Source organism: Mobula birostris, chromosome 22 (genome assembly GCF_030028105.1).
Source record: "Mobula birostris isolate sMobBir1 chromosome 22, sMobBir1.hap1, whole genome shotgun sequence".
In the NCBI taxonomy this organism is placed as follows: Eukaryota; Metazoa; Chordata; class Chondrichthyes; order Myliobatiformes; family Myliobatidae; genus Mobula; species Mobula birostris.
Window position 1 is genome coordinate 19,606,475 of NC_092391.1, and position 144,179 is coordinate 19,750,653.

The 144,179-nt window shown below is 43.5% G+C and overlaps 1 protein-coding gene and 1 long non-coding RNA gene across 3 annotated transcripts; one reads left to right on the forward strand and one right to left on the reverse strand.

Moving 5' to 3' along the window:
• Window positions 1-7,173: 7,173 nt before the first annotated feature.
• cercam (cerebral endothelial cell adhesion molecule) lies at window positions 7,174-109,731 on the reverse strand. Of its 2 annotated transcripts, none has more exons than XM_072240230.1 (13): window positions 109,343-109,731; window positions 102,946-103,056; window positions 83,492-83,609; window positions 73,454-73,588; window positions 70,958-71,162; window positions 67,525-67,644; window positions 57,832-57,908; window positions 55,072-55,178; window positions 51,942-52,074; window positions 40,488-40,615; window positions 35,735-35,938; window positions 12,164-12,423; window positions 7,174-9,099 (listed from the first exon to the last, which is right to left on the reverse strand). In XM_072240230.1, exons 1-12 carry the CDS (start codon window positions 109,552-109,554, stop codon window positions 12,183-12,185), a joined length of 1,791 nt encoding a protein of 596 aa, XP_072096331.1. In that variant the 5' UTR covers window positions 109,555-109,731; the 3' UTR covers window positions 7,174-9,099; window positions 12,164-12,182. The 2 variants fall into 2 exon arrangements, with proteins under 2 accessions (XP_072096331.1, XP_072096330.1); XM_072240229.1 differs by lacking the exon at window positions 109,343-109,731 and adding an exon at window positions 92,622-92,855 and having other exon boundaries at window positions 102,946-103,036.
• On the forward strand, window positions 59,184-89,374 carry LOC140186230 (uncharacterized). The gene is made up of 3 exons (XR_011882814.1): window positions 59,184-59,337; window positions 65,973-66,134; window positions 89,342-89,374. It is a non-coding gene; the product is annotated as an uncharacterized lncRNA (long non-coding RNA).
• Window positions 109,732-144,179: the final 34,448 nt, after the last annotated feature.

Here is a 144,179-nt window from a genome sequence, read left to right on the forward strand (position 1 = left end):
GGTTTAGCAATATGGTTTGAGTAAATATTGGCAAGGCATTTCAAGATCAGCTGTAAATGTCACACGTACATTGAAACATACAGTGAAGTGCATCATTTGTGTCAAATCAAATCAGTGAGGATTGTGTTAGGCAGCCTGCATGTATTGCCACACTTCCGGCCTTGGCATAGCATGCCCACAGCTCACTAACCCTAACCCGTGCATCTTTGGAGTGTGGGAGGAAACCGGAGTACTCAGAGGAAGCCTACACAATCACAGGGATAACATAAAAACTCCTTATAGACAGCGGTGGGAAATGAACCCCGATCAATTTTACAGCTGGTGCTGTGTAGGGTAATGTAATGGGTGACAGATGGCATATTTTTTCATAATACAAACTGTTCCACATAATTCACAAACACCGTCATTGTGTTCACTCAAAGAGACAGTGTCTGAGGTAATGATGTCAGTGTAAGGTGACTGCTTTTGGTTTGTTCGTAATGGAATTAAAGGACTCTGGCTTTTGTTACATAACTCTAGCATGTTTTATTCGCAAAATCCTACATTGGTGACCCCAAAGCTCTTGGATGAATCCAGAGGTGCTCAATAACGTGTCGCTTTGAAGCTGCCAGTTTTGAAAGCAGCACAATACTGTGTGGCTTGCACATGCAGAAGCTCAGTTTGCGCTGTGAGAAATCACCACAGTCAATACCAAATTTTACTACATCGTGGAACGCAAAGTAGTTCCACTGCAGCCAGAGTGGTGAATCTACCAGCAGACCTGCCTGCACGTGATAAATATGTCTCTCTGAAAATCTATCTATTATAGACTTTGGACTGTCTGAGTTTGAGTGCACCAAACAGTTGCTGTCCTTACCTGGCCTGGGTGATGCTAGGCCTTTAGAATTAATGGACTACATGCTATCTCTCCTGGGCAATCACCATCCTTCTTGTACTTTTAAAGAATGCCTTATGCAACAAACTCATGATCAAGTTCACCTAGCCCTCAGTAATACGTCCATAGAGGACTAAAGAGAACTTGCTAAAATGGCCGATAGTTTACACTCAACCAGGCAGGGGTGCATTATTCCTCCTCCGTTCCCTGTCTCAATAAACCCAATCAGCAGACCTTCCAGCAGACACACGCCCGCGACTCCAGATCAGACAATGCCAGATTTGTGCTTTTACCGTGCATGCTTTGGCACAAATGCCAAGGAGTGCTGACCACCATACAGCTTTGACAGTGCCAGCGCATCGGGACATCGGAGGTCTGTGAACATCATGGGTTCCAGCTACCAGGCTTGTCTATGGTTCATTACCGATATCTTTTCAAGGTGGCGCTTCTTGTCTGACATGGGCACTCAGGTGAGTGTGCTACAAGCATCATCCATTGATTGTAAGGCAGAGAATGATGGCCCCTCGCCCCAGCAGGATTCAGACTTACAGGACATGAGTCATGATGCTCTGCTTCAGTGGGTGACGCTCCACATGGGACTTTGTCTTGGCTAAAGTTGCTAGAGTTCTGCTTAGTGCAGATTTCCTGAGCACCAAAGGGCTGTTAGTAGATTCTAAGAACTGCTGGATTGCGGGGGCAAAGTAATTTGGGTCATTACCCTGTACCCCCAGTAAGTTCCCCACGATGAATGCGTGCATCATCACGTGTGAATTCACCTCACTGCTGGGCAAGTTCCCAAACCTCACCAAGCCCACATTTCCCACTACAGTCACAAAGCACGGGATCTAGCACCACCTTTCCACAACTGGCTCGCTGGTCCAGGCCTGCGCGCGTAGACTGGACTCCAAAAAAGTTGGCCAGCACAAAAGCTGAGTTCGCTGACGTGGAAATGGCATTGTATGCAGGTCGGATAGTCCTGGAGCTTCACCCCTCCACGTGCTCCCTTAGCCCAATAGTGGTTGCTGTCCATGTGGTGATTACCACCTCCTTAATGAGGCCATCTCTCCTGATCATTACCCAGTCCCATATGTTCAAGACTTTTTGTCACGTTTAGCGGGAAAGATCATTTCTAAAGTCAGCGGCTACCATCAGGTGTTTGTGTGCACTGAGGACGTTCCCAAAACTGCTGTTATTACCCGTTTGGCCCATTTGTGTTTCTGTGCATGCCACTTGGGCTGAAAAATGAACTGTATTTTATGCAGCGCTAAATGAACACTGTATTAAAAGACTTAGATTTTCTTTTTGTTTGGCTGGATGACATAGTTGTCGCCAGTGCGTCGAAAACTGAATATTTCTCACATCTCAACACATTCTTCAATCGCTTAAGCCAACATGGGCTGATTATTAACCCTATTAAATGCCAGTTCAGGTTGTCTGCTATTGACCTCCTCAGCCACTACTTTTCCGTAGACGTGACACCCTGCCATCAAAAGTTGCCCCTGTTATGGACTTTCCACCGCCCCACAACACCAAGGCACTGCAAGAGTTTTTAGACATGGTGAATTTCTATCATCTTTTCATTTCATGAGTTGCTGAACTTATGCTCCCCTTGTGTAACACCCTTAATCGCATGCTTGAGCGAGTACAGTATTTCACATTTCGAAACCGAGCCTACTGGTGACCCTGCTCCCCCAGTGCACACATAGCCATCAGTACTGACGTCTTAGACTATGCTGCAGTTGCTGTGCATGAACAGTTGGTTGGAGGCGTGTGGCAGCTGCTCCCTTTCTTGAGCAGGGAGCTCTGCCCCCTCACCCCTCATGAGGAAGTACAGCATGTTTGGCTATGAGCTTCTCACCTCAATCTGGCCATCTGCCAGTTTTGTTTTCTACTGGACAGATGGCATTCCACAGCATTTGCTGACCACAAACCCCTCGTGCACGCGATGGACAAAGTGTCAGGCCCCTGGTCTGCAGAGCAGCAATGCCACCTGGGCTACACTTCAGAATTCACAACTGACAAAGAGGAAAATAATGCTGTGGCTGATTGCCTCCCCAGAGCCTGCCTTTGATGCCATGCACATTGAAGTTGACTATGCCGGCGTGGCAGCTGGTCCAGGGGTCCAGGCTTTCAGGACAGCAGTCACAGGCCTGTGGTTGGCAGACGTCAAGTTGGGGGTGGAGGAGTATGCCTCCTGTGTGATGTCTCAAACAGTCACCCTCACTCCACAGTGCCTACAAAATGAGGTGTACTGTTTTTAGCCTCTTGCATCTGGGTGGGAAAGTGGTTGTTTTAAAGTTTGCGTGGCGTGGCCTTAGCAAGGACGTGCGGAACTGGAGTGCAGCCTGTGTTATGTGTCAGCTGGTGAACATTAACTGTCAAACTCGGGCACCTTTCGAGGTCCCTGAACGACATTTTGGCCATGTTAATGTGGACCTGGTTGGTCCTCTTCCCCTCCCCCCAAACCGCGGTTTCACGCGGCTCCTTACCATGGTGGACCGTACCACCGGTTGGCCAGAGGCTGTCCCTCTAATGCTGATGACAGCTGTGGGCGTGGTTCGGCCATTCATCAATACCTAGGTTGCTCAGTCTGGCACCCCATCTGATATTTCTTCTGACCACGGTCCCCAATTCACCTCAGACCTCTGGGCTGCAATGGCCCAGAACCTTGGTTTTAAGTTGCATCACATCACGGCATATCACCCACATTCCAACCACTCCTGTATGAGTGGTTTCACCGCTCCTTAAAGGCTGCTCTGAGGGCCTCCCTGACAGATGAGTGTTGGCATGATCATCTCCCCGGCTGCAACTGGGGCTCAAAATGGCTCCAAGAGGCACCAACGGTTTTTGTTAATCAAGGTGACTTCTTCCAGTTCGTCCACAAAATGGCTTATACTTCTCACGCCTCTTCTTTTCTACATGGTTCGGGTGCTGTCAGAGCCTATGATCTGCAGTTCAAACTACGGTTCTTTGCAAACGACAGGTTTTTGTACTGGCCATGTGACCTGCAGTTTCAATATCTCCAGGAGTGGTGTAGAAGACATGTGTCTCCAGGAAGCGGACCCCTGGGCTGACTCAGTTCTTGCCAATTTCACCGACTGAAATGTCATGGGAAATTGAAACATTGGGCCAGTTGGCCAGCCCCTGTACTCAATTGATCCTTCTCTCTCTCTTTTGATGGAGAATGAGAGTCTGTCAGTCTCCAAGTCGGGGGGGGGGGGGGCGGGTGGTGTTCTTGGAGAAATGACACAGAAGATTGTAATGGCGGAACAGTGAGTTGCTGGCCTCCCTCACATTATTGCAGGAGTGACCTCTTTCATCCTCGATGGAACGAGAGAGAACCTGTCTGAGTGCTAGGTTATGGACCGTAGCTTTTGATGGACTCTAGATCGAGATCTCTGGGGGCTTTTGCTATTGCTTGCTTGGTGGGGGCGGGGGGGAGGTGGTCAGAGCTTCTGCAGCTGCAAGTGCGGGAGCAATGATGCTTCTGTGGCTGCTTATGTGAGGGGGAGGGGGCTTTGGGATTCTGAAGTTACTAACATTCATTCTTTGGGGTTCTTGTTCATTGGATGTCTCTGAAGAGTAAGAATTTCAGGTTGTATACGGTATACAGTCTCTGATATTAAATCGAGCCATTTGAAAGAGGGCCTGCAGTCCTCCACAGCTGGGTGTACTGGCAACCTCTACAGATGCCAGGAGATTTTATTCCAATCACCAAGACCACCTGATCGGCATCTCAGTGGCTTTCCGCCCTTCTCAGTAAACTTAATTCTGTTACATTTGTTCCAACCTCCTGTCATGGCACACGGCACTCCTGGGTTCCAGTTGACCTGCATTCTACCTTGTTCGGTTTTTCTGCCGTGAAGCACATCAACACCCCCTTAAGGTGGACTGGTTTGGAATGGGGGGGGGGAGAGACTTTTATTGTAGATAGGAAGGGTAACCTGAATGTATTTCTGTAGATTGCCTTAAACCAGTCCACCAAGACCCGGATGGTTCCACGACCATACCCCCTGCATCACGACATGGCCATATGCGTGTCGGCACACCCCCGGACGAGCCGGAGGCAGCTGCTGTTGCTCTGACCAGGGCACATCGGCTCCAAGCTGTGCAGCTCACATGAGCTCCAGACAGACTCACAATGCCAGTTTTGGTGAATTCTGGGGGGTTGTAAAGGGTAATGTAAATAAGTGACCGATAACACATATTGTTCACAATAGAAACTGTTCTACATCAGGACGCCATGATTGAGTTGTTGCCTCCACTTTAAGAGACGCTGTCTGAGGTAATGATGTCACTGTAAGGCTTTTGACTTGTTCGTAATTGAAGGAAAAGGCTGCATCTTTTTTTAAGCACATAAAATGATTGGCCTATTATTCGCAAAATCTTCCATTGTAAAGCCTGGCACTTTATATCATTTATATTATTATCTTATTATATCATATATATTATTACTCTATCATCCAGGACATGCCCTCTTGCCCCATAGCATTACCTATTTCTGCCCCGGGATAAAATCTCTGGGTATCACTCCATCTATGACTCTTACCATTTTGTACGTCTCTCATCCTCCTTCTCTCCAAAGGGAAATGTTGTAGCTCACTCACTCAACCTATCCTCCTATGGCAATTTTTGATTTCTTCAGCCAGTCATCAGTGGCAAACCAGTTCTCTGGCATTTGGAAGGATGGCGATCGATCGTATTAAAACAGAGAAGATATTGAAGGGGCAGAAAGAAGCTGCTTTCTCCGCTCTGCCTGAACTTGTATTGTCGCTCTTACAATCTCATAAAATCTCAGCCAGGGCAGCAGTTCTCTCTATGCCTAAACGGCCTTTGCTTCTTCATACTGGGAGCGCACTTGACCAGCAGACATTCCAGCAGTCTGCTTCAAGCACCGGCGTTCCCTTCAACACAGGGAGTGAGTTGCGTTTAGAGCAAGTATGGCTCTTGCAGTTCGAAAGTCTTCAGGGATCCATCTACTCATACAATATTTTGTTTGACTTGACCAGCTGTATCATTCTATTTTGCATATAATTCAAAGTTTTGCCTTTTATGGAATGGGTACCACCTTCATACTACCCAGCAGGGAAGTGTTGAGATGGGACTAAATAAATAATTTTGCTCCTCATCCTAGGCTGTAAGATCAGATAGTTTTAGAGCAGAGATCTTCATTATTACAGTTGGGATAATGTCTTTGCTGTATCAAGTGCGCGGAGCTGTTCTGTGATATCACATGAGATGAACTGAACTGGCTGAAGAATGGAATCTGATGGTGGAGATCTCGGAGGGGGTTAAGATGGATCATCTATTTAGCACTTCTGACTGAGGATGTCATGGGCAGCTGCTGCCTCTCAGTGCCAGACAGTGAGATCCATCCTGACCTCAGATACTAGCTGCATGGAGTTCTCCCACTCTCCATTTGATCTCCAGGTCAAGTTTCCTCCTACATCTCAGACGCACACAGGTAAGTAAGTTCATTAGCCACAATTGTCCCTGCTATGTAGAATCAATGGGAAGTTGAAGAGAACGTGGGGAAAATTAAAAAATTGGTAGGATTAAGGTAAATAAGTGGTTGATAATTGCTGCAGAGCTAGTGACCCGAAGGACCCGTTTCTCTACAACCTGATGTCTAAAAATGATTCTGCCTCTTCTTTATCTCTCTCATTCTGACACAACAATCATTGAAGATGGGGTGTGCCTGGAACCTAAGCCTCCCATTAAATATTTAATTATCTATTACCATTTATAAATAGCTCTGGCAGAATCAGAGTCTGATCTAATCTGGACCGCTCGGCTCTGCCTACTGGCGTGTTGCTTTGTGCGTGTTAAACCCTGTGATCCAGCTTGTCTAGGTTCACATTCCAGTTTTAAGTAAGACTGGCATTGCACCCAGCATGCCTATCTGGGCTCCTCGGTGAACCAGGGTTCATTAATGAAATCTTTTTCTAGAACCTGTTTGAGAAACATTGCTCAGGCATATAGACCATAAGACATATGAGCAGAATTAGGCCATTCACCCACTGAATCTGCTCCACCATCCAATCATGGCTGATTTATTATCTCTCTCAACCCCATTCTCCTGCCTTCTCCCTATAACCTTTGATGCACTTACTAATCAAGAACCTATCAACCTCTGCCTTAAATATGCCCAATAATGGCCTCCACAGCCATCTGTGGTAATTAATTCCACAGATTCACCACCCCCTGGCTAATTAAGTTCCTCCTCATTAGTCTGCATTTGGTCCCCATGCCTCTAAACCTTTCCAGTCCACACACAGGAAAAGGACTGGTGAAGAGGATGAAGAAAACAAATATTTAATTTATAATGTCTTTTTTTTTAAAACTCAGACCAGCTGAACAGTGTAAAGTGTGGTGAAGAAAATATTAATCTGAAGCACAACAGTGATACATCCCAAGGAAATGCTCCCATTTCTAAGGTTTACAATGAAATGCAGTATACAAAGAGAGGTACTAGACAACATTACTGATTGACCTTAAGGGCAGCTTTACTGCTTCCCTGCTCCAGTTTAGAACCTTTGTCTTCTGCAGCATTGGTTGAACTTCTGCCCACTTCTTGATAGACAAAGAGTGACCAAGGTTGCAGCAGGGAGCATGAGAGCACAGAAGCCTTTTGCCCAGTTAAGATTAAATCTCTAAAAGGCACATTTGAATCCAAAACTTGAGTTACAAGGTGGGCACAGATTTGGAAGGCCACATTCTGTCCATCAAAGCTTACTCTGGAGCTCATGCTTTTGCCAAGGCCCATTTTAGTAGCTGGCTGTTCATGCTCTTCACTGTCCAGTCTGTGAGCTTCACTTCTCTCATCTTGCTGACATTTGTGTGTATATCTTTCTCACTTTGAACCCTATAAGGGTTTAACCTGAACGGTATTTCAGGCACACCCTCTCTCTACTCAGTACGAATGATATCCACTTTTAACTGAAATAGTTGGAGTTTCTTCAATCTTTGAACCTCCAACTATGGCAGGGAAAGCAAAAAATGGGAGGAGAAACAACATTTAATTGTAACCAGTTAAACAAAATGACATAGCTGGGAATCAACTTTGTTGGAAAAATCACACTTCTATTTTTATGTTGGTTAGAAGCATTTTAAGAAAGAAAACAAGACATTTTGAACTACTCATCTTCTCACTAAAGATAGTGATAGTGAAGGACTGTTTTTTCTAAAGTGGCGTTGAACTTAAGCTTAATGTTTATTGTTTAGAATTCAATATCAAGAGCATTGGCCAATGGAAGTATTAAAGTCTAGAATAGTCTTAAGTTGTTTGGTTGTTTCTAATGAACTTCTTTTACAGTCTTCCCAGTAATACCCGCTAGGTGTGGTTTGTCCGATGACAGAGGAACTGATCTTTCCCAGTATCTGCACATAGATCTTTATCTCATGAACTCCATGCTGCACCAAGGATGCCTCTGCTGCCATCGCTATGTTAGCTAAGATCAGATAATTCTGGAACTCTGACTGCATGGATTACACCACAGCAGTAGATGGCCATTTACAGAAGGCCATGGAGTGAGAGCAGATTTATTTTGGAATGCGGTTTTCAATATCTTACAGCTTTGCTATTTCACTACCTGGGAGTTTCAAAGAGTTGCTCACCCAAATTCACTGAACAGTTGAATGAAATAATGCACAAAGGATGCTTGCTCCACTCTGCCTGCACTTGATATTGAACTCATATTATCCCTCTTACAATCTCAGGTCAGGGCAGGGCAAATCCTCTCTATACCTAAACGGCCTTTGCTTCTTAACACTGGGAGCACACAGGACCAGCAGAAGGTTCCAATAGTCCGCTTAAGCACAGGCATTCCCTTTAACATTGTTCGATTACATAATAAGAGTGAGTTGGGTTTAGGTCAAATATGCCTTTTGCAGTTCAAAGGTCTAATTATCTACTCATACAATATTTTGCTTGTCTTGTTGATGAGTTGGATCATTCTAGTTTGCATATTATTCAATGCTTTGTTTGTGAGCTGTGCCTTTTATGTAATGGGTGCCACCTTCATACTACCCGCAGTTAAAGTGCTGAGATGGGACTGAATAATTTTTCGGTTCGTCCTAAGTGCCTCTGTCTAGATGTGTGGCCTGCATCTGGCAGATGAGTTTTGATAGAAGTTCACAACTTTGCAGCCGGACGATCTTCATTCATTATTTGGTAGTTCTGTCAGTCCGAAATCAAATTCCTGAGAATGTTCACTTTCTGAAAACTGAGAAAGTAAAACAAGAGATTACTTTCATTAAAAGGGAGAAATTCATTCCTTTTATGAAAAGATTTTTTTTTCTCTTTGAATTTGTGTTGGGATACGATGCCAGAGCCGTGGAGAGAAGTCAGAAAACTGACCCTACTGTGGCTCCATGGTACCATTCTCATACCTGGTTGGAAGGCTGAGATTTCAAGTGAGTGACTATTCTAGGCTGAAGCTGTCTTCTTTCAGATGAACTTTTAAGCCAAGACCCTACCTACCCACTCTTCACACAGAAGATCATAGAATACTGTTTTGAAGAACAGGGAGTTATGATAGAGCTACAGGAGACTGCAGAAGCTTGAATTGCAGCAACAAATGTACAACTGGACTGTCTGTGTGTGTGAGTGGGTGAATGGGAGGGAGGAAAGGGGCTTTGTTTGCTGTTGTTCTGCTGAACATTGTGGGCATGCCATGTTGGCACCAAATGTGTGGTGACACTTGCCCCCAGAACATCTTTAGGTTGCATTGGTTGTTAACGCACATAATGAATTTCATTATGTTTTGTTATACATGTGCGAAATAAATGAAACTGAATCTGAATCTACAATTTATTTTGTCCTTTTCTGTTCCAATTGCAGTTCTCACTGGGCCATCAGAGGGCGCAATTGCAATTTACCAAGTGAACTTAGCCAAATAAACATTTACAATGCTGCATGAAATTCATACTCAGCGGTCACTTTATTAAATATACTTGTACACCTGCTCAGTAATGGAAGTATCTAATCAGCCAACATGTTGGCGCATGGCCAAGTGGTTAAGGCATTGGTCTAGTGATCTGAAGGTCGCTAGTTCGAACCTCAGCTGGGGCGTGTGTTGTGTCCTTGAGCAATGCACTTAACCACACATTGCTCTGCGACGACACCGGTGCCAAGCTGTATCGGCTCTAGTGCCCTTCCCTTGGACAACATCGGTGGCGTGGAGAGGAGAGACTTGCAGCATGGGCAACTGCCGGTCTTCTATACAACCTTGCCCAGGCCTGCGCCCTGGAAACCTTCCAAGGTGCAAATCCATTGTCTCATGAGACTAATGGATGCCCATAATCAGCCAATCTTGTGGTAGCAAGTCAATGCATTAAAGCATGCAGACATGGTTAAGAGGTTCAGTTGGTCACAGCAAACATCAGAATGGGGAAATAAGTTGTATTACGTGACTCTGACTGTGGATAGAGTTTACAGAGAGTGGTACAAGAAACAAGAACATCTACTGAGCAGCAGTTCTGTGGGCAAAAACATCTTCTTAATGAGAGAGTTCAGAGGAGAATGGTTCAAGCTGACAGGAGGGTGACAATAATTCAAATACCCATGCATTACAACAGTGGCAGGCAGAAGAGCATCTCTGAGTGCATTATCATGTCAAAACTTGAACCAGAAGACCACACTGGGTTCCACTTCTGTACCTAATAAAGTGGCCACTGAGTATATGCCCAAGAAGGATATCTTTAAGATTAGAAAGGGAAAAACTGTTAGAATTAGGAATGCAGTTTGCAACAGCAGGATGTCAGAATGCTCTACAGGCTACTGAGGGGTAATTATTGTTGTAATGTGGGAGGCATGATGGTCAATTTATGGACAGCAAAATCCCACCAGTACCAGTGCAAAAAGGAGGGAAGGGAACGTCGGGAACGTCGACTCAGACCATGAGAGCCCTGTGTCGGGCATTTTCATGCCTTACAAGGCACAGATTGGAAGTCTGTGTGGGGCGCCACTCCTCGCACAGACACTAGAGCAATGTGTGGTTAAGTGCCTTGCTCAAGGGCACAAACATGCTGCCACAGCTGAGGCTCGAACTAGCGACCTTCAGATCACTAGACAAACGCCTTAACCACTTGGCCACGTGCCCACAGATCCCTCCACAGATACTGTGGACATCTGCAATGGGAGACAAAGTTATAATAGTTGTGGAGTAAATATTGGCATTGAGGAGAACAACACAGCGCTTCCTCACAAACACAAGAAAATCTGCAGGCGCTGGAAATCCAAGGCGAAACACACAAAATGCTGGAGGAACTCAGCAGGTCAGGCAGCATCTTTGAAAATGAATACACAGACGATGTGTCGGGCCGGGACCCTTCATAGGTCCTGACCTGCTGAGTTCCTCCAGCATTTTGTGCATTTTGCTACAGGGCCTCCTCACCTGGAAATATGGGGTCTTCGGTACCCACCTGAGAGAGCAGGTGAAACATTGGTTTACAACATTACCCAAATGGCAGGTTGTTTTGGTCACACTCCCTCCACTCTGCACCCCAGTGTTGCAGTCTTTGGAGCAGCGACCTCTAGCTTGGGTGAGTGCGCCGGCGCAGTGACCCCATGCATTATTAGGAAGGGCGGCTCTGCTCGGCCGACATTTATTCTTGTGCTTTGCAATTTCTCAGCTGTGTACCCATAGTCCAACAGACATCTGCAACATATGTTCATGGTGTAATTGAAAGATCTGGGCTGTGTGCCAGGAGATCCCTGGGAACACTGGAGATCAAATTGCCTGACACATACGGTAGTTTACAGATTATAGCTAGTGCATCCTCATTATCCACTAAAAATAATACAGCTCAGTAACTCACTTTCTGAGAATAGATGTTATTTCTTTATATTTACAGGAAGACTGAATTTAATTTGGCTTTTTAAAATATGGGTGAATGGTCGATTCAGTTCATTTAAGCATCCGAGCTCATATACAACAAAGTGACAAGACACAGAGATTGCTAGGTTGAAGCTTTGAGCAGGGTGGCTTGCTGGTTAGCAGTTTTGCCAAGCCAGGAAGCTGTGGGTTCAAACCCCATATTGCACACTCAAACACAAGGGTTGAAACCCCTGTAGCACTGAGGGAATACAGAACTTCGGTAGTGTGAAGTTGGTGTAGAGTTCAGGCCGTGTTAAAGCCCTTCAGGATGAGTGCAGCAGATGCTGGGAACTGAACACAATATTATTCTCAATCTGCATTTACCACATGAGCTATTGAGGCAAAGAGATGTTACCCCCAACTATGACAGAGGAAGAGTTTGTTTGGCAAGTTTTTTTGGCTGCCTTACCTTACACCAATGCTGAAAATTACAGTTCATCTCTTGACAAAGATCCAATGGACTGGCGTGAGGCTCCTGCCTGTGAGGCCTTCACTGTTTTCTGAGAGCCACTCCAATCCGTCTTCACCAAGTCATCATCCCAAATGGTAGAGGTCTCAGTGTCGCTGAACCATTCGGGATCTCCAGTATAGTAGGTGGGGTATACAAGGAGGGGGTGGATAGAAAAGGCCAGCAAGTCTCGTTTGGGGTAAGCCTTCTTGTATTCTTCACTGCAAGAGAAAAACAAAAGGATATTTGACAAATGTCAGGATTTGGTGTCATGGACAGTGCTGTAGCTGAAAGAGGGGTGGAAATGGATCTGGCAGTCATTTTGCACAGGTTTAAGAGATACTGGAAAAGGTTGAGTGATCCCATCTTCCCGCAAGCCTCCCCTGAAATGGCTGCCTCCCTCTGCAGCAGAGTTCCACACACCTTGCTCAAGTGGCCACTCTGCGTGCACGTGTCTCAGTGCCAATACGGGGTATGACAGAGCAGGCGCTGAACGCGTTAGAGATTCCGATCACTAACAGGGGTGGAAGTTTGCGGCATGGGAAGTTTCTGTACAGAAGACCCAAGTCCAAAAGTCTCAGAATATCATTCAGGCAGCAGAAGAGGTAAGGGGCCTGTGAAAACCTTGCCGAACAACCAACCCATGCAGTGTGTAGAAAGACGGGGCATTTTACCCGTTACAAAATATTAACATAGAAACCATAGAAACTACAGCACAGAAACAGGCCTTTTGGCCCTTCTTGGCTGTGCCGAACCATTTTCTGCCTAGTCCCACTGACCTGCACACGGACCATATCCCTCCATACACCTCCCATCCATGTATCTGTCCAATTTATTCTTAAATGTTACAAAAGAACCCGCATTTACCACCTCACATCAAAGTTGCTGGTGAACGCAGCAGGCCAGGCAGCATCTGTAGGAAGAGGTGCAGTCGACGTTTCAGGCCGAGACCCTTCGTCAGGACTAACTGAAGGAAGAGTGAGTGAGGGATTTGAAAGTTGGAGGGGGAGGGGGAGATCCAAAATGATAGGAGAAGACAGGAGGGGGAGGGATAGAGCCAAGAGCTGGACAGGTGATAGACAAAAGGGGATACGAGAAGATCATGGGACAGGAGGTCCGGGAAGAAAGACAAGGAGGTGGGGGACCCAGAGGATGGGCAAGAGGTATATTCAGAGGGACAGAGGGAGAAAAAGGAAAGTGAGAGAAAGAATGTGTGCATAAAAATAAGCAACAGATGGGGTACGAGGGGGAGGTGGGGCCTTAGCGGAAGTTAGCGAAGTTGATGTTCATGCCATCAGGTTGGAGGCTACCCAGATGAAATATAAGGTGTTGTTCCTCCAACCTGAGTGTGGCTTCATCTTTACAGTAGAGGAGGCCATGAATAGACATGTCAGAATGGGAATGGGATGTGGAATTAAAATGTGTGGCCACTGGGAGATCCTGCTTTTTCTCTGGCGGACAGAGCGTAGATAGAGCAAAGCGGTCTCCCAGTCTGCGTTGGGTCTCGCCAATATATAAAAGACCACATTGGGAGCACCGGACGCAGTATATCACCCCAGTCGACTCACAGGTGAAGTGTTGCCTCACCTGGAAGGACTGTTTGGGGCCCTGAATGGTGGTAAGGGAGGAATTGTAAGGGCATGTGTAGCACTTGTTCCGCTTACACGGATAAGTGCCAGGAGGGAGATCAGTGGGGAGGGATGGGGGGAACGAATGGACAAGGGAGTTGCGTAGGGAGCGATCCCTGAAGAATGCAGGGGGGGGGGGAGGGAAAGATGTGCTTAGTGGTGGGATCCCGTTGGAGGTGGCGGAAGTTACGGAGAATAATATGTTGGACCCGGAGGCTGGTGGGGTGGTAGGTGAGGGCCAGGGGAACCCTATTCCTAGTGGGGTGGCGGGAGGATGGAGTGAGAGCAGATGTACGTGAAATGGGGGAGATGCGTTTAAGAGCAGAGTTGATAGTGGAGGAAGGGAAGCCCCCTTCTTTAAAAAAGGAAGACATCTCCCTCGTCCTAGAATGAAAAGCCTCATCCTGAGAGCAGATGCGGCGGAGACGGAGGAATTGCGAGAAGGGGATGGCGTTTTTGCAAGAGACAGGGTGAGAAGAGGAATAGTCCAGATAGCTGCGAGAGTCAGTAGGCTCGTTTTTGCAAGAGACAGGGTGAGAAGAGGAATAGTCCAGATAGCTGTGAGAGTCAGTAGGCTCGTTTTTGCAAGAGACAGGGTGAGAAGAGGAATAGTCCAGATAGCTGTGAGAGTCAGTAGGCTCGTTTTTGCAAGAGACAGGGTGAGAAGAGGAATAGTCCAGATAGCTGTGAGAGTCAGTAGGCTCATTTTTGCAAGAGACAGGGTGAGAAGAGGAATTCCCCTTCTCGCAATTCCTCCGTCTCCGCCGCATCTGCTCTCAGGATGAGGCTTTTCATTCTAGGACGAGGGAGATGTCTTCCTTTTTTAAAGAAAGGGGCTTCCCTTCCTCCACTATCAACTCTGCTCTTAAACGCATCTCCCCCATTTCACGTACATCTGCTCTCACTCCATCCTCCCGCCACCCCACTAGGAATAGGGTTCCCCTGGTCCTCACCTACCACCCCACCAGCCTCCGGGTCCAACATATTATTCTCCGTAACTTCCGCCACCTCCAATGGGATCCCACCACTAAGCAATCTTTCCCTCCCCCCCTCTCTCTGCATTCTGCAGGGATCGCTCCCTACACAACTCCCTTGTCCATTCGTCCCCCCCATCCCTCCCCACTGATCTCCCTCCTGGCACTTATCCTTGTAAGCGGAACAAGTGCTACACATGCCCTTACACTTCCTCCTTTACCACCATTCAGGGCCCCAAACAATCCTTCCAGGTGAGGCAACACTTCACCTGTGAGTCGACTGGGGTGATATACTGCGTCCGGTGCTCCCAATGTGGCCTTTTATATATTGGTGAGACCCGACGCAGACTGGGAGACCGCTTTGCTGAACATCCACGCTCTGTCCGCCAGAGAAAGCAGGATCTCCCAGTGGCCACACATTTTAATTCCACATCCCATTCCCATTCTGACATGTCTATCCACGGCCTCCTCTACTGTAAAGATGAAGCCACACTCAGGTTGGAGGAACAACACCTTATATTCCGTCTGGGTAGCCTCCAACCTGATGGCATGAACATCGACTTCTCTAACTTCCGCTAAGGCCCCACCTCCCCCTCGTATCCCATCTGTCACTTATTTTTATGCACACATTCTTTCTCTCACTCTCCTTTTTCTCCCTCTGTCCGTCCCTCTGAATATACCTCTTGCCCATCCTCTGGGTCCCCCCCCCCTTGTCTTTCTTCCCAGACCTCCTGTCCCATGATCCTCTCGTATCCCCTTTTGCCAATCACCTGTCCAGCTCTTGGCTCCATCCCTCCCCCTCCTGTCTTCTCCTAACATTTTGGATCTCCCCCTCCCCCTCCAACTTTCAAATCCCTCGCTCACTCTTCCTTCAGTTAGTCCTGACGAAGGGTCTCGGCCTGCAACATCGACTGCATCTCTTCCTACAGATGCTGCCTGGCCTGCTGCATTCACCAGCAACTTTGATGTGTGTTGCTTGAATTTCCAGCATCTGCAGAATTCCTGTTGTTTCCGCATTTACCACCTTGTCTGGCAGCACATTCCATACTCCCACCACTCTCTGTGAGAAGAAGCCCCCACTAATGTTCCCTTTAAACTTTTCCCCCCTCACCCTTAGCCCATGTCCTCTGGTTTTTTTTCTCCCCTTGCCTCAGTGGAAAAAGCCTGCTTGCATTCACTCTATCTATACCCATCATAATTTTATATACCTCTATCAAATCTCCCCTCATTCTTCTACGCTCCAGGGAATAAAGTCCTAACCTATTCAACCTTTCTCTGTAACTGAGTTTCTCAAGTCCCGGCAACATCCTTGTAAACCTTCTCTGCACTCTTTCAACCTTATTTATATCCTTCCTGTAATTTGGTGACCAAAACTGAACACAATACTCCAGATTCGGCCTCACCAATGCCTTATACAACCTCATCATAACATTCCAGCTCTTATACTCAATACTTCGATTAATAAAGGCCAATGTACCAAAAGCTCTCTTTACGACCCTATCTACCTGTGACGACACTTTTAGGGAATTTTGTATCTGTATTTCTAGATCCCTCTGTTCCACTGCACTCCTCAGTGCCTTACCATTAACCCTGTATGTTCTACGTTGGTTTGTCCTTCCAACGTGCAATACCTCACACTTGTCAGTATTAAACTCCATCTGCCATTTTTCAGCCCATTTTTCCAGCTGGTCCAAGTCCCTCTGCAGGCTCTGAAAACCTTCCTCACTGTCTACTACACCTCCAATCTTTGTATCATCAGCAAACTTGCTGATCCAATTTACCACATTATCATCCAGATCATTGATATAAATGACAAATAACAATGGACCCAGCACTGATCCCTGTGGCACACCCCTAGTCACAGGCCTCCACTCAGAGAAGCAATTCTCTACCACCACGCTCTGGCTTCTTCCATCGAGCCAATGTCTAATCCAATTTACCACCTCTCCATGTATACCTAGCGACTGAATTTTCCTAACTAACCTCCCATGCGGGACCTTGTCAAAGGCCTTACTGAAGTCCATGTAGACAATATCCACTGCCTTCCCTTCATCCACTTTCCTGGTAACCTCCTCAAAAAACTCCAACAGATTGGTCAAACATGACCTACCACGCACAAAGCCATGTTGACTCTCCCTAATAAGCCCCTGTCTATCCAAATGCTTGTAGATTCTGTCTCTTAGTACTCCCTCCAATAACTTACCTACTACTGACGTTAAACTCACTGGCCTATAATTTCCTGGATTACTTTTCGATCACTTTTTTAAACAACGGAACAACATGAGCCACTCTCCAATCCTCCGGCACTTCACCCGAAGACACCCACATTTTAAATATTTCTGCCAGGGCCCCCGCAATTTCAACACTAGTCTCCTTCAAGGTCCGAGGGAACACTCTGTCAGGTCCCGGGGATTTATCCACTTTAATTTTCCTCAAGACAGCAAGCACCTCCTCCTTTTTAATCTGTACAGTTTCCATGGTCTCACTACTTGATTCCCTCAATTCCATAGATTTCATGCCAGCTTCCTTAGTAAATACAGATGCAAAAAACCTATTTAAGATCTCCCCCATTTCCTTTGGTTCCGCACAAAGCTGACCACTCTGATCTTCAAGAGGACCAATTTTATCCCTTACAATCCTTTTGCTCTTAATATACTTGTAAAAGCTCTTTGGATTATCCTTCACTTTGACTGCCAAGGCACTCCAAAGTTACCGCAGAAACACATATTACACTACTGTGACTGTACTCTGATGGTATTTTCTGCTACAACAGCATTCTGCACCATGATAAGAATCGCAAAAGGATTTTGTTGTCTTGGAAATAATTCAGGTGCCCTGATGCTGTCTCAGCATTGTACGAACCTACACCCTTCCGATGACCACATCAGGTTCGACCTCATTCCACGATATTGAGTGCAGATGTGTTCTGTCTGGTTTATCTCATCACTCTGCAATGAATCTGCTCATCGTTGCGTTAAACTCAAGAACGTTAAATACTCAGACATGTTTCTGTGCTTTGACAATTAACTCAGGACTGCATTCCACTCTGCGGCCAACAATAACATGAAACGAGAATGTTCCAGTCACTCCTTAAGTGAGTCTGCACACTGGCTGAGGAGTACAAGGCATTACATCATTTTGTAAGTTAGTGTAAGTTCTTTGTTGTGTGAAGGCCAGACACATAACATACATCCCTCAGTGGGAGATATATAATTTACTATGGAGAACAAGTGAATGGGATGTGCACGCGAGATACTTTTACTTGCAGGGCTGACGTCATGCTGATTTCAAATATACATGGCTGCATAATTACTTTGTTAACTATCACTCAGCAAAGCTGCAGTTTCCAACATGACAGAAGCTTGAGTGGAAAATAACATGACTGTTTTCATCCATGAGCCAAGTTAGTTACATATGAGGGCCAAATCCAGTCCTTTGAGAGAAGTTACTCACTCCAATTTTCTGTCTAATTTTCCTTAAAGGTGTAAGAAGTACCTGTGTTGGTGCACGTGTTTGTCACAGAGTCATAGAACATGGCAGCTCAGAAACAGGCCCTTTGGCCTATCTCGGCAGTGCCAAACTATTAATCTGCCTAGACTCGTGGACCTTCAAACCCCTCCTATCCATATGCCTATTCAAATTTCTCTTAAATGCTGAAATTAAACACGCATCTAACACTGCCACTCAGCTCGTTCCATACTTACACCGCCCTCTGAGTCAAGACACCCCCCCCAATATTCTCCTTAAATATTTCACCTTTCACCCTTAACCCATGACTCTCATTCTAGTCTCACCCAACCTCAGTGGGAAAACCCTACAGTACTTGGATGTACCCTATCTATGAAGATCTGTGTTTCTACAAGCCCTTCGAACCAAATATATGTCACCTTCATACTCTATTAGTCAAACTCTTAATACAGTGAGAATCTCAACCCAACAAGTATGGTTCTTAAAGCCAGAATCTGAAGGATCAGCTGCAACATAAGGATTTTTCACTACATTGAACAAGGTCTTCTTTGCAAAATTTGCTTGAAATTGGCACAAAACCTCAGAGAATTTTAACCTGACAAATTGGGTTAGGTGGAACTCAAAGCTTCGGTGATCCTTTGGGTTCCCTTTTGATTAAAAAAAAATCGTCAATTTGCCCACTACAAAATTGGCAGTCTTTTAAAGCTTTGCACATATTTTAAAAATTTATATTGGAACTGGTTTCCACACTTAAAATGACTACACATTATGTTGCTATGCAAGTATAAAGCATTTTTAGTAATTTAAGAGTATGTTAATTGAGGTAGGACAGACAATAGTTAAAAACACTTACTCTTTTGTGGTAAATCCATTTTTAGATGCACTAAGTCAGCATTCTTAAATATGTCAATAAATGTTTAAATAAATAAATGGCTCCTACTTGCATTGATTTATGACAGAGTTTGCATTCACTAATATCAAAGGTGGCGGGGTGGAGATACATCCCTACCAAAGGAGGTGTCAGCCACTCCTTCCCTCCACTAGCCTGCAGGTCACCCTTGGGCAAGGTGTAGAACTTGATTAATAGCCCCGATCAGGGTCACCTGAAGCCATGGGAGCAGGAGATGGACGGTCATATGAGCAGCTGGAGCACATCACGAGTCCTGGTTATACAACCACTGACGCCAGGCAGACAATCTCCGAAGAGTGCTGATAAAGGATGGGGGTCATCTGTCTTGTAAAGACACTGCCCAGAAGAAGGCAATGGTAAGTCACTTCTGTAGAAAAATTTGCCAAGAACAATCTTGTTTTTGATCATCCAAGTCATAATACACAGCACATAACGAATGAATTAATTATATCAAAATCAGCAAAGGCAGAAATTAAAGAGGAAGAAAAAAGCTTCTTAAAATAGGCACTTGAATCAAAGGCTGGACTGAAAATGGAAAGTCTGCTCCAAGATTTCGGATCAGGTTGCTGTGCACTGCGTTCAATAGGGCGAAGTGAAATGAAGGGGGGTGGGGGTGGGGGTAGGGTTTTGCGGCATTTTCCACTGTCGGTATATAAGGGTGTAGAAACAGGATGCAGTGGGGAACTTGCAGTTGCAGTAAGCATAATAGCAGGCATTATGGATCAAATGCCTTCCTTCCAAAGAATCAGAATCAGCTTTTTTAGCACACTCATACTATGTGAAATTCTTTTTTTGTACCAGCAGTGCAGTGATTCCAAAATTGTGTTGAAACCATGATGGATCCTTGGTGATGTTGACACCCAGGAACTTAAACTTGCCCATCTAAAAGTCATAAAATGACCATTAATTACAAAATAAATAAATTGTGCAAACATAAAGGAATAACTAAGTGGTATCCATGGGTTTATCGACTGTTCAGAAATCTGATAGGAGAAAAAGCAGCTTTTGAGTGTTGAGTGAGAGTCTTCAGGCTCTTGTATCTGCTCCCAGATGGTAGTGACAAGAGGGCGAGAGGACCCTTAGTGATACATGCCACCTTCTTGAGGCACTACCTCTTGAAGATGCCCTCGATGACAGGAGGATTGTGTCTACAATGAGAGAATTAACTGTGTCTTCAATGTTCTGTGGGCATGTGGCCAAGTGGTTAAGGCATTGGACTAGCGAACTGAAGGTCGTGAGTTCGAGCCCGAGCCGAGGGAACGTGTTGTGTCCTTGAGCAAGGTACTTAATCACACATTGCTCTGCGACAACACTGGTGCCAAGCTGTATGGGTCCTAATGCCCTTCTCTTAGACAACATTGGTCTCGTGGAGAGGGGAGACTTGCAGCATGGGCAACTGCTGGTCTTCCATACAACCTTGCCCAGGTCTGCACCTTGGAGAGTGAAGACTTTCCAGGCACAGATCCATGGTCTCGCAAGACTAATGGATGCCTTTACAATGTTCTGCAGCCTCTTGCGATCCTGTTCGTTGGAGAGTCTATACCAGGCTGTGATGTAACCAGTCAGAATGCTCTCTATCATACATGTACAGAAATTTTCAAGAGATTTTGGTGGCATCCAAATCTGCTCTGCTTCCTGATGGAGTAGAACTATTGGCGTGTCTTCTTCATGATTCATCTTCTTCATGATGTGAAGTTATCCACTTTGGTGGCAAAAATAGGAAAACAGATTATTATCTGAATGGTGGCTGATTAGGAAAAGGGGAGGTGCAACGAGACCTGGGTGTCATTATACACCAGTCATTGAAAGTGGGCATGCAGGTACAGCAGGCGGTGAAAAAGGCGAATGGTATGCTGGCATTTATAGCGAAAGGATTCGAGTACAGGAGCAGGGAGGTACTACTGCAGTTGTACAAGGCCTTGGTGAGACCACACCTGGAGTATTGTGTGCAGTTTTGGTCCCCTAATCTGAGGAAAGACATCCTTGCCATAGAGGGAGTACAAAGAAGGTTCACCAGATTGATTCCTGGGATGGCAGGACTTCCATATGAAGAAAGACTGGATGAACTGGGCTTGTACTCATTGGAATTTAGAAGATTGAGGGGGGATGTGATTGAAACGTATAAAATCCTAAAGGGATTGGACAGGCTAGATGCAGGAAGATTGTTCCCGATGTTGGGGAAGTCCAGAACAAGGGGTCACAGTTTGAGGATAAAGGGGAAGCCTTTTAGGACCGAGATATAGGGAGCTAGGAAGGAAGTTGAGAAAAAGGACCGCAAAGGTAGTAATCTCGGGATTACTGCCTGTGCCACGCGACAGTGAGAGTAGGAATGCGGTGAGGTGGAGGATAAATGCGTGGCTGAGGGATTGGAGCAGGGGGCAGGGATTCAAGTTTTTGGATCATTGGGACCTCTTTTGGCGCAGGCGTGACCTGTACAAAAAGGACGGGTTGCACTTGAATCCTAGGGGGACCAATATCCTGGCAGGGAGATTAGCGGGGGCTACTGAGAGGACTTTAAACTAGAATGGTTGGGGGGTGGGAATCAAATTAAAGAGGCTAGGTGTGAGGAGGTTAGTTCACTACAGGGGGATGGGAACCAGTGCAGAGAGGCAGAGGGGTGTAAAGTGAGGGTAGAAACAAAAAGTACTATGGAGAAAAGTAAAAGTGGCAGGCCGACAAATCCAGGGCAAGCATTAAAAAGGGCCACTTTTCAGCATAATTGTATAAGGGCTAAGAGAGTTGTAAAAGAGCGCCTGAAGGCTTTGTGTGTCAATGCAAGGAGCATTCGTAATAAGGTGGATGAATTGAAAGTGCAGATTGTTATTAATGATTATGATACAGTTGGGATCACAGAGACATGGCTCCAGGGTGACCAGGGATGGGAGCTCAACGTTCAGGGATATTCAATATTCAGGAGGGATAGACATGAAGGAAGGGGAGGTGGGGTGGCGTTGCTGGTTAAAGAAGAGATTAACGCAATAGAAAGGAAGGACATAAGCCGGGAAGATGTGGAATCGATATGGGTAGAGCTGCGTAACACTAAGGGGCAGAAGACGCTGGTGGGAGTTGTGTACAGGCCACCTAACAGTAGTAGTGAGGTCGGAGATGGTATTAAACAGGAAATTAGAAATGTGTGCAATAAAGGAACAGCAGTTATAATGGGTGACTTCAATCTACATGTAGATTGGGTGAACCAAATTGGTAAAGGTGCTGAGGAAGAGGATTTCTTGGAATGTATGCGGGATGGTTTTTTGAACTAACATGTCGAGGAACCGACTAGAGAGCAGGCTATTCTGGACTGGGTTTTGAGCAATGAGGAAGGATTAATTAGCAATCTTGTCGTGAGAGGCCCCTTGGGTAAGAGTGACCATAATATGGTGGAATTCTTCATTAAGATGGAGAGTGACATAGTTAATTCAGAAACAAAGGTTCTGAACTTAAAGAGGGGTAACTTTGAAGGTATGAGACGTGAATTAGCTAAGATAGACTGGCAAATGACACTTAAAGGATTGATGGTGGATATGCAATGGCAAGCATTTAAAGGTTGCATGGATGGACTGCAACAAATGTTCATCCCAGTTTGGCAAAAGAATAAATCAAGGAAGGTAGTGCACCCGTGGCTGACAAGAGAAATGAGGGATAGTATCAATTCCAAAGAAGCAGCATACAAATTAGCCAGAGAAAGTGGTTCACCTGAGGACTGGGAGAAATTCAGAGTTCAGCAGAGGAGGACAAAGGGCTTAATTAGGAAGGGGAAAAAAGATTATGAGAGAAAACTGGCAGGCAACATAAAAACGGACTGTAAAAGCTTTTATAGATATGTAAAAAGGAAAAGACTGGTAAAGACAAATGTAGGTCCCCTGCAGGCAGAAACAGGTGAGTTGATTATGGGGAGCAAGGACATGGCAGACCAATTGAATAATTACTTTGGTTCTGTCTTCACTAAGGAGGACATAAATAATCTTCCAGAAATAGTAGGGGACAGAGGGTCCAGTGAGATGGAGGAACTGAGCGAAATACATGTTAGTAGGGAAGTGGTGTTAGGTAAATTGAAGGGATTGAAGGCAGATAAATCCCCAGGGCCAGATGGTCTGCATCCCAGGGTGCTTAAGGAAGTAGCCCAAGAAATAGTGGATGCATTAGTGATAATTTTTCAAAACTCATTAGATTCTGGACTAGTTCCTGAGGATCGGAGGGTGGCTAATGTAACTCCACTTTTTAAAAAAGGAGGGAGAGAGAAACCGGGGAATTATAGACCGGTTAGCCTAACGTCGGTGGTGGGGAAACTGCTGGAGTCAGTTATCAAGGATGTGATAACAGCACATTTGGAAAGTGGTGAAATGATCGGACAAAGTCAGCATGGATTTGTGAAAGGAAAATCATGTCTGACGAATCTCATAGAATTTTTTGAGGATGTAACTAGTAGAGTGGATAGGGGAGAACCAGTGGATGTGGTATATTTGGATTTTCAGAAGGCTTTTGACAAGGTCCCACACAGGAGATTAGTGTGCAAACTTAAAGCACATGGTATTGGGGGTAAGGTATTGGTGTGGGTGGAGAGTTGGTTAGCAGACAGGAAGCAAAGAGTGGGAATAAACGGGACCTTTTCAGAATGGCAGGCGGTGACTAGTGGGGTACCGCAAGGCTCAGTGCTGGGACCCCAGTTGTTTACAATATATATTAATGACTTAGATGAGGGAATTAAATGCAGCATCTCCAAGTTTGCGGATGACACGAAGCTGGGTGGCAGTGTTAGCTGTGAGGAGGATGCTAAGAGGATGCAGGGTGACTTGGATAGGTTGGGTGAGTGGGCAAATTCATGGCAGATGCAATTTAATGTGGATAAATGTGAAGTTATCCATTTTGGTGGCAAAAATAGGAAAACAGATTATTATCTGAATGGTGGCCGATTAGGAAAAGGGGAGGTGCAACGTGACCTGGGTGTCATTATACACCAGTCATTGAAAGTGGGCATGCAGGTACAGCAGGCGGTGAAAAAGGCGAATGGTATGCTGGCATTTATAGTGAGAGGATTCGAGTACAGGAGCAGGGAGGTACTACTGCAGTTGTACAAGGCCTTGGTGAGACCACACCTGGAGTATTGTGTGCAGTTTTGGTCCCCTAATCTGAGGAAAGACATCCTTGCCATAGAGGGAGTACAGAGAAGGTTCACCAGATTGATTCCTGGGATGGCAGGACTTTCATATGAAGAAAGAATGGATGAACTGGGCTTGTACTCGTTGGAATTTAGAAGATTGAGGGGGGATCTGATTGAAACGTATAAGATCCTAAAGGGATTGGACAGGCTAGATGCAGGAAGATTGTTCCCGATGTTGGGGTTGTCCAGAACGAGGGGTCACAGTTTGAGGATAGAGGGGAAGCCTTTTAGGACCGAGATTAGGAAAAACTTCTTCACACAGAGTGGTGAATCTGTGGAATTCTCTGCCACAGGAAACAGTTGAGGCCAGTTCATTGGCTATATTTAAGAGGGAGTTAGATATGGCCCTTGTGGCTACAGGGATCAGGGGGTATGGAGGGAAGGCTGGGGCGGGGTTCTGAGTTGGATGATCAGCCATGATCATAATAAATGGTGGTGCAGGCTTGAAGGGCCAAATGGCCTACTCCTGCACCTACTTTCTATGTTTCTATGATTCTAGTAACTTGTTGAAAAACCATGGTAGATCCTTGGAGATGCTGACACCCAGGAACTTAAAGCTGCCCATCCTTTGTACTGCTGACCCCTCACAGACTGGTGTGTGACTCCTGACTTCGCCTTCATGAAGTCCACAGTCAATTCCTTGATCTGGCTGATATTCAGGTGTGTTGTGACACCACTCAACCTGCCCACCTACTTCACTCCCATGCGCCATTGCTGCCATTTGAGATTTTACCAATGGGAGAAAAGGAATGGCAACAAAAATGTGGCAAAAAGGTAACAATAAGAAAGCAAACGTAATAGTTAGAAAATGCACAGGCACTATAAGATTTTCTAGTTATTACAGATATAATGTGATGGAGGGCTATGGTCCAGGTGCAGGTCAATGAGACTAGGCAAAATAAGTTTGGCATGGATTAGATGGGCCAAAGGGCCTGTTTCTGAGCTGTAGTGCTCTACGACTCTATAATGGGACTGGTTTAACATTCACTAAAGATAAACGTGAATAATTAAATTTGATCGCTGTCGGCTTCACTCTAACATGACCTTTCAGTACCAAGTGTGGAAGAGTACGACCCCTCAGGAAGCTGGAAAATATCAGCCCAAACAGCAGACAGGCCTGGATCAGGTGAAGTGCCACAGATTTCCATTCATTCTTTTAATTGACCAGCGCCTCTTCAGGATACCCCCTCTGACAAGCTTTACAGAATATTATAGCCTTGTTGCTATTCCAGCAGCTGCAGGAATATCACACTATTAGTAATTTATTTTCTGAACAACTGTGTTTTAGAAAAATACTTAAGGAACTCTGTAATTTGAGCTCCCTGCCAAGAAAACTTTATTATAAAGGTATGGTTCATAACCAGCCTGGAATTGATCATTCGTCTGGAGATCCTGCCAATTTGTGTAGTGAAGATGACTTGAGTCCAGCTTTCTGGCACAGCCAGGTGAGACAGCAGACCTCCTCAGCACAAGGTAATGGGCACGAACATGAGCGTTTGTTACACTGCTCGCTTTCACGTGGGTGACGTTTGACATCTAAAAGCAGAGCCGAGAGACTGAGCTCCCTCCAGCTGGTTAACAGGCAAATACCCACCCTAGTGCTAAATTCTATTATTCAGTAGCCTCCAATGTCAGGGTCCAGACCTTCCCACCAGCACATGCTGTCAGGTTTATCTTGAGGTCACTTCTCACTTCAGATGCTTCCAGTAGGTTCCTGATTCCTCCAGGGCATCTACTCACGCTGATGGGATGCCTTGGAGCCGGTGCCTCATGGGCTATTTAACTCCGCGAGACCCCTGGAGACTCGATCTGATCATTTAAAGCAAATTTATTGCTGTGCTTCAATACTGAATCCAACCATGACAGGATGGGCTTATTCCTTCAATCCGTTTGAGCCTTCTTCCTTCAGATATGAAGACAACGATATCCTGTTTTAGAACAGTTGCACCGTCCCTTCCCCAAGCTTTACAACGGGGCATGAAATTAATGGACTTGACTTCCTTGGGAAATATAATAACCAACCAAACACTTACACCACTCAAGCTACTTGTTCACAAAATTGCAGAAAAAAATCTCTAAAATGTGATACACCATAAAAATAGAGAACAAATATTACAGTCACATTCACAGTTGGAGTGTTTTATAAGAACTGTCTATTTATTTCTCAGCTTTCTCAGCACTTCTTCAGTGCTCTCCCTGATCGTCAATTTGTATAGTGGCCGGCTTCAGTTAAGTGGCTGAATGGGGTGCAGCAGCCATCCATTCCTCTTGTATTGCAGTACACTTATTCACTGGAAATGTCAGGTCACATGGAGTATTTTTACTGAAGTTAATTGAGAATGAGTGTACTAAGAGCACTTGTCGGGTGCTAATGGCAACTGCCATTGGGATCTCACACCATTAGTTTCTGGAACAGTTATTATCCTTCAACCATCAGGCTCTTGACACAGAGCCGCTAACTTCACTCACCTCAATACTGAACTGATTCTGCAACCCAGGGACTCTGTAATTCATGCTCTTAGTATGTATGTATGTATGTATTTATTTATTTATTACTTTGTCAGTCTGTGTGTGCAGTTTTTCACTGATTCTATCGTACAGTGCCTATAAAAAGTATTCCCCCCCCCCCCAGAAGTTTTCATGTTTTATTGTTTTACGATGTTTAATCACAGTGGATTTAATTTGGCTTTTTTTGATACTGATCATTAGAAAAAGATTCTTTCAAGTCAAAGTGAAAACAGATCTATACAAAGTGACTTAAATTAATTACAAATATAAAACACAAAATAATTGATTGCAAAAGTATTCACCTCTTCAAGTCAGTACTTAGCAGATGCACCTTTGGCAGCAATTACAGCTATGAGTCTGTGTGGATAGGTCTCTATCAGCTTTGCATATCCGGACACTGCAATTTTTCCCCATTCTTCTTTACAAAACCGCTCAAGCTCTGCCTGCATGGGGATGGGGATCGTGAATGAACAGCCCTTTGCAAGTCCAGATTGAGATCTGGACTCTGACTTAGCCACTCCAGGGCATTACTTTGTTGTTTCTAGCCATTCCTGTGCAGTTTTAGCTCTATGCTTGGGGTCATTGTCTTGCTGGAAAACAAATCTCCCAAGTCACAGTTCTCTTGCAGACTGTATCAGGTTTTCTCCCAGGATCTCCCTGTATTTTGCTGCATTCACTTTACCCTCTACCTCCACATGCCTTCGGGGGCCTGCTGCAGTGAAGCATCCCCACAGCGTGATGAAGCCATTTCCATGTTTCATTGTGGGTTTCAGTAGTGGGGTGTGTTTTTGATGATGTGCGGTGTTTGGCTTACACCAAACATGGCGTTTAGTCTGATGCCCAAAAAGCTCAATTTTGGTTTTATTAGACCAGAGAACTTCCTTCCAGCTGACTTCAGAGTTTCCCACATGCCTGCTGACAAACTGCAACCGAGATTTCATGTGAGCTTTTTTTTCAATAGTGGCTTTCTCTTTGCTACTCTCCCACAAAGCTGCTACTGGTGAAGCACCTAGACAACAGTTGTTGTATGCGTAGTCTCTCCCATCTCAGTCCCCTTCTTACACAGTCACTCCATTTTTGAGATGGCCTGCTCTAGGCAGATTTACAACTGTTCCATATTCTTTCCATTTCTTGATGATTGACTTAACTGTACTCCAAGGGATATTCAGTGACTTGGGAATTTTCTTGTATCCAACTCCTGACTTGTGCTTTTCAATAACCGTTTCACAGAATTGCTTAGAGTGTTCTTTTGTCTTCATGGTGTAGTTTTTGCCAGAATACTGACTCACCAGCAGTTGGACCTTCCAGATACAGGGGTATTTTTACTACAATCAATTGAAACACCTAGAATGCACATAGGTCTCCAAAAACTGATCTCCATTTAACTAATTATGTAAGTTTTGAAACCAGTGGCTGCAGCAGTGATAATTTGGTGTGTTATATTAAAGGGGGGGGGTGAATACTTATGCAATCAATTATTGTGTTTTATATTTATAATTAATTGAGATCACCTTATAGAGAAGCAAACAACAGGAATTCTGCAGATGCTGGAAATTCAAGCAACACACATCAAAGTTGCTGGTGAACGCAGCAGGCCAGGCAGCATCTGTAGGAAGAGGTGCAGTCGACGTTTCAGGCCGAGACCCTTCGTCAGGACTAACTGAAGGAAGAGTGAGTGAGGGATTTGAAAGTTGGAGGGGGAGGGGAGATCCAAAATGTTAGGAGAAGACAGGAGGGGGAGGGATGGAGCCAAGAGCTGGACAGGTGATTGGCAAAAGGGGATACGAGAGGATCATGGGACAGGAGGTCTGGGAAGAAAGACGGGGGGGGGGGCACCCAGAGGATGGGCAAGGGGTATATTCAGAGGGACAGGGGGAGAAAAAGGAGAGTGAGAGAAAGAATGTGTGCATAAAAATGAGTAACAGATGGGGTACGAGGGGAAGGTGGGGCCTTAGCGGAAGTTAGAGAAGTCGATGTTCATGCCATCAGGTTGGAGGCTACCCAGACGGAATATAAGGTGTTGTTCCTCCAACCTGAGTGTGGCTTCATCTTTACAGTAGAGGAGGCCGTGGATAGACATGTCAGAATGGGAATGGGATGTGGAATTAAAATGTGTGGCCACTGGGAGATCCTGCTTTCTCTGGCGGACAGAGCGTGGATGTTCAGCAAAGCGGTCTCCCAGTCTGCGTCGGGTCTCACCAATATATAAAAGACCACATTGGGAGCACCGGACGCAGTATATCACCCCAGTCGACTCACAGGTGAAGTGTTGCCTCACCTGGAAGGACTGTTTGGGGCCCTGAATGGTGGTAAAGGAGGAAGTGTAAGGGCATGTGTAGCACTTGTTCCGCTTACAAGGATAAGTGCCAGGAGGGAGATCAGTGGGGAGGGATGGGGGGGACGAATGGACAAGGGAGTTGTGTAGGGAGCGATCCCTGCAGAATGCAGAGAGAGGGGGGGGAGGGAAAGATTGCTTAGTGGTGGGATCCCATTGGAGGTGGCGGAAGTTACGGAGAATAATATGTTGGACCCGGAGGCTGGTGGGGTGGTAGGTGAGGACCAGGGGAACCCTATTCCTAGTGGGGTGGCGGGAGGATGGAGTGAGAGCAGATGTACGTGAAATGGGGGAGATGCGTTTAAGAGCAGAGTTGATAGTGGAGGAAGGGAAGCCCCTTTCTTTAAAAAAGGAAGACATCTCCCTCGTCCTAGAATGAAAAGCCTCATCCTGACTGCATTGGCGCTGCTTCCTGCACGCATGCAGAACTCGTTGACTTTATTAACTTTGCCTCCAACTTTCACCCTGCCCTCAAGTTTACCTGGTCCATTTCCGACACCTCCCTCCCCTTTCTAGATCTTTCTGTCTCTGTCTCTGGAGACAGCTTATCCACTGATGTCTACTATAAGCTTACTGACTCTCACAGCTATCTGGACTATTCCTCTGCTCACCCTGTCTCTTGCAAAAACGCCATCCCCTTCTCGCAATTCCTCCATCTCCGCCGCATCTGCTCTCAGGATGAGGCTTTTCATTCTAGGACGAGGGAGATGTCTTCCTTTTTTAAAGAAAGGGGCTTCCCTTCCTCCACTATCAACTCTGCTCTTAAACGCATCTCCCCCATTTCACGTACATCTGCTCTCACTCCATCCTCCCGCCACCCCACTAGGAATAGGGTTCCCCTGGTCCTCGCCTACCAACCCACCAGCCTCCGGGTCCAACATATTATTCTCCGTAACTTCTGCCACCTCCAACAGGATCCCACCACTAAGCACATCTTTCCCTCCCCACCCCCCGCATTCCGCAGGGATCGCTCCCTACGCAACTCCCTTGTATATTCGTCCCCCCCATCCCTCCCCACTGATCTCCCTTCTGGCACTTATCCGTGTAAGCAGAACAAGTGCTACACATGCCCTTACACTTCCTCCCTTACCACCATTCAGGGCCCCAGACAGTCCTTCCAGGTGAGGCAACACTTCACCTGTGAGTCGGCTGGGGTGATATACTGCGTCCGGTGCTCCCGATGTGGCCTTTTATATATTGGCGAGACCCGACGCAGACTGGGAGACCGCTTTGCTGAACATCTACGCTCTGTCTGCCAGAGAAAGCAGGATCTCCCAGTGGCCACACATTTTAATTCCACATCCCATTCCCATTCTGACATGTCTATCCACGGCCTCCTCTACTGTAAAGATGAAGCCACACTCAGGTTGGAGGAACAACACCTTATATTCCGTCTGGGTAGCCTCCAACCTGATGGCATGAACATCGACTTCTCTAACTTCCACTAAGGCCCCACCTCCCCCCCGTACCCCATCTGTTACTCATTTTTATGCACACATTCTTTCTCTCACTCTCCTTTTTCTCCCTCTGTCCCGCTGAATATACCTCTTGCCCATCCTCTGGGACCCCCCCCCCCGCCTTGTCTTTCTTCCCGGACCTCCTGTCCCATCATCCTCTCGTATCCCCTCTTGCCTATCACCTGTCCAGCTCTTGGCTCTATCCCTCCCCCTCCTGTCTTCTCCTAACATTTTGGATCTCCCCCTCCCCCTCCAACTTTCAAATCCCTTACTCACTCTTCCTTCAGTTAGTCCTGACGAAGGGTCTCGGCCTGAAACGTCGACTGCACCCCTTCCTACAGATGCTGCTTGGTCTGCTGCGTTCACCAGCAACTTTGATGTATGTCACTTTATAGAGATCTGTTTTCACTTTGACACGAAAGAGACTTCTTCTGTTGATCAGTGCCAAAAAGCCAAATTAAATCCATTGTGATTCAATGTTGTAAAACAATAAAACAAGAAGACTTCCAAGGTGAGTGAATACTTTTTATAGGCACCGTATTTCTTTGTTCTACTGTGAATCCTACAAGAAAGTGAATCTCAGAATGACATTTACGTACTTTGATTTTAAATTTACTTTGAACTTTGAGGTTTGTTTCCTCAGGCTGGGAGGTATGGAACTCCTCAGATCAAGGAGCCGATAACTTCATAATGAGCCAAAGTGGAGGTCCTTCACATTAAAGGGAATTCTGTACTCAAATGCTTATGGAGGCATCATCTTTATGTCCAAGACTGAGATAGATATAATTTTAGATTAGGATATGTGGATAAATTGAGAGAGTGGGCTAGAGTCATTAGCCATGCCTTGATTGTTTTATCGAGTGGGCTGAATGGAAAAATGGTCTACAGTCTTAATTTTTTGAGTACTTGTTATAAGCTCAATTATAAACTTCCTTCATCTTTACAATTGCCACCGTTAAAATGAACACCGAAGTACGATGCAGCGTTATGCAGACACAATAGCTCTTAGTTGGATTAAAGTTCCATAATAACGTGGACCATAATACTTTTGCCTCGGAAGGATTCAAATTATGTAAGCCCATAGCTTCAACTTGTCTTTAATTTACTTCATCTTAGCAATCAGACTCACATGCTGGCAGACCTCTACCAGGCCACGTTCCATACCAGTAGGGTAATGTTTCCTGTTGTGTGTCTTGGTTTGGAGCATCACTGTTGGTGCTCAGTAGATGGATTGCTGACTCTGGAGCTGTCTGAGTGAGCTATCCCTAACATGTCAGCACTTAACACTACCATGGAGACACAACATTAGTGCAGTTCATTCAGTCAACTGCAAAAATACAGAAATATACCAAAGGAGGGAGGGCAGGGGTTATAGAAGCAAAGGGGTGGAACGGTAGCATAGTGGTGAGAGTGAAAATACTGCAGCATCTGTAACCTGGGCATAACTTGCAAATTAGTCAGCTCCATCAGGGGCACTAGCCTCCTTAGTATCCAAGACATCTTCAAGAAGTGGTCATCATTAAAGACCCCCACCACCCAGGAGATGCCCTCTTCTCATTGTTACCATCAGGTAGGAGGTACAGAAGCCTGAAAGCACATACTCAGTGATTCAGGAACAGCTTCTTCCCCTCTGCCATCGATTCCTAAATGGACATTGAACCCTTGAAAACTAACTCACTACTTTTTTCATTTCTGTTTTTCTTCAGTACTGCTTATTTTAATTTAACTATTTAATAGCTCTCTCTCTATATATTTATTTATTGTAATTCAGTTCTTCCTCTATATTTATTCCTCATGTATTTCATTGTACTGCTGCCATAAAATTAACAAATTTCACGAGATATGCTAGTAATATTAAACCTGATTCTGATAACAAATAAGAGAAAATGTGCCAGTACTGGAAATCCCAGCAACACCCACAAAATGCTGGAGGAACTCAGCAGGCCAGGCAGCTGAAAGAAGTACATTCGACGTTAAGGGCAGGATTCTGATCATTCGGCCGCTGCCTGTAAGGAGTTTGTACGTTCTCCCCGTGACCACGTGGGTTTCCTCCAGGTGCTCCAGTTTCCTCCCACAGTCCAAAGACGTATGGACTAGTAGATCAATTGGTCACAGGGGTGTAACTGGGTGGTGCAGGCTCATTGGGCCGGAAGGGCCAGTTACTGTGCTGTATCTCTAAATAAAATGAATAAATAAATAAATAGGATGAAGGGAGCCCCCAAGTCCATCATGATGTGCCTGGACGTCAGATCTCATCCTTTAGAAATATATAATACTGACCCCAAACGGCAGATAAAACTGACAACTAGAATCCAATCTGCAATATAGCCCAGAGATCATTAATGATGAACAATGATTAGGCTTTACTGCTTTAAACATCTACAGCATTAACTCATCAATGTGAAACACTGAAAGGTGTTGATGCTGGGTAATCGTCTGCCACACCGAGAGCAGGCCCATGGCCATTTCACCAAGCAGGTTTAGTTTTTTACTGAAGAAAACCAGAGACGGAAATGGAACGTTTTGCAGCATCATCAGGTCCTCTTAGGTTTGGGGCTGTAAGGACTGGGGGCAAAACAAACTTCCCACTTCACTTCCTCAGCACGTGACTGCATTAGGTGAACAGTTAGACTTTAATTGGTTAGATGCAGAGTCAACTGCACATTGCCATATCATACACTGGGGATTGTTTGTAAGTTACCCTTGATACTGATCCATCACAAACAGCATATTTACAACAGGGCATTAGCTGACTTTTTACAAACAAATGATAGATTAATTTGGTTTCATTCAAATAGAATTGCCAGCTTTAATGCAATTGAATCAGCCTATCTCACAAATGGCTTGCCCATGTAACAGAGTACAGCTCTTCCCCTGCCAATTGTATGACCAGCATTTGACATAAAACAAACTGAAACAAATGCTGGATGAAATGCTACTTCCTCTACAGCCAGCAGATAAAGTAATTTTCAGTACAAGGCCTCAGCAGTCAGCCTCTCATATTACAGCACACTGCTGACCCTCCAAGAGCAACAGAGAGGGATTATTTACAAACGCACCGCCAGTGCCAGAGAGCTAAGTTTAGCAGCAATGTTCAAGACAAAAGCGTGTTTTGCTCTCGCTTCCTCAGAAACAGCTCTAGTACTACTGGCCTGAGTGTGATGACAGGTGAGGTGTTTTGAGGATGATCCATGAATAACCCTGTGACCAGGTCTTGGCAAGTTGACATAAACAGGAACACAGTCAGAGAATGCAGTGTGGTACAATCATTTCACAAGGGGAAGACTTTAAAAGTGGAAATCTCCATATTGGGCAAACTTTGCAGGAGAAGATACACATGCTGTTTTTCCTCAGAACAGCATAAGACAATCACTGCCTGTATTCATTTAGTGAATATGGCCTGGTGTGATTTAAAGCAAACAAGACATCTGAGGTATGTTGAACTTTCACTAGAATGTTACAGATTTAGTGATCGATTATGTGTGAAAGTGTATTCTTCAACTCTGATTTCTATTAGGTCACAAATCACTGAGGCTGTAATAAGATGATAAGATATATTGTATAGCAAAATTAGGTCATTCAATCATAGCTGATTTATTATCCCTCCTAACCCCATTCTCATGTCTTCCATTTGACACCCTTACTAATCAAGAACCTATTAACCTCCGCTTTAAATATACCAAATGACTTGGCTTCCACAGATGTTTGTGGCAATGAATTCCACAGATTTACCACTTTCTGGCTGAAGAAAATCCCCCTCATCTTTGTTCTAAAAGATGTTCTTCTATTCTGAGGCTGTGCCTTCTGGTCCTAGACTCTCCCATTCTATCTACGCCTTTCAATATCCAGTAGGTTTCAATGAGATTTCCCTTCATTCTTCTAAATTCCAGTCAGTATTGGCTCAGAACCCTCATAGACTCCTCACATGTTAACCCTTTCATCCCCCTGGATAATTTTAATAAACCTCTTCTGGACCCTCTCCAGTGCCTGGACATCCTTCCTTAGATACAGGGCCCAAAGCTCCCTTAAAGTGTGTCTGTATACCTTCTTCAATAGATTCATAAATGCTTGGGAGGTAACATTTCTCCTTTCTTCTCCACACTCCCCCAGGCATATTGTTGAAACTGAGATTCCTCAAAGCACATCCTAAAATACATTTGCTTGAGGCCTCAAAACACTCACTCATTCCTTTTTCCGATATAAAGTCTTTTAAACCAATCTTGTAGTGCTTCCCGTTAATGATTATTTAAAGCAATTGGTGTTCATTCAATTCAGCCAGAGAACATCAAAGACAGACCTTTGAATACACAAGAACGTGCAGAACACTGCATTTCTGTGAATAAAGCCTTGAAAGACTTAGCTCCAGTACATTACCCAATCACTGTTCCTTAACCTAATGTTTTTTACCCTTTGTATTTCAGTCTCAAAGCCCTGCACATTGTTTCATCAACAAACTACTAATAGTCAGGCACCTCTCTCCCCTTGGGCAGAAAATAAAAATGCCTGAAAGCACGTACCAATCAGACTCAAGGAGAGCTTCCATGCAACTGAATTCAGACTCTTGAATGCACTTCTTGTATGATACAATGGACTCTTGGCCACGCAAGCTACCTTATTATGATCTTGCACCTTATCACAGCAACACACACAGACACATATACAGACGCTGGAGATATTCAGCAATTCAGGCAGTATTGATGGAGAGGATAAACAGTCGATATTTCAGGCCAAGACTCAATGAAAAGTCTTGGCCCATAATGTCAGCTGTTTATCCCTTTCCATAGGTTCTGCCTGGCCTGCTAAGTTCCTCCAGCATTTTATGTGTGTTACTCTGGATTTCCAGCATCAGCAGAATCTCTTGTGTTGGTGATTTACTGAACTTCTTCAGTAGCTTCTACACTTTATTCTGCATTGTTATTGTTTTACTCTGTTCTAGCTCAATACTAGTGTGATGATTTGATCTGTAATGACAGTATCCTTTTTGCATGTCTTAGTACATGTGACAATAATCAACTAGTAGCAATACCAAGCACTCTTACAACAGCACAGATACAGTCATAAATAATTCCTTCTAATTAATTAAGAAGGACTCACTTCACGTGCTTGTCGTACATGATAGGAAGGAATTCGTCCACAGGCAGCATCTTGTTAAATGGCTGGGAGTTAACCAGTTTCTCAGCACCCTGTTGTGAAATGACATACGCCAGCGTCCAGTACGAATATTCAACCACCACCAAGTTACGGACATTCGGCACAGCCTGCTCCTGACTGGGATTGACCAATTTACGACCAAGGTAGCTGAAAAATGAAATACATTGCATTTGATTTCATCTCGAACTTAATATTTGGCTGTTTCCAAACACCCACTTTTAAAGAAACATCTCAACTTACGGTTTCAGATGGTGGATGTGTATATATTTTATTTAGAGATACAGCACAGTAGCAGAAGCTTTTTGGCCCAAAAAGCTCATGCTGCCCAATTACACCAACGTGACCGGTGAACCTACTCAACCTGAACGTCTTTGGACCGTGGGAGGAAACCGGAGAACGCGGAGGAAACCCACGCGGTCACGGAGAGAACTTGCGAACTCCTTACGGACAGCAGTAGCACTGAACGCAAGTCACTGGCTCTGTAATAGTGTTTCACTAATCACTGGGTATTTACACCACCACAGTCCTGGGCAGCACAGAAAAAATGCCCATAGTCGGTGCTGGGATAGAAGAGATGAGCTTGTTAATTACTGAGTGCACTACATTTTCTGGATGTAGTCGGGATGGAAAAAATTGCCAGTGTCACTCCATTTCATGTCTCATACACATCTCTGATCTTTCACCATACATTCACCTGCCTAAAGCCATTTTGGCCCAACCTCTAAATGTTCCAGTTTCAGACCACTCTCGTCAAGGCACACCATAAAAGAGACATTTAGAAATATACACAAAGACAGGGCACTGAAGGATATACTCCTAATGCAGCAAATGGGATTAAAGTAGATGGGGAAAGGGTTGGCATGTACATGGTGAGCTGAAGGACCCATTTCTGAGCTGTGATCTGACCTAATGTTTTCTTCAATTGCTTAATGTTAGTTTTACTTAAAGGAATTCTTGTAAAGTCTCTTGGAAAATGTTATTGCATTAAAGGCGCTATATAAATGAAAACTGATCACATTGCTTCTAATCTCAGTGAAAACTACTGAAAGCATCTGTTCACTGGAGCAGCTGAAGGACGACTGGATTGGGATTGGCTGAGATGCCTCGCTACATCGAGTCCTTGCTGCCTTTTGCTTTCTCATCTCACACATGGTACACTGAGCAGATATATAGGATCTTACCCTGCTTAACACACACAAAATGCTGGAGGAACTCAGCTGGCCAGGCAACATTTACGGAGAAGAGTAAACAGTTGATGTTTGCTCTTCATCAAGACTGGAAAGGAAGGAGAGAAGGCAGAATAAGGTGGGGGGAGGGGAGGAAGATGCACAAAGTGACTGATAGGTGAAACTGGGAGGGGGGAAGAGGTGGAGTAACGAGCTGGGAAATTGATTGGTGAAAGAGATAAAGGGCTGGAGAAGGCCGAATCTGATAGGAGAGGACAGAAGCCCGAATCTGATAGGAGAGGACAGAAGCCCATGGAATAAAGGGAAGGGGGAGGAGCTTAGAGAGAGGTGATGGACAAGGAGATGAGGTGAGAGTGGGAAACAGGAATGGGAAATGGTGAAGGAGAGGTGGGGAGGGGGAGCAATTACCGTAAGTTCGAGAAATCGATGTTCAAACTGAGTGTGGACTCATCGTGGCAGTAGAGGAGGCCATGGTCTGACACGTCAGAATGGGAATGGGAAGTAGAATTGAAATAGATGGCCACCGGGAAATCCCGCTTTCTGTGGCAGTTGGAGCAGAGGTCCTCGACAAAGCAGTCTCCCAATCTACCTTGGGTCTCATCGACATATAGGAGGCTACACTGGGTGTATTGTTACAGTAGATGATCCCAACAGACTCAGAGGTGAAGTGGTGCCTCACCTGGAAGGACCTGAATGGTAGTGAGGAGGGAGGTATAGGGGAAGGTGTGGCACCTGTTCCACTCACAAGGATAAGTACCAGGAGGGAGACCAGTGGGGAGGGATGAACGGACAAGAGAGTCACATAGGGAGCGATCCCTGCAGGAAGTGGAAAGTGGGGGAGGGATGTGCTTGGAGGTGGGATCTCATGGGAAATGGTGGAAGTTACAGAGAATTATGTGCTGGACATGGAGGTTTGTGAGGTGGCGGTAAAAACAAGCGGAACCCTATCTCTGGTGAAGCAGCTGGATGGGATGAGGGCAGACATATGCGAAATGGAAGAGATATGGGTAAAGGCAATGTTGATGGTGAAAGAAGGGATGCCCTCTTCTTTGAAGGAGGAGATCTCAGTTGTTATGGAATGAAAAGCATCATCCTAAAAGGAGATGCGGCGGAGGTGGAGGAACTGAACGAAGAGTATGGCATTTTTACAAGTGGCAGGGTAGGAAGAGTTGTAGTCCAGTTAGCTGTGAGGGTCAGTGGGCTTATAAAAGATATCAGTAGGTAGACGGTCTCCAGAGATGGAGACAGAGAGATCGAGAAAGGGGAGAGAGATGTCGGCAACGGACCAAGTAAATTTAAGGGCAGGGTGGAAGTTGGAGGCAAAGTTGATGAAATAGAGAGCTCAACATGGCTGCAGGAAGCAGCAGCAATGCAATCATTGATATAGCTTAGGAGGAGTTGGGGAGCGATGCGGGTGTACAGTGCCTAAATTCACCCGCCCCAGAGGTTTTCATGTTTTATTGTTTTACAACATTTAATCACACTGGATTTAGTTTGGCTTTTTGACTCTGATCAACAGAAAAAAGATTTTCATGTCAAAGTGAAAACAGATCTCTACAAAGTGATCTAAATTAATTACAAATACAAAACACAAAATAATTGATTACATAAGTATTCACCCCCCCCCCCCTTAATATGACACACCAAATCGTCACTGGTGCAGTCAATTGGTTTTAGAAGTCAGATAATTAGTTAAGTGGAGATTACTGTGTGCAGTTGAGGCGTTTCAACTAACTGTAGTGAAATTACACCTGTATCTGGATTGTCCAACTGCTGGTGAGTCAGTATCCTGGCAAAAACTACACCATGAAGACAACAGAACACTCCAAGCAACTCCGCGAAAAGGCTACTGAAAAGCCTTTTCAAGTCATCGAATATCCCTTGGAGTACAGTTAAATCAATCGACAAAAAATGGAAGGAATAGGAAACAGCTGTAAATCTGCATACAGCCGGCATCCTCAAAAACTGAGTGACCGTGCAAGAAGGGGACTAGTGAGGGAAGCCACCAAGAGACCTATGACAACTCTGGAGGAGTTACAAGCCTCAGTGACTAAGATGGAAGAGACTGCACATACAATTGTTGCCCGGGTGCTTCAGCAGTCACAGCTTTACGGAAGAGTGGCAAAGAGAAAGCTGCTGTTGAAAAAAACTCACATGAAATCTTGTCTAGTTTGCCAGAAGACACATGGGAGACTCTGAAGTCAGCTGGAATAGGGTTCTATGGGCTGATGAAACCAAAACTGAGCTTTTTGGCCATCAGACTAAACGTTATGTTTTTACGCCAAACACCGCACATCATCAAAAACACACCACCCCTACTGTGAAGCATGGTGGTGACTGTATCATGCTGTGGGGATGCTTCACTGCAGCAGGTTCTGGAAGGCTTGTGAAGGTAGAGGATAAAGTGAATGCAGCAAAATACAGGGAAATGCTGGAGGAAAACCTGATGCAGTCTGCAAGGGAACTGCGACTTGGAAGAAGATCTGTTTTCCAGCAAAACAATGACCATAAGCATAAAGCCAAAACTACAAAGGAATGGCTTAAAAACAACAAAGTTAATGTCCTGGAGTGGCCAAGTCAGAGTCCAGAACTCAATCCAATTAAGAATTTGTGGCTGGACTTGAAAAGGGCTGTTCACTCATGATCCCCACGCAATCTGACAAAGCTTGAGCAGTTTTGTAAAGAATGGGGAAAAACTGCAGTGCCCAGTTGTGCAAAGCTGATAGAGACCTATCCACACAGACTCAAAGCTGTAATTGCTGCCAAAGGTGCATCTACTAAACACTGACCTGAAGGGGATGAATACTTATGCAATTATTGTATGTCTAATATTTGTAATTAATTTAGATCACTTTGTAGAGATCTGTTTTCACTTTGACATGAAAGAATTGTTTTCTGTTGATCAGTGTCAAAAAAGCCAAATGAAATCCACTGTGATTAAATGTCGTAAAACAATAAAATGTAAAAACTTATTGGGGGGGGGGAAATACTTTTTATAGGCACTGTAGGCTTGGGACGTGGACTGTTCCACATAGCTGATGAAAGGGCAGGCATAGCTGGGACCCATGTGAGTGCCCATGGCTACACTTTTATTTTGAAGGAAGTGGGAGGAGCCAAAGGAGAAATTAATGAGGTTAAGGATCAGTTCTGCCAGACAGAGGAGAGTTGTGGTGGGGAACTGGTTGGGTCTGTTGACCAGAAAGAAATGGAGAGCTTTAGGGCCCTCCTGATGGGGATGAAAGTGTATAGGGACTGGATAGTGAAAATTAGACAATTGGGGCCAGGGAACTTCAAGTCATTGAAAAGATCAAAAGAGTGTGAAGTGTCACAGACGTAGGTAGGGAGGGACTTAACTGGTGGGGGGGGGGGAATAAAACAGAGTCGAACTATGCACACACAACGTCAGTGGGGCAGGAGCAGGCAGAAAACCAGCAATGTTCCAGTGCATATAGATCAAAACAGGATCACCAGCCTCAAACATTTAAAATACAAGTTTCATGCGCACTTACATAAGGTCCCATTCCATATCGATATCCTCAATTTCATCCAGCAATCTCAACAGCTTCCTCTTAAAGTGGCCCTCAAACCTCACGTCATCTTCAAACACCACTGCTTTCTTCAGCTTTCGATCCACCACCTGAAAACACATTGAAATGTAATTGTTTCACCCCAGTCTGGAGAACAGCTGGCCTAAACCCCTCTGCTACTCTAATGTTATAACATTTCTACCCATGCTTCACTTTGCATCTATTGATTACTTGTCCTCAACAGGAAAGGGGAGATTTTTCTGAAGTTGATCTTTATTCTCATGTTCTCTCTGAGGTGTTACATCACGGCCTGGTATGGAAACACCGATGCCTAACTATGGAAAAGCCTACAAAAAGTCATGGATACAGCCCAGTCCATCACAGGAAAAGGCCTTGCTACCATTGAGCACATCTACAAGGAGCACTGCCACAAGAAAGCAGCATCCTTCATCAAGGACCCCCACCATCCAAGCTGACATCGGGAAGGAGATTCGAAAGCCTCAGTTCCCACACCACCAGGTTCAGTAACAGCTCATACCCTTCAACCATCAGGCTTCTGAATCAGCATGGATAAGTTCATTCACCATAACACCGAACTGATTTCACAGCCTATTAGTCTACAACTAATATTTGCACTATTACTTATTTTTATTATTGTTTATTTTTCAGCTCAAGCTGCTAAAACATGGGGTATGGGCATAGCCAAACACACTCATTTCTCAATTGCTAGGAACTTTCAGACTATTCCAGTGGTGTTCAGTATTGTGGCTTTCTACTTACATAAATAGTGCTGTGTGAGCCTAGTTGTTTAATACTACTGTGTAGTGACTTTGGGATAATACCTGTTGTCGATATTGCTATTGGGACAATGTATACCCTGTTTACCCTGTTTATGTTTCATAGTCTTTCACTTTCCTCTTTTAATTCAGTATACTTCTGGTGTTTTTCACTTACTGATTTCTATGTGTTTTGTGTGTTTGAAATAGCTATATCTATTAAGTAAGCTGTTCTTGCTTGTTTATCTTGTAATATTATTTCCAGGCCGTCATTATGGATTGCCCTATCTGTAATAATGGATCATAGAACATAGAAATTTACAGCACATTACAGGCCCTTTAATGTAACCCACTCCAAAGACAGCCTAGAATTTCCCTAGCAAATAGCCCTCTATTTATCTAAGCTCTGTGTATCTATCTAAGAGGTTCTTAAAAGACCCTGTTGTATCCTCTTTCACCACCGCCGCCAGCAGTGTATTCCACACACCCACCACTCTGTGTGAGAAACTTAACTTGACATCCCCTCAGTACCTATTTCCATGCAGTATAGTATAATTTGTAGGACTCTGACTCTAAAGCTGAATTGGACTTATATTTATAGTAAATCTGTACCTTGTAAGGCATGAAAATGCCTGACACAGGCCTCTCATGGTCTGAGTTGACGTTCCCCCTTCCCCTATAGTAAGGTATGGTGTCTTTTATGAGTTTCTATGTTAAAGTAAGATGTTGGTGAATTATGTTTGCCACTTGATCATGCCTGTGTAAGTAATCAGATTGAGTTAAACTGCTGCAGGATCCTGTAATGTGTTGGATTGTTTCTGGTTTCTCTTGGCAATTTCTGTACTTATCATCTTGAATTTGTTGGTCTTTTATTATGTATTTTTCCTAATGTTTTGTGTTAAATATTTGGTTCTCTATTGCCACAATAAACCCATTACTGGGAAGAGAACTACAACTCTGAGCCGGGCATTCGACACTTCCTTGTCGATATCTAGTCTGCTCAGCTCATAGGGATGTTTTCCATGTAAGGTCATGCTGTTCCATTGGTTAACTTTTTCTTCTGCAGTGATAATTTCTTCACTTTACAGGGTTGTGTTTTCATTTTAAGTTTAGTACTTCTTATTAGAATTGCATATGTTTGCATGGAGTGCTGAATCCTATTTATCCCTGATACATCCTTAGAAGTTTAATCTGACTGTCTGTTATTCCTTTTCTTCCCTCTGTGCTAGATAGTGTTAATCTAAGTATGTTTGAGTGTATATAGTGTTTTCTAAAATTTATCATTTCAGTTCTTAATTTTCTTGGTAAAATTTCCAAATCAGTTTCGGACCAACATATTATGCCAAAAGAATATGTTACTATGAGTATAGCGAAATAGCTTATTGTGTTTGTCAATTTTTACTATTGAACGTTGTTTGGTAAATTTTCTTAAACTTTGAACTAAATTGTCAAAAGTTTTCCCTATATTGTACTATGATCTAATTTCTTTGCTTGTTGATATCCCAGATGCTTGTATGTTTTATATTCATCCATCAGTTGTACTGTATCCAGCTGCTCTGTTTTGTATTCTACTAGCTCTATTGCACCAGTAACACACATCAAGGTTGCTGGTGAACGCAGCAGGCCTGGCAGCATCTGTAGGAAGAGGTGCAGTTGACGTTTCAGGCCGAGACCCTTCGTCAGGACAAGGGGAGGTGCAACGAGACCTGGGTGTCATTATACACCAGTCATTGAAAGTGGGCATGCAGGTACAGCAGGCGGTGAAAAAGGCGAATGGTAAGCTGGCATTTATAGCGAGAGGATTCGAGTACAGGAGCAGGGAGGTACTACTGCAGTTGTACAAGGCCTTGGTGAGACCACACTTGGAGTATTGTGTGCAGTTTTGGTCCCCTAATCTGAGGAAAGACATCCTTGCCATAGAGGGAGTACAAAGAAGGTTCACCAGATTGATTCCTGGGATGGCAGGACTTTCATATGAAGAAAGAATGGATGAACTGGGCTTGTACTCGTTGGAATTTAGAAGATTGAGGGGGGATCTGATTGAAACATATAAAATCCTAAAGGGATTGGACAGGCTAGATGCAGGAAGATTGTTCCAGATGTTGGGGAAGTCCAGAACGAGGGGTCACAGTTTGAGGATAAAGGGGAAGCCTTTTAGGACCGAGATTAGGAAAAACTTCTTCACACAGAGAGTGGTGAATCTGTGGAATTCTCTGCCACAGGAAACAGTTGAGGCCAGTTCATTGGCTATATTTAAGAGGGAGTTAGATATGGCCCTCGTGGCTACAGGGATCAGGGGGTATGGAGGTAAGGCTGGGGCGGGGTTCTGAGTTGGATGATCAGCCATGATCATAATAAATGGCGGTGCAGGCTCGAAGGGCCGAATGGCCTACTCTTGCACCTATTTTCTATGTTTCTATGTTTTCCTACAGATGCTGCCTGGCCTGCTGCGTTCACCAGCAACTTTGATGTGTGTTGCTTGAATTTCCAGCATCTGCAGAATTCCTGTTGTTTGAGCTCTATTGCACCTCTCTTTATGTTTAAAGTTCTGCACTTATCTAGTTCAAAGTTTATGCTTATATCTTTTGAAAATAGTTCTACTATTTGACTTAATCACTTTAGCTTCACTGATGAAGGAATGCATAATTTCAATTTGTCGTCCATGTATAGAAGATGGGTCAAGGTATAATTCGTTTGGCTGTTGCTGATTTGACACCCTATTTTCAAGCAATTCAGTAAATTAGAGGGCAGGTTTAAAGCTAGACAAAAGCCGGCTCAGTGTGGACGGGAGGGCAAAACGAAGAGAAAAAGCTTCGTTTTCAAAATTATCCGGCGTAGTGTGGACGTACCCTTAGTAGACCTAGAGAATCATCCTGGCAAATGCCTCAGTTTATTTTGATGATGGTGGCTGTTCTTTTTTGTTTGTTAATTGATAGGGTGATTACAGCATGCTGAAGCATCATCAGATGTTGTAGGAATTTCACAGGCATTGGGTGCAGTTTATATATATTCCGAACTTTTTATTAACCATGAGTGTGGGATAGAATCAAATGCTTTTTGGTGGTCAATGTAACAATATGAATGATTTTTTTCTTTTTCACTGGGCTTCATCTAGAACTACAGACTCTATTATCAGTTGTTCTTTACATCCTTTTGCAGCCTTTAAGGCATCCTTTCTGCTCTTCTGCAAGCATATTGTGGTTATCTAAGTGAGTGGTGATTAGTCGCAAGATGCACAATGTTACAATTTTATATATAATTCATAAACAAGTAATAGGAGGATATTTGTGATTTCTCCTTTAGAGAAGAGATATGCTTTGCCTTCTGTCAAAAATTTGGGCACTTTTATCATGATTTTAAGAAAATTGTTGATATGTATTCATAGGTCTGGATGAAGGCAAGTAAATTTTTTATACCAATAATAAAGAATATTGATATTGTTGATATCCCAGATGGTATAAATATTATTTATACCAATAATTAATGCTGGTGCTTTTCCAGTTGAATTTTTATAACTGTCTTTATCTAGCATATTGATTGTAACTAGGTATTTGCATGTCTTCAATTGTGTGAGTGTCTTATTTGTCCTCTGTAATCCAGTTTGCTTCTTGATTGTTCATTGTCCTGTTTGACCAGATATTAGACCAAAAGTTCATCATCTCTGTGTTTGTTGGTAATTTTGTGCTAGGGTTGGCGGCATCTTGGTGTGTCAAATTTAGTTTCGATGTCCTGTCTAAACCTTTTCATTGTTCTTGAACTGATAATTCTGTTTTCTTCATTTAGTCTGGCTTTCTATGCTCCAAACTTTTGTTTTAGTATTTTAGCCCATAAGACATTCAGCCCATCGAGTCTGCTACACCATTTCATCATGGCTGATCCCAGATCCCACTCAACCCCATACAACTGCCTTCTCGCCATGTCCTTTGATGCCCTGACCGATCAGGAAACGATCAACTTCCACCTTAAATATACGCATGGATTGGACTCCATTGCAGTCCGTGGCCGAGCATTCCACAGAATTTACAACACTCTGGCTAAAAAAGCTCCTCCTCTCTTACTATCTCTTCTTTCAGTTAGTCCTGACGAAGGGTCTCAGCCCAAAATGTCGACTGTACCTCTTCCTATAGATGCTGCCTGGCCTGCTGCGTTCACCAGCAATTTTTATGTGTGAAGCTCCTCCTTACCTCTGTTCTAAAGGGTCACTCCTCAGTTGAGGCTGTGCCCTCTAGTTCTGGATACGCCCACCATAGGAAACATCCTCTCCACATCCACCCTATCTAGTCCTTTCAACATTTGGTAGGTTTCAACAAGATCCCCATGCATTCTTCTAAATTCCAGTGAGTACAATTAATCCCTTCATTCCCAGAATCATCCTCGTAAACCTTTGTTAGGTTGATCATACCTTGTGTGGATTTTTTATTTCCTTAGCTTTTCTCTTAACTTTCTTGCTTGGGTTATCCATTTTATAGACCATTAGGCAGGCTATTTCTACTCTTAAGGTTTCAATTTTGCTTCTTAATCGCTTTTGCCATTTTGGTGTTCTCATTTCATTACTCGGTTTTGGGTTTCTGTTAATGAGTGCTTCTATTTTGGAGCCATTGCATTGTACTGCTATTAATGCTGTGCAGTTCTCCAAATGATTCAAACTTTCCTAAATATTGTGGTAATTTAATATTACTGAGAGTATTAACAATTTTTGTGAACTTTGATAATGCTTTTTGTTTTGGCATGCAGGGTCTTTTTGTTGGGTCAGTGCCCATGTATTCTGTTAGTGTGGGGTTAAATGTTAGGGCAATTTGGTCTGTAAGCTGAGCTTCGACATCAGTATTTTGTGGAGGCTCACATCTGTGTTGTTGCTAGTACTGTCTGTTTGTGGAGCAGTTGTTGAAGTAATTCTATTTCCATCAGCGGTTTGGGGTGGTGGCATCTTCATTATTTTCTTGAATACCATTGTTGTGGTCTTTAGGTTGCTTTCTTTCCTGCTCTTGATCTACTTTATGTCTATAGGCATTGTTATTTTTTATTTTTACTCTACGTTGACCTGCTATTCATTGTGCATTTACATGCATAAAGGGATATTGGGCTATAAACTGTTGATGAAGTTTATCCAGGTATGCTGTCAGTCTCAAGTTCCGTTACTCGATAATAGTTACGCATGAGGAATGTGTTTACTTCTAATGGCCATTTAATGTGTGTCTTTATTTATTTTATTATTAATAGTAGTAGTATTGGTTTTATTTTTTATATATTTGCACAGTTTGCCTTCTTTTGCACATTGGTTGTTTGTCAGTCTTTGTTTTATGTATAGTTTTTCATTGATTCTATTGTATTTATTTGTTCTACTGTGAATGCCTGCAAGAAAATGAATCTCAGGGTGGTGTATGGTAACACACACACACACACACACACACTCTCTCCAACTCTTTGATAATAAATTTACACTTTGTACTTAGAACTCTTCTGTGAGGGATAGATGATTTCACTTCTTTTTGCTACTACAGTCCATCAAACAAAACTTAGTCAAAGTTGGAGAGCCAAAGTTTAGATAAATATTGGGTCAACCTTTGACTTCTTAGCATAACAAACTTGAATTCCTTTCCCAATAGACTTCAACAAGAAAGCAGAGATCTCACTTCAGATAATATTGGAAAAATTCTTTTGTCTTAGACTAAATGATATAGAACAAATGAGCTTGGAAGCCCAGGCATGCTGAGAACATACGATGTAACACACACCCAGATTAGCAGTTTTCTTTTACCAAAATTACTCCAGTGCCACACACAGGTCCGTATCTCACAAGTACTTTTACCCATTAAATTGACACAGATTCTATGGCCTCAGCCAAGGGAAGAAAATTCAGGACAAACTGCACCAATTCTTTTGGTTTATTAAATTATTAAAATAACTTACATTCAGTTGCTGCCTTAAGACAGTGAAGAATCCCACTGTGCTTCATAAGTGTTACACTGATCCACATAAAGAGATAAGGAAGCAAAATGATCAGCAGTCAGACGGCATCCACAGAGAGAAAGCCACAACTAATGTTTCAAGCTGATGATATTTCATAGACCTCTAGCATTTATTTTGTTGCTCTCTCCAGATATGATGCCTGAACTGCTGAGCATTTTTTTCAGCATAACATTTACAAGATCTCTAATTTATGAACAATTCAAAATGGGAGGGTGGCCAAGGATGAATACTCAGGTTTAATGGTGATGGAGGCGTGGCTGAGGACTGCAGCTCATCCATGAGCTGGGAGATGTTTTGGAAATAGATTGAACCAGTCCATTCGGATTTGCCATTTTGTGTCTGTGTTTATGATCTACGTAAACCTTCTATTGTATCTGACCCAATAACATATCTTTCTATACATGAACATTGAAATCAGGAGTAGGGCACTTCGTCCCTTGAGCCTGCTACACCATTTAATAAGATCATGACTGCAATCTCGACTCTGCACTCTCATCCATCCCAGTTATGTTTCACCATTTGGTTATCTCTGTCTTTAAAAAAATTAAAAGACTCTGCTTTAACTGCCTCTGGTGGAAGAGTATTCCAAGCGGTCATACCCTCTGAGAGAAAAATGATTGCCTCATCTTTGTCTCCCAATAGTTATCATTCTCTTCGCATCCATCCTATATCTTTCCTGCTCAAGTACTTGCTTGGCTTCTCCTCAAGAGGCATTTGTGCTATTTGCCCCAAATACTCCACGAGGCAATGCCCCACACATCTACCAGGATTCCTTCACCTCATCTTTATCCAGTGACCTGGGAATGGCTAATTAAAGTTAAGGGAACTGACTACATGCAAAGTCAGTTCCGGCATTCTGGACATAAGATCAACAGTGAGATCCAACGGCTAGGAAGCCAGTTCTGCAGTACTTGGTGGCACAAGAACGGCATAAAAAGCCACAGAAGAAGTCATGGTCATCCTTTGCAACCAAGGAAGATCCCAGTTGTGACGACTATTCATACCACTGGACCTAGACTTCTGTGATTGAAAGAGTGGAACTGCCCCAGTGAAACAGGCTTTTCCACTTTAAAAACTCCGCTGCAATGGTCTCTTTGTGTAGAGCACATCACCTTCACAATAGAAGAGTTGCACAAATTTAACTGTTGAGGTCAGGTACGACAGACATCCAATCACCTGAGGCAACATCTAGCTTAATACATGACTGGAGTTAATTGTAACATACAGCAGAGTTTAAAAACAAAAATAAAGCAAACTTCATTTAGTTGAATTATTGCAGCATAGAATACAGAACTATATCCCTGACATTGAGACCAATGCTGATACTGCTAGCTACTGAAGCAAAATAGATAAGGGACTGAAACTGAATTATGGAGTTAATTAGTCACTGAGAAATCACCAGAACTCATTGACCCAACACAAGCTGATAAAGAATGAAAGGTGGTTGCCTAATGAATAGTGGAATCATGGCAATACCTGACAGCCAAATGAATCACCAGTTCAATTCCTCTCCTGTATGTAGTAGGCTACAGACTAAGTGCTGGTCAATGAAGTAAGACCTTGATGGGTAGCATGGACAAGATGGGCAGAAGGACCTATTTTTGCATGTATGACTCCATCACTGTGCCCTGTCATCCAATATTAGGCTACAGAGAGATAATATCTTCATAAGTAGGTTCAATATCGCCCACCTTTAGGAAGAGGAAAACTCAAGAAATATTCCTATGCTAGACTGCTTGAAGTTAGGTATCAGAGAAATGAAAGATATTGTATTTCGCAATGTCAAGGTAGGAATTTCACAGTGAACGGTAGGTCCCTGAAGAGTGTTGGGGGATAGAGAAACCTTGAAGTCTCAGATAGACAGGATGGTGAAAGAATACTTCTGACATATTTCATCAGTCAGAGCATTGAGTATAAGAGTTGTGAGGTCATGGTGTGGTTGTACTAAATCCTGGTGAGACCACACTTGAAATATTATATTCAGTTTTGGTCATCCTGCTGTAAGAAAAAATGTTATTAAACTGGAAAGAGTCTACGAAAGATTTAAAAGATTGCCAGGACTTGAGGGATTAAGTTATAGGGAGAGGCTGGACAAGCTTAAAGTAAGGAGGCATGGGATCCAAGGGGATATTGCTTTGTGGCTTGCACACAGAAGGCAAAGTGTGGTTGTAGACTGGTCATATTCTGCTTGGAGGTCGGTGACCAGTGGTGTGCCTCAGGGATCTGTTCTGGGACCCATACTCCTCGTGATTTTTATAAATGACCTGGATGAGGAAGTGGAAGGACGGGTTAGTAAATTTGCTGATGACACAAAGGTTGGGGGTGTTGTGGATAGTGTGGAGGGCTGTCAGAGCTTACAGCGGGACATTGATAGGATGCAAAACTGGGCTGAGAAGTGGCAGATGGAGTTCAACCCAGATAAGTGTGAAGTGGTTCATTTTGGTAGGTCAAATATTATGGCAGAATGTAGTATTAATGGTAAAACTCTTGGCAGTGTGGAGGATCAGAGGGATCTTGGGGTCCAAGTCCATAGGATGCTCAAAGCAGCTGCGCAGGTTGACTGTGGTTAAGAAGGCATACGGTGCATTGGCCTTCATCAATCATGGAATTGAATTTAGGAACCGACAGGTAACGTTGCAGCTATACAGGACCCTGGTCAGACCCCACTCGGAGTACTGTGCTCAATTCTTGTCGCCTCACTACAGGAAGGATGTGGAAACCATAGAAAGGGTGCAGAGAAGATTTACAAGGATGTTGCCTGGATTCGGGAGCATGCCTTATGAAAACAGGTTGAGTGAACTCGGCCTTTTCTCCTTGGAGCGACGGAGGATGAGAGGTGACCTGATAGAGGTGTATAAGATGATGAGAGGCATTGATCTTGTGGATAGTCAGAGGCTTTTTCCCAGGGCTGAAATGGCTGCCACAAGAGGGCACAGGTTTAAGGTGCTTGGAAGCAGGTACAGAGGAGATGTCAGGGGTAAGTTTTTTTTTACAGAGTGGTGAGTGCGTGGAATGGACTGCTGGCGGTGGTGGTGGAGGCGGAAATGACAGGATCTTTTGAGAGACTCCTAGATAGCTACATGAAGCTTAGAAAAATAGAGGGCTATGGGTAAAGCCTAGGTAGTTCTAAGGTAGGGACATGTTCGGCACAGCCTTGTGGGCCGAAGGGCCTGTATTGTGCTGGATGTTTTCTGTGTTTCTATGTAAGCTAGGACTTTTCTCCTTGGAGGGTAGGAGGCAATCTAATGGAGGTGTATAAAATCATGAGGGTCATAGAGTGAATGCCCTCAGTTTTTCCCCCGGGGTGGGGAATTAAAAATGAGAGGGCACAGCTTTCGGGTGAAAGATTGAACTTGAGGGTCAATTTCTTTTAACACAGGTGCGATATGTATGTAGGACAAGCTGATGCAGGAAGAGGTTGAAGCTAGTTCAATAACAATATTTATTGAACAGGTACACAGATAGGAAAGAGTTAGAAGACTGTGGGCAAATGATGACAAATGGGATCAGATTGGATGTGCATCTTGGTCGCTGTGAACCAGTCTGACTGAAAGGCCTGTTTCTGTACTGTATAGATCAATGACCATTAGTATTCAAACTCTAATGCAGGGGTTCCCAACGTTTTTTATACCCTTACCATTAACTGAGGGGTCCATGGATCCCAGGTTGGCTCTTGGAATCAATGACCCTTAGAATCATTAAAGTTTGTGGGTCAGGTTACAGGGTCTTTCCATGTCCATTCTAATGATGAAGTTGTTCAGCTTAACCCCACTTCCAAGATTCTGTGGCTGTACGCAACAAACATATCGTTATGGTACTTTTTAAATATGAGATTTTTTTTTCTGCAGTACCCCTTTCAGGCAGTGATCATGCCTTGGTGAAAACATTATCTTTCCACTTCCCTTAAATTTTAAAATGTTCTTGTCTCAACTGAGGACCTTTGTTGCTAACTTACTGATTACTTCCAGTATCATAGATACTGGTAACAGTGAAATACTGGGATATGGCGTTAGACATGCTGCAGTTGAAACTGTGAAGTTTAAACACTGTGACTGATTTAGAGTATGGAGCACTTGACATAATCTCCAAGAGATGATGAGCTGTGTTACCTTCAATCTAAGAACCCTACTTTTGGTGTCGTTAATGAAAATAGGTCCTTCCCATTCATCCTGACAACATTTCTCACAAGAGGATCAATCTGTCATCATCTCTGTGTCTTCTGAAATAAAGACTGACATAAGAAGAACAGTAACTTGTTGAGGTGTTAGCTGAGTGCTGGGATCCACACAAACGGAATATCTGGACCATAAATTAGGATACAGCCAGATCTTTGGTCAAATTTTGGCTAGATATATAATAATAATATAAACAAAAACACACAACATCACACACAAAATACTGGAGAAACTCAGCAGGAATGTGTGTCAAGATTTGACCAAATAAGGATGTCTTTTGAATATGCTGAGAGAACAGTTAACATTTCAGACCGAGACTCTTTCTCAGTACAGGATGAAAGATCTCAGTGGGAAATGCTGACTGGTTATTGCCCTCCATGGATGCCACCTGACCTGCTGAGTTCCTTCAGCGTTTTGTGTGTGTTGCTCTGGATTTCCTGTATCTGCAGAATCACTGTGTTCATGAAAAACACAACAGTTTAATCACACAAGGTCATCATGTTGAAGATGCATACCTCTTTCCAGATGGAATAATGGCTAAGAAAACATCCAATTTCTCCCTTGGTCAAACTCCTTCCTGTGTATGGGTCAGAATATCCTGGCAACATTCTAATTCCCATAGCTTTTAAGGTGCTACTGTTCAAAGCACTGTGGAGATAAAATAAGGGGAACAATGCATCAAGAGAGTCAACTTACTTGAGAATAGAAGATAAACATTGCCCACTGGGGAAACTGATACACTCTCATTTACAGTTTATTTGAGCACTTTACAGCAGGCTCCTTCTTTTTCCATTAGATAACAGGTCTGATGTTGTTCTGCTTCTACACTAGGCCCTTTAAGACCCCCTGATGCCAGCATAAAGCCAGGCTACAAGGTGTCCAAGTGTCTGATTTTAAAGTCAGTCCTCAGCCAACACTGGACTGGGACCTTCCAGAGTTCAAGCTGGCAAGTCCTCCAAAGCAACACTGAAATGTTTACAGGCATTTCTGAGATTTACTCAATAGGCTGTTATAGCCGTAGACCACTTATTTTTTAACAGGGAGGTCCAAGATTCCGTCCTCCTCTCTGCTGTCCCAGCTCAGCTCTGTTGGCTCGTTACAGCAGTCAGAATAAGATTTATTATCGCTGACTAATGTACTTATTTATTCATTGAGAAATACTGCCTGGTAACAGACCCTTCCCACCCACGCTGTTCATTTACCCGCATGTAACCAATCAGTCTACTAACGCCTACCACTTTGGAATGGGGGAGGAAACTGACATCTGGTGTGAGATGAGAACAGGAACTGGTATGGATGTGCCTCCCAAACAGTTAAATAATCTTATCTGCGATCAGCATCTAGGCTTTTTAAAAAAAGAACGTACACTTGGTTGGTACAGTAGGACACGCACATCGTTTGGAGAATGCCCCAGTGTGGACCAATGCCGGGTCAGTGAGAGGCAACAAATGTGTGCAGACTTGGAAAAACATACAGGAAATTAGTTACTGTGAAGAATCCAACATGAAGCTTGTATAGGTGAATTCACATTCCATTCTGAGCTATATGTTTTAGCAATGTCTTCAACTTCCCAAAAATTAGAGGAAGCAACAACAGTTCTTTCATATTAGTGAGTACTGTCATGCAGTTATATAAGAAAATCAGCTAGCAGGTTGTTCCAAGCAACTTAGAGAACTTGCCACAGTTCTTCTGCAGGCTTTGGCTATCTCAAGTGCTTCTGTCTTGCCAGGAAATCCCAGACAGCCTTGATGATGTTGATATCAGGGCTCTGTGTCGGCCATACCATCTGAAACCATATAGAAAAATCTAGGATGCCTAAGACTTTTACACAGTTCTGTATGTGTTGCACAGCAATAGCCCTCGTGGTGAATAAGCCACTCGGTGGAATAGGTGAGGTAAATAACACTGGATGAAATGATGTTAATCAGACTGCAGAAAATATGCCTAGGAACATAGTTGAACTGGAAAGGTAAGTGGCTCATATGAGAGCGGGGTGGATGAGAGGGGGTTGTATGGGAACGAAAGAAGAGCACAAGACATAGACCCTTCACTTTTTGGTGAAGCACAAAATTCCCTCTTCAATAGGGAATCTATCAAACTTACTAATCCTTTTCTACAGAATACAAGGACATCCCTTTAGAACAGAGATGAGGACAATTTCTTTAGCTAGAGAATGGTGAATCTGTGGGATTCATTGTCACGGCTGGGTATATTGGGCCATTGGGTATATTTAAGGCAGAGGTTGATAGGTTTTTAATTAGTAAAGGAGTCAAAAGTTATGGGGAGAAGGCAGAAGAATGGGGTTGAGAGGGATAATAAATCAGCCATGATGGAATGGCACAGACTTGATGGGTCAAATGGCTTAATTTTGCTTCTATGCCTTATATATGTCCATAAGGATTGGAAAGGGGATGAGCTTCTGGGGACTGTGAGTCAACCATGAGTGGTGTACACACAACCAATCATACTTGAATCTGGCAGACAGCATTGCCTCCCACTACAGACTAGCCTGACACAGAGCTACCACAATGGTGAGGTAAGAAATGGCGTCAGTGTGAAACCAGCCAGAACCTCTAAGGGCAGACGGAGAAAGTAGAGAAAGAAAAATAATTAACTTCAGGCTTCACTGAATGATCAAGTTAAACTTGGCTGTAAACCACATTCCTTTTCAGTTTTCAGTCAGATCTGTTAAATTATATCGGCATATATTATCCTAAATACAAAAAAATGGTTAGCCACACATGAAATTTAAAACAGAAAGTCCTGATTTTAGCTTAACTCTCTTCACTTGGCACACAGTTCATTTGCCCGAGGTGCATTTAATTTCAAAAATTGCAGCCACATTTTCTCAACCGGCAACAAACTAATTCATTATTCCTCCCACAGCAATCATTCTGGGCTGCGGGCTTATCCACCCTTGCCAAAACATTGTATTTTATATTTCAATCAGGGAACCAGCTAAGGGTTTAAATTAATTGAAGAGGGTGGATGATATAGTTCGTGGCAGCGAGGGGCTGGGCACCTCAGTAAAATAAACTTATCAGCATATTTGGAGAGTTGTATTTGTCCACCTTTGATCGCAAGAAGCAATAAAACGTATTTCTCTTCTCAATTTTTTGTTCCTTTTCCAGAACTTTCCTTCTCCGTGTATATTCTTTCTGGGAGACGACGTCTGGCCCTGCCCTGAAGCAAGATCCACGCTTAACTTTTCCACTATGAAGCCTCCCAAGAATATTATCTTAGTTCAGAATTGAGAAGATTGCACAGTTCAGCCCAGGACTTAAATGCAAATTTAATCAGACCTGTGTAATTCCATCACTAATTGAGGAGGTGGAAGTTGAAATTATGCTTCACCGGACTACATATGCCCATTGTTCATTCAAATACAAGCACAGAGCAAAATCCCACAATTGCTGACAGGCAGCCCCTGGTACTGATGAGTGGAGAAAGAGTGTGCTGAAAAGTCACACTCCTCTCCCAGTCATGTCAGAAAATCGTTAGCCTCTCAGCAGGATGAACACATGGGCAGTTTGAACATTGTCTCTGGTCCTGCTGAACGGCAATCAATATTCTGATTCCCACCCTTAGGGCCAAATGAGTTTACCTTCCCTGAGACTTGTACACCTGGAAAGGAAACCTACTGACCTTCCATCCACTGCATCTATTATCTTGCAGTCAATCTCCTGCTCGTACAGTGCCTGCAGCATCCTCTCCCGTCTATCCGGACGCCGCTTGAGGTTTATTAGATAAACCTGCCACAAAATAAGACAAGTACATTGGTTACATTAATATAAAATCCCTTGACAAATGAATTCAGTAGACAAACGAGCTCTGGATGGACATCAGGTTATGACAAAGAAGGGATGTGTGGGGATTTCATAGTTAACTCATACCAGAGTGAATGAAAGACCTGGACGATCAGTCTAGAGGAACTTCAAATCCCACTCTGTCATTTGGGAGATCCAAATTTATTTAATTAAATACAACCTGTAATGAAAAGCTGGTTATCTCAATCATGGAAAATGCTGGATATTTATTCAAAAGTACTTCATGGAAGAAACCTACTGCCCATATCCAGATACATAGCTATGCAGCTGATCTCACCTGCGTAATGAAACAGCCTATCAACTCAGTCTGATAAAGGATAGCTAGGAATGGAAAATAAAAGCTCACATCGTGGGAATGAGATGCCCATCACCCCTACTGGGGTATAGGCTGGCGACACGGACAACAGCTCACCAGAGTCCTCAGTCCTGGGACATTCCTTCAAGCTTTTTCCAGGTGCAACCCATCTTCTTGATATATCTTTCTTCTCACAGGGATGAGGCCTTTGGAGCTTCTATTAATGTTTCCTGTAGCTTTGGATTTTCACGAGGTGAGTTTTCTAGCCCCCGGCCCAACCGTCCTCCCTTTGCAGCCGGGCTTGGGACCATTCATGGTAGAGTTAGGAATGAATAACTAAAGCACACTCTCCCTCAGCCAAGATTGTCAGGATCACATCTCAGGTCCCATACAGCTGTATCTCCATGTTTAATCTATATAGCTCAGGCATTGTAATGGGATAGTGCAATCTGCCCTCTCTCACCTGAATGTTCTGATGGAAGAACTCTGTAAACTTAGCAGGTTCAATGTTGGAGTACTGGTGAAAACTTTCCTTCATATCTCATCACCGACCATCTACATAGGTTGGTTCTTACCATGGAATATTACAGCACAGAAGGAGGCCAAAGTACTCATGCCTGTTATTTAAAAGAGCTTTCCTATCAGTTTCATATCCCTGTCCTCCCACCATCCCTCTCACATACAAACTCACACACACACACTTGTAACAGTTTTAGAATGTTCCACATTATATCTTACTCCTCTAAGTAAACCCTTGAAAGCCAAGGATCATGCTACCTGTCTTTGAGTACCATTTTTCAAAATTCAACCTGATGGCAACAAGCTTGTCAAGACTTGTACAAGTCCACTGCATCATCAAGTTAACCCAGCTGGAAAAGATCACCATTACCATTTTATAGAATGAAAGCCAGAAGGATTGAGAAATTGGGTTTTGTGTAAGAGTACGTCTGATAAAAACAAAATAACAAGAGGTAAAAGAGAAATTTAAAAAAATATTTTGATGTGATATTTTTAAATTTTGTGTTTTTATACAAATAGCCAGCCTAGAAATTTGACTACTATCCTAACATCAATATTTGTTTCAGCATCAAGGTAGAAGAACTGAAAATGTACTAAACCAGTTGGTCCTTGTTAAACATATCTATAATCTGTCTGGATGTTAATATAATCATTGAAAGACATTGTAGTTTCAGCATGGACACAGGCTCAGTCTCTTAGCACTTATCCACAGCACAAGTTAAAGTGGGTGGTTGGAAGTTTTTGCAAATTCTATTGGTATCCTCTCAACGTCTGATTTCTGATTGGATATTGAACCCATGAACACTACCTCAATACTTCTTAAAATTTTTGCATGACTTATTTAATTTAGCTTATATATACACACACACTGTAATTCACTATTTTTTCTCTATTATTATGCATTGAATTGTACTGCTACAGTTGCAAAGACAACAAATTTCACGACATATGCTGAGTGATATCAAACCTGATTCTGATTATGATTCTGGGTAGGGAAAGAGGCTATGCTGAGGGACCAAAACTTCGAGTGCAGAGGATACATACAGAGGTACATAGCAGGTGATATACGGAACCAAAGGGAGTGGTAGAGCCAGGTGCAATTGCAACACTTACAAGATATTTGGACAGGTGCGTGGATAGAAGAGGTTTACAGGAATGTGGTCCCAGAGCAGGCAAGTGGGACTAACAGGAAAACATCTTGGTTAGCATGGACAAGGTCAAAGTAAATGCATATTCAAAGTAGGTATCTGTTACCATTTACAATCTTGAGATTAATTTTCTTGGAGGCATTTACAGGAAAAAAAAATACAATAAAATTTTACAGAAAACTATGCATAAATAATCATTGAGGTAAAGACTGACAGACATCAGATCTGCAAAAGAATACAAACTGCAAATAAAAAACATAATACTGAGAACATGAGTTATAAAGAGTCCTTGAAAGTGAGTCTGTAGGTTGTAGAATCAGTTCAGAAGTTATTCATGTCGGTTCAGGAGCCTGGTGGTTATAGGGTTAAAACCCAGATGGACAGCACCGTGTATAACTGTATGAGTAGAGGGGGCCATACCTTTGGGAGGAGCTTGAAGTCATAACGAAATATCCTTTTGTCCAGGGCCAGGGGCTGAGCATCATTGAGGTTGTCAGGGTCAGGACTGGACGATTGTACTCAATCTCTCTCTCACCCTTCATTTCCAATACAGTACTGCATCTTATGGGGAGAGCCCAATCCCTGAGAAAACCCACCTGCTCTGCATCATACTTACCTCATCAAAGTTCATCTTATCCGGATACCTGGGCGGGAGATAGGTGAACTGTGATGGTGACATCGGGGGCCCATAAACTGCGGGGGGAAAGACAACACCGTTTTGTCTTCTAGATCCCAACAACAGATGACAATATGGTTGCACATAAAATGGATGAACCAAGCTTTAAAACTAGTGACAAGTGCTCCTGCAGTGTGCCATCCCTTTAGAATTTTGATATATTTTGTGATAGTTACATATTCTTCAGTGGTCACTGAGACATTGCTAAGGTCTGGACAGGGGAATGACTGTTCCCTCAGATCAGCCACCCGTTTACGAGCTCCGCCATATTTCCCTCTCCCGAGGGAAGTTTGAATTTAACTTGTTAGAATCAGCATCAACAATCCTCCGACGTCATGGTACACAAACAGAATAAGTGGTATCTTTGCAAAAGTCCAGTGCTATATTTCCAACCCAATACTCCAGTAAGCTGTAGCCAGGCAAGGGCATCACACTAGGTGCCCTTGTTTGCCTGGGTGAACCTCACTTGGTGAGTGAAATGTAACATGTTATGCCTGAAAATGGACACCGTCCAATCCAAAACATTACCATGCCTTCAAGCATGGTTAGGACATCTTTTAGCATGCAGTTCTTTCAATAGGTATGACGTCAACTTATCATCCACATGATATAACACATTGACTGTATATATACAAATATTTAAAGATATCAATAGATATTTTATGTACTATTCACCAGGTCAAAAACACATTGTATTATATCTATACACTGAATGTAATAACACTTTTAGACTCAAATATAAACTGACTGCTACGTAATCTGCACTGATTATTATGCTAAACTATATACTCAGATGCATTTTATGCACAAGATGCTATTTAACGTACAGGCACTTAACAAATTCATATACATTTGGTGAGACAGTGGGTCTTTTGTTAAATACTCTTCCTAATCAAGAACCATGGTGATCAAGGGTAAGGAACTTGGGTCCAATTGCTTTGTGGTTCAGTGTGTTGGGAGCATCAGTGTTTTAAACGGAGGCTAAATGTATTGGAGGGAACAATTATCTAAAGTCAGGCTTGAACTTATCTTCCAATTTTCTCATAGGTCCAATATGTTTCCCAGAACTGGCTGATTGCTTAGTTAAGCGATTGAGTTGCAGATGTAAGAATTCCAGAGCTATTAAGTTTTTCAGCCGCTCTGCATCCTGAACATCCTGATAAATCCTGAGAGGCCTGGCTGAAAGCCAAGACAGCCTCATTTTGTGATGTGACTTCACTACTTGGCTCGCTGCACTGAAAATTGTTGGCATGGTTTTCGTTCTGCTCACCCTCTTGCATTTTGAGGACTGCTGAACAATCAGCTTGAGCTTTACTTCCAACACAGACACCTCCAGGTGAAGTGCCCCAACCGGAGAGAAAAGCCTTGTCTAAAGGGGCCTCAACCAGCGACCTATGGCTGAAGAGTAAGAGTCAAGCAGAGGCCTTGCTGATCGGCTTTACGCAGGTGAGAAGAGTTCACAATGGAGCAAACTGGACAACACGGTAGTCCAGTGCTTCATAGCATCAGCAATCAGGATTCAATTCCTGTTGCTGTCTTTAAAGAGTTTGTAAGTTCCCCCAGTGATAGCGTGGGCTTCCTCTGGGCGCTCCAGTTTCCAAAGACTGAGTTTCCAAAGGGTGAGTTAGTTGTTGCTATGCTACGTTAGTGCCAGAAGCATGGTGATATTTGCAGGCTGCCCCCAGCACATCCTTGGATTGTGTTGGTCATTGGCGCAAAGGACACATTTCACTGTACGTTTCAATGTAGACGTGTCAAATACAGCTGATCTGATCTAATCTTTTGAAAAACAAGAAACATTTCTTGGCTAATCAGAGCAGGGACCCGGTACTGGGCTCAGACCCTTTCTCCAGTCTGATATCTGCAAACTCACTTCAGCTCAGTCTAAATCAGTAACAGTGGAAGCAGTAGGACTTCTCTTTGGGATGACTTTGCATTCTCTGTTTTGGGGTGCAGATGCGCACGTTGCTCCTCACCCCCATTCTATTAAAGTATCACACCTCTTCATGGTAACATTTGCACTGGAAATGGTGTGGGAAAAGCTCACTAGCATTCCTGGGATGGAAGTGTTGTCAGATGAAGAGATATTGAGCAGCTTAAGCTTCTAATGTCACTTCGGTTTAGAATGATGAGAGGTGATGCTGTTAAGACACATCAGGTTGTCAGGATGGATAGTGAGATGTTGGCTTCCCTCGGAGGGCACGACTAGAACCAGGAGACATAATTTCCTATTAAATGGTCAACCATTTAAAATAGATTGGCTTCATTTGTCATGTACATCAAAACACCAAAACATACAGTGAAATGCGTCATTTGCATCCATGGCCAACAGAGTCCGAGGACGTGCTGGAGCATTCGTGTGCTTCTGGCATCAACGTAGCATGCCCACAGCTTTCTAACCCTAACCCGTAAGCCTTTGGAATGCAACAGAAACCCATGTGGCCAGGGGTGAACGTACAAGCTCCTGACAGACAGCGATGGAACTGAACGCAGGTTGCTGCTCTGTAATAGTGTTACACTAATTGCTACACTACTGCTCCACCCTAGAGAGAAAAAAATGTGCAAATTCCTCGCTAATGGAGGGTCACGAGTGTTTCCAATTCTCTAACCCAGAGAACTGTCATTGAATAGAACCGAAGTAGACACAACTGAACTTTGACAGCATCAAGGGATGTGGTGAGGCAGTGGAAAAACTGTTACTGACGGCAAGATTGCATCAGCCATGATCTTACTTAATGGCAGGAAAGTCCCAGGAGCCAATTACCCTTGTCCTATTTCTGTTTACGTTCACGCACAAATCCAGGACGCCGGCTTTGTTATTTATTTATTTAGAGATGCAGCGTGGAATCAACCCTTCAGGGCTTTCAAGCTATGCAGCCCAGCAAACGCCGGCAACCCCTAACCTAATGACCAATTAACCTTACTAGCTGGTACGTCTCTAGACAGTGGGAAGAGACTGGATCACCCCGAGAAAACCCTTGTATTTCATGGGGAGGACCTCACAGAGGATGCCGGGATTTAACTCCAAACTTCTACGCCTTAAGCTATAATAACGTCCACTAACCGCTTTGCTCCTGGAGTGCCCATTATACAGACTGTTTCGCCATCTAAATCCAGCCCCCTGGTTCTCCTTCCCCCCGTACAGGAAAAATCTGAGAAACAACCAAGAGCATGCTGATTCCTGATTCCTCTCACTAGCAAAGGCACCTGCAGACCAACCGTGACACCTTTCAATGGCTGAACTACCAGAGTGGACAATGGACTAGGCTATCATTCAAGTCAGGCTCTGATTTAATGCAAATATGCTAAGGAACCCTCAGCATGAAAAGTGAAATATAAACTGATGAAATCTGTTTATTACTGAGGACTGCTATTCCTTATAACTGCACAAAATGCTGAGCAGTTTCACTACTGGGATCATATTTGGTCCAGCTCCAGACCTTTGGTTAGTCCGGTGTCATGTTTTCTTTTAGAATAGGGATATGTCTGTACAGAAACAAGAAAAGACAATTATGGACCAAGTACACTTTAGCATTGAGAAATCAACAGACTAACTCGACAACCCTTCCATTATTATTTCTTCTGTGCAGTCCCCACTTACATCTACCCCAAGGAGTCTAAATCAGTCTGGGACCTTCTGTTGTGTATGAGAGATAAGATAGGGAATTAACAAATTATTCTATAGTGACAGAATGGTGTTTTCTTTCTTTCTCACTCTCTCTCTCTCTCATACACACACACACACACACACACACACACACAGCTATTCTTTAGCAGGAGCTACTATTGACAAGAGAGCACCATGGTTATCCCATGATCCTCTTCTGACTTAAGTAGGGATAACTGAAAGAACACTACCCTCTCTGAGGTTGGTTAACTCATAGTCCAGACCAGGGCTGAACCTGGAGCTTATTTTGGTTAACATGCTACAGTTCTGAGTCAGGATCTGTGTTTCGCCCCGTTAGCCACAGGGAGGATAGTTCAATTAGCTTTTAAGTATTGTGTCTGCTTTTTCTTTACTTTAATGAAACAGCAGTACAGTTTGACTAGTGTTTCCTGCCCCTCTGCATGTCAGATCAGAATTTAATGTACTACAAAGAAATTCATTGGCTGTCAGAGCATAAACCTCAACTATTTTGTCCTGGGGTGTTCATTCAAACATCTGGCCTTACTTCAAAGAGCATGGCAACACGGCACTCCCAAAATGTGTTTTTCTCTCTCTCTCTCTCTGCCAACTCCAATCCGGAAGCAGAGAAAGAGAGTCAGTAGATCTTTTGGCAGGGGCACTGGTGTAACAAGAGGAACAATCTAGTGACGTGGGGATATGAGGGAGAAGAGTCTCACTCTCACCCTAAATCCCACTCTCAAAGCACTGAAAAAGAAAGAAGAACAAAACCAAAGGGATGAGGAAGAAGGTATGGGGAAAAGGTGAGCCAGGGAGAATATCAGAAATAGGAGCAAGAATCTAGGCCTTCAGGCCCACTACACCATTTATCGTGACCATGGCTGAACTTCTACCTCAGCGGTATTTAAGTAAACTCAATGATCAAACTTCTACAGCCCCCCCAGGAGAGAGAATTCCATAGGTTCACCACCCTCCAAGGAAAGAAATGTTTACCAGCAGTAACTTTGTTTGGCCAAACCCTTCTTCTGAAACTGTAGCTCACAAGATGTACGTCTGAGCTAGTCTCTGCAACCCACCACATCTATATGCCAAACACTTTGCCCAAATACATTAATCCTGCACAAGGTCCACATCCTTCTATGTTCTGTTATTTAAGTGCTTGTTTCCTGTCTCTGATACATAGCCATTGGATCTGAAGCCATCACTTTCACATGTCAACCTCTCTCAATGTAAAAAAAAATCCCTCAGCTCCTCTCTAAAACTCTCCTCTCACTTTAAACCAATGCCTTCCTGTTTGTGATCCCCCTAACAAAGGGAAAACAATTCTGCTCATCTACCCTGTAACTCTTATAATTCATCCCTCAGCCTCACTATCTGCACAGAAAACAAACCCAGCCAATCCAAACAGTACATGTCTTACCCCTATTTCACTTCCCAAATTGTATCACATACACTTGTTGGGATAAGTTCTACTTGCCAATGCTTCACAACTTGTCATTTGATCTATATCTCAATTATTTACTTATTTAGTGAGCGTAGGCCCTTTCAGCCACACGGTCCTAGCAACTCCACAACCCCAATTAACCTTCACCTAATCACGGAACAATTTACAGCGACCAATCAACTTACTAACCGTTCCGTCTCTGGAATGTGGTAGCACATCACAGCACCCAGGGAAAACCTACACTTACATCTAAGTTGCTTATAGATATCACAAAATAGCAGAGATCCCAGTACCACTTGTTGCAGTACACCACTGGTCACAGACTTCCCAATCAGGAAAATACCTATTACTTCCTTCAGCCTTCTACCACCATTTAATCAAAGGAACATTAGCTATCCCCAATCTTTTAGCACCTCAACTGGCTGATAAAGATACAAAAACTTACTACTTTGCTTTCCTTAGTATTCTGGGATAAATTCATTATATAGCCTTGGAGAATCACTAACTTTTTTTTGTAAGCCAGTAATATTTAACACGTCCTCCTTAATACTGACCTGTTCTGAATTATCTACATATCCCCCCCTGAACTCACTACCTTCCACACTGTTTTTCTCAAGTGAATACAGAGGAGAAGTATTCATTTCAGAGCTTCCTTGTACTTCCTGACTCTATATACAAATTACACCTTTGGTCCCTAAAGACACCGCTCTTTTCTTGGTTATCCTCTTGCTTCTCAAATACAATCAGACCCTCCCCATTTGCCCCATATTTGGCTTCTGCACCTATATATGTTGGCCTTTAGTGATTTTTATACAGGCACACCCAGTCCCCTTGAGCATCAGTCTCTCACCATTTAAAAAGTGCTCTGCTGTTACATGTACCAAAGTGGATGATCCCACATTTTCCACTTCATTTGATTGTCACCCACTCGGTCAGCCTGTTGCTGAGACCCTGAAGCCCCTTTGCATCCTCCTCCACACTCACGACCCCAGCCCATTACGCATCTCCAGCAGGTTTGAGATTGTGAATGTCGAGGGGCTGTAGAGAGGGGGAGAGGGTGGGGAGACGGGGTGGGGACTAGTGTTGGGAAAAGGGGGAATGTGCATCCTGGGGATTAAATGGGATCTTCTGCAAAAAGGGAGTAGAGAGAAGAGAAGGGAGATACATGACACCCCAAAATTCTTCACAGTCATTGAACCCTTAAGATGCATGGTTACTATGGTTACAGTGGAGAAAGAACAGCAATTTGTGGATAGAAATCTCCCCAAAAATGGCAATATATTTAAGGGATAAACATTAGACAGGAGCTTATGGATATCTATCCTTCTTTCTGCAACAGTCCCAGGACTCAGTTGAATATTTCATCAGAAGGAGTTCACATCTGACAGCACTGTGCTGTCTGCACTGGAATGTCAGCACAGTGACTGCGCTTCTCCACAGCAGCACACTGCTTACTCCAGTGAACCAGTTCTCCTGACCCAAAGAGCATTATACAGGTAACACTGTTCTACCATCATACTTAAAGGAAGCTTCAACACAGAGCGCACCACGACCGGTACATTCTTGACTTGTGCATCTAAAAAATATCCGAAAATATTTACACAAGCATTAAATATCACTCACTACCCTGTAGCTAAAACAGAGACATGGGTCCATCAGGCCCAGTGCACTCTGACCGATTTCACTCCCAGCCTGATGGAGACATTGCCACCTCTTTACGTAGAGAGACTATGCTGGAACCTCAAGCATAAAACAATCTGCTGAAGGAACTCAGCGGATTTCAACTCAAAACACCAGCAGTTCTTTTCCTCTCTGCTTCGTCCACTGAGTACCTCCAGCAGGTCATTTCCCACAGTTTTAAACACTGCCAAAATTTTTTTTCAGCACAAGACATTAAACATGCTGCCACTCTGTTACACTTTAAACTGTAGTCGCACTGAACAAAATGAGAATTTTTGCAAACTTACAATCCCTTAAACGAAAGGTATGAAAAAGAAATGGGAACTACTGAGAGAAAACTGGAATCATTTGACAGACAACATGTCACCACAACCTGTCTCCTTTCAGTTTCCTGACACACAGGTATTTTTCTTGTTAACTGTTAAAAGGGAAAGGATGTTCTCCAGATTTTTATAGTCACTGCCAAATTTCAGGGGCATTATACAAGCATTGACCAGTTATTATTCTTCTGGTTCATGTGCCTCAATTAGAAACAGTATGGGCGAAGATACGTTTTTTGCAATTGCGATGATGTGGTAAATTTCACTGGCTGAAGTCCATGGCTCCAGCTTTTACTAACCCGAACTTTAGGCTTCCATGGAACTATAGGACTTACAGAGTGATGGAGGGCCACCACTGGATTCTACACAAGTCTGCCAGTAAGATACAGTCTTACTGGTAATAATCCTGAAGGAATTGTTCTGGGATCCTGCACGATATCTGACCAAAGGTTTGATCGGAGACCTTGTTCATTTATTGAGGATTTCAGGCTTGCAAATTAGGAAGCAAAGGTTCTAAGTCTCCTCTCCTTTCAGATTCCTCCTTCTTCAGCACTTTGTCTTTTCCATCCATCACCTCTATGTTTCTCACTTCATCGTCCCTTCCCTACCCACCTACCTTCCCCCCTCACCTGGTTTCACCTACCACCTTCCAGCTTGTACCCCTACTCCTACTCCTCCCCCCACGTTCTTCTTCCCCTTCCTTTACAATCCTGATAAGGAGTCTCAGCCCGAAATGTCAACTGTTTATTCCTCTCCGCAGATGTTCCCTGACTTGATGAGTTCCTCCAGCATCTTGTGTGTCCCCCTAGATTTCCAGAACTTGCAGTCTTTTAGTCTTTTGAAAAAAATATTTTACTTAATTTAGGTGTTTTAATTGTTCTATAATTTTTCTGTGTTTGAATTAACTTATTTTTAAAATGTTTATGAACGTCTATTATTTACTTCCATTTTAGCAGTCTTGTGTACCTGATTTAAAAGTGACGACACTGACAGAACATCTTTGCCTTGTCAGGGTCTATCAGAGGTGCTACAGGGGCTGGGACCATGCACTGACTGAGACCTGAGATGGTGTGACAAAATCAGTCATCAGCCTGGCAAATCTGGACAGCAAGATCCAAGGCATCCTGACTGGGCAGAGGAACATGATGATCCTTCCATAGGATGCAACTTAGAGGTTTTGCAAGCTTTCTGCATTTTAAATAAAATTGTTATGACAAAGAATGTACGAATTAAGGCATAACTAAAATGTGCAATTTCCTTTTGTAATATTAATGCTTATTGTTTCAAGAATAGATTATCCTTCTAAAACTCTAAAACAAAACTAAAGTTTTAAGGAATTTTAATAAAGTTTTAAGAAATTGATTTCCCTTCTAAAACTCTAAAACAAAAAAATGTTGTTTTGTTTTAAAGTTTTAAAAGCAAAATCGATCCTTGAAAACATGTTTGTATTTGATTTTAATTTAAAATGATTCTGCAAAAACAAATGCATACATATGGTAATGTTTAATCCTTCTAGTCCCTCTAATCTATTTCCACAACTTTGCAGGAATTTTCTAATATAAACTGCATCTGAAAGTTAATGCATTCTCAATGCTATTACACTATGGAGATGACATAAAAGTTTGTTCTAAATTTGCTTCCACCACTTTGGGCTATAATTCAATTGGTCACATTAACCATTAAAGTGGCACTTACAATACTGTTTCCAAAAGAGTAAAGAAAGCAAACAATTGTAAGGAGATTTCAGTGGCTTGTTTACTTCACTTTAGCAAGAAGCTGGCAGAAGACTGGGGATTCAAGTAAAACTAGGCTGCAACCTCCTCCCTTCACTTTGTTTTAGTCCCCCATTTACAAGTTCACTTGAATTATCACTGCACTTGGCTCAACCAGTGACCGTCAGTCAAGATCAATGCTACAACGGGTTGCCAAGATCCAAAGTGACCATCTTACAGCAGCAAAAGTGTTTTTCATTCCCCGGTCTTTTCTTTAGCCCTCTGGATGTCTGTAGTGTATATCCAGATTCACTGTGGGAGAAAACACCTTCTCCAATATACAACAACATTTGTAAAAATAGAGATTCCCAATGCATTTTTACCGATAAAGACGGTGAAGGTTTAAAATAATACAAACCTTTCTTAAAATGTTGTAATGGTTTATTTGGTCTTGTTTATCATCTTCCCTCTATTGTCAAGGCATGAAAAAATATGAAATGAGATAAAACCATTTGGCCTAGAACACAGTGAACTGACCATACTGATTATTTAATCATCTGGGGGAAGGTAACTCATTAGAGGTTAAACTTCCATTAAGTAGAAGGTGTCTTTCCAACTCCTGAAGGACAATGAGAGAGAGATAAGCTTCCAGGTTGCAATTAATCATTCTAGAGCACAAGAACAATCCTGACTAGCTGTTCATGTCACTGTCGATCACATAGCAGAGCAGGGAATCATGGAAGGGGTTCAGGGTATTTTTGCTGCCCACAATAACTTTCATTTCCCTAGCGTACCTATTCTGCTACATCAATGATGGGTCAAAAAAAAAACTATGCTCGAAGCTGCTCTTACTCATTGCGTCCAACATTAGATGGATGAAGTTCAGGTTGTCGTCCTCCAGTGTGCTCTGGGGCTTGCCAGGAATGTTGATAAAACCGTATGGCTCTTTGTTGCACACGTACATCTGGACCTCTGCAAAAGAAAGCAACAGGGAGGCTGATTGGAGCCTGGCTATTTGCTTAGCCTCATCTTCCAAAGTAGAAGTGAGCATAACACTATTACAGCACCAGCGCCCCCAGGTTCAACTACGTCACTGTCTGTAGGGAGTTAGTACGTTCGCCCCCACAACTATGTGGGTTTCTTCCAGGTGCTCTGGTTTCCTCCCATATTCTGAACACGTTTGAGTTAGTAGGCTATTGGTCACATGGTTGTAATTGGGTGATGCTGGCTTGTTGAGGCAGAAGCGCCTGTTACCATGCTGTACGTTGTAAATTAAAAAAATTAAAATATTTGCACTTTTTGTCCCAACCCACCAAAAGCCTCCTCCTCCTCAGCAAATCTGCCTCTAGTTCCCTAGTGCCCAGAACCAGCCCACTCTCGTCCATACTGTTGACATCAAAAACATGATGTAACAGCAGGAGACCTCTTGACCCAAGCCATTCAATTAGATGAGGCAGTACTGAATAGCAAGTTAGCCTTGAGGGCTACTGTTGCTGTTGCTCTGAATTCTCGTGGGTGTTTTGGGACCTTGCTCAACATCCATGGTCCTCCCAGCTTTCCCTGATTCACCCCAGCATCTGAAAATGCCATTAGTTCCATCTTGAACGTGCTCAGTGGCCGAGCCTAACAACAGATCCCCAGGCAAATACAAGAACTGAAAACAGAGGAGACAGAAGAACAAGAGGAGGATTTGGGTGGGCAGTCATTCCAGTCTGATCCACCAACACCAACAGCATGGATGATCCCACTTTTTAATCCTGGAGTACTGTGTTTATTTCTGGTCACCTCATTATAGAAAGTATGTAGAAGATTTAGAGAGGCGCACAGAGATTTACCAGGATGCTGCCCAGATTAGAAAGCATGCCTTATGAGGATAGGTTGAGTGAGCTAGGGATTTTCTCTTTGAAATGAAGGAGGATGAGAGGCAGCTTGATAGACATATACAAGATGATAAGAGATATAGATCAGGTGGCCAGCCAGAGACTTTTCCTAGGACGAAAACGGCTAAAACCAGGGGGCATAATTTTAAGGTGATTGGAGGAGAGTATAGGGAGGGGGGAAGTCAGAGGTCAGACTTTTTTTTTAAACACAGAAAATGATAAGTGTCTGGAATGCACTGCCAGGAACAGTGGTAGAGCCAGATGTATTAGCAGTATTTAAGAAACTCTTAGGTAAGTACACAGATGATAGAAAAATAGAGGGCTATGTAGGAAGGAAGGGTTGGATTGATCTTAGTGTAGGCTAAGAGGTTGGCACAACATAATGGGTCAAAAGGCATGTACTGTGCTGTAGTTTTCTATGTCCTATGGTTTACCTTTGGAGACTGTGCATTGTAAATTTAAGAGATCACTTCTAGCACTGAAGGGGTTGGAAAATGGAGAGGGATTGAGCAGACAGGGACTATATTCAATTACCAGCATCTGAACAATCTCTCGTATCGGGGACTATATTCACCAGTCCATTAGAATGAGTGGTAATTTCATTAAAATGTGTAAAATTCAGAGAGGCCATAGAGTCCAAAGCCTCAGGAAAGGATGATAATTTAAGACTGAAATGAAGAGAGGTTTCATTGCCCCAGTGAAGCTTTGAAACTCTCCACCCAGAGCTTTAAATACTCAGACATTGAGGCTGAATGTGAAAGATGGTTGGAGTCAAATTAAAGCATATGGGGATCAAGCACGCAACAGCTGGTGCAGAATATTGGCAGTAGTCTCACTGAAAGATTAGGATGTTGAGATTAGCATCGGAAGTAGCATGGAATAAGGTCAAATAGGCAGTTAAACTATCACTCCGGGGCCTAATATCATCTCTAAATAAAACAAAAATAAAATCTTCAAGCTCCTGTGTTTCACATAGATTAACATACAGTATATAAGTTCTGGCTATAAGGGTGTCAAATGTAAGGAAGAAGGCAGGAGAATGGGGTTAAGATGGGGATGTATCAGCCACGATCAAATGGCAGGGCAGACGATGGGCCCAATGATCTAATTCTATTCCTATTCCTTACGGTTGTTCCTTATTAACTCCACCATAGACAAATGACTGTGAAAGGCGGGGGTTTGGGCATGGGGCTAGCAACCTATTCTGTAACAAAAACAGTGCTACATAAAATCCAACAGAAGCTCTAAAGGCCTTATCCCTGGAAGAGGAAGGATCTTTGCCTAGAAGGCTTTCAAAGTCGTGTGGTGAAAGCCGGCCGCAGCCTGTGAAAGCCACAGGGCCAATCAACCTTCTATGATCCCAGGACAGAGGAGTCTGGCAAGCTGCTGACAGCTGCCTATGCCCTGGTAGGGGAGATGGGCTTAACTAACTATGGACTTGTTCCAGAACCAGTCATTTAAAAAGATGCCAAGAAGTTGCAGATCATGTTAGAACATTGATAAAGTGTCTTCACCATAGTAAAACTTTCCTTGAGTCATTTTGCTGGGGAGCTATTCAATAAAACCGAACAATAAAACAGATAAGAAGAGAAGGGAGTAAAGCTCAGTCTACGGAAGAGGTGTTCAGGATGGTGGGAAGGAGAGTGGGACAGCGAGGGAGGGAAATCCAGAGCTCAGACTCAAGCCGTTAAAGGCATGGATGCCAGAAGTGAAACAATATAGAAAGGTTGAGGAGAGAGGAAGGGTTAGAGGTGAGGAGCAAAGAATGGGAAAAGTCAAAGGAGGCAACAAGGAAACTGAGAAGTGCCTGGTTGTGGGACGAGGTGGTGGGCTGTGGTGTGAAGTGAAAAGGAGGAAAAAAAATAGGAAACAGAAGAGTCACTTTCAGCGTGGAAGTGAAAATGCCCACGTGAACAGACAGAGAATGAGAAGGGATAAAGGCGCTATCCAGTAGAAATATATGGAGATCCTCATGTCGGCAGGAGACAAGAAGCAGCGAACTGTTCCATCACTAACAGTCAGTCACTCTGCTCCCTCAGCCACTATGGAAGAGGCTATCCAGTTGATTGAGCTTGTTCAGCCTTCACCTGTAGATTCACACTACAAGCATGTGATCCCCTGAGTGGCATAAATAGAGGAAGTCAGGGTGAAGAAACCAGGATGAAATCCCTCTCCAACCCTCAGCTGATGGAAGCTGGTCAAAACCAGCAAATGACATGGAATGAAAGAGGGAAACTCAAGGCATGTGTACCAGGTAACGTTAGAAGAGGGAGAGAACATAGTGCCCGTACTGCTGCAAAGCAGCAAATTTCACACCATATTCTGATTCTATGTTGTGTACATCAGAGCATTCTGTTGTCTTTCTCTTTGATCTATTGACTTCTGCCCACGCACGCGCCGGCTACCTGAGGCACGACAGGAAAATGCAAACACCATGATGTCATCGAAGGCCCAGGAATAGTCCGGGTGTGGCGGGTAAAAGGCCAGGCTCTGCGCGGCTTCCTTGCGCAGGTCGATCAGGACAGTGGAGTGCACCATGGGAACGGGGAAGCAGCCTAACCTCTGGCGATGCCGAGTCGGGAAATACTCTGCCGTCCTGCGGTAGTAACCCTTGACCGAAGAAAAGCAGAGACATATTACACTGCCAGCTTCTCTCACATTTCCAGCATTGCACTTTGCTTTCCCTGCTGGTAATTTCAGATACTTACTTGTCTTCGGACCCGCTCTTGTCACCTCTTCTATTTAATCCTTGCCACAAACCATAGCACTCTGACTGGGTGCATCACTGGACGGTGTGGAGGGTTCAAGGCACAGGACTGAATAGGTGTGTACATTTAGCCAGCTTCATCACAGGCACAAGCCTCTCCACCATTGAGGACATCTTCAAAAGGCAATGCCTCAGGAGGACATCATCCATTATTCAGGACTCTCACTATCTAGGACAGGCCCTCTGCTCACTTTTACCATCAGGGAGGACAAATGGAAGCCTGAAGATGCACACTCAGCATTTTAGGAACAGCTTCTTCCCCTCTGCCGTTAGATTTCAGAATGGTCCAAGAACAAATGAATACTACCTCACTGTTCCTCTTCTTCCCTATTTATTTTTATGGCATTTACAGTCATTTTTATATCTTGCACTGTACTACAGCTACAACGTAATAAATTTCATACTAGTGACAATAAACCTTATTCTGATTCTGAACTCCCCTTTGGTTTTCATCCACCCGAAACTGAAGCAAGTGCAACTACTTGGAATGTTAATGCTCGTTTTTTCTCCATAGAGGCTGCCTGACCTGCTGAGTATTTCCAAGAATTTCCATTCCTTTTAAAAATGCAGGAGTTGGGAGACAAAAGCTCTGCCCATTAGTCAAGCACTTGCCACCAAGTTCCCATCCATGGGATAGGACTGCTGTTGGCTGCCACCCACAGCTCCCTATTCATTAAAATGAACAGCCACAGGTTCCTGAGCCGGTCTAAACCCAGTAGGGTTGCCAACTGTCCTGTATTAGCCGGGACATCCCGTATATTGGGCTAAATCGGTTTGTCCCATACGGGACCACCCTTGTCCCGTATTTCCCCCGCTAAGGTAGAGCGTTCCTATGAAACCTTTCGTGCCAAAATGGCATAAAGTAAAGAAGCAATTACCATTAATTTATATGGGAAAAATTTTTGAGCGTTCCCAGACCCAAAAAATAACCTACCAAATCATACCAAATAACACATAAAACCTAACATAACACTAACATATAGTAAAAGCAGGAATGAGATGATAAATACACAGCCTATATAAAGTAAAAATAATGTATGTACAGTGTAGTCGGGAAGATTAAGGCAAAACTGATTTGTAGAAAAAAAATCGGCACAAACATGCATGCGCACGTCATGCATATGCACACAGGTGCCCGCGCAAGGCTTCATGGTCATGGTAGTCTTTCTCAGGGTAAACACAAGTGTCCCGTATTTGACAGCTACTTTTGTCTCTTACTTGGGAGTGAGAAAGTTGGCAACCCTAAAACCGAGGTACCTCAAAATTCCAGCTGGAAGGTCAGGCTCACTGATATGGAAGGGGGTTCTAATACTCTGAGTCCCAAAGGGGACACCATGGGGACAGAGAGGAATGAGGCCCACTGCCAGCAGCCTTAGCAACATGAGGCAGGGCCTGAGAGGCTGAGGCAATCAGGAAGGCACAAGATTAGTGGCCAAAGGCCGTCTGCTAATTTATTTTGGATCCTAGAAGTTCACTCTATTGCTTCTCACCCCTGCAATAAGATTACACGTTGCAAATTTATGTACATAACTTGTGGCACCTTCTATTGAGGCACTGACTACAGCACTGTTGCACATCCTGCAGTCAGGTAAAAACAGCTACGGAAGCGGACAGAATGACCAATATCTTGAATTCTCCACCAAACAGTTCGAGGGGGCTAGATCATATTTAAAGAGGAGTTAGACAAACATTATTAAGATCAGGGAGTTGAAGGCTATGGGAAACAGGCACAGAAGAGATGAGGCAGATTAGCCCTGATCACATTTAATGGTGGACAGGCTTGAGGGGCCAACAGGCCTAATTGTGCTTGTATTTTCTTGTGATCCTGTTATAACCACATACCTTTACCAATAGGGCCAATGATACACAGTCAGCACAGAATGAGGCCAACACACTGTCTTAGTTACAAATATTAGACATTAAATTCACACAATGGGCAAATTAAGACCCAAAAGCAAATATTCGTGCCTCCCTCCACCTCAGTGACCAGAACAGGTTGTTTTACACTCTTCTCCATGAATCATCTGATGTACTGAATGGCTGAATCCCCCCAGACTTTCAGTGCCCCCTCCCACCACCCACCAACAGTAGAATTTCTCTTCCAGGCGAACAATCTGCGGAAGCATCTGATTACCTGAGGAGTGATCCCGCACCAGAAGTTGGAGTAAGCTGTCTGGGAGATCAGCAATGGAGCTACCACAGTCTTGTTCTCTGCCATCAGCAGTCTAAGTGTTTGGTTATTGGTCAGAATATTATCTGTGTCCACGTACTAAGAAAAGAAAAGAAATGGGCATTAAGCTTAAGCAAACATGGCAGAAGCTGGAGATTTGACACAAAAGCCAAAATATTTAGGAATCACAGGAGCTCACAGAAAGAATCAAAATTAAGACTGGGTTAGATTTTAAATCCATGTTGCATTGGGAGATGGAGGCAGGAGGGAGACTGACACACAGGGAAGCTGGTGGTTTAGGAGGACAATGTCATCTCTCTGTGGTATCACTTCTTGAGTGCACATAGTAGTCATAGTCATAGTCATACTTTACTGATCCTGGGGGGAATTGGTTTTCGTTACAGTTGCAACATAAATAATTAGATAGTAATAAAACTATAAATAATTAAATAGTAATATGTAAATTATGCCAGGAAATAAGTCCAGGACCAGCCTATTGGCTCAGGGTGTCTGACCCTCCAAGGGAGGAGTTGTAAAGTTTGATGGCCACAGGCAGGAATGACTTCCTCTGACGCTCTGTGCTGCATCTCGGTGGAATAAGTCTCTGGCTAAATGTACTCCTGTGCCCAACCAGTACATTATGTGGTGGATGGGAGACATTGTCCAAGATGGCATGCAACTTGGACAGCATCCTCTTTTCAGACACCACCGTCAGAGAGTCCAGTTCCATCCCCACAACATCACTGGCCTTACGAATGAGTTTGTTGATTCTGTTGGTGTCTGCTACCCTCAGCCTGCTGCCCCAGCACACAACAGCAAATATGATCGCACTGGCCACCACAGACTCGTAGAACATCCTCAGCATCGTCCGGCAGATGTGAAAGGACCTCAGTCTCCTCAGGAAATAGAGACGGCTCTGACCCTTCTTGTAGACAGCCTCAATGTTCTTTGACCAGTCCAGTTTATTGTCAATTCGTATCCCCAGATATTTGTAATCCTCCACCATGTCCACACTGACCCCCTGGATGGAAACAGGGGTCACCAGTACCTTAGCTCTCCTCAGGTCTACCACCAGCTCCTTAGTCTTTTTCACATTAAGCTGCAGATAATTATGCTCACATCATGTGACAAAGTTTCCTACCGTAGCCCTGTACTCAGCCTCATCTCCCCTGCTATAGCAGAGTCATCAGAGAACTTCTGAAGATGACAAGACTCTGTGCAGTAGTTGAAGTCCGAGGTGTAAATGGTGAAGAGAAAGGAAGACAAGACAGTCCCCCGTGGAGCCCCGGTGCTGCTGATCACTCTGTCAGACACACAGTGTTGCAAGCACACGTACTGTGGTCTGCCAGTCAGGTAATCAAGAATCCATGACACCAGGAAAGCATCCACCTGCATCGCTGTCAGCTTCTCCTCCAGCAGAGCAGGGTGGATGGTGTTGAACGCACTGGAGGAGTCAAAAAACATGACCCTCACAGTGCTCGCTGGCTTGTCCAGGTGGACATAGACACGGTTCAGCAGGTAGACGATGGCATCCTCAACTCCTAGTCGGGGCTGGTAGGCGAACTGGAGGGGATCTAAGTGTGGCCTGACCATAGGCCGGAGGAGCTCCAGAACAAGTCTCCAGAACATCCTCTCAGGCCTCAGGCACACCATCCAGCAGCTCAGTTACTCGTGCGTGTAGATTAGTGGTCACCAACCTTTTTAAGCCGAAGATCCCCTACCTCGACCTCAGTGAAAAGCAAGCTCTACCTACTAAATCGTTTAGAGAAAAAACAGCTCAGATTGTACTTCCAATCTGAGACCTTTTATTTGGGCAAATTGTATTTGAATTACACAAAATACTTTTGTCAAACTTTCAAATTAATTCAAACAAGAAAACACTGTAACTAGCATATCAAACAGGCCATAGCTGTCTTTCTTTAAGAATATTACACCTTTACACCTTTAATTCTAAGTTTCATTATTTAATTTTATTTCAACACGAAAAATAAATGAATAAAATTGACTGTTGCACTCAGTGTGATGACTGGGGCTGAATACTTTCTGCTAGTTCCCTAAAGTTTGGCTCATAACTACAGACAGCCAGTCTGAGACAGTCTGTGAGGTGTAGGGTTGCCAACTGTCCCGTATTTCCCCCGCTAAAGTACAGCGTTCCTATGAAACCTTTCGTGCTGAAATGCTTTACACCGAAGAAGCAATTACCATTAATTTATATGGAAAAAAATTTTGAGTGTTCCCAGACCCAAAAAAACCCTACCAAATCATACCAAATAACACATAAAACCTAAAATAACACTAACATATAGTAAAAGCAGGAATGATATGATAAGTACACAGCCTATATAAAGTAGAAATAATGAAAATTAAGCCAAAACCGATTCCTGGGGTTAAAAAATCGGCACGAACGCGCATGCACACACAGCTGCCCGCGCAAAGCTTAATGGTCATGGTAATCTTTCTCGGAGTAAACACAAACGTCCCGGGATTTGACTGCTACTTTTGTCCATTATTTGGGAGTGAGAAAGTTGGCAACCGTAGTGAGGTGTCTGTCAGTAAGTCAGCACCTGTATCTATGCAATTTCACATAGATAAGTTGACCCGAAGTAGGCACTGACTTTTAGTGGTATAAAACCAACGCGCACACCATGCATTGCTCGGCCCCATCAGTAGTAATTGCCACTACTTTATGAATGGGAATGTCACTTTCACGGACATATTTTTTTAAACTCATTGTAAATATCCTCACCTCTCGTCCTTTCTTTTAATTGCAAAAGAGTGAGGAAGTCCTCCTTTGTTGTAAAATCCTGGAAAGCCATTCTGACAAATACAACAAGCTGAGCTGTTTGCATTACATCCAGGGATTCATCGAACTGTAGTGAAAAATACTCACGTCCTCTGACGGTGACTGTACCCTCCTTGTCACTGTTGCAGGGCCAAGCAGTATATTATGTATTATGGTTGTGATGCCGTTTTTCTTTTTAAAGTCATTAAAAACAGTCTCTGCGGTAATGACCATTGCTTCCTTGAATAAATCGCCATCTGTAAAAGGCTTCGTTTGTTTAGCCAAAAGGTGACTTACACAAAATGATGCTTCAATAGAAGACTTATTTTGAGCAGCATGTTTTGTGGAAAATGATTGCTGGGCCTTCAACCCCGATTTCAGCTCCTCAACTTTCCTGGCACATGTTGCGCTCTTTGGGGGGAGGTGTCTTTAAATTCCTGGTGGTTGGTGTTGCGGTGCCGCTCCAGATTCCCTCTTTTAGTCAGTGCTTCTGTTTGGTGGCACAACATACATACACACTTGTCTTCCACCAAGGTAAATAGAAATCCCTCTTCCCATTCTGGATGGAATTTGTATGTTTTCACCTTCTTTCCTGGAGCCTCCACTATGCTATCAAGATATCACGAGCAATTGCCGATTGCATCGCCTCTGAGCTGGGCCGACATTTACGTGCCAGGCAGCACCTAATTAATTAGCTTGTTTATTTTGTCTTTTTTTCTCAAAAATGTGCTGTGTACATCCCAACTACCACTGCACCACTGCCTGCTTCGTGGCCCGGAGGTTGGGGACACTGCCGTATTGATGTTTGCGACAGTCTGTACTCTTATCTAATCTGATTGGTCACTGATGCAGCACAGGCTACGCTGAAAACTCGGTGCATGGCGGGGGAACTACACACATGCGCACTGGGGAGAAAGAACGGAACTAAACCCCCGCAACCCGGAAACAATCTCTCTTTGCAAACAGATTTTTAGTAAAAATATTGCTATATTACCATTATCCTAATTAGTATTACTTATATAATGCTCACATTGCAACAATGTTTGTGTATTTATTTTTGATTTTTCTTCAGGATCTACTGGGAAAGTCTCAAAGATCAACCGGTCGATCGCGATCGACGGGTTGGTGACCCCTAGTGTAGATCAATGTGGAAGTTGTTTCACCTAACCCTCTGATCTTCTGCTTGTCTTTGGCTTCTACATTTATCACCTCCAAGTGAACTCAAACACTTTAGTCAGTTCCCCTGGACTCACCATTAAATTCTAAATCAGACCCAGATGAAGGGACATTGCACTTTGAATCCGCTGAAAACGAGGCATAGCTGGTATAGAACATTAGACTTAATTAAAAATGTAAATTTTACTTAAAATATCTTCATTTGACTTCATGCTTCTGATTAATTTACTGCAATGTACTGTAATTTTCAACCAAATATGTATTACAAGGATTTTGCCAGGACTTGAGGAGCAGAGTTATAGGGAAAGGTTGAAAAGGTTAATACTTTATTCCCAGGAACATAGGAGAATGCCAAATCAACACACCCGATGACTCAACTCGCAAGTGCTGCCATGTTTTTGGCGCCAACATAACATGCCCAAATCTTACTAACCTTGACTCGTGCATCTTTGCTTAGAATGTTGGGAGGAAAATGGAGCACCTCAATGAAACCTATGTGATCACAGGACAAGAGAACAGATAGCAGTGGGAATTGAATCACGATCTTCCGATCTGGCACTGTAAAGGGTTAAGCTAACGGCTGCGCCACCATTCTGCCCTCGCTGAGTTCCTCCAATATTTTGTGTGTGTTTCGCTGAATCATGACCATGGACTACCCTTAAAAACAATGCAGTTAAACCCAGCAGGGTTCCCTGAACCACACAACATGACTAAGCTGGCTGCAGCTGACAATAGCCGACAGAGAGCTCACTCACTTACATAACATTTACCTGTCTTCTCTTGCAGGAGATTTCTCATTGAAAATCTTAGAACAGCCCTCTGCTAAAATATTGGAGCAAGGAACATCATGTGACTGGGTTAAGTGTTTAAAGTTGGACACTATTTCTGCATCAGGTGCTTACAGGTTCAACAACCCTACTAATATTTCCATCACTCTCCACCCTCAAAGGGGTACCCTCTAGGGGATTCTTTTCTGGATGACATACAACCATATTGCTGGTAAGGTTATAACTATGCCTCCCAAGGGCCCAGTATTTGAAAAAGGCAAACACATATTTTTGTGCTGGCGTTCCACTGATATGAATTTTTAATTTTATGTTTTTCCAATTACTTCTCCAACAAAGTCCAGAAAATCCAGGCTGATGTCTGTTACGAACAGCAGCAACAATTGGCAAAGGTTTAATCTGTTCACCTCATTTAATATCACTCCTGCCAGTGATCCTTGCCAGAGGTGAGTTTAGTTTCCCAGCTGGCACACAGCTGCAAAACTACACTGTTAGCTGGAGGCTGTGCTCTAGCAGATGTGAATTACCGTGGCTGCACTAGCAGCATTTGACTTTTGGAAAGGACAGAGCTCCTCAGCTTTTTCTGGGTGTTAGCCATTCAAGGCAAGCAGGAATCCGATGGCTGAAAGTTACCGGAACAGCTCCACAACACCCAGAACAAAGCGCGGTCAAACTCTGACAGGTGGAGGAGGAAACAAAACTAGGCTTGCACAACTGTTCAGTTCACTCAACATGGAAAATCAAGATCCACTTTTCCTTCGATTACTCAAGGAAATGGGCAATTCTTTGCTGACCCTCCAGTGCCTGTGTGAATCATCACTGGTTTATTAAACAGCAATGTTTAATGGTTTATTAAACACTTGGTCTAAATCTCCTCCTACACCATCCTGTCAAACATTTAAGACACCTCAACTCTAAACTGATTCCACAACCCACAGACTCACTTTCAAGGACTCTACACTCATATTCGCAGCATTATTTATTCTCGTTTAAGATAATGCTGGTGAGCCACAGAGACGCTATAGTGGTAGCAAACAAAACTACTACCTACTCTATTAATGCAAACACGAGGAAATCTGCAGATGCTGGAATTTGAAGCAACACACATAAAAGTTGCTGGTGAACGCAGCAGGCCAGGCAGCATCTCTAGGAAGAGGTACAGTCGACGTTTCAGGCCGAGACCCTTCGTCAGGACTAACTGAAAGAAGAGCTAGTAAGAAATTTGAAAGTGGGAGGGGGAGGGAGAGATCTGAAATGATAGGAGAAGACAGGAGGGGAGGGATGGAGTCAAGAGTAGCCTCCAACCTGATGGCATGAATATTGACTTCTCAAACTTCCGCTAATGCCCCACCTCCCCCTCGTACCCCATCCGTTATTTATTTATATACACACATTCTTCTTCTCTCTCTATCCCTCTCACTATACCCCTTGCCCATCCTCTTGGTTTTCCCTCCCCTCCCCCTTTTCTTTCTCCCTGGGCCTCCTATCCCATGATCCTCTCATATCCCTTTTGCCAATCACCTGTCCAGCTCTTGGCTCCATCCCTCCCCCTCCTGTCTTCTCCTATCATTTTGGATCTCCCCCTCCTCCTCCCACTTTCAAATCTCTTATTAGCTCTTCTTTCAGTTAGTCCTGACGAGGGGTCTTGGCCCAAAACGTCGTCTGTACCTCTTCCCAGAGATGCTGCCTGGCCTGCTGCGTTCACCAGCAACTTTTATGTGTGTTACCTACTCTATTAATCACATTTTTTCGGACAACAATCACTGCAATCAATAGCCTGTAACATCCTTTTCAGATCTCAGCTGTCGAACTGCCTGAACAACCTGGCACTTTTGCAATGTGAACTAAAGTCTTGAAGGTGCGGGACATTTGCAGCACGGCCTACACAGGCCGAATTGAGGTGATGGGGCCCAGGCCCAGGCCCAAGAACAGGGAACAGTCAGACGTTTGGCAATTGCTGAGTGGACTTGGAACCGATTCGAGATGACAGATCCGAGGTGAGGCAGAGTCGAGGTGGCAGAGCCCAGGCAAGGAGCAACCTGATTTAAGTGCCAGGCCAGATTGGAAAGGTTGGGTACGAGTTGAATTGAGGCAGTGGAGCCCAGGTCCAACAGCACATCAAAGCGGCAGGGCCCAGATCTGAGTGCGAGGAACAAGCCAATGTTTAGCCAGTTTAAGCACCGGGCTAGATTGAAAAGCTCAGCATGTCCGGGCCGGAGGTGAGCAGATGGGCCGGTGTTCAGCAAGATTTTCTCATCTCTGCGCTGAACTGAAGCTGCGGCCTGCAGCTAACAGGCCCCAGGACTGGCTGCAGTGATGACTAGCTACATGGCCATGAACTCACTTTCATGAACTTTACTTCTAAACATTATTTGCTTACATTTTATTGTTTGCATGATTTGCTCTATTTTTCTGCACATTGGGTGTTTGTCTTCTTTTTTAACGCTGGGTTTTTGTTGGGTTCTTTCGCTTTGTGGCTGCCTGTAAGGAGACGGATCTCCAGATTGTATATAGTATACATACTTTAATAAATATAATTTCAACTATGAACTTTAAAAAAATATATATATATATTTGCACAATTTGACTTCTTCAACACATTGGTTATCTGCTCTTATAGTTTTTAAAGTTAATTCTATTGTATTTCTTTACTTTCCTGTAAATGTCTGCAGGAAAATGAATCTCAAGTTAGGATATGGTGATACTCAAGTACTTTGATAATAAATTTACTTCAAATTTTTAAGGGACAGGAGCAGAGTGCTTGGACAGTTGGCCCTGGCCAGTTTTCACAGCCCCACCAGACACACAGAAGTCTAACCTCCAGTACCAGCTTTCTATTCTCTTCTCCCTCACATTTATCCAGTTTCTCCTGGAAGTTCTCTCCACCACTCGAGGGCCTTGATCCTGGACGTTCTGCTGACCGATCCCTTCCAGCAGCTCTTGAGAGGCAAGTCTCTGAAGCTGGGTGGGCCAACCATGGATTCCCTCTGTGATATCCAAGGGGCAACTATAAGCAAGTCTTGGAGGAATGACTGACAACTGGAGAGGTACCATTCTCAGGGCTCAGGGCAGTCATTATCCTTCTGTCTATGAGGGATGATATGTGCCACTCCCATTCTCTTACAGTGCACAATACACTGTCTTTGCCAGGTCTATGTTCACCCACATGCTGCGAAAATCACCTCATTTTTTGACCAAGGTTATGTGTGACAGTCTTTGGTGCCAGCTTATCCCTTCATGGTATCTACAGAGCCAGATATCCATCCCCGCCTCTCCCCTCCAAGGTGGCTCAGACTAATACCTCTGCTTACTGCTCCAAAGCACATTAGTGTTGGGTGGAGTGAGGAGCTTATACTGTGGAGGAAACACAGTGAAGAAAGTGACGTAATGGAAAGCTACTGAGGGTAATGTAACTGTTCCACTGTTTAAACAAGCAGTTACTTGTGACAGCGTCCGTAAGGAACCACTGTAGGTGCGGTCGTTAGTTGGTGAGGGGTTGAACGGGAGGAACCACTGAACTTGTTCAGTCATTGTGAACTTAACCCTGTTGTTGCAGAATGGGGAAATCTATACATGCTTCAGCTCAGAGCAGTTGCATGCCAGTCAGTAAAGAACTGTAACACTGCCAGGTATCCAAAATTAAAGAGAACTACGGAGATTTCTCAGCCTTCCATCTTCCTCCAACTGACCACAAGATGTGGCAATCTGCAGCAATTAGACTTGTGATTCAAGAAGCAGGCAGCTTACGAGCAGTGACACACAAAATGCTGCGGGAGCTCAGCAGACTCTGTCAAATGCAGTGCATTATTTTGCAGAACTTCCTACCCCATGAGAACAAGACAGAATTGCATGGCGTCAGCCACAGTAGATTAACAGGTCTATTCATTTACAAAATTAAGTAGCCTGCAGTGAGTACTAAACAATTGCAGCTTGTGGCAGTAAACTGGCACTTGTTAGTTATTTGTCAGCAGGTTGCTGTGGCTAGTGGGAGAAACCAGTTTAAATACTCATTAAAATAAGGCAGTTCCATTAAATACCTTGGGTGCTATAAGAAAGCAAGTCATGTATCACCTATATTCGACTAATAAGCTGATAAAATGAGTTTACATGATTGGATTACAGTGCTCCAGATGTAGTTTTCCTTCTTGGCATGTTTCACACACAACATAAAAACACTTAATGTTTAAAGACGTGTAACCCAATGTAAATCCAGTCTCCACGTCTTCCTCTCATACCAACCCAACCTGTCCTCAGGGGACCAATATTCAGCTTGCCAACAGTCTAATTACTGGTTCTAAACACAAGAGGTTCTGCAGATGGTGGAAAGCTTGAGCAACATATGCAAAATGCAGGAGGCATTCATCAAGTCAGGCATCATTTATGGGGGGAGCAAACAGTCAACCTTTTAGGCCGAGACTCTTCATCGGGACTCTGGTCAAAATCACAGGAGGTTCTGCAGATATTGTTAATCTTCAGCAATACACAAAAAAAGCTGGAGGAACTCAGCAGGTCAGGCAGCTTCTATGGAAAAGAGTAAACAGCTGATGTTTCAAGCCCAACGAAGGGTCTTGGACTGAAGTGTTCACTGTTTATTCTCCTCCATAGATGCTGCTTGACCTGCTGAGTTCCTCCAACATTTTGTATGTGGTGCTTTGGTCAGAATTACTGGTTCTTCCTGCCACTCTGTGAAGATCCTTACCATCCACAATCTTATAGAGGATGATCACACTGAAACCTATCGGCTCTGACTCCTGTTGAGGTTTCCCTGCCCGATTATTCACCATCTTCACTGCTGAATCCACTACACTCTGCCCTCTAACCTCTCTTCACCTGGGTCTCTGTGAGTCTCTCCTCCTACGAACAGCTGTATTTCTCCCCAGGGCCGCGTGGGTTTCCTCTGGTGCACTGGTTGCATCCCACATTCCAAAGGTGTGTGGGTTTGGGTTAGTTAGCTGTGGGCATGCTATGCTGGCGTCGGAAGCAAGGTGACACTTGTGGTCAGCCCACAGCACATCCCCAGCCTGTGTTGATCATTGATGCAGGCATATTTCACCGTACGTGTAACAATTAAAGCTAATCTTCAAATCACTGTGTTAAGCACCTTCAGGTGCAACAACATCTCATACAAATGGTACATCTGACCGTTTCAAAATTAATAAGTGGAAGAATGGCACTCGTGAGGAAATCCCAATTGCTCCACAGAGGGAGGAATGGCAGAATCATTTTGCTTCACAGGCAAATGAAGACAGCTCAACTCACCAAGATGTAATCCGCCCATTGTTTCCTGGCAGACTTGAGCACAGCTTGCTTCAGCTTCATGATGTATTCAAATCTGGTTTGGGTCCAGTGCTTAGGGCCCAGTTCATTTGGATATGATCTACAGGACAAGAAATGTAGTATTAAATGCAGGAGGCAATGAGCAGATTTGTACAGTCCACATCCACATTCAGCTAACTCAAGACCACCTGATAACTGGTCATATCACACAAGTCTTGTCACCTAAGTCTTCTGATGACTCTGCCATAGTTGGATGCATCAGCAAGGGAGATGAGGCTGAGTACAGGGCTATGGTAGGAAACTTTGTCACATGGTGTGAGCAGAATTATTTGCAGCTTAATGTGAAAAAGACTAAGGAGCTGGTGGTAGACCTGAGGAGATCTAAGGTACCAGTGACCCCTGTTTCCATCCAGGGGGTCAGTGTGGACATGGTGGAGGATTACAAATACCTGGGGATACGAATAGACAATAAACTGGACTGGTCAAAGAACACTGAGGCTGTCTACATGAAGGGTCAGAGCCGTCTCTATTTCCTGAGGAGACTGAGGTCCTTTAACATCTGCCGGATGATGCTGAGGATGTTCTACGAGTCTGTGGTGGCCAGTGCTATGATGTTTGCTGTTGTGTGCTGGGGCAGCAGGCTGAGGGTAGCAGGCACCAACAGAATCAACAAACTCATCCGTAAGGCCAGTGATGTTGTGGGGATGGAACTGGACTCTCTCACGGTGGTGTCTGAAAAGAGGATGCTGTCTAAGTTGCATGCCATCTTGGTCAATGTCTCCCATCCACTACATAATGTACTGGTTGGGCACAGGAGTACATTCAGCCAGAGACTCATTCCACCGAGATGCAACACAGAGCGTCATAGGAAGTCATTCCTGCCTGTGGCCATCAAACTTTACAACTCCTCCCTTGGAGGGTCAGACACCCTGAGCCAGTAGGCTGGTCCTGGACTTATTTCCTGGCTTAATTTACATATTACTATTTAACTATTTATGGTTTTATTACTATTTATTATTTATGGTACAACTGTAAGAAAAAACAATTTCCCCTGGGATCAATAAAGTATGACTATGACTATGACAAGTGCCAGCAGTGATGATCTCAGGAGATGGTCTGGACTCCTAGTTTTGATATTCAGTAGTATTATGGTCACTGAAGTTCCACCTCAACCCCTTTGAGGTCAGCATTAAACAGAAACTCAGCTGTCCAGCAAAATAAACATAGTGGCGAAAAGAGCAGTTCAGGTGCTGAATATCTCATGGAAAGAGACACCACCAGACATCACAGTGCCTATCTTCCATCTGTAAGTCATGTTACCAGAGTGATGGGATGTTTTCCACTTGCCTGGATCAGTGCAGCTCCAACAAGACACCATCTGGGACCAGATTGGCACTAGACCCACTTTTAATTTAACTATACACACAAGGTATCATCATCTGCACAATGCAGTGTAACAAGTCACCCCGGGACTTTGTAGGTAACACATCCCAAACTCCACACAGCAGTACAAGGACAACAGGTGTAGAAGAACACCATCACCTGAACATTCCCTTCCAAATCACATTTCATCCTGGCTTACATTATTTCTGTTAAATCCCTTCCTCGCTCCACAGATGCTACCTGACGACACAACTGCACACAAGGTCCAATAAGCACAGTGCAGTTGTTATTTCAGCTCGTTTGAGGCTTTAGAGGTGTACATAACTATTGGATGTTATTACCCCAACCTACAACTAACATAATTTTAGAATACAAAACCTAGAACAGTACAGTACAGTATGGACCCTTTGGCCCACGATGTTGTGCCGACTTTTTAAACTTACACCATGATCAATCTCACGCTGCTGAGGATTCCATTGGTCGGCATTAACCATGGATATTGCATCCTAGCCATCTACGTACAATGGATACACGAGCCAGGGCAGTATGACATGAAGAGCAAGCTGTTGCCCATGCAGCAGGCTACCCCTCTCCACACAGCTGATGAACCCAAAGGAACAGCAGGGATGTCACAGGAGTTAACGTTGAACTCAACGTAGGACTGCCTTAGGGGCTCCAGCTCTAGGTCTTTCCTTGAGGTTTTCTCCTGAAACCTTCCCCATTGAGTGGGTATAGCCCGCAGAGGTTTGAGATCAGAGCTTTCCTTCTCCTCGATGAGTCACCAATCACATCTGATGAGCCCATCTGCCATACCAGTAACCCACCTTTTCCCCTTCTCCTGTCAGTAGAGATGGTTCTGCCAGGCTTACTAGTTAAGCCACACGTGAAGATCAGGAGCTGGATTTAGTTGTCAGAGTCTAGTTGAGACATATGCCATTGACAGCATTTAACAGGAATTAAGAGCTTATCCCCCAACCATAAGGAACCTACTCACCCCTCCTACAGAGCTCAAAACCCTCCATTTTTCTTTCATCCATGTGTCAATCTAACAGTCTCTTAGACATCTGCAATATATCAGCAAATTTTAAAGATGCACGCAGATTTATTAAATTTTTGAGTAAACCTGGTAAAGTTAAGGGATCATGGAAGAGAGGCCTGTTGATTTGAAGAGAGAGTGGAGAATGGGAGTCTGGCGAGTAAAAAGGAATGCAGGAGCCAATGTCCTGCTGTGATAGAGTGAGCTCACAACATTGGACCCCGATGTGTTAAGGGGAGTGCAGGAACCAGTGTCGTTGTGTGAAAGGGTGCACAGGAAGTGGCCCTGTGTGTTAAAGCGAGTGTGGGAACTGTGACCCAGTGCTAAAGGAAGTGCCTATCAGATTCCTCCTTCTTCAGCCACTATTACCTCTGAGCTTCTCACACAATTACCTTTCAAACCACTCCCCCCACCCATCTACCTCCCCCCCCCCGCAGCCTGCGCTCCTTTTCCTGCCCCTACCTTCTTATTCTGACTTCTGCCCCCTTCCTCTCAATCCTGATGAAGGGTCTCACCCCAAAATGCCAATTGTTCATTTCCCTCCTTAGGTGCTGCCTGACCTGCTGAGTTCCTCAAATATTGAGTGTGTTGCTGAGGAGCCAAACCCCCAGTGTGTGAAGTGGGGCCTGGTGCGTGATAGAGAAACCGGGTGTGGTAGAAGGAGACTGGGATCAGCATCTGGTGAACCAATTGTCAGACTATCAGTATTTCTGAACTTTGGATTGGCAGATTATCAGAATTTTATTGTAACCCAAAGTTTCATCAATTAGAAGAGTGGAGAGCAGAAAGGGAAACATAATGTGAGAAGGGAAGAAACACAAAAAGATGAACACAGAAGATTTGATGTAGGGGAAGGGAAAGGAGAGTGAAGCACAGCAAATGGAGGAGAAAAGTGACACAGTTTAAAGAAAGAGAATCAAATTCAGATTTACTATGAGATAATATGAATTGCAGCAATATAGTGAGAACAGATAGGCAAATGGGCAGAGATACAAATTCCTAGCAGCTGCAAGTTTTTATTCTGGAAAACTTTTAAAATGTAAACCATGGGGTTTATGTTTCTGACTACATGAGTAAATATTAACATTTGAAACATTTTTCAGTCCCTTATGGGAACTCTTCGATCAGATAATCAACTAAAACATTCACCATGAGAACATCCCTCACCCCCCCCCCACCTGCAGCCCCAATTCCATGATGGGATGTTCAGTTGTCAGGTCCCGCAGAGTGTGAATAAAGTTCAACAGCAGTGGGTGAACCAGCTGTGCAAAGAAGCGTCACTTGTGACCACTCCACGATCCACATTTGGCTCCATCAGGCACTTACAAGCATGTATAATTCCATTTCCTGAGTCCCATGACAAACCAGGCAGATGGGAAAATAATCAGACACTGAGCCAGGAATTAGAAATAGGAAAGCCACAAGCAAGAGAATTAAATTGTAAATCTCTTTGGTCCTTATGCACCTGAAAGAATGAGTGCATTCTGGGACAAATCCCAATGGTCACAGACCCAGGACGCACTCCCCACTGGGAACCAGTTCCAGTGAGACCCAGCCCAGGGACATCACCCCAGAGCATAGTCCCACTGCTACAGCCTGGGACACACTCCCCACTGGGAAACACCCCATGGCTCGCCCCAGCCCCAGGGCACATCCCTGTCTCGCCTCAGCCCCAGGACTCAACCCTCCTCTCTCAAGCCCCGGGATTCAACCCCTGTCTCTCCAGACCAGGGATTCAACTGGTTTATGTCCAGCCTCTTCCATCCTTCTCCAGCTCCGGGACACACCTAGTGTCTCTTTCCAGCCTCTGAACACAACCTCTGTCACTCTCCAGCCCCTGGTCACACCCTCTTGTCTCTCTCCAGCCCTGGGACACACATCCATCTCTCTCTTCTGCTGGAACACATCCCCTGTCTCTCTCCACTCCTGGAACACACCCCCTGTCTCTCTCCACTCCTGGAACATACCCCTGTCTCTCTCCACTCCTGGAACACACCCCTGTCTCTCTCCAGCCCCAGGTCACACCCTCCTTTGTCTTGCCAGCCCTGGGACACATCTTCTGCTGAGCTTTGGTGCCCTCTTGTCCTCAGTTTCTTCATCTCAAAAACATACTTTGTTAATAACTATATACATAGGAAACACAATTTGTAGGCCTTTCTCTATATTCACAGTAATCCAATACATTCTCTTACAGTGCTTCAGTGTCACCCTGTTCCCCATCGCCCTTACCTTACAGTGGACCATGAGAGGGCATTACACAGGGCAGTGTCCTGGCCAGCAAAGTCCCAACTTCCCATTGCTACAGCAACGGCATACCCAGTGGTGGGTCCAAGTACAACAGGGAGAACATCTTCCCCACCACCCCCCGACCAAGACAGAGTTCCAATCTCATTTCCCAGTTTGTATCTCCTCGGCTATCTGCTCCAGGTAAGGGCGATACAGTGGTGTGGCGGCTAACGTAATACCTTACAGTGCCAATGATCTGGTTTTAATTCTACTGCGGCCTGTAAGGAGTCTGTACATTCTTCCCGTTATCACGTGGGTTTCCTCCAGGCTCTCTGGTTCCCTCCCCCCCCACATTCCAAAGAAATACGGATTAGGGTTAGTAAGTTGTGGGCATGCTACGTTGGCATAAATGATGCGTTGCACTGAATGATTCAATGTATATGTGACAAATAAAGCTAAAGCTAATTCTTGCCCCCGACCACCTCTCCTGCTATCTATAGTTCAGGTAATCAGACTGGGGTGGGGTGGAGGAAACAGAGGAATGGTTGGGCCACTTGACAAAGAACCCTTGGTGTTATTGATTCTAGTCCCCACTGTCAGCTCAAACTGGTCACAGACGCTGATTAATGTACAGACGCACCGTGAGTTTGAGGAGAAGATGTGACATTGTCCACTTACAGGGAGGCTTTGACCTGAGCATCATTGCTACCTTTACATCAGTGTAGCTCCTGATAGATTTGATAAAGGATTCAATACAACACACAAACAAGACAGGACAGAGCAAGTGTCCTTGCCGGTCTCCGGATTTAATGGGAAGCTTTCTGTTTCCCGCCAATTCATTTGGATTGTCCAATTGACGTCTGCACAGAGCAGTTGAATCCAATTCCTGATTCCCAGCCAAAGCCCATTTTACGGAGTACACCATCATGTACATGTGTGATATCCTGTCAAAGGCCTTCACCTGGTCCAAGCTGACCAGTCAAGTGTACACCCCTCACCCTAGACCCATCCCATATGTGGACGATGGTATCCTGAGCAGAGCAAGGCTTTTAGAGAATTCCCTACTTGGTAAGGAACAGGTTGGTTTTGTCCCAGAGCAGACCTGCCCCAATCTGCAAGGATCTTGCATAGGATTTTGTAATCCACATTCCAAAGTGATATGTCCTCCCTCTCCCTTATATTTGAAGATGAAGGTGATGATGCCCTTTCACGTGGATTTGACATGCTGTCAATTTGAAGCATAACAATGTACACTTCCACCATATCTGGGTTCACCCAGTGCCACAGAGCCAAGTACACTCAGCCAGTAAGCCATCACTTTGGGAGTTTTCTTCTCAAGAGAATGAAGGGATGAGTGGCTGGTTCAGACTCTCCCACTTGCTCTGAGATGAAGGAAGCTGTTGTACAGACCAGTGAAGGAAGGATTAAAAGATCCTCAAAATATCTGGCTAGGAGGATGTTACCAAGCCAATCTCTTCCTCAAGCTGTGAAGCACAAAACTTCTGAAACATGAGCACATCTCATTCTGCTCCAAAAAGTGACCTCTGGATGAGAAGATGATCTTGGAGGACTCTAAGTCAAAGAGAAAGACTTGTAACCTCATTAGCTCTCAATAGTTCCCCCTGGAGACTTCCTGTTGGCGGTGGATGGAATAACAGCATGTTACAGCTGCTCCTAGTTTACTTTACTTTTCCTACTTTCCAACCTGATCTGACACTATGACTGCAAAAACTGCTAAAGGTAAAAAAGGAGAAGATTCTTCTACATCTTTGGATTCTATTATTGAATTGATGCAAAAGCACAGAAAGGAAGCGTCCGAGGAATTTCAGCGATTCAGAAAGGAATCCTCCGAAGAATTTCAACAACTTGGTTCTGAAATTAAGCAATTCAGCACAAAACTGGATTCTATTCAAGAAACCCTAACTGAGCACGATAAACGAATAAAAGAGAATGAAGAAATCCTGTTGATTCTGGATGAGAAAATGGACGACCTGCAAAAGCGTTATGAGAAACAATCCAAGGTTAATGACGACCTAAGACAGAAGATTATTGATTTAGAAAACAGTAGAAGGAATAACGTACGAATCCTTGGTCTTGAAGAGTTAACTGAAGGCGATCGTCTTACGGAATATTTGCAAACTTTCTGGTTCAGTTATTTCCTGATATTTTAAAATCGACACCAATGATCGACCGAGCGCATAGAATACCTGGGAACAGAATATTTACAAGTAAACCTCATTCAGTACTAATTGCTTTTCATGAGTTTCAAACAAAGGACCGTATAATTCGAGAATCTCATCAGAAAGGTATGATTGACTTTAATGGAAAAAAGATTAGAATTGTTGAAGATTTCTCAGCAGAGATTATGAGGGAATGTGTTAAGTTCAAAAACTTCATGTCAGAGTTCTAAAAAAAAGTTTAAACCTTCTTTACGGTACCCGGCGAAGCTCAGAATTACACTGCAGGATGGATCGCAAAAATGGTTCCATACGAGTCTCCAGGCTGCTTATTATTTGTTACATGAATAACTGTTTATTTTACCTTTGCTAAAATTTGTACTTCACTCTTTCTTTTTGAACTTTTTAAGGATTTATTTTGAGAATAAGACTTTAATGTGCTATTAGTTTGTCTGTTAAGTTTAAAAGTATCATGTTAGAGCTGTTTAACAAAAACTTACATGAATAATTGTGTATTTTGCCTCTGGTGAATCTTGTAGTCAATTTTCTTTCAGAACCTCTTAAGGTTTTACTTTGAGATTAAGATTTTAATGAGCCAATATTCTGTGTGTCCATATTATTTTATATTATACTTACTTTTCTAGAGAGTTTTTTGATACCAGAATTAACTGTCTTTTTATTATCTGTTGTTTTGACTAGGTTGGAATATTCTAACCTTGTAATTTATTTGGAGCTAAGCCAGCAGGATTTTTGGGGGGATGCCGTCATTAGTTGTAGGCGTCGACTTTCTCTCTTTGGGAGGGGGGAGGGGGTGTTTGGGTTTTTTTTCTTGGAGGCTGTTCGGGATTTTTAGTCAAACCTGTTGTTTGTTTTTCTTATCTCATAGGTCATAGTTTAGTTTTATTAACCTTCTTAAGGATTATCCTTTTAATTTATTTTTTAAATAATAATAAAATGGATTATAATACTAAATTACTTAGTCTTAACATGAAAGCATTAAATCATCCTTTGAAATGAAATAAGATTTTTGCCTATATTAAAAAATTTAAGGTCCCAATTATTTTTTTACAAGAAACATACATACGTAATTCTGATAACTCACACCTTTTTAGCCGATGGAGAGAATTTCACTTTCACTCAAGTTTTCAGGCCAAAACTAGAGGTGTTTCGATTTTTATAGAAAATACAGTTCCTTTTGTTCAACACAAGGTTGTTTCTGATACTAATGGACGATTTGTTATAGTATCAGGGAAGTTAGAGAATAAATTGTCGGTATTTGCCAATGTTTATGCCCCAAATATATGTTTGTACAAACATTTGTAGATGATCCAGTATTCTTTGAGCGATTTTTTTCATTTTTGCCTGATCTGAGTGTGTATTCATTGGTGATGGCAGGAGACTTTAATTGCTGGTTAGACCCAGTTTTAGACTGGTCCTCTTCTAAACCAGTGACACTTAATAAATCAGCTTCATTTACCCATTCATTTTTAACGAAAAGCGGTATTGTTGATATATGGCATTTCTTAAGCCCAACAGATAGAGACTAATCATTTTTCTCTCATGTTCATCATACGTATTCCAGAATTGACTATTTTTTTATTGATAACCAAATGATTCCATTAGTTTGATCTTGTGAATATAAAGAAATTGCTATCTCTGACCATGCTCCTGCGCTTTTATCCATAAATCTTCCTGGTTTTCCTCAAACATATTCTGGCGTCTTAATTTAACTCTGTTATCTGACAAGGATTTCTTAAAGTTCTTGGAGAGGCAAATTACTCTTCTTTTTTGAAGAGAATATGGTGGAGGAGACTTCTAGACTTGTCATATGGGATGCCTTTAAAGCATATATTAGAGGTCAAATCATTTCTTATACTACAAGGGTTAAGAAAAAAGCTAATAAAGATAGAATTAATTTAGCCAATCTGCTGAAACAATTAGATGAAGAATATGCTTTGACTTCAGATCCTGTTGTATATAAAAGACAGGTTGAAATTAAAGCTAAATATGATTTTTTATTAACATACCCTATTGAAACTCAACTCCTAAAGGATAAAAGTCAATTTTATATTCATGGAGATAAAGCAGGTAAATTATTGGCTAACCAAATTAAAATTTCTAGTGCTAAATGACAGATTAAAGAAATTTATAAAGCTAACGATATTAGGACAACCGATCATTTAGAAATAAATGATACTTTTAGAGAATATTATTCCGTACTTTATAGTTCTGATCTTCTTAAAGATAATACTGTAATGGATAACTTCTTAGACCAAATAAATATCCCTACGCTTTCTGTTGATGACCGAGAACAGTTGGATCAATGTATTTCTCACGAAGAAATAGCCAAGGCGGTACGTTCGTTGCATTCAGGGAAAGCTCCAGGTCCTGACGGATTTTCCGGAGAAGTTCATAAGGCTTTTTCTTCTTTGCTCATACCCCATTTATGTTCAGTTTTTTTCAGATTCTTTTAAATCAGGTAGGTTGCCGCAGTCTTTTTTACGAAGCTTCTATTTCGCTTATCCTTAAAAAAAAATAAGAACCCAACTGAATGTTCTTCATATAGACCAATTTCCTTACTTAATGTTGATGCTAAAATTTTATCTAAAGTTCTGGCCCGTAGAATGGAAAATATCTTACCATCTATCATTTCTGATGATCAGACTGGTTTTATGAAAAATCAATATTCTCATTTTAATATTCGTCAATTATTAAATGTAATTTATTCTCCTTCTAAGGAGATATCAGAGTGTGTGATATCCTTAGACGCTGAGAAGGCTTTTGATCGGGTTGAATGGCACTATTTATTTAAAATCTTAGAAAAATTTAATTTTGGGTCCAACTTTATTCAATGGATTAAATTTCTGTATTTATCCCCTTTTGCTCAGGTTCTTACTAATTCTCAGAATTCTAAACCACTTAAACTTCAATGTGGAACTAGACAAGGTTGCCATTTGAGTCCTTTGCTTTTTGATCTGGCTTTAGAACCTTCAGCTATTGCTTTTCAAGAATCTAATGATATCACGGATATTTTACGGAAGGGTACTATCTACAAAGTTTCACTTTATGCGGATGATTTATTGTTTTACATTTCTAATGTCAAAACCTCATTACCTTCTGTGCTTTCTTTACTATCTTGTTTTAGTCAGTTTTCTGGATATAAGCTGAACCTACAGAAGAGTGAACTTTTTCCTTTGAATATTTTGCCATTAAGTGATATTAACCATCCTTTTAAAATTGTAAGAAACCAATTCACTTATTTGGATGTAACAATTACTAATTATAAATACTTATTTAAAGAAAATTTTCTTACTTTATTAAATTATATAAAAAGAACATTATCAAATTGGTTGCCCCTTTCGTTATCATTGATTGGCCAAATTAATTCTATTAAAATGAATGTTTTACCTAAATTTATATACCTCTTTTAGACGTTACCCGTTTTTAATCCTAAATCCTTTTTTGACACTCTGGACTCTATTTTATCCTCCTACATATGGGAAAATAAACGTCCTCGACTGACTGAAGTCCATCTCCAGAAAGTTAAAAAGAATAGAAGCTTAGCTTTACCAAATTTTAGGTTTTATTACTGGGCAGCTAATATACAAAATCTCACGTTTTGGTTATACTATATTAACCATGAGGACTGTCCCGGGTGGGTTTCTTTAGAAGCTAACTTGGTTAATAAATTTTTTATTATCTCCCTATTGGGATCTTCACTTCCTTTATTAAGTAAGGTAACTGAAAATGTGCTAGTCAAACATACTTTGAGGATTTGGATACAATTTAGAAAATACGTTGGTTTATTGAGATTCTCCCTTTCTAGTTCCATTTAAATTTTTTTTTAAGCCTCCTGTGACTGATGTAGTCTTTAAACAATGAGGAAGATTGGGCATTACATGCTTCCGGGATCTGTTTGTGGGAGGAAGTCTTCGTTTGAACAATTGTCAACTAAATATAATTTACCAAAAACTTATTTTTTTCGGTACTTACAAATTAGAGATTTTCTGCAATCTCAATTATATACATTTCCTAATAGACCTAATAAGAACATATTAGATGAAATTCTTTTTTTTTCTTTCTCTGGCCATATTTACATTCCCTTCTTGCTTTTTAACTGTTTTTAATGGAGGTCGGGTTTGAGGACGTAATTGTTTTAAGTTGTTTAACTCTACTTGATACCTAGTTAGCCCATTGCTTTGCCTTGCTTTTTAGTTTAGTTGCACGGTGGTTTTGTTTTTGGGTTTTTTTTCCTTAGTGACATATTTGAAAATTAGTGTACTATTATATTACCTGGTTATTTTATATCTAAACTGCACTGTTTGTACTAACTTTTTTTGTGTATTAATATCTCTTGTAAAGTTATATTGCAACTGTGTATCAGTGCCTATATGGTTTACCTTTTGTATACTAATTCAATAAAAAGATTTAAAAAGAAATTCTTAATATGAAACCATTCTATAATGGTTCAATATCCAATATTTATGATATGTTGTTGGGAATGAGAAATGATTTAGACAAGATTTACAGACCTTAATTTCTGAAGAAACTTGGAATGAGATTTTTAAATTGGTTAATACTTCATCGCTATGTGCTCATCATTCCCTCCTACAATTTAAAGTGGTTCATAGAGCTTATATGACCAGGGATAAGTTATCTCATTTTTATATGGATATATCTCCCTACTGTGATAGGTATAACAATGGAGAAGCTTCACTTATTCACATGTTTTGGACATGCCCAAGTCTTGGAAAATATTGGAAGGATGTATTCCAAACTTTTTCTGTACTCTTTAAAGTAAATTTTAAGCCTAATCCTTTGACTGCCCTATTTGGTACTGTTGGAAGGAAAGATATCATTTTGAAGACATCTGATCTGCACATTCTGGCTTTTATCTCTCTTATGGCTAGGAGGGCGCTTTTGTTTAAATGGAAGGATGCTGTTCCGCCTAATCATGCTCAGTGGTTACAGGATGTTATGGCATGTCTAAATTTAGAAAAGATTTGTTGTTCAATTTCTGAATCTAACCAAGATTTTCAAAATTTGTGGGGGCTGTTTTTAAATTATTTTCATAATCTTTGACTTCTTGTTAAAGTACAGAAGTTGGTTAATAGCATATTCTATTATCTGATAGTTTTTTTTCTTTTTTCCCCCAAACAGCTTTGATTTTGGTAGAGGGTGTAGATCCTTTTTTTAATAAAATTGTTTATATTCTAATATACAAATTAATCTAATCCATATGAATATAGAGTAAGGAGTTCGTTAATGTAATTCAATATACTGTATCTGGTATTATTATGTTTTTTCTTTTGTTTTATAATATGTATTCTCTGGAACTCTGTACTCTTCTATATAGAAATCAATAAAAACTATTGGAAAAAGAAAGGAAAGAGTTCCCCCTCTACATCCACCTTGACTACAGCAGGAGTAAATTTTGCATGCTTTCCTGGAGTCAGAGTCCCTCTGACTCTGTCTTGCTTTTCTGAACTCCTTTGAGGATGAAGAATCTCTTGATGTTCCCCTAAATTGTTTCCAACCAGTGCATCAGGGAGCCAAAGAGGGGCTTCACAGTTCTCCAACCTACATGATCCCACTTTAAATCCTCATTGTTTTGGAGATCAATGATTTGACGTTTAAATTCCATGTACCTTCCCACAGCCTTTAGTCTTCCTACGAGATGAAAGTCAACCCGAAAGAATTACAAGGCAGTCAAACATCTTCACATTCAGTGCTAAATACAGCTCACATATCGACCCTCAGGGAAATGGAAGATGCAGGTGAGGTAAAAACAGAATAGAAGTCTATAATGAATTGAGTGTGGGTAGTCAACATTCAAATGAGTAGAACTTATACGCGTGGTGTTCGGGAAGCTGACACAATGAATAAGGACTATCAGGACTGGCTGATGGTTTCACTGACAATGAAGTCATAGTAGTGGCTAACGTACGTGGGATAAGTTATTTGAAGCTTGGTACTATTTGAATACCAGGCGGATCAATTGGCTTTAGTGTAGAATAAACTAAAGAGTAATTATCTCAATCACAGCATAATTGATATAATTGATTCAAGTGTGGTTGTGATATGAGGCAAGGAGGAAGTTATTATTGTTCTTCACTTTCCCCAGGCCACTTGTGAAAAACAGGACAACAAACTTTGTTGAAAAAATTCCCTCAGTAGCATTTTACATTGGTTAAAATGATTCTCCAAGAATCACAATCCCTACAGAACTATTTGCATTCTTCTTAGATATGTAACCAACCATCGCCAATTTCCCAACTCTATTCAATCGTCATGGCTATCCCTCGAGGTCGAGGGTGATGGTCTTCATTCTGTTGATCTACTTATGGGCTCTCAAGTGGCTTATGAGTCATGAGTCCAATCTTGAATACCCAAAAGCCCAACAGAATGTCAGAAGAAAATTAGCTTTAACACAACGAACATGTGTTAGTGCATTAGTATATCAAAGCATAAAGTGAAATGTACCATTTGCATTAAATCAAATCAGCAAGGATTGTGCTGGGGGCTGCCCATACGTATCGCCATGCTTCCCGCACCAACGTAGCATGCCCACAACTCACTAACGCTAACCCGTACATCTGTGGAATATGGGAGGAAACCAGAGAACCCAGAAGAATCCCAGGTGGTCACAGGGAGATTGTACAAACTCCTTACAGACAGTGGTGGGAATTGAACCCCGATCTTATAGCTGGCGCAGTGAAGCACTGCACTCACCACTATGCTACCATGCTGTGCACCCCCCACACACCATGTCCATTGACCAAACTAGCGGGGATAGTGAAACACACTCATGGTAACAGGAACCTCCACTTGAGTTTACGCAACAATGCAACAAACAATGCATTTTCATTTCTGCAATAAACTGTATTACATTTCCTGGACTTTCCAGCCTCAGGGAGTTAACAGGATGGATGTAAATCATCCAGGTGATTGTGTTTAAATTACAACCAGTAGAAGATGAAGGTGTTGCTTGTGTTACAATCAGCTCTGACATTTGCTCAAGGAAAAGTAAGTCGTCTCAAAAAGGATTTAGCAGCTGGGAAATATAGAATTAATCCCAGGAGTGTTTTCACTTTTTCTTCAGGAGGTGACAATGTTCCTAGTAGATTCAGATAGTTGATATCTTGATAGGCTAAATAGTGAACACATCTGTTATTACACAGGAGGACTGGCAAGACAGCCAAGTAGGAAGGGGAATGGATAAATACAAGGGAAGCACTATATCCCAATGAGGTTTAATTCAAGATCCACTTGGGATAGCAAATGACACACTCCACTGTAGATTTTGATGTACTAATGTACTAACACATGTTCGATGTGTTAAAGGTCATCATGTTCTGGTATAACACTGGCTTAGTAAATTGGCAATGGTTGGAAATGATTAGTTAGTTAAGAGTTGTTTTAGTCACAAAGCCTCAGCCAGGACATGTGCGCACGTGTGCATGAGTGTGTGTTGATTTTTGTGAGATTTGGTTTTGTTGCATGCCCTTATCACAGATTCACACAGAAGAACAATCCAAGAATATTCTCTGCCCTCTCCCCATAACCATGCCAGATTTTTTTTTTCTTTCAGGTACTTACTGGTTATGAAAGAAGGAAGGATAAATTCAGTGGGGACTACCAAATCAATGAGGTTTAACTCCAGATGCACTTGGGAGCGGCAGCAAGTATGAGGTTCGAGCCAACAACTGGGACAGCTGGAAAACTAATCTCAGGTTCCATGGGGCCACCTCATGAGGGAGAATGAGGTAATGCAGAGTAGGTCCCAGTAAGCACAAGGTTACACAGGAGAAACTGTGAAATGAAACAGGGAAACCCGATGTAGCCACCGGATCACATACAGCCAAGAGAAAGGCAACAATCTTTTCACAAACACAAATAAGACAGACAAACACTGTTGTATCTTTCAAATCAAACTACATGGAAAACTTCAGCCATTTGAGTGTTTATCTGAGTCTTGAGTAATCAGTTCGTATATGAATGCATTCCTTGTTCCCTGAGGAACACAGTTAAAGTGGGGTTAAGTTTGACCATCGTCTCTGCTTCAGTCTGTACACTGAATTCCATAGCTTCAAACCCCTATTGAGTACAGAACTTTGTTCTCCCCCTTGTCCTCAATCTTATAAAAATGTTTAATCAGAATCTGGAATACTGTAAAGCTGGGAACTCGCTGATGGAATGTATGCTGTGTCCATAATGAACTGTTAAAAACAGCCCAAACAATATCTGTTCAGAAACTGCACAGAATGATTACCAAATGCTACAAACATTCTCTCACCTACAAGAATGAACCTACAGCAAAACAGAAAAAGACTCACGGGTCACTGATTTAACCTCCTAGTTGTTACCCCCAAGGTTTTATGATTAACGTGAAACCAGAACTCAGTTACTTAGTTAATTAGAGTAGCTTTAGTCTCTTTGTGTGTGTGTGTGTGTGTGTGTGTGTGTGTGTGTGTGTGTGTGTGTGTGTGTGAGAGAGAGAGAGAGAGAGAGAGAGAGAGATAGATAGATATAGATATAGATATAGATAGGCAGGATAGGATAGGATAGGATATGATAGGATAGCCTGGTCTTACCACAGCTTCACACACGGGACCACCATTCAACCCACTGAATCATCTCAGTTCTACAAAAGCAAAATCCAGACAGTCCTAACCCTCTGCCATATTTTCTTTTCTTTCAGGTATTTATCCAATTCCCATGTGAAGACTATGAGTGAGTCTGTTCCACCAAGCCCTTGCACTGCACATTCCATACCACAACAACACAGAAAATCATATTCTCCAGTGTTGCCAATGAACTTCACTCTAGGTCATCTGATTCTCGATTTCTGGTTTCCTTTTCAGACTGTCAGACTTTATGGTTCCACTGGGCCCCTTACCAAGTAGGGTGAAGGGCTTTAACCAGATTACAGTATTTGTTCTTGGGTAGCTTAATTCTCCTGGTGCTATAAATAACTAAGGTGAATAGAGGAAAGTTGAGGGGATATGTCAAACCTGGGATTTCTTTAGGCAGATTAAGAGCCTAGAATACACTACGAGTGGTACATTAGGCTGGTAAATTAGGGAAATTTAAGAGACTCTTAGATAGCACAGAGAGAAAAAAAGACCATAAAATATAGGAGCAGAATTAGGCCACTCGGCCTATCAAGTCTATTCCATCATTCCATCGTGGCTGATTTATTATCCCTCACAACCCTATTCTCCTGCCTTCTCCCCATCACCTTTGACGTCCTGACTAATCAATAAGCTATCAAACTCCACTTTAAATACACTTAATGACTTGGCCTCCAAAGTCATCTGTGGCAATGAATTTCACAGATTCACCACCCCCTGGCTAAAGAAACTCCTTCTCATCTCTGTTTTAAATGCACATCCCTCTATTCTGAGGCTGTGTCCTCTGGTCCCAGATGCACTCACAATAGGAAACATCTTCTCCACATCCACTCTCTCTAGGCCTTTCAATATTACATAGGTTTCAATGAGGGGCCCACTCATTCTTCTAAACTCCAGTAAGTACAGGCCCGAACCATTAGACTCCACCCATACATTAACCCTTGCATTCCCAGAATCATTCTCGTGAACCTCCTTTGGGCCCTCTCCAATGCCAGCACATCTTTTCTTAGATAAGGGGCCCAAAACTACTCACAATACTCAAAGTGTGGTCTGACCAATACCTTATAGAGCCTCAGCATTACATCCTCGCTCTTACAAGAAACCAATCCCTCTGCAGATTCCCTGCTCCCTCAACACTACCTGCCACTCCACCCATCTTTGTATCGCCTACAAACTTGGTCACAGAGCCATCAATTCCATTTTCCAAATCATTGATTGACATTTAATGTGAAAAGAAGGCCCCCTTTATTCCCACTCTGTCTCCTGCCAGTCAGCCAATCTTCTATCCATGCTAGTATCCTTCCTGTAATACCATGGACTCTCAGCTTGTTAGGCAGCCTCATGTGTGAGAGCTTGTCAAAGGCCTTCTGAAAGTCCGGGTAATCAACATCCACTTACTCTCCTTTGTCTATCCTGCCTGTTATTTCCTCAAAGAATTCCAACAGATTTTTCAGGCGATATTTCCTTCAGGAAAACATGCTGACTTTGTACTACATTATCACTCACCTTTATGTACCCCCGAAACTTCATCTTTAATAACAGCTTCCCAACTACTGAAGTCAGGCTTACTGGCCTACAATTTTCTTTCTTCTGCCTCCCTCTCTTTTTAAAAAGTCGAGTGACATCTGCAATTTTCCAGTCCTCCGGAACCTTTCCAGAATCCAGTGATTCTTGAAAGATCATTACTAATGCCTCCACAATCTCCTCAGCTACCACATTCAGAGTCCTGTGGTGTAGTCCATCTGGTCCCAGAGCTTTCAACTTTCCAAGCACCTCTCCTTAGTAACAGCAAAAACTCACACTGCTTCCTGACACTCGTGAATTTCTTGCATACTGTTAGTACCTTCCAAAGTGAAAACTGGTGTAAAATACTTAATAAACTCATCTGCCATTTCTTTGTCCCCTATTACTATCTCTCCAGTGTCACTTTCCAGAGGTCCAGTATCCACTCTCACTCTCTTTTACTCTTTATATACCTGAAAAAACTGTTGGTATCCTGGTCTGAGCTACTGAGTTCTTCCAGTATTTTGTGTACATTGTTATATTATTGGCTAGCTTACCTTCCTAATTCAATTTTTCTCTCCTTATGGTTTTTTTAGTTGCCTTGTGTTTTTAAAAAAGCTTCCCAATCTTCTAATTTGCTACTAACTTTTGCTCTATTATATGCCCTCTCTTCTGTTTTTATTCTGTCTTTGACTTCCCTTGTCAGCGGCAGTTGCCTTATCGTTGGAATGTATCTATCCTGTGCCTTCTGAATTAACCCCAGAAGCTCCAGCCAGTGTTGATCTGCCATCATCCCTCATAATGTCTCTTTGGCCACCTCCGCTCTCATGCCTCCGTAATTCCCTTTACTGCACTGTAATACTGATGCATCAGACTTTAGTTTCTCCCTCTCAAACAGCAGGGTGAGTTCTATCATATTGTAAAGGGCTTTAGGCTCGGTAGGGTTGGATTGATCGTGGAGTTAAAGGGTCATCATAACATTGTGGGCCGAAGGGCTTGTGTGATGCTGTACTGCTCTATGGTAACAATGAGGATTTTCTATATTTATTTCGTCATTTGCCTCTGAGTTGCTGACATCATCTATGGGAACCAGCTGCCCTCAACAGAGAAAGCAAGAAGGACTGCTCTACGCAGTCAGTGAAGGTGTGAACCGTACTGACACTCACCACCAGCTCGCTTCCAATTCTCCGCGAACCAGTCAAATTCACACAACGTGCCACATCTTGTTACTCCATTCTAACCCTCACAGGAAAGACTGAACCCAGTGATTGGAGGCAAGCAGATAGGAAAGTCTTTTCTCCCCCCAGGAAAGATCATCTCAAGCTGCCTCTTTCCACAGACCCTAATTCAAAAACAAATGGTTTGCATGACAAACTCAGCCTCCTGCACAAGAGAAATACACGAAAGCTGCAGGCAGCAGTAACATCAATTGCAGCTGTGCAGGCTTTCTATCTGTTCCTCCACAATCCTCACTGATTTGGTCTGACCCAAATGACGCATTTCACTGTATGTTTCGATGCACACAGTGACAAATAAGGCTAATATTTAGGAGCAGAACTAGGTGATTCAGCACATAGTCGGTTCTACCATTCGATGTTGACTGATTTATTCCCCCCATCATTCTTCTGCCTTCTCCTTGCAACCTTTGACACCCTTGATAATGGACTTAACAATAAGAAAAGTAATAAGAATACTAATTATGGACTACTGGGTGGCAGAACACAACATCAAGAGCCAATGGGCCTTCGGTAGAGAATCTAACAGCTGCTCCATGCAGTCTGGCTGAACTTCAATTTAAAGCGGGTTGCAGTTCAGCAGGACAAGCTTCAAGCATGTCCTGACCACAAGTGCCAGGCATCACAATCCTTCATGCATATGCTGCAGCAGGCTCAGGTTGTTTACAATAATTTGGGTGGGGCTAGGGGAGCAAAAATTCCTCAATTTCTGCCTAGTAAGTGCCTCTCTCCCACAATGCCCCCACCCTGCTGTGGAACAGCAGCCGAGTTTGAATCGTCTCCCAGCCAGGGAGTGGCTGATGCACTCTGTATGCTTGCCCGATGATTCAACCATTAATCTCAGTGTTGTTTGTGTGAGACCTTGTTATGTGTGCCTTGGCTGCTGTCAATTCACTGTGAAGTGCTGCGGGATGTGCTGGACTGTGAGTGGTGCTAAATAACCACAAACTGCAGCCTTCTTTAACCTTTTGTGAGCTCAGGCAAAAGAGAAAACAATACGAACACTGACTGCTCACTTAGAGGGTTATCCCACCCTGTCATTTTGACGCAATTTACCACATGGAAATTGTATTACCAATTTACCAGGAGGGAATCGTGTCCCAAGGATTGGGAATCCAGCAGAGTTGCGGGGGGTGGGACTTGGCCCTGAGCCAGGTTATACTCGGCAAGTTTAACCCTAATACTATCACCAAAAGCCAGCTCCAGTCAGGAAGCTGGGTGAACAGCAGACGCAGAAACATACCTTGGTTCATCCATTGGCCGCCACTCTACGTAGTGGTAAAACCTCTGGACACCGATGAGCCACTCTCTGAGGATGGCAGTCGTGTTGTCTATGTTATGATCAGTTGCCACCCTAAAAGAAAGACATCCGATTTGAAAGAGACAATGTACACAGCTGGCTGTGCAGTAAAGGCCAGAGGGACAGCCATGAAACTCAGAAGTTACAATATAAACATCTACCGCTTGAATAACTATCCTTTGGGAAAAGGACCTTTCCGAACTTTCACAATCTGGATCACCAGCTCCACCTTTTGGCTCTTAATTGCTGCCTGATACCCTCTAAGATTTTTCTGGCCTGCTGAGGTTAGTCTCTTCATTACTGTTAGCTGTGACTTCAGCAGACATTTTCTTAAAAAAGGTTTATATACATACAGTTAGTGGCCACTTTATTGGGTATCTCTGGTATCTAATTAGATTAGATTAGATTCAACTTTATTGTCATTGTGCCGAGAACAGATACTAAGCCAATGAAATGCATTTAGCATCTGACCAGAAATGCAAAGAATAGTGTTATTTACAAAATAACTGCGAATTAAAAAAGTGCTACAGCACACAAATATAAAAGTACTGAGACAGTACAATACGGATGCAATACTGCTTAGCGCTGTAGTCACCAAATGTATGTTCATAGATGTCTGCTGCTGTAGCCTAACCACTTCAAGGTTTGACATATTGTGCATTCAGAGATGCTCTTCTATACATTAACGTTATAATGTATGGCCACTTGCGTTACCACTGCTTTCCTGTCAGCTTTAACCAGTCTGGCCATTCTCCTCTGATCTCTCTCATTAAGGTGGTGTTTTTACCACAGAAATGCTGCTCACTGGACGTTCTTGTTTTTTGTACCATTCTCTGTAAACTCTGGGGACTGTTGTGCATGAAAATCCCAGAAGATCAGCAGCTTCTGAGATGCTTAAACCACCCGGTCTGGGACCAACAACCGTTCCACAGTCAAAATCGCTTATATCACATTTCTTCCCCATTCTGACGTTTGGTCCGAACAACAACTGAACCCGTTGATTTTGTCTGCAGGCTTTGATGCATTAAGTTGCCGCCACATGATTAAACACTTGCGTTAAGGAGCAGATGTACAGGTGCATCTAATGAAGTAACCATGATGGAAAGCATATAAAATGTGTAAATTTAGAAACAGACTGTACAGAAAATTCAACTTCAGATTAAAGCATGACCATGCTCGTTCTGCTACCCACTGGTCCTCAAAGGCTTCCAGGGAACCAACGGGCACAACATGCTCTCTCTCCAAGGACACCTGGGCACAGAGAATTCCTGCCTGAAGTTTAAGTTTAACAATTCCTCCGTTAAGTTTTCTCCATCTCTCTACTTTAAAACACTCTTTACAGGTTTCACACTGACACCGATTGACACCTGGGTTCAATCTGGACGCTGGGTGGGGTGGGATGGGTGTGTGTGTGTGTGTGTGTGTGTGTGTGTGTGTGTGTGTGTGTGTGTGTGTGTGTGTGTGTGTGTGTGTGTGTGTGTGTGTGTAGTTTGTCCATTCTCTCTGTAGTTACCTGGGTTCTGGATTCTTCCAGGTTCTCTGGTTTCCTCCCATGCTCCAAAGGTGTGCAGACTGGTAGTTTAATTGGCTACTCTAACCTGACCCTAGTAGAGTGGTCCAGTCTGGGAGTGGGGGGAGGTGTTAATGAGAATGTGCAGAGAATAAAACAGTATTATTGTAAATGGTCAATGCAGATAGACTGAAGGGCATGTTTCCGTGCTGTACCTCTATGACTCTATGGCATCTACAACCTACAGTTTCACTTGTTCTCCTATCACCTTTTGTAGTTGTTTCCGCCCATTACGCCAATGGCATTTAGGACAGCAATGAAGGTCCTCCATTTCAGTCTGTCCAAACCCTCACACACGAATGTTGAAGGTTCTTCATTGCTGTTTCCGTAACAACATTTTTTTTGACTAGTCAGTGTTGTTCGCCCTAAGCTGAACCTCCTAACTTGGAGGACTGGTGGACCTCTCTTAGTCTGGTCTCTACCCTTTGACCTGTTTGGCATGGGTAACCCTACCAACAGCCAAAGCACAAAGCCCTGACTCTAACCAACATAGCTCTTCAGGTCGCTGAGGCACGCAAGCCTCCAAACTCTATGGCAAGATTGTGGTACTCTTGAAGGTCACCTTTTGTAAGTTATTGTCAAATTTTGATTGCTAACTGTTCCTGTGAAACTCCTCGGGACATTAAAGGCACTATTGTAAAAAAATGGAAGCTGTTGAACCATCCGAGCAAGCTCCCAACTACCTGTAATCACTTAAAGACACAATTTTCTGACACCTCTCTCTCTCTCATGTCAAGGTACCTGAGATTGGGCAATAAACCCTGGCAATGTGCAGTCCTAAACAATGTATATTATAAAGCAGTGATTAATGTTCGTAAGCGTGAGGAGTTGTAGGAATGAGTTGCCAAACCTCAGCTCTGTAAGATGTGAAATGTTCTGCAAGCTTTTAATATTTTTGAAAATGCGAACCTCCGTGATAGAATTAGGCTCCTAAGATAATACCATAATATTCATCACAAGATTTATTGGCCAAATTAGTAAACAGTTGGGATTTAGATTAACCCCTGGTTAACCCCTTCGTACCGGATGCAGCGATTCAGATCGATGGGTTTACCATACACTGTCAGGATAGATAGAGTCTCTCAAAAGCAGAGGTGGAGGAGTATGCCTCATGATCAACTGTTCTTGGAGCACAAATATATCAGTGCTGTCCCAATTCTGCTCACCAGACCTGGAATATCCAGCAGTTAAGTGCCGTCCTTAATGCCTACCACAGGAGTTCTCTGGGTCATCTTGGTAGCAGTTTACATTCCACCTCCGGCCAATGTCAATCAGGCTTTAGATGATCTGAGCCATGGGATCAACATGCACGAAACAGCGCACCCTAACGCCTTCACCATCGTTTTGGGGGATTTCATCCAGGCCAGTCTGAAAAAAATCACTAAGCAACTAACATCGACAGATCACCTACAATACCAGAGGAAACAACATGCTGGGCCATTGCTACACCACCATCAAGAATGCCTACTGTGCTATTCCACGCCCTCATTTTGGGAAGTCTGATCATCTAACTGTACTTCTACTCCCCGAGTATGGGCAGAGACTGAAGACTGCAGCACCAGTAGTGAGGACCAAGAAGGTATGGACAAGGGAAGCACAGAAGTGCCTACAGAACTGCTTTGAATCGGTGGACTGGACTGTATTCAGGGATTCATCTTCGAACCTGGATGAGTATGCCGCAGTTGTTACCGACTTCATTAAATCCTGTGAGGATGAGTGTGTGCCCACAAAGAGTTACTGTACATTCCCAAACCAAAAGCCATGGATGAACCAGGAGGTACGTCATCTGCTGAAGGCTAGATCTGTGGCATTCAAATCTGGCAACCCAGGCCTGTACCAGAAAACCAGGTATGATTTGAGGAGGGCTATTTCAAGGGCGAAGAAACAATTTCAAAAGAGGTTAGAGGCGATATCAGATTCACGGCAACTCTGGAAAGGTTTGCAAGACATTACTTCCTACAAAGCGAAACCCAATAGCATGAATGGCAGCGATGCTTCACTACCAGATGAACTCAACACCTTCTATGCACGCTTTAAAAGGGAGAACACAACTACAGCTGTGAAGATCCCTGCTGCACCTGATGACCCTGTGATCTCTGTCTCAGAGGCCGATGTCAGGCTATCTTTAAAGAAAGTGAACCCTTGCAAGGCGGAAGGTCCCGATGGAGTACCTGGTAAGGCTCTGAAAACCTGTGCCAGCCAACCAGCGGGAGTATTCAAGAACATTTTCAACCCCTCACTGCTACGGGCAGAAGTTCCCACTAGCTTCAAAAGGGCAACAATTATACCAGTGCCTAAGAAGAATAATGTGAGCTGCCTTAATGACTGTCGCCGGGTAGCACTCACATTGACAGTGATGAAATGCTTTGAGAGGTTGGTCATGACTAGACTGAACTCCTGCCTCAGCAAGGACCTGGACCCATTGCAATTTGCCCATTGCCACAGTAGGTCAACGCCAGACGCAATCTCAGTGTCTCTCCACACGGCTTTAGACCACTTGGACAACACAAGCACCTACGTCAGGATGTTGTTCATCGACGATAGCTCAGTATTTAATACCAACATTCCCAGAATCCTGATTGAGAAGTTACAGAACCTGGGCCTCTGTACTTCCCTCTGCAATTGGATCCTGAGCTCCCTAACCGGAAGACCATAATCTGTGTGGATTGGTGATAACATCTCCTCCTCACTGACGATCAACACTGGCACATCTCAGGGGTGTGTGCTTAGCCCACTGTTCTACTCTCTATATACACGTGACTGTGTGGCTAGGCAGAGATCAAATGACATCTATAAATTTGCTGATGATACAACCATCGCTGGTAGAATCTCAGGTGTTGATGAAAGGGCGTACGGGAGTGAGTTATGCCAACTAGTGGAGTGGTGCCACAACAACAACTTGGCACTCAATGTCAGTAAGACGAAAGAATTTACTGTGGACTTCAGGAAGGGTAAGATGAAGGAACACATATCAATCTTCATAGAGGGATCAGAAGTGGAGAGAGTGAGCAGTTTCAAGTTCCTGGGTGTCAAGACCTCTGAGGATCTAACCTGGTCCCAACATATTGACATAGTCATAAAGAAGAAAGCGGCTATACTTCATTAGGAGTTTTAAGAGATTTGGCATGTCAACAAACACACTCAAAAACTTCTTTAGTTGTACCGTAGAGAGCATTCTGACAGGCTGCATCACTGTCTGGTACAGAGGGGCTACTGCACAGGACCGAAAGAAGCTGCAGAAGGTTGTAAATCTAGTCAACTCCATCTACGGTACTAGCCTACAAGTACCCAGGGCTTCTTTAGGGAGCAGTGTCTCAGAAAGGCAGCATCCATTATTAAGGACCTCCAGCACCCAGGGCATGCCTTTTTCTTACTGTTACCATCAGGTAGGAGGTACAGAAGCCTGAAGGCACACACTCAGCGATTCAGGAACAGCTTCTTCCCCTCTGCCATCCGATTCCTAAATGGACATTGAATCTTTGGACACTACCTCACTTCTTTTAAATATACAGTATTTCTGTGTTTGCATGTTTTTTTAAATCTATTCAATATGCGTATACTGTAATTGATTTACTTGTTCATTTATTTTATTTTATTTATTTTTCTCTGCTAGATTAGGTATTGCATTGAACTGCTGCTGCAAAGTTAACAAATTTCACATGCCATGATAATAAACCCGATTAAGTAGTATTGGGACAGTGTAAACATACCAACAGAGGATCCGTAGTCTATTGAAGCCATAGATTTAGAGAAATAAAACTGCCACTCAAATCTGTGGCTGGAACATTCAGTGGCCCAGCCAATGCTCCTAAATCCAAGTGTCTGGAGTATTTCTGTTTGAGTTTCCACATGCACAATGTGTACAAACTCTACAACTGCACAACTGACGGGTCATCTGCCAATTCTTGGTACATGCTCCTGCACTTGACATGTCTGATGGGAAGAGTGACTCTTTACCAGCTCAATCCCCTTCATTCTGTACCACCTGCAGCAGGTACACCTCACTGAAACAGAGCACTTTGCCCGGCTGATGATACCTCAAACTCAACTCTGCACTGTGAGCCAGCCATTGACAACAGAAACTGCAGTTCATCATCTGGACTTTCTGCTACTTGGGACCACAATGTTCCCAACAATGTCACTCTGCCATTGAAAAACAGCGTGAGATTTGAAGGAGGGGTGGTTCCATGTTAAATTCATTCGTTACTAGTCTGATCTCAGTTAAATTGTTGGATTTCACCTTTCTCAGGTAGATCAATAAATTGAAACCCATTAATCAGACTCTTAGAAGCCAGCCATCTCATGGCACTGGACTGAATAAGATCTCAGGGTGTTTCCTCAGTCAATACAGATGACCTGACTGGTATTGGGATCTTGTTCCCCAGTTGTGGATTGCCACATTTCAAAACCAACTTTTCTTCAGGGCAGTGAGGCGCCCTGGGACGTCCAGCTCCCCTCAAGAAACAGCCCCGTAGGCGTTAAGCTTCATTTGCTCTAGAGAGGAGCACAGGGGGCCAATCAGGTCCGGCAATTTGCGCCAGGAAACGTTAACTCGTCGCTGGATGACGATAATGGTATCTACAATTGAATAGGGCAGTACACAAAGACTGTTCTTTCCCTTCAGGCAATGAGTTTTGGTTTGAACGTCCACAGCTGAACCGAGATGGCTACAAACACTTGTAGAAAAAGTATTCCAATTATAGGGGGTGTATCGTCGCCCGCGTTTCTAGGCTTAATCAGCGGTATGACTCTGACCCCAACCCCACTCACCAGATGGAGATCCGGTCCTTCGGGTAGTCCAGTCTGTCGAGAGCCCCCAGGTAATAGGGCAGGGTGTGGGCCGAATTCCTGGCTATGATGGCGATCAGCACGGTGGGGCTCTGCAGCGGCGACTCCAAGGGCTGCCGCTCCTCGGAAAAGTAGGCGGTGGTAGTGAGTGGTCGGGACAGGAGGGTCAGGAACAGCGCCGCGCAAACGGCCATCCTTTCGCGCTCTCCCCGCACTCTGGCGCTGCCCGTATCCCCAAGAGCGGGTCGGGACGCGTCAGCAAGCGGGGCAGGGGCAGGGGCGGGGGTGGAGACAGAAAAGCGCTGGAGACTGCGAAAAGTTCGCAGAGGCGGAGCCGAGGGAGAAACCAGAGAACAAGACTCAGGGGAAAAGTGACTTTATTGCTAAGAAAACAAAAGAGAGGCACATGTTAACCCTGTAGTTCAGAAAGTCTCCCCGAAAGGGGAAAAAGAAATAGTATCATTCTTTTCAGCTTACCTGAAAAAGTGGTTTTAAATTCAAATATGTTCCTCTCAAGTCAGTGCGTTAAACCTACAGGGAACTGACTGGGCTTCAGACAGGAAGAGGCCAGGGTGGATCTCAAAAACTTTAAATTTTAAAAGCGACTTTCTCGAAAGCTTTCCAGACGATGAACTATGCTTCAAAGAGGGAAACGCGAACAGTGCACTGGAAGCTTCCATAAACAGTGAAGCGACCGGGTCCATTGGCATTTGAAGCGTGGGGTGAAAATATATTGCACTGGGTTTAAACACAAGATATTCTAATAAATGCTGGAACTGCAGAGTACACATAGAAATTGCTAGCGGAACTCAATGTTAGCGTCTATGGAAATGAATTAACCACCGTCGTTTTGCGCCAAGATTCTTTACCAGGATCGGAAAGGAAGGGAAAAGAAGCCAGAAGTTTGGAGTGGTGGTGGTGGGGGGGGGAGGGAAAGAGTACAAGCCGGCAGGTGATATGTGAAGCTAGGTTTGGAGGAAAGTAGGTGGGCGTGGGATGAAGAAAGAAGCTGGGTGGTGGTAGGTAGGGAAGGTAAAGGGCTGCATTGGGTGTCTGTATTGTCACAGACAGACAACGTAACTAGCTTTTTTTTAGTCCAGGACAGGGATGTGATGGGTCTGGGGAATGTTGGATCTGTTGGGCAATGATGGTCTGCATAATCAAATAGCCCACTTGTGTACATTGTCCAATTTCACACCTGCTTAAATGATTATTTGGTCAGAGAGCTTTCAGCTTACGGAATTGGAACTCAAACTGCTCAAGCAAGGAATATTTTCTGCAACTTAAAAATAAGAATTCTGTTATGAATGCTCATTAATAAATGTGCAGCGGTTTTAAACAGGCTGAGGAAGTTAAAAGACTCACTTGTATTGCATGAGTCAACACCAAGTAATGGGTAACGTGATTTTGAATTAGACTTCTTGACAGCTACTTGTTGAGAATTGTGAAGGCGAGGGTTATCGAGGGACTCTGCCCGATGGAAGCTGACTAGGCCATTTGGTCTGCGTGTAAAGGGCCAGTAGATGCTGTAGAGCTTGGCTGAGGTGGGGGGCGCTGAGAGGAATCAGGAAGCTGGATAAATGACAGTAGGACAGTGGTTATATTTGTACATTTGAGGATCCTGACCTCAAGTTCCACCTAGGAGACTTGACTGAGGCTTTCTTGTGGCGTTGAGGAGGTACCTCAGCTTCTCAACTCCAGGCCAAGGGACTACCTGCCTTCTCAGATGACAGTGATTGATTCTCCTTTGCCACTTCTGATCCACTTTACCTCAAGTGCTGTCTGGCTCCTGTCGTGTTGCATTCAACTAGCCATTAAGTGCTTTGGAACATTTGCAGTTGTGAGGTAGAGTTGTGTGTTTTTCTTTCCTCAGGAAAGGTCAAGACAGCAATTATTGGAGATGTGTTTCTGGACAACATGGGCTTGGAGGAGGTTGGGTCTCTCTGATAAATGATTGAGCTGTTGGCTTACATTTGCTTGTAATTCAGAACAAAGACAACGTGTCAGCAACATATTGGATTGTATAATGTTTGAAGAAATGCAGCTGTACAAAGGGAAAACAAAATCTCAGTGGCTGCCAATACTGATTTAATTCAAAATGTTTGCTGCAAAATAAATATAGTCTATTTAGCCTTGTTCTTTAATCTTCAATTATATATGGGAGGCAGATTGACAGGAAAATCGCAAGGCTCACAGCTGCCACATTGGTGGAGCTGAATTCAATATAGAACAGAAATGGCATCTTTGAGTTGAGAAGAGTTGGTCTCTTGTAAATAGCTGTCATGTGGAGGATAGACCTTTTCAATACTAGGTTAAGGGTTTATTTAAAAACACCACTGAGGTTAGATTTTAAAGGTAACAGCTAAAGTCAGTATAATGTGGCAGAGAAGACGGTAGGACTGAATAAAGCCATGAAACAGGAGCTAGAGAGATGATAACTTGTTTGGAGGATTGAATAGGGAGCAAGTAGGACCAGTGTCTGGGTACTGAATAAAGATGTAAAGAATACCATAATGATCCTGGGAATGAAAAGGTTAATGTATGAGGAGCATTTGATTGCTGGAGTTTAGAAGAATGAGGAGGAATCTCATTGAAAGCTGTCGAATATTGAAAGGCTGGGATAGAGTGCACGTGGAGAGGATTTATCCAATAGCGAGGTGTGTAATTCTAAGACCAGAGGGGACAGTCTCGGAACAGAAGAATACTCAGAGACGAGGAGGAACAGATAACTAATGCATTGATCATGATCTTTCAAGAATCACTCGATTCTGGCATGGTCCCAGAGAATTGGAAGATTGAAAATGTCACTTCACTCCTTAAGAAGGGAGGAAGGCAAAAGAAAGGAAATTATAGGCCAGTTAGCCTAACCTCAGTGGGTGGGAAAGTGTTGGGAGTCTATTATTGAGGATGAGGTTTCCAGGTACCTGGAGACTAATGATAAAGTAAATCAAAGTCAGCATGTAAAGGGAATTTTTGCCAGACAAATCTTTTTTGATCAAAGTATTTTTATTAACAAAGAAAAATAGCAGAACATATGTTATAATACAACCAACCATTTTATACCAGTTACAAAAAAAGCCCCCCCACCCCTCAATAAAGAACAACTAGAACCAGCCAGACCAGTCAAAAATAGATAAAAAGGCCTAGTGTACATATAAAGATAGAGCACCTTACACATTCAAATAACTTTTTCAGCATCCATATTTTTGACAAAGCTTAAAAAAGGTTGTCAAGTGGTGTTAAATCTTGCAGACTGCTCCCTGACCGAATAGTGGATCTTCTCAAATTTTATAAAGTACATGATATAGAAACATAGAAAATAGGTGCAGGAGTAGGCCATTCGGCCCTTCGAGCCTGCACCGCCATTTATTATGATCATGGCTGATCATCCAACTCAGAACCACGCCCCAGCCTTCCCTCCATACCCCCTGACCCCCGTAGCCACAAGGGCCATATCTAACTCCCTCTTAAATATAGCCAATGAACTGGCCTCAACTGTTTCCTGTAGCAGAGAATTCCACAGATTCACCACTCTCTGTGTGAAGAAGTTTTTCCTAATCTCGGTCCTAAAAGGCATCCCCTCTATCCTCAAACTGTGGCCCCTCGTTCTGGACTTCCCCAACATCGGGAACAATCTTCCTGCATCTAGCCTGTCCAATCCCTTTAGGATCTTAAACGTTTCAATCAGATCCCCCCTCAATCTTCTAAATTCCAACGAGTACAAGTCCAGTTCATCCAGTCTTTCTTCATATGAAAGTCCTGCCATCCCAGGAATCAATCTGGTGAACCTTCTTTGTACTCCCTCTATGGCAAGGATGTCTTTCCTCAGATTAGGGGACCAAAACTGCACACAATACTCCAGGTGTGGTCTCACCAAGGCCTTGTACAACTGCAGTAGTACCTCCCTGCTCCTGTACTTGAATCCTCTCGCTATAAATGCCAGCATACCATTTGCCTTTTTCACCGCCTGCTGTACCTGCATGCCCACTTTCAATGACTGGTGTATAATGACACCCAGGTCTCGTTGCACCTCCCCTTTTCCTAATCGGCCATCATTCAGATAATCTTTGATCTAATGTCCATACGTTGGAGGGGAAGAGTCTTTCTATTTGCACAAGATGAGCCTTCTGGCAAGAAGTAAACAAAAAGCAATGAGATTGGTTAGGAATTTGCTGAGGTTAACATTCTGAGAAGGCACTCCAAATAGTGCTATTGACCAAGATGGTGTAATAAATTGTCCAAAATTTTTGAAAAAGCTTCAAAAATCAAACCCCAGACATTTACTAATTTCGACATGACCGAAACATATGGCAGACTGTAGCCGGGAATTGTTTACATCTGTCACACATTGGGTCAAGATCTTTATTAACCTTAGCCAATCTAACTTTAGACCAATGACAACAGTGCACAATTTTAAACTGAACAACATGTCTAAGACACACAGAGGATAAATAAATTCTATGACTTGTTTTTTTTGCCATATGTCATCTAGAATATCCTCTTCCCATTTATGTTTTAATAATTCCAAATTCTCAGGATTAACTACAGTAGGCCTCGAAATCCTCGGCTTTGCATGTTTCAGCGGCCGGGGAGAGGTCGAAGGCGCTCGGCAGAGGATGGCGCTTGGGAGGCCGTATCGGAGAGGCTGCTCGGAAGCTCGGAGTTTTCAGACGGATGGACTCAGTGTCGGCTGTGGTCGGCTGCTTCCAAGGTATCGGCAAGTTGACGGTGCCTGGAGGTTTACGGCAGGGAGTTTCTCCCTTTTGCCGCTGCTATCAGGGACTCAGGAGTCGATCGAATTGGGGACTTTGAGACTTTTTTTTACTGTGCCTCTGGACTGTTCTTCATCAAATTATGGTATTGTTTTGCACTGCTGTAACTATATGTTATAATTATGTGGTTCTGTCAGTGTTAGTCTTTGGTTTGTCCTGTTTTCTGTGATATCCCACCGGAGAAACATTGTATCATTTCTTAATGCATGTATGCATTTCTAAATGACAATAAAAGAGGACTGAGTGTCCTCATAATCTAAATTAAGTAGCTCATAGATTTTGCTTACAGATTGTTTCACATCAATTTTGCACTTGAGGACTGAACCTAAGAGCGATGGGGGGGGGGGCAGTAGGGAAAGCACTCAAGGTGAGAGGCCATAAAGCTTCTGAGTTGTAAATATCTATAGAAATGTGTCCTAGGGATCCCAAATTTCTTAACTAGCTGTTCAAAAGAGGCAAAATTGCTGTCAATGTAGAGATTATATAATGAAGTGATACCGTGTTTAGACCAAATATCAAACGCTACATCCATTATTGATGGAGTGAACATGTAATTTTTTGCTACTGGTGCAGCGAGTGAAAGGTTATTAAGTGCAAAATGACGTCTAAATTGGAACCAAATTTTAATGGAGTACATCGCAACTGGATTCAGTGTGAAACTAAATAGAGGTTGTGACAGTGGTATTTTAGCATATATTACTGACAAAGAGGTAAACTGTAAGGATGACTTCTCCATAATCACCCAGCTAGGAGCAGTAATATCATCTCTTGTCCAATATAAAATTGCTCTTATATTAGCTGACCAGTAGTAATACAGAAAATTTGTAAGTGTCAAAACCCCATCTTATGAGGCCTCAGTAGTATTTTTTCCTTTACCCTGGGCTGTTTTTTTTTATTCCAAATAAAACTTGAAATTTGACTATTTAGATTACTGAAGAAAGTCTTTGTTAGAAAATTTGGGAGGCTTTGGAACATATATAAGAATTTGGGCAGGACAGTCATTTTGCCAAACAAATCTGTTAGAATTCTTTGAGGAAGTAACAAGCAGGGTGGACAAAGGAGAGGCAGTGGATGTCATTTACTTGGATTTTCAGAAGGCGTTTGATAAGGTGCCACACATGAGGCTGCTTAACAAGATAAAATCCCATGGCGTTACAGGAAAGATACTGGCATGGATAGCAGAATGGCTGACAGGCAGGAGGCAGTGAGTGGGAATAAAAGAGGTCTTTGGTAGACTTGTGGTGTTCCTCGGGGTCAGTATTGAGACCGCTGTTTTTCACATTGTTTGTTAATGATGGATGTGCTATCACTGGAGGGAGTCCAGAGGAGGTTCACAAGGATGATTCTGGGAAATAAGGAGTTAACATATGAGGAGCATTTGGCAGCTTTGGGCCTGTACTCACTGGAATTTAGAAGAATGCGGGGTTGGGGGGATCTCATTGAAACCTACCGAATGCTGAAAGGACTAGATAGGGTGGATGTGGAGAGGATGTTTCCTATGGTGGGGGTATCCAGAACTAGAGGGCACAGCCTCAAAATTGAGGGGCGACCTTTTAGAACAGAGGTAAGGAGGAATTTTTTTAGCCAGGGAGTAGTAAATGCTCTGCCACAGACCGTGCTGGAGGCCAAGTCCGTACGTGTACTTATGTTGGAAGTTGATAGTTTCCCGATCAGTCAGAGCATCAAAGGACATGGCAAAAACACAGGTGTACGGGGTTGAGTGGGATCCAGAATCTGCCGTGATAGAATGGCGGAGCAGACTCAATGGGCTGAATGGCCTAATTCTGCTCCTATGTCTTATGGTCTTAAAAGGGGCCCAAACCTGCTCACAATCCTCCAAGTGAGGGCTGACCAGTGCTTTATAAAGTCTCAACATTACAACCTTGCTTTTATATTCTAGTCCTCTTGAAATGAATGCTAACATTGCATCTGCCTTCGTCACCACAGACTCAACCTGCAAATTAACCTTTAAGGAATCCCGAACACAGACTACAAGTCCCTTTGTTCCTCAGTTATTTGTATTTTCTCTCCTTTTGGTAAAAGTCTACCCTTTCATTTCTTCTTCCAAAATGCATGACCAAACACTGCCTGACACCGCATTCCATCTGCCATTTCTTTGCCTATTCTGTCCTTCTGTAGCCTCTCTATTTCCTCAAGACTACCTGTTAGACTTTTTCCATTGAGAGTGGGGAAGATTCAAACAAGAGGGCATGGGTTGAGAATTAGAGAACAAAAGTTTAGGGGTAACATGAGGGGGAACTTCTTTACTCAGAGAGTGATAGCTGTGTGGAATGAGCTTCCAGCAGAAGTGGTTGAGGCAGGTTCGATGTTGTCGTTTAAAGTTAAATTGGACAGCTATATGGACAGGAAACGAATGGAGAGTTATGGGCTGAGTGCAGGTCGGTGGGACTAGGTGAGGGTAAGATTTCGGCACGGACTAGAAGGGCCGAGATGGCCTGTTTCCGTGCTGTAATGGTTATATGGTTATCTGCCCTCCACCTATCTTCTTATCGTCTGCAGACTTTGCAACGAAGCTGTCAATTCCATCATCCAAATCATTAACTATACTTACGTAAAAAGAATCGGTCCCAACACAGACCCCTGTCACCAGCCAGCCAGTCAGAAACGGCTCCCTTTATTCACACACTTTGCCTCCAGCCACTCAGTCACCTCTTTATCCACGCTGGAATCTTTCCTGTGGTACACTGGAAGGTTGATTCACATCCCTGAAACACAGATTCAGATATTACAAGGGAAACCAATATAAAGTGTCAGTAAGTGTGAATATAAACTGCATCAAAACCTCAGGTGACATGCTGCAGCACTCCAGTGTGAAAACCTGGACTCCAGGGATGTGGCTCCCTCTGCTGGATAAAATTAGTAAAAATCATTTGTTCCTCTGTGATCACATGCCAAGGGGTAAATTCCGCCTCTCCCTCCACAAAATGCGGGAGGAACTCAGTAGGTCAGGCTGCATCTATGGATGATGTTTCAGGTTGAGTCCCTTCACTGGGGGGGGGGGAGTGCCCTGTGTTTGTCCAAGTGGTATCATATCTCTTTCAAAGTAACCCTTTATTAATAATAATTAACAGTAAGTGCGGTTTGGTTAGGGAAGCAGGTTCCTAAAGGTTGATGGCTGTCCTTTAAACAAACACAGTGAGTACATTGCTTTGAAGCACTCGCGAACTGACTGCTTCTCGTGGCTTTTATTGTTGCTCCAGAGCATCATATAAAAAATATTTGTAAATTGAGACCAGCACTATTTGCATCAATCTGTTAGTGTGAAGGATGCTTAGCATTTCTGTTCATATCATCAAGATTAAAGCAGACTCAATCCTGTTGGCTTGCAAAATATATCTTCAAATATGGCCAGAGTCAAACAAACAGCACCCTGAGGTGTTGTCCATTTGGTCCGGGTGACTTCTCTAGCTTCAGACTTTTCAATTTCCCATGCACCTTCTCCTTAGTAATAGCAACTGTACTCATTTCTGCCCCAACACTCTTGCATTTCTGCAATCTTCTAATGTCTTCCACAGTGAAGACTGATGCAAAATACTTACTAAGTTCATTCGCTATTTCTTTGATCCCCAATACTACCTCTCCAGTGTCATTTTCCAGCAGTCTGATATCCACTGTCGCCTCTCGTTTACTCTTTATATATCTGAAAAAAAACTTTTTGTATCCTCTTTTATACTATTGGCTAGCTTCCCTTCACATTTTATCTTCTCTCTCTTTATGGCTTTTTAAATTGTCTTCTGTTGATTTTTAAAAGCTTCCCAATCCTCTACCTTCCCACTAATTTTTATTTTATTATATGGTCTCTCTTTTGGTTTAGTGCTGTCTTTAACTTCCCTTATCTGCCATGGTTGCCTTACTCTCCCTTTAGAATACTTTTTCATCTTTGAGCTGCATTTTTCCTGCACTTTCTGAATTTCCCCCAGAAACACCAGCCATTGCTGTTCTACTATCCTCCCTGCTAGTGTCTCCTTCCAATCAGTCTTGGCCACCTCCTCTCTCATGCCCCTGTAATTCCCTTTACTCCAGTGTAATACTGATACATCTGATTTTAGCTTCTCTTTCTCAAACTGCAGTTTAAATTCCGTCATATTATTATCACTGTCTCCTAAGGGTACTTTTACCTTAAGCTTCCCAATGAAATCTGGGTCATAACACAACACCCAATCCAGAACCGTTGTACCCCTAGTGAGCTCAACCACAAGTTGCTCTAAAAAGCCATCTCATATGCATTCTACAAATTCCCTCTCTTGGGATCTAGCACCAATCAGGTTTTCCCAATCTCCATGAACATTGAAATCCCCCATGATTATCACAACATTACCCTTTTTACATACCTTTTCCCTCTCCCGTTAAAATTTGTAGCCCACATCCTTGCTGCTGTTTGGAGGCTGGCATATAACACCCATCAGGTTTGCACATGCAGTTTCTTAACTCTATCCACAAGGATTCTACATCTTCCAATCTCAAGTCACCTCTCTCTAAGGATTTAATTTCATTCTTTACCAACAGTTACCCCACTCCCTCTGCCTACCTGCCTGTCCTTTTGATACAATGTGTATCCTTGGATGTTACGTTCCCAACTATAATCTTCTTTCAGCCATGACTTGGAGATGCCCACATTATACCTGCCAATCTATAACTGCACTGCGCTGCCTTATTCTGTATTTTGCTCATATTCAGATGTAACACCTTCAGTCCTGTGTTCATCACCCTTTTTGCTTTTGGCCCCCTGTTACACTTTAACTCATGCCACTGACTGCAATTTTGTCCTCCCATCTGTCTATCCCTCCTCACAGTCTCACTACACACTGCCCCAACCTCAGCCCTGTCAGTCCGGTTCTCATCCTCCTGCCTAATAAGTTTAAACCCTCCCCGACAGCTCTGGCAAACCTGCCTGCAAGGATACTGGTCCCCCCGGGTTCAGGTTTAACCTGTCCTTTTGTACAGGTCGTACCTTCCCCAGAAGAGATCCCAATGATCCAGAAATCTGAAAGCTGGATCTGCACCAAATCTTCAGCCACACATTCATCTGCCAAATCATCCTATTCCTACAGGAGAAAACCTGCAAATGCCGGCGAGCCAAAGCAAAGCACACAAAATACCAGAGGAACTCAGCAGGCCAGGCAGCATCCATGGAAAGGAGTGAACAATTGACGTTTTGGGCTGAGACCCTTCTTCAGGACTGGAAAGGGAGGGGAGAAGTTGAGAAAGGGGAAGGAAAGAGTGACGGGTGATAGGTGAAACTGGGAGGGGCGGAAGTACTAGAGTAAAGGGATGGGGAGTGATAGGCGAAAGAGAAAAAGAGCTGAAAGAGGGTGAATCTGAGGAAAGGATAGAAGACCATGGAGGAAAGGGAAGGGGGAGGAGCACCAGAGGGAGATGAGATGAGTGATGGAAACAGGAATGGGGGGGGGGGCAATTACTGGAAGTTCAAGAAATCAACGTTCATGACATCAGGTTGGAGGCTACCCAGATGGAATATAAGGTGTTATTCCTCCACCCGGAGTGTGGCCTCATTGCGACAGTAGAGAAGGGCATGAACTGGCATATCAGAATGGGAGTGGGAAGTAGAATTGAAATGGGTGCTACTAAATGAGAGATCCCACCTTTTCTGACGGACAGAGCATAGGTGCCAGGCGAAGCAGTCCCCCAATCTACGTTTGTTTTCACTGATAAACAGGAGACCACACTGGGAGCACTAGATACAGTAGATGACCCTAACAGACTTGCAGGTGAAGTGCCGCCTCACCTGGAAATACTGTTTGGGGCACTGAATGGTAGTGGGGAGGGAGGTGTAGGGACAGGTGTAGAGGCAGGTGTGGCACTTGTTCCACTTGCAAGGGTAAGTCCCAGGAGGGAGATCAGTGGGGAGGGACGAGTGGACAAGGGAGTGGCGTAGGGAGCAATCCCTGTGGAAAGTGGAAAGTGGGAAGTGGGACGGAGGGAAAGAAAGACGTGCCTGATGCTGGAATCCTGTTGGAGGTGGCGGAAGTTATGGAGAATTATGTGCTGGACGCAGAGGCTAGTCTTATCCTCACTGGCATGTGGCCCCGGGCAGCACTCCAAATATGACTACACTGGAAGATCTGCTTTTCAGCTTTCTGCCCAACTCTCCACAGTTTCTCTTCAGGAGCCCTTCCCCATGTCATTAGTACCAGTGTACCACGACCTCAGCTGTTCACTCTTTAGAATGCTGTGGACCTGATCGGAGACATCCCTGACCCTGGCGCCTGGAGGCAACTTACCATCTGAGTGTCTGTTTCACACTAACAGATTCTGCTTTCTACTCCTTTAATTATGGAATCCCCTATTACTACTGCACTCCTCTTCTCACCCCCACCTCGGTAAGCCACAAAGCTAGACTCTGCGCTGAAGACCCGATTGCTGCGGCTTCCCCGGTAGGCCATTCCCCTCAGTAGTATCCAAAAAAGTATACTTACTATTGAGGGGAGTGGCCACGGGGTACTCTGCAACTTGCGGGTGGCTACCTCCCTATCTATCACTCTCCCTGTATGAGCCGAAGGTCATTGAGCTGCAGCTCCAGTTCCTTAACCTGCTCTCCAAGCAGCTACAGCTCGATGCACTTTATGGCAGATGTAGTTATCAGGAAGACTGGAGGTCTCCCAAATTTCCCACACCACACACAATGAACATACCGGATCCATTCTCAGTGCATTAGCTATGTAATTACAGACCCAAAACTTACGAGAAACTTTCCTACTTAATTTCTTAGAGCCTCCTCCTGTACTTCCCAAGCCTGTTCTCACTGAAGCCTGCTGAGCCAAAGCCAGACCGCTTTAACAATGCCCGCTCTGCTTACACCTCCTTTCTATTGGCCCTACGCTGATTGCCACCTGCCAAGAAAAAAGCCAAAAGCATCCCAGCTCTTTTTAACCCTCGTGCTGCTTCACCAATGAACAACCTCTCACTCTGACTGCCGCCCAAAATAAAAGTGTTACACTATTTGCTACGGCACCATGCCACCTCAGGTCGTGTCAATGCACGACATTTGTGTTGTCAGGTTTACCAAATCTAATTACAAGCCATTTTAAATCTCTGCAATTAATCATTCCCCCCCTTGGGATCCAACACCACTTGTTCAAATACAGTTCTGCCTTAATGTTGCATCTGGTTTCATGGGGACAGATAAAAAGTCCGGCAAACAACCAATGTGCAAAGAAGACACTTTGTACAAATTAAATATTAATACTGAGAACACGAGTTGTAAAGAGTCCTTGAAAGTGTATCAGTAGGTTGTAGAATCAGTTCAGAGTTGTGGTGAGTGAAATGATCAACACCAATTCAGGAGCCCGATGTCTGTAGGGTAATAACTGTTCCTGAACCTGATGGTTCAGGAAGCAAGAAGATAGCATGGCCAGGATGGTCAGAATCCTTGAGGATGGATGCTGCTTTCTTAGTTCTTTTGAATATTTGTTATGTTATTTCGCGTTTGTAGATCATTCAATGTCTGAATAATGTTGAAACATCAACCTTAAAACCTTTTAACGTCTTCCATTTCCCATCAGCATTCCTGCCGTCTCCCCCTCCGCTCAGCCCGTGGTTAACTGTAAGCAATTAATACACATCCTGAAGAAACAAGCCACTGAAGGACCCCGGCTGGTCAAGACCTTATGAGGGTTCATTCAAACTCAGTTAATATTCCTTCAAATCCACAAGCCCACAAAGTTGTCAAATGGAAGACTACAGATTTCTTGAGCGCAGATGGCTATAGGAATAAAGGAAGGTAGGCAATCTACCCAGGACCCGATGGGCAAATGGATAGTGACTGAACTGCCCTTTGTAAATTGCCACAAGTCTTATATCCCACAACACCAGGTTCAGGAACAGCTGGTACCACGCAACCCTCAGCTTCCTGAGCCAGCATGGATAACTACACTCGCCTCAACACTGAAATGATTCCACAGTCTGTGGACTCACTCTCAAAGACTCTACAATTCATGTCCTTAGTATTAACTAATTGTGGCTATGATCTCATTTTCATCAACTTTAGTTCTGAATGTTATTTGCTCACTTTTTCTTGTTTTTGCACATAGATGCCTAAGGGTCCTCTTTTTTAATGGGTTCTATTGGGCTTCTTTGTTCTGTGGCTGCCTTAAGGAGACGAATCACAAGGTTGTAAATACTTTGATAATAAATGTACTTTGATGGTTGGTGTTTCTTCATCGTCACTCGGTCTAAATCCAGCAGCACAGAGGAAGTAACTTCACCTGGAGATCAGCAGCAGTTCAGGTGGTCACCATCTTCACACGGACAGGTACGGATGGGCAATCTCTGCTGGTTTTGCCAACGATGCCAACATCTTAAAAAAAAGTAAATAAAAGAAAAATTCTGCCTAAAGCTAACATTGGCTTTAGATACTTAACATTAAAATGACACAAAGTGCTGGAGTCAGACAGCATCTATAGAGAGAAATTATCAGTTGATGCTTTGGCTTGAGATCCTTCATCTTGTCGACTGTTCGTTTCTCTCCATAGGTGCTGTCTCACCCGCTGAGTTTCTGCAATCTGTGTTAGGTTGCAGCATCTTTCTGACATTTATACAGGTGCCATTTCTGATCGTTACCACCAGGCGGCAGTGGAACATCACGATAAAAGCATCCTCAGAAGTAGTAGTAGTAGTCATACTTTATTGATCCCGGGGGAAATTGGTTTTCAGTTGCACCATAAATAAATAGTAATAGAACCATAAATAGTTAAACAGTAATATGTAAATTATGCCAGTAAATTATGAAATAAGTCCAGGACCACCCTATCGACTCAGGGTGTCTGACCCTCCAAGGGAGGAGTTGTAAAGTTTGATGGCCACAGGCAGGAATGACTTCCTATGACGCTCTGTGCTGCATCCTGGAGGAATGAGTCTCTGACTAAATGTACTCCTGTGCCCACCCGGTACATTATGTAGTGGATGGGAGACATTGACCAAGATGGCATGCAACTTGGACAGCATCCTCTTTTCAGACACCACCGTCAGAGAGTCCAGTTCCATCCCCACAACATCACTGGCCTTACGAATGAGTTTGTTGATTCTGTTGGTGTCTGCTACCTTGTTGATTCTGTTGGTGTCTGCTACCCTCAGCCTGCTGCCCCAGCACACAACAGCAAATGTGATCGCACTGGCCACCACAGACTCGTAGAACATCCTCAGCATCGTCCGGCAGATGTTAAAGGACCTCAGTCTCCTCAGGAAATAGAGACGGCTCTGACCCTTCTTGTAGACAGCCTCAGTGTTCTTTGACCAGTCCAGTTTATTGTCAATTCGTATCCCCAGGTATTTGTAATCCTCCACCATGTCCACATTGACCCCCTGGATGGAAACAGGGGTCACCGGTACCTTAGCTCTCCTCAGGTCTACCACCAGCTCCTTAGTCTTCTTCACATTAAGCTGCAGATAATTCTGCTCACACCATGTGACAAAGTTTCCTACTGTAGCCCTCGTAACCGTAACCATTGTATGTCTTAGAACAAACACTCTTCTCAGTTTCCCTCCCTGGCTATCTATGTATGATCCACTGGGCAACATTGATCACTATTTTGAGCGGAATAATGTCAGGCCATTGAGAACAAGGTTGATAAGTGAAGCAAGTTTGATCTACCAAAGAGATCTGCTGTCATACTGAAACATGGCTTACACCTGCTTCACCTGACTGCCCCATACAACCATAGGGCTTCCCAATTACCCTTTGTACGGCATCTTCGGGTAAAGTAAGAAGCTGAAGAGTACGCTTTCCAATCAATACTTTGTGGCTCTCAGACTAAATGAGTTCTTGTTCACCAAACCTGAAATATCAATAATCAATAAGCTTCAAGGTCTTGGCCTCAATTCATTCTTGTACCGTTGGATACTCGATGTGCTCACTTGCAGCAAACCCCAGTCAGTTTGGATTGGCAACATCTCCTCCGCAATCTCCATTGGCACAGGTGCACCACAAAACTGTGAGCTGAACCCCCTGCTCTACTCACTTTACACCGGACTGTGTGTCTAAGCACAGTTCCAATGCCATATTCAAGTTGCTGATGACACCAGTGACGTAGGCCAATACAACGTAAAGGAGGGAGATTGAAAATCTGGCTGAGAGGTGCCACAATAACCCCTTAATCAATGTCAGCATTACCTAGGAGCCAATTATTGACCCCAGTCCTCATTGGGGGATCAGAGATGGTTAGGGTCAGCAACTTTAAATTCCTCAGTTTTAACATTTCAGAGGACCTGTCTTGGGCCCAGCACATAAGCTTAATTACGAAGAAAGCATGACAGTGCCTCTACTTCCTTAGAGTTTGCAAAGATTTGGGATGACATCTAAAACTTTACAAAATTCTATAGATTTGTGGTGGAGAGGACATTGACTGGTTATTACCCTTCAACCATCAGGCTCTTGAACCAGTGAGGATCATTTCACTCAACTTCACTTGCCCCATCACTGAAATGTCCCCACAGCCTAAGGACTCACTTTCCAGAACTCATCGTCTCATGTTCTCCGTATTTATTGCTTATTTATTATTACTATTTTTTCTTCCTTCTTTTTGTATTTGCAGTTTGTTGTCTTTTGCACACCGATTGTCTGCCCAGTTGGTGAGGTCTTTCACTGATTCTATTATGGTTATTTGATTTATTGAGTATGCCTGCAAGAAAATGAAGCTCAGAGTTATATGTGCTGACATATGTACTTTGATAATAAATTCACTTTGAACTTTGAACAAATGGAAGGATGTTGCCCATACATCGGAGTTCACTTCAGCTATCCCGACAGCAGCCTACATCCTCCCCATACAGGCGGGAAGCCTTGAAACAGGATATTCTGAGGCCCTCTTCATCGCTGCTCATAATTTTAACCAGGCGAACTTCAAGCATGCATAACTGAAATACTACCAGTTCATCTCCTGTCCCACCAGGGGCTCTATCGTTACACAACCATCAAAAGCACCTACCAAGCCACCCCCATCCGCACTTTGGTAAATCAGACTATGACGCTGTGCACCTTGTCCCTGCATACAAACAGAAGCTGAAACGTTACAATCCAGTACAGAAAGTCAAATAATGCTGGTCTGAGAAAACAGTTTCAGCTTCTACACGACTGCTTTGAGTCATTAGCCTGGTCCACGTTCACACATTCAGCAGCCTGCCCAGATAAGTGAGTCACCACCATCACAGGCTTGATCAGAAAATGCATTAAGCACTGTGCAGTAAGGAGAACAATCCAGATGTTTCCATACTTGAAACCACGGACATACTGGGAGATCCGCTCCCTTCTGAAGGACAGGACTGCAGTGTTCGAATCAGGTGACCATGATCTATAAAAGAAATCAAGATACAACCTCCATAATGCTATCAGTAATGCCAAGAGACAATACTAGTCCAAAATAGAAACCCAGACCAGCTATCAGTTGTGACAGAACTTATATGCTATAAATGGCTATAAAATGAAGTCAGGCAACATTGCTGACAACAGAACATCATTACCTGATAAACTTAACACGTTCTATGCACATTTTGAACAGAAAGGGAATGGAAAGACATTAGTCACATTGAGAGCCTCCAATACAATTCAACCCACAGTCACAGTTGTGGGTGAAAATCAGTTTCTGCAGAGTGAACCCATGAAAGCAACCGGCTGTATTCTTAGATCCTGTGAGGATCAGCTGGCAGGGGTATTTGCAGACATTTTTAACTTCTCCCTGCTTCAATCTGTACTTCAAGAAGACCACTATCATCCTGGTATCTTAAAATAAAACAAGGCAACATGCCTTAATGACTAACGCCCAGTGGCTCTGATATCCACCATCATGAAATGCTTCAAGAGGCTGGACATGGCACACATCAACTCCAGTCTCCCAGACAACCTTAACCCATTTCAATTTACCCATCACTGAAACAGATCTAAGGCAAACACCACCTCTCTGGCTGTACACTCATCTCTGGAGCATCTAGACAATAAAGGAACCTACGATAGACTATTGACTACAGCTCATATATCAGTACTATAATTCCAAGAAAACTCATCTCCAAACTCCTAGACCTGGGACTCAACGCCTCTCTTCGCAACTGGATCCTTGACTTCCTGACACCTCTACCACCACTATCCTCAATACTGATGCCCCACAAAGCTGTGTCTTCATCCCCCTCCTCTGTCCCCATACACTCTCAAATTCACGGCTGGATTCTTCTCTAACTTCATCTACAAATTTGTAGATACTGTAGTGGGCTGTTTCTGAAAAAGAAACGACAAGTTGGAGTACAGGAAGCAAATTGAAAGCCTCCTAACATAGTGTCATAAGAACAACCTTTCCCTCAATGTCAGTAAAACAAAAGTGCTGGTCATTGACTTCCAAAAGGGAGTTGCACATGCTCCAGACTACATCAATGGTGTGGAGGTTGAGAAGGTTAAGACCTTCAAGTTCTTAGGAGTGAATATTGCCAGTAGCCTGGCCTGAACCAACAATGGTAATGCCATGGCCAGGAAAGTTCACCAACACCTCTCTTTTGGCATATCCCCTTTGACCCTTACTAATTTTACTGACGCTACATAGAAAGTGTCCTATTACAGACGTATCATGGTTTGGCATGGCAATTGCTTAGCCCGTGACCGCAAGAAACTGCAGAGCTGTGGACAAAGCTCAGCACATCATAGAAACCAACCTCCTCTTTATGGATTCTACCTACACATCATGCTGCCTTGGCAAAGCGGCCAACATAATCAAAGATCCCACCCACCCTGGGCATTCCCTCTTCTTCCCCCTTCTCACTGGGCAAAAGGTGCATCAAACCACCTGATTCAATGGGTCAATAATCTCTAGACGGGTACATCCATTTCACCAGACCTTATGTCACATCGGTCCATACAGTTCATTATCATCAGACATTTCCCCTTCTCCCCTTTCCTACTGGGCAGAAGGTACAAAAGCACAAAAGCACACTTCACCAGGCTCAAGGACAGCTTTTATCCCATTGTCATCAGACTTTGGAACATACCTTTTATATGATAAGATGGACTCATGGCCCTATAATCTAACTTGTTATGATCGTGCACTTCAAGTGTTGAAATTGCGGGAGCCGTGGCAGAAATATTTAAAATGTCGCTGTCTACAGGTGAGGTGCCGGAGGATTGGAGAGTGGCTCATGTTGTTCCATTGTTTAAAAAAGGATCGAAAAGTAATCCGAGAAATTATAGGCCAGTAAGTTTAACATCGGTAGTAGGTAAGTTATTGGAGGGAGTACTAAGAGACAGAATCTACAAGCACTTGGATAGACAGGGACCTATTAGGGAGAGTCAACATGGCTTTGTGCGTGGTAGGTCATGTTTGACCAATCTACTGGAGTTTTTCGAGGAGGTTACCAGGAAAGTGGATGAAGGGAAGGCAGTGGATATTGTCTACATGGACTTCAGTAAGGCCTTTGACAAGGTCCTGCATGGGAGGTTAGTTAGGAAAATTCAGTCGCTAGGTATACATGGAGAGGTGGTAAATTGGATTAGACATTGGCTCAATGGAAGAAGCCAAAGAGTGGTGGTAGAGAATTGCTTCTCTGAGTGGAGGCCTGTGACTAGTGGTGTGCCACAGGGATCAGTGCTGGGTCCATTGTTATTTGTCATCTATATCAATGATCTGGATGATAATGTGGTAAATTGGATCAGCAAATTTGCTGATGATACAAAGATTGGAGGTGTAGTAGACAGTGAGGAAGGTTTTCAGAGCCTGCAGAGGGACTTGGACCAGCTGGAAAAATGGCAGATGGAGTTTAATACAGACAAGTGTGAGGTATTGCACGTTGGAAGGACAAACCAAGGTAGAACATACAGGGTTAATGGTAAGGCACTGAGGAGTGCAGTGGAACAGAGGGATCTGGGAATATGGATACAAAATTCCCTAAAAGTAGCGTCACAGGTAGATAGGGTCGTAAAGAGAGCTTTTGGTACATTGGCCTTTATTAATCAAAGTATTGAGTATAAGAGCTGGAATGTTATGATGAGGTTGTATAAGGCATTGGTGAGGCCGAATCTGGAGTATTGTGTTCAGTATTGGTCACCAAATTACAGGAAGGATATAAATAAGGTTGAAAGAGTGCAGAGAAGGTTTACAAGGATGTTGCCGGGACTTGAGAAACTCAGTTACAGAGAAAGGTTGAATAGGTTAGGACTTTATTCCCTGGAGCGTAGAAGAATGAGGGGAGATTTATTAGAAGTATATAAAATTATGATGGGTATAGATAGAGTGAATGCAAGCAGGCTTTTTCCACTGAGGCAAGGGGAGAAAAAAACCAGAGGACATGGGTTAAGGGTGAGGGGCGAAAAGTTTAAAGGCAACATTAGTGGGGGCTTCTTCACACAGAGAGTGGTGGGAGTATGGAATGAGCTGCCAGACGAGGTGGTAAATGCGGGTTCTTTTTTAATATTTAAGAATAAGTTAGACAGATACATGGATGGGAAGTGTATGGAGGGATATGGTCCATGTGCAGGTCAGTGGGACTAGGTAGAAAATGGTTCGGCACAGCCAAGAAGGGCCAAAAGGCCTGTTTCTGTGCTGTAGTTTTTCTGTGGTTTCTATGGTTTCATCATTTACCAGTACTGCTCTCTTTCGGTAGCTTTTACACATTTTCTACGTTGTTATTGTTTTACCTTACTCTTGCTCACTGCACTGTGTAATGATTTGATCTGCATAAACAATGTGCAAGACAAGATTCTCACTGTATCGCGATACATGTGATACTAATAAACCAAGACCAGTATCAGTCAGTGCATTTACCAGGGATATTTAAGGAGTTAAGGCTTGTTAAGGAGTTGCCTAAACTTTACTGGACCAACTTTATGAGCCAACATTAACTTGACAGCATGACCACTTTCCAATAACTATTACAAAGAAAAGCTGGACCAGAGACACTTGATTCACTGTAAGGGCTGGAAATAAATTCTGAAGTGCAGCAGTCAGAGAGCAGAATTGCCTGAGTTTGCTGACATGTATTAAAGCTGACAATTGTCTTTTAAAGTTCGCCACTTTGCTAACACAGTGAGTCTGAGTGCCTTTTGTAGGACAGACAGCTCTGCAGACTGTTGACTTAGTGGGGGTGCCTCATTTCAAAATACTGAGAAACTTAGATTGTTCTCTGCATATTTGCCTGTCTAACTGGAAAATAAAATAGCAACTTCCAACTCGACAAAAGTATCATTGAACCTCCTACAGAATTTAAATCCAAATCCCTGGTGACTTAACGTACACTCAATGGATATTTTATTAGGTACAGGAGTGAAACTCAGTGTGGTCTTCTGCTGCTGTAGCCCATCCACTTCAAGGTTCAATATGTTGTGCATTCTGAGATGCTCTTCTGCACACCGCCGTTGTAATGCACGGTTTTTGAGTTACTGTCGCCTTCCTGTCAGCTTGAATCAGTCTGACCTCTCTCGTTAAGGAGGCGTTTTCGCCAACAGAACTGCCACTCACTGGATGTTTCTCTTTTTTTTTGTTTTTCATACCACTCTCTATAAACTCTACAGACTGTTATGTATAGAATTCCCAGGAGGTCAGCAGTTTCTGAGATACTTAAACCACCCCGTCTGGCTCCAACTATCATTCCACCGTCAAAGCCACTTAGATCACATTTTTCCCCAATCTGATGTTTGGCCTGAATAACAACTGAACCTCTTGACCATGTCTACATGCTTTAATGCATTGAGTTGCTGTCACATGATTGGCTGATTATATATTTGCAGTAACAAGCAGGTGTACAGGTGTACTTAATAAAGTACTCAGTATGTTTCAAACTGTTGTTAATTCACCTGCATAACATTGAGTCCACGTCTTCAACTAGCCAACAAATTCACTAACTCTGAGAGGACGTTGGATGTAGATTCAATAGGACCTTCCAAAAGGAAATTGGTTGCATACTTGGAAGGGAAGCATTTTCATAGATCTGGGGTAAGAGCAGAAGTACAGAACCTATAGGGTGGATCTTTCAGAGTCATCTAAGCTACAATAGACTAAATGGTCTTCCATTGTGCCATGTGATTCTATAATAACCCTCTGCCTCCCTTCCACCATCTTCTCATGGGATCTTTAAAATCAAACAATTTGACCACCCTTTGAACCCTGTCCTAATAGCTGTATTTTTATGTCTTACCCTGAACTGCTGCCACAAAACCCCAAACTTCACAACGTATGCCAGTGATAATTCACCTGACTCTGATTCTGGTCTTTGCCTCAGCTGTCTATTTTCATTCCTACATGGGAATAGGAGATGGTTTTGCTGTCAATACACCTTGCTCCATGACTGAATTTAATGGAAGCAGAGGTGCCAAGAATGCCTCCTTCTATCTCTGTAAGTCTGCCTCACCCCTATTTATCTGCTGCAGAAAATCTTGTGCAAAATCTCTCTGCTCTTCCAATTCTGGCATCTTGTACAGCTCCAGTTTTTTGTCTCCTCCACCGATGATTACATTTGCAACTCCTTGAGATCCAAAGCTCTGACGCTCCCACCATAAATATCTCAGCTTTTCCATCTTTCTCAATTACAATCGGACCACAAGATATAGGCACAGATTAGACCATATGGCCCACCAAGTCTGCTCTACCATTCAATTACGGATGATGTTTTCAGCTCCTTTCTCCTGCCTTCTCCTTGGAATCCTAACCCCTTTACATGTCAAGTACCTAACCCTCTCTTCCTTAAATACTCCTGTGTGGCAAAAAAAATGCATTGATTCTCCACACTCTGGCTGAAGAAATTCATCCTCAGCTCAGTTTTGAAGGGACATCCCTTTATTTTTAGTTTGTGCCCCTGGAGGCCCAATTCCCACTGATGGAAACATCCTCTCCATGCCCACTCTATCCAGGCTTTAGGTATCCAGTCATTCTACTGAACTCCATCACTAACAACACAAAGTAGTTATATACAGTAACACCTTGATATTCCATAACTCTCCACAGGATTGTGATTAAACAAAATTTGATATTGAACCAGGTGAACTCTCTTGTCTGGTCAAAATTCAGACACTTGCCTTTATGTGGCTCAATGTTTGATAACGATACCGTGCAGGGCCTTGGAATGTTCTACTATAACGAGGATGCTATATAAATGCAAGTATTTGCTCAATTATGTGCACGAGCACAGACTGCCAGTGGTAACTGTGTATACACGGAGGAGGCAAGGTTCGTTTTAGCTAGCTGGTTGTAACATTTTGCAAGGATGGGCAGGTCTCTCTGAACCTATTCATTCACCGGGCAGGAGGTACAGAAGCCTGAGATCTCGCATCAAAGGTTCAGGAAGGCTACTTCCCTTCAACAGCTAAGGTTTTAAATCATCCGGCAAAAAATAAAACTCCAATCACTACACCACCACTGAATATTCTTAACACTGACTCTGAAGTTTCCTAAAATCACATCAGTGCTGCTTCTTTTCACTTTATTCACTATCCACCGCTTCAACATTAGCTAACCAGAAAGAGAGGCTGCGCCCCGCCGGCCAGTATAGACTCCTCACTTCACCATTTTTCCTCAGATTACCTCACTTACTCCCTTCCTCTGCGGTTCCCATCAATAGTGAAGGAGGGGTGAACCGTATCAGAATGCGGCAAGTGCGCATGCGGCCCATTGATGGCGCGTGGGCCTCCTTCGCGCGGGCTTTCTCCCGAGCCGTCACTCCCTCACCGTCAATGGCCCAGTGTGTACCCTTACCAACATGACTCAAACGTTTCGTCATGCTACTCCATTGCAGTTCTGCTCCGCGCATGTTGATCACTCGCCGCTTTAAGAATGACTTTGTTACCTGGTCTTTTACCAGCTGGGACTTGGAAACTAGTCCTCCGCCCTTCACATGATCAATCCCCAGGCACTCCACACTCCTCCCAATTCTTGAAATGTTTTGCTTGAGCGCCTGTAATAATGCAAGTTTTTCCATTTATATAAATTACTTAATTCTCATTTAATCCCTTTAGGCAGTTATTCTGATCACAACAATTTGCTGTCAAATTAATTTCCCCCTTGCCTCCTATCTAGTTCCTTTGCCACTTCCCTCAAACCTCTGTATTCGGGCTATTGATATCCGCATTCTAAAGGACTCTGGGATTGTTGAGCCTGTGAGGAGTCCTACATCTCTTCAACTTCAGCTTTACCTATTTTAACAACAATAATCTTTTACACGTCACACTTCCGTCCTGGGTGTTCCTTGCACATACAAACCTTGTTCTTTTTGACTTGCATCTTTTGACTTACTATCTGGGCATGTGGCCAAGTGGTTAAGGCATTCGACTAGCGATCTGAAGGTCATGAGTCCAAACCCCAGCCGAGGCAGCGTGTTGTGTCCTTGAGCAAGGCACTTAACCACACAGTGCTCTGCGACGACACCGGTGCCAAGCTGTATCGGCCCTAGTGCCCTGCCCTTGGACAACATCGGTGGCGTGGAGAGGGGAGACTTGCCGCATGGGCAACTGTTGGTCTTCCATACAACCTTGGCCAGGCCTGCACCCTGGAGAGTGAAGACTTTGCAGGTGCAGATCCATGGTCTCGCGAGACTAACCGATGTCTTAATTTTGAGTTACCTGCCTCCTCAACACTTATCATTTTCAAATGTGCATCTGCAACACATTTTCTCAGACTAAAGCTATTCATGTAAGCTAACACCTGTAGTCATGTCAATGCTGATCCTGAAATCATCTCGTTCACTGTCCCTACCCTGAATTAGATTGAAATCCCACTTCATTTCTTGCCTTAAGCCATTTTCACACCCAGTTCAGCAACAATTTAACCCTAACCCTTCAGCCATTGGGCTCATGAATGGGGGCGGGGGGGGCAGGAATAACTTGACTCAACACTGACCTGATTTCACAACCTATGGCCTCATTTACGAGGACTCTATAACTCATGTTCTCAGTAGTATTTGTTTTCATTTGCACATTGATTATCAGTCTTTGTGTGTAGTTTTTCCATTGATTCTGTTGTATTTATTTGTGCTACTGCGAATGCCTGCAAAAAATGAATCTCAGGGTAGTACATGGTGACATATACATACCTCAATCCTCCAAAAACCTTGTCATGGTTTGGAGGCTTGCATGCCTCAACGCAGAGCTTTGCTGGCTGGAGTCAGGGTTTTAAGCTTTGGCTCTTGGTTGAGTCGCCCACGCCGAATAGGTCAAAGGGTAGAGGTCAGACTAAGAGTGGTCCACTGGTTCGCCAGGTTCGAGGGTTCAGCTCAGGGCCATCGTTCCTGACTGGTAAAACTAAACTGTTATGAAAACAGCAATGAAGAATCCTTCTACATCTGAGTGCGATGGTGTTCCTGAGTCTCCACCCGGGACCTGCGTGATTGGCAGTAGTGAAAACCATGGAGAAGCTACTGACACGATGAAGGAAGCCCTGAACACTGCAAGGGAAAGGGGACCTTCATTGCTGCTCCAAATACCAGCAGCCTAATGGGCAGTAAGTAAGTCCTTACTTTGATAATACCCTGACTTTGAACTTTGAATTTCCATTTCATATCCAAGATTTAGTTAGGAGTCCCGGAGCGCTGAGTTTAGACATCCGCCTGTCTTGGGGAACTTTTCAAGTATTTTCTGAACTCTAGCTGCCCCAAATCTTTATTTAAAATGGTATTGCATCATCCCACCATTTTGTGTTCATCGTTGTACTTACTGTTGTATTTATTACCATGTGTATTGTTTTCTCTGTGAGCTTCATACAAACAAGGAATTTCATTGCACCTAAAGCAGGGGTTGAAACTTCATGTTAATTAATTTCTACATGCAACAAGACATCTTGTTATGGTTAATCAGAACCAACCTTCAGAGTCGCATTGTTACTTTCATATTGGTGCAAGTTACAAACTTAGATGCAGGCGGAACAGTACCGCTACCACGTGAAAAGCAAATACCTGCAGCCGCTGAAGAATTCGGAAATAAAATCAGAATGCTGGGAACACTCAGCAAGTCAAGACAGTCTGTGCAGAAAGAGTTAATGTTTCATAACAGTAACGTGCCATTAGAATCAATGTTCTCAATAGTAATGCCAAATATTTAAGTCTTGGTGAGTGAGTATGCGTTTGCGAGAGCCTGTGAACGAACGAGAGTGCATCTATGTATGTTTCTGTTACGTGCATTACGGTAGTCTATGAGTCCGTCTTCATTGGAAATGAGGGTGTGATGCACGTCAAGATGAGTGTAAAGTTGAATTAGCAACTGTGAGTGAGCGTACGGATTTTCAAGTATCCTCTGTATGGATTGATCTACAAAGCGCGAATGGTTAAGTGCTCGCCATCAACACAAATATTTTTGTCTGGATGCATGCTTGTTTGTGTGTGTGTGTGTGTGTGTATAAATACGAGCCGGTGACGCGGATACAGTCAGCGATACAATGTTAAAGACTAAACAATCATGCGCGGAGGCTCGCAGCTCTGCCCTGTGTCTGAGACAGCAGTGACGCCGGGGAGTTTGATTTTTACCAGTAGGGCTTAACATTGTCGGTTTGAAACAGGAAAACACTCCCGAGGAACAACGCGGAAAATTGATCCTTTTTTTAAATCATGGGTGAAACTCCATGCCAGGAGTAAATATCAGCCATGTACATTATGACTGAATTTGTTTTAAGAATACTGCATCTGCTATTCGAAATACTCAAGTGGACTCCGACCAGTGACGGGTGGGGATTGGTGACAAAGGCCGATAGAGAAAATCGCAGGCAAACGGCTTTTGCGATTATATACATTGAAGATTTGGCGGAAGAAATACGATAAACCCTGAATTCGTCCGTGATTCCTATTATTACCAGTTTGCGTGTTATAAAGACTCAAAGCTGTGATGTCTTGAGTGAGCAATTTTTAAGAAATTAAAATAACTAATTTTGTGGACCGCTATTAGAAATGAAAACAAAACATACCCAAACTAAATCAAAACTTAAGAACAAGTGATGCAAAAAAAATGGGTGGGCGCTGGCAAGTAATATTAAGCAGTAATATTTCATTACTAACACGCGACGAACACTACTGAAGGTATCACAAAACCATTCAGGAACAAACTCCATAATGTCGCCTATGTTAAACTGGTCCCCTGTGTATTTTTTCGTGTATGAATAAAGTGTGGCACGGTAGATGAAAATCAGCAAAGGCAAAATCAATAGTAACATATGCAAACTGTAAACACGAGAGATTCTGCAGTCTCGGTCCCAAACGTCGACTCTTTATTCCTTTCCATAGATGCTGCCTGACCTGCCGAGATCCTCTATCTGCAAAGTGTAGCTGTTGGTTTCGTATGTAAATGGCTGAATGACTTTGAAAAGTGGATGACAACTGATTCGTTCAAATTAATTAATGCCAGTAATTCGTAAACATGCTCACTTTGTTGGCAAATCTCCCCATTAACTCTGAGTTGTTGCTATATTATGCACATGGTCTCTGAATCAATCAGGAGAAGTGTGAATATGATGGATTTCTCAATCACAAAGCCTTACGTGCCTCTCCTGCACCAGGACGGCTGTCCCCAATGATCTGACTGTACAGCTCCGGATCTGCCATTCAAGCTGTATTCGTGGATTGTTGTTCCAGCCGGCCCCAGGGCAACCACTCAGATGCTCCAGGTGTGTAGCACTGGTACTGTTCTTCCCGATGTGTTTACTGCCTACCTTTACCAGGTGTTGATCATGTAACAGTAGGGCTGATGTTCAAGATCTTTTGACCAGAAATGATGTTCCATATGTAGAGCTCAGTAATACTGGTCGTCCTGTTTCTTCATGGGCAGTTCCTCAGGACTGAGGATGACTTCAAAGTTCAAATTTATAACAGAAGTATTGATGTGGGACAGGGGCCCCACTCAGAGCAGGTAGTCTGTGAGGAGGAGGGCTCCTTTCGACTTTACACTGAAGTTCTGCGCTCCAACGTAGATTCAAATTTCTCAACGCCATCCACAATATTCCTTCTCCACTTTGAGCGATCGTGGGCGAAATGTTCCCTGGAGTCAGTGGGGGAATGAGAGACTCCAAGCACATACTTGGGTCTCTTCCTCTGTCTGCCAATCAATCCCTTCTCAAGCTAAAGTCCAAAGGACCTCGGAGATGCCATAACCATCTTCAGGAAAGTAGGCTGTCATACAGACCTGGTAACTACACAACAATTGGATCGTCATTACAGATGTGCACATTACACTTAGAATATTGACCCACGGTGCTGTCTGTGTAGCATCCACTTTTGCTCCAATGTGCTGTTCCAAATATGCCAAACTGACCCTGACCGAGATACAATGCAGTGTCATTTAAGCAAACAGATCCGTCTCTCGTTTTCTCTTCTAAGATTAATTTTTTTGTCACATGCACATTGAAACATACAGTGAAATGCATTGTTTTGCGTCAAATCAAATCAGCTAAGCGCCGCCACATTTCCGGCGCTAACATAGCACACCCACGACTCACTAACCCCAACCGTACGTCTTTAGAATAGGGGAGGAAACCGAAGCACCCGGAGGAAACCCACACCGACACGGGGAGAACATACGAAATCCTTACAGGCAGCGGCGGGAATCCACTGTTTAGCGACTGGGCGAACCGCAACATATCCATGCCGCCCCACAATTCTTAGTGTCTTTATTCTACTCGGTTAATGACCATTATGTCCATCAATAACACGCACGAAAAGCTAGAGGAACTCAGCAGGCCAGGCAGCATCTATGGAGAGGAATAAAGAGCCGACATTTCGGGCCGAGGCTCTTCATCGGAACTGGAAAGGAAGTGGGAAAGAAGCCAGAATATCAAGGGGAGGGAAAAGAGTACAAGCTAGTCGCGGAGAGTCAGAGAGCAGCAGAGGAGGGGGGCGGTGAGAGCAGGCCTCAGTGAACTCCCATTCAGGAGAAGATTTAAATTTCTTCAGGGCAGGTGTACCTCTGAGCGGCAAATCATGCCTACCAACTGTGATGCTGTGGGTAATGTCGTGGTTTCTCGTTTCTTACAAACAACAAGGAGACGCAGAAAATCCTTCAAGACGTTTTAAACTTTAATTTGCAAATCAAAGCTGAGACAATCAGAAAGATAGTAGCTGACTGCTCATCGAGGCTTGTACACAGCATTTTTTATAGCAATCTCCTATCTTAGCTACATTATCATATCCAGACGGCCTGTGATCACATATCATCAATACATCCGCTCTCAACCTTCCACTATTGTTTTACTCCCCAATTTAATTATGTCCTAGTTTACTTTTTAGACCAGGTGTCCCCTCATCCCTAACCACAGTTATTTCTTAATTGGTCTTGTTTTGACATACTGCCACATATTTCATTACCTTACTCGCCACCGTTATCTTCCTACTTGGTTTCATTCTAGTTCTCTTCATGAATTAATAGTGATTAGGTCAAAAGTCATGGCTACATAGTAAATACCCTCTATTCAGCTAGCAGTGGTTACATAGTAAATATAGAAAATATAATGTGTGCATTTGAGTGAATACTGAAATACTGTTGAGTAAATATTGTAAATACTGTAATACATAGAAAATACAATGTATGCATTTACATTTTCCAACATAATCCTCCCTTTGAGACCCACAGGGTCTCATACAGAGAGAGAGAGGACTGAGAGTCTATGCACAAAAGCTCAAATAAAGCCACGCATTTACTCCCAAATTTGGGTTAAACTATAGTTTTCTGCGCTTAAGACTCAAAGTGTTCTCTCCCTAACACCCTAGGCCGCTGAGCCAAAAACCCATCCCTTCGTAACTGAGACAGGAAAAAAGACTCAGGAGCCTTCACAGCCTAATCCCCACATATCTCATCTCTCTCCTGTTCGTCCTGCATGTCTTGTAGACTGTACGAATACATCATCGGTGTCTCCTTCTCCATAGGGCTCGACCCAACAATTTCCAGGAGCATCGGAAACCGTTTCATTGCAGCACGCACTACAAGCGACTTGAGGCGTGGAAGAAAACAACACAGAATGACCGCACAGCTTAGCAATACAATACCAATGGTTACTGCAATCTTGGTCAGTCATGCTCCCCATCCTCCTAGTTTACTATTTAACCAGTCAAAGAACTGGTGTCCAAACCCTGCATTTTGTTTAACTTCCTTTCTTAGACTTTTCAGTTTATTCATTGCTCTGGTAAATGATCCCTCCAGACTAGTATTATTCAGTATAAAAGTACAGCACTGTTCTCCAAACATTACACAAACTCCTCCTTTCTCTGCCAATAGCCAGTCTAGTACCTGTCTATTCTGCCACGCCACTCTACTGGTTGCATCTAGCTGCTGTCCCAAAGCCTCTAGTGCATCATCAGTGTAGTTAATGAATCTCTGTTGATTATAATATATATAACTTATCCATTCAACATTTTTACTAACCCCTATTATAGGTATAAGTGCCTCCCAGCCCGCAGCAATCTCATTTCTTGCCTTAAGTTCATTAGGTATACCTCTCGGCTGTCCTATACTGTCAATTTGGATTGTTGGATCAGGTTCATATTTTTGCCTCTTCCGCCGCAGTATCTGCTGCTTCGGAGCTTCAAATTGTACTTCAGGGGATACTACAACTTCTTGAATCAGCATAACTCGTGTACATGTACCTGTCCAACCGAGGGGGAGCGTGGATCTCAGACCTCCCTCCTTCCCACAGAGCCACCAGGTATCTGCTAACAGGATGGTCTGGGCGTCCAGTGCACCATCGGGCGGAGGGGTACCTGTCTTGTATCTCTGGCCTGGGGTTACATCCCAAGTCTTAGCACAGTTACCACTGAAATGTCCAACCAAGAGATCACCCGTCTGTGTGAAACATTCATAACTCAAATGCTCCTGCACTTTGAGCTTTTCAAATGTGGGTGTATGGCTTCTTTTATTCATAGCCCATGGTCTGCTGTAATTACAGTTAGAGGCAAGCTTGTCTTGATCATACTGCGAGGAAGCCTGGTGTAACATACACCAATAAGGGCACATTGGTGTGTTATCAATACATTTCCGATAACAAGGATCTATCCTGCTACAAATTCCCATACTGCAGGTCTTGACTATACTTGGACACTGCTGCACACTGCCCCCTCCGCTCCTTTCGCCATTGCGCACAGGTGGAAGAGTTGTATGGCATGGGGACTACATATTGCACTGGATTTGCTCTTGAGCATAGATAACAATTCTGTCTCTTCATCATCCCTGCTGTATAATTTGCCCACTGGTACCACATGTTCTGGTACCATGGTACGGAGGTAACCATTGTGCTCCTCTTACTCCTTTCTCTCAGATTTGGTGGGATCCTAACAGTCCCATGCCACATCTGCCAAATTAATGGTCTCCAAATCTGCACAAGAGTATCTGAGTGTATCCTCCCGGGGGCGGGACTGGTCACCCCCAAGTCATCCCCATTATCTGAAAGAGTACTACCATCCATAACCCCATCCTTAGGATCTTCGGGCCTGTCCTCAGGACCAAAAATTTCCCTTATTACTTGGTCAAGTTCCTGCGGTTCAGTATCAGCTTCTTGTTGCTCTTGCCTGTCCCCTACTGTTTGTTCCTCTTCACCACTTACCTCGGGTGGCCCACCCGACTGTACCTGCGGGATTGCTCTAGTGCAGTGATTGAGATGATACCAGGTGGAGCGTCCTTCCACTTGAACTGCGGTGGGTGATGCTTTGGTTACTATAAAGGGCCCTTCCCTTCTGGGTTCGTTCCACTTTCTTCGAAACGCTCGCACGTAGACCTGATCGCCTGGCTTGATTGGTCCTTCCCCTTGATCAATCTCTGGCTCTTTCTGTTTTTCCTGTACATAAATAGACTTATGCATCATAGTTAATTGCCGCATGTATTGTTTTAATTCCAATTCCAGTTGTTCTAAACTAGGCCCTTTATATGGTTCTCTCAGCTGGGGCACTGGCCTGGGCCTTCCGGTTAGCATTTCATGCGGTGTTAGCACATCATCCGATTAGTCTGCATGTGGTAACTCATTAATGCTAATGGTAGTGCATCGACCCAATTAAGTTTAGTATCTGCACAGATTTTGTTTAGTTTGGTTTTTAAGGTCCCGTTAATTCTTTCCACCATACCCTGCAACTGAGGGCGATACACACATCCAAATCTCTGCTTTATTCTCAGTGCTCGCAGAACTAACTTGACCATTTTTTGAATGAAAGCTGAACCATTGTCTGAGCTAATTTCTGTCTGTATCCCAAACCTTGGGATCACTTCGTTTGTCAGGAATTTCACCACTGTTCCTGCCCCTTGATCTTTCGAGGGTACTGCCTCTACCCATCTGCTGAATCTGTCGATTACCATCAACATGTATCTTTTCCCTCTTACTGTTTTTATCATGTCTACATAGTCAATCACTAGGTGTTTAAATGGCCCTTCAGGTACGGGTATATGACCTATTGGGGTTGTAATTCCTTTCCGATTATTATTCTGCACACATACCTCGCACTGTGACAACACATGGTCTACTGAAGCCTGTAAATAATGCGACCAAAATCCATCCTCTTTTATTTTCCTTATTACTTCCCCCCTTGCACAGTGATCCATCCCATGTGCTTCTGAGATCAGGATCGTCAGTAAAGGGGTAGGAGCTACCAGTAGGCCATCTTCCGTGGTCCATAGGCCTTCTGGGCTCTGCTTGGCCCCCCTTCGTCTCCACAGTGTTTGTTCTGCCAAAGTTGCCTTTCCCTGTATTTCAGTTAGGTCCTCTACCATAGGTTCCGGCTCTAGACTTACCTGGGGTGCGCTGACAACGGATGTACACCCTGACGCTTTCCTGGCTGCTTCATCTGCAGCTTGATTTCCCTTTGTTACTGTATCGTTTCCTTTTTTATGTGCCTGGCATTTTACTATAGCCAGTGCTTTAGGTTTCATCAGCGCTTTTATTAGATCTAAAATCTGCTGACAGTGCTGTATGGGATCTCCATTGCTCTTTTTAAAACCTCTCTGTTTCCACACTGTAGATTACTCCCCAAGCTTGTATGTCCTGCTTCCTTCATTATTTTCCTTAGTGGCGTTACAATTTCAGCATATTCCCCAATCCAATCTGAACTATATCCTGCCAGTCCCAGAAACGTCATCATCTGTCTCACTGTCTGGGGCTTGGGAGCTTTAGTTATAGCCTCAATTTGATCCGGCGCTATCGCCTTCACTCCCTTGGATATCACTCTAACTAGGTATTCTACCTGTTGCTTGCGAAATTGCAGCTTCTTTCTAGATACCTTATGCCCTCCATGCGCCAGTCTCTCTAAGAGGGTTATGGTATCCTATTCACAATGTCCCTCACTTTCGGAGCAAATCAACAAATCATCCACATACTGTATCAATGTATTTTCCAACGATATGCCCTCTAGGTCCGCCTTTAACACTTGATTAAATACGTGTGGTGAATGATTAAATCCTTAAGGCATTCTAGTGTAGGTATACTGGTTGTTTCTGTATGTAAATGCAAATAGGTACTGACACTGATCTGCCAGGGGAACGCTGAAAAAAAAGCCGAACACAAATCAATCACTGAAAAATAGTCTGCCTCTGGTGGAACATTAGTCAAGAGAGTGTGTGGGTTCGGATCTACCGCTGGCCAGTCCTCCATTACCTCATTCACCGCTCGCAAGTCATGCACCAGTCTCCATTTAGATTTATCGGCTTTAAGGACAGGTAACAGTGGGGTATTACATGGGCTGTCTGTCCTTAGTACTCCTGCCTCCAGTAGCCCCTGTATCGTTGGTGCTATTCCCTCTTCTGCCTCTGGTTTCAGGGGATATTGTGGTCTCCTGGGTGGAACTGCTCCCTTTTTCAGCTTTATTTCTACCGGACTAGTTGTTCTTATTTTCCCTACATCCGTGTCATGTTGTGACCACAGAATAGATGGTAACCTATCTAGCCTGTTATCTCTCTGCCCCCTTCCTTGGGATTTCCAGTCCTGTCTGGGCTGCTGTTTAAATTTATTCTGTCCCTGATAGGGCATTTGCGGGAAAAGCTCCCCCAAAGACGTTTACTATTGGCATGGGGTTTTCCGGACTCTGTCTTACAGCATGACCGGTCCCTCCATATAATGGCATTTCATTCATTTCAAAGGCTGTGCTTCAATCGGTCATTGCTGGCTGCATCTTCTTGCCTTTTTCTTTTTCCTTCTTTTTAAGTTCTTCAGTCTGCGTTTGTATCAGCTTTCTTTGCTTCTTGCTGCTCAGTCAACTTTCGTTTGTCTTTTCGATATTTTTCGACCGTATGGGCTACGTGGTCCCTGAATTCCTGTGGGGTCATTGACATCAGTCCGGCCACTTCCTCAAGTTTAGACTTAACTTGGGAAGGCATCGCATCCAAAACAGCACTTCGGAACATCCAGGTCATAAACGGGTTGCCTTCCACCTCTTGTTCAATTTCCAGTCTCCACCTTTTCAACTGATTTTCTATGTAGGCTACTGGATTTTCAGTGTCTCCCAGTGGATCCCCTTTCATGGCTTTGGGGTCCATTCTGGGTGGATAGAGCTCCCTGAGGGCCCCCCATACCCTATGCCTCACTGTGTCAAATCTGGCCCCGTCAATCAGTGTGCTGTCCGCATTCTGTATGCCAGCCGCTTCCATCAACTCTTGTAGTTTGGAGGTTCCCATCAGCCTTATCAGCAGCGTCTTTAAATCTCCCATAGCCAACATTCGTCCCGTGGTTTCTTCCTCAAAGGCCCTAATCCACTTCCCTGCACCTTCATGTAGGCTGGGCACGGTGTTTTTCAGCCCTTCCAGGTCCTGGGATCCCCAAGGAATATACTATACTTGTCCCAATCCTTTTACTAACAACGGCATCATTCTCCCTTTCCTTTCCCACATCTCCTGACTCTCCTCCTCGCCTGACTCCCCATCTGTTTCTGAGCACGTTTTCACTGGCTGCCACATGATTCTTTCCGGGGTTTCCTTTCTCCCTTGGCCTCCTCGTGGAGTTCTTTCTTTCTGCCTTGAGCTAGCATTTGCTTTGGCCCATGCGAAATCCTCAAACTCTCGTTGGAAATTCAGTCTCCGCTGTAATTCCCTAATCTCTCCCTCTGTTTCTAATATCTGCCTTTTCACTCTCTCTTTTTCCCCTTCAAGGCTCCTGTCTTCTATCTTCTGCCTACATTCTCTGGTACCCTCTCCTTCGCTACTTAACTCTCGCTCTCCCGACAAATCTCCTTCTGCTCTGGCCTGTTCAGTTCCGTGCCCATATAACAAAGATTTCTCTTCATCCCTTTTCGCTTTTAATTCCTGTAACCCTTTGATCTCTTCTTCTATTTCCCTTTTCTCCTGTTCTATCTTTGCCCTGTCTTCTTCTATTACCTAACGTAGTTCCTCCTCGGTATCCCAGACTTTAATTTCTCCATTTAGATCCACTCTTCCTGTTATCATCGGACACTGCTTAAGGGTTTCTTTCTCATAATAGGGAGGAGGTTTTTCTATATCTTTCAGGTCTGGGTATAGAGCCGAAGCAGCCTCCCTGTTATGCTTCTCCTTCTCTTTATCAGACTGCTCGTTTCGTTTCTCAGTGTCTTTTTTACTTACTATTAATATACCTCCCGTCTTTCTTAATCTTTCTCCCTCCATCCTAAAGAGTTTTAACACTTCCATTTCTTGTTCCCTTTTTCCTTCTCTTTTCTTAGATTTATCTTTGGGTTTGTGATTTTTAATTAGCGCTTCCATTTCCTCACATAAGCTTACATCAAACGTTCCTTCTCTTGGCCATTTCGTGACCAGTTCTTTAGTTCTTTTTTTCCCATTTTTCTGAAATTTCCACGATCTTACCTTGACACACCGGGAATTTTCTGCTCAATATTTCTACTGCTGTTCCTTTCTCTGTCATGTTGCTCTCTTTTTCCTTTTTCTATTATGGTATTTTTAGAATCTCACTACTTGCCTATTTAATAGTACTATTTTTCTAACTCTATTTCTATGCCTAGCCTTATGGTTTATCTCACCAGCGTCTGAATTCTCTATCAAACTATCTTTGTCTCTTACTACGTTCTGCCCGTGCAGACCCCTTCTTAGGGCGGTATCCACAGAACCTTTTACACCTCGCCTATGCAGACCCTTACACTTCTTAAAGCGGTATTCACGAGGATTTTTAATTCTCCTTCCC

Bases quoted from the DNA above. Each gene is read 5' to 3' on its own strand.
- cercam (XM_072240230.1), bottom strand. From the start codon at position 109,554: ATGGCCGTTTGCGCGGCGCTGTTCCTGACCCTCCTGTCCCGACCACTC. The intron at 55,179-57,831 runs GTAAGTATGATG...ATTTTGTGGCAG, and splicing joins ATAAGATGAACTTTGATGAG to GTTTATCTAATAAACCTCAA. The intron at 40,616-51,941 runs GTATGCATCTTC...ATGTGTTTTCAG, and splicing joins ATTATTCCATCTGGAAAGAG to GTGGTGGATCGAAAGCTGAA.